The sequence below is a fragment of the Scophthalmus maximus genome, chromosome 19, assembly GCF_022379125.1.
Source record: "Scophthalmus maximus strain ysfricsl-2021 chromosome 19, ASM2237912v1, whole genome shotgun sequence".
In the NCBI taxonomy this organism is placed as follows: domain Eukaryota; kingdom Metazoa; phylum Chordata; class Actinopteri; order Pleuronectiformes; family Scophthalmidae; genus Scophthalmus; species Scophthalmus maximus.
The window spans coordinates 14490810-14634988 of NC_061533.1; the positions used below are offsets into that span (position 1 = coordinate 14490810).

The 144179-nt window shown below is 41.0% G+C and overlaps 1 protein-coding gene across 4 annotated transcripts; it reads right to left on the minus strand.

Moving 5' to 3' along the window:
• Positions 1 to 7024: 7024 nt before the first annotated feature.
• LOC118314315 (EGF-like repeat and discoidin I-like domain-containing protein 3) lies at positions 7025 to 108065 on the minus strand. 4 transcript variants are annotated; one of them, XM_047329253.1, is made up of 12 exons: positions 107746 to 108065; positions 107466 to 107611; positions 106644 to 107089; positions 82383 to 82412; positions 72640 to 72768; positions 53728 to 53841; positions 45266 to 45447; positions 38095 to 38250; positions 36989 to 37133; positions 36646 to 36830; positions 20019 to 20174; positions 7025 to 10171 (listed from the first exon to the last, which is right to left on the minus strand). In XM_047329253.1, the coding sequence occupies exons 3-12, from the start codon at positions 106726 to 106728 to the stop codon at positions 10022 to 10024; spliced, it is 1332 nt and encodes a 443-aa protein (XP_047185209.1). In that variant the 5' UTR covers positions 106729 to 107089; positions 107466 to 107611; positions 107746 to 108065; the 3' UTR covers positions 7025 to 10021. The 4 variants fall into 4 exon arrangements, with proteins under 4 accessions (XP_047185209.1, XP_047185210.1, XP_047185211.1 ...); XM_047329254.1 differs by lacking the exon at positions 107466 to 107611 and having other exon boundaries at positions 107746 to 107827; positions 108029 to 108062; XM_047329255.1 differs by lacking the exon at positions 107466 to 107611 and having other exon boundaries at positions 82383 to 82409.
• Between the last annotated feature and the right edge of the window lie 36114 nt (positions 108066 to 144179).

Consider the following 144179-nt stretch of genomic DNA (forward strand, 5'->3'; position numbering starts at 1 on the left):
GCAGAGATGAGAGGGCGGTTGGTTTGAAAGGCTCTCTGAAGTGTAACGTGGCACCCGAATGGCTCATTGGGCTTTCATGCCAATTTGGTATGATCTCTGCCATCTCGGAAATGTAAATAAAAAAAGCTTATGCAAATAGGAAGGATTTCATAGTTCTGCAAGGATTTAAATGTTTGTTTACTCATATGACTCCCCGGGAGGATGTGTGCACTTTTTTTTTTATTATAGGAAGCCGTTGGGAAAACCTTTGAATATGCAGATGTTGTGTCCATACTTTTGATGACAAGTTTTGATTTTATTTATTTATATTCTGGACATGATATGTATAAAACAAACAGGAGGTCAAATTTCATCGAAAAAAGACAACAATGCAAATCATGTTTTTTTTCTCCCTTCTACGATATGATACAATCGTGACGGTCGGAATCGTATCCACAAAATTAAAAGCACTTGAAAATAGAAATCAAACAGTTTTAATCCAAGGGGAGAACTTCACACGTGTTCATTTAGTCCTAAATTGTGAAGTCTATTTTCAATTTAATCGGTTTAATTAGATCTGCTTTTAAAACCACAACATATCTCTCGGATGATGGACGGCACCTGACTGTGTGTGCTGCAATTCTCACGCACACCTCATCTGCATCTCCAAATCAAGACCCCAAAGACAAAGGCAGTATATAAGGACCGGCTCAACTAGGAAGACTCTGCCACATCATTGCCCCCCTTTGCATAAGAAATGCTGCCAACCTCACTGCTTTTGTTTTAGGAGAATCTTAAAGCCACACATTCATGATGGATCACACGCCTGCCTCTGTGCCAAGATCCTCATTCAAGTGGATTTGGACTCAGATTTGGAGTTTCTGACTGTATGAAACATATTCTCTGTCAGAACCTTGGACTCTTTGAACAATCTCTGTGCAAATTCATTCATTCTGTCAAAGAACTTTTGCATTCGACCTTTTGAACCTACTCGTGTCTCCACTCTTGCGAGTCCAGTCACACTCTCAAATCCTAACAGATATGGCAGTTTGACCGTGTCATCTCTTACGGACCATTCCTCGCTCGGGGATGCTCTACATTATAAAAAAAAACATGATGACACAAAACAGAAGAATATCCCTGACACCAGAATGTCCCATCGACAGAGGCTGCGTCGATGCTGCAGTTGTACAACTCTGTGTTATCAGTAAGGAAGTCACTGCATCCATCACAGTGACCCCGCGATATAATCTCTGTCTAGTTTAAATGTTCTCTAGGTGCTGATCGTGAATGAGATAGCATGTTTACCCTCTAGATAACAATGTCACCCTTCGAATATCGCAGCAAAGGATGCATTCAGCTCCGATGTTAGAGGACAAGCTCAACATCGCACGTTAACGAGAAAAAAAAGTTCTGCAGTTAATTTGACCGTGCTCCACCTTCTGGCTCTGAGCGTTGCACACAAAAAGACACGTTTTAGACACAAAAAACATGTGAGTGTGCAGAGATCTTGTAAAAGGTTGAGCCGTCGCTGCAAAATATTTTCTGAGGGAATCATCCCAGTAAAAACACTTTAATTACATCTAGCTGAACTGAATCCATTTGCAAAATGAAGTAACACATGGGATGAAATGATGATAACAACATTCAGGCCAGAGGACACAGAGTAGATAACTATAAAGAAAATGCAAATTTAACTGGAGGGCAAAGATTTCTCAAATGTTTTGTTTTATAAATGGAGACGGAACGGTATTATCTTGAAAGAATTAGAAAGCACAACTGCCAGAATCTGCACAGTGCTACTATTACTTCTGCCGTAGCAATTTTTCATAAAAAACTGAATCATGTTGTCGGTTATCACAATGAACAAGGTAACACCATGATGAAAAGTTAGCCACAAAAGCTTTAAAGGTTGAACTCATCTTCACTGCATTTGCACTTCATCCCCAAAAAAATGTATGCATGAAGGACAGATTCCTAATCCTTAGTCAGAATAAGGGGAAGCAATTATTATTGGTTACATGGAATAACTGTTCATATAAATGAGGTCAGCTGAATGAAGTTCATCTCAGCTTCAACAGAGCAGTGCACAGTCTTATTTGTCATATACCATATGAATATTGAATGAAGTCATTTTTTTTGACATTATGACTGGATTTTACAACAACCATTGTATTTGGGTAAATGGTAAATGGCACGTTTAATGAGTTATAAAAAACTTAAGAAAATAAAATCACTAACAACTACAGTAAGTGAAATAGGTGTGTACTTAAACTGACAATATTATATTATATTATATTATATATATTTTAAAATATTATATTATATTATATTATATTATACTTTGTCCTATAAAAGCCAGATTATTAGATAAGGGTTGACTACATCTCAAGTTGTTGGTCCAGTTGCATTTCAAGCTACATGATGCAAGGCCAAAGTATTGTTACAGAACATATGCAGTGAAAAGGCTTTAGGCCACAACACTATCTCCATATCACTGCAGAGACAAATAACCAAACCACACCATAACAACCTTGAGGGATATTATTTGTATTATTGGATTTCTAATTGGGTCCGCAGAGAGTGTGCTGACAGCAGAGCGTGTCTGAACTACCAGACAAAGAAGGGAGCTCAACAACTTGTCTGGGCTTCACAGGCCTACAGGATCAACAACAGAGTCACCATAGTTAATCACAAAACTAGTCACATTTAGTCAAAGGTCCAAAGTTCTGTTCAAGTCAATAGATCAATGTGTGTGTGGCCTTGAAAATACTTCCCCCCCAGAGCAACAGAGAGACGGCGAGGTGCGAGAAAATAATGAATCAGATTTTACACAAACACATCACAAAGTGTTTCTCAACACCATGCCCCCAGTCTTCATAAAAGCAGAACTAGTGGCAATGACAAAAAAAACTAACACTTTTTGTTGTTTGAAGAGGGGAGTTTTATCAAACTATTAATACGACCATTACGCGACCGCTCACCACACTGTTTCTGCTCGAGCTTTGTGTAAGTCGTCGCAGAGGTGACTTTTGCAATTTCCCGGACCCTCCCCTTCCTCTCGATGTGGACCGGAGCTCGACTCATGTATCTTTCATCCTCGCTGCTACAGAGTTCTCGACACCTCCATCACTGAGTCATATCATCTCTGAGGGACAGCGACCTCATCTCTAGAGGTCTCGTCTATCTCATTCTGTCTCGAAGCTGGAAGCACTTTTCCTTCTCCTGCCCATCGTCACCGTCTCCCTCACAACTTTTGGTGACTTTGATTTGGAACCTCTAAAATTCATCGGTATCATTTTTTTAATTGTATTTTATTGGCATTATAATGTGGCTCCTTTTAACTGTGCCCTAAGCCAGGTTGAAAGTCGTATTTCATGTGCATTAGCACAGACAATCTGTGTTTTTTTTAGACGTGAAATACTTACGACTGATTTGTTAAACTTGAGAAAAACAACAATAATAAACAATGCTTTACAGCTTGGAGAGCCAGTCCTGACCCTTTCAAAAAACATTTTCAGTGGAATAATGACTTATCTAGCTGACACCGGGGAACAAATCTAAATTGGCTCCCAGACATGCACAGCCATGAAATCGTTGCAAACTTGCCTGACTCGGAGCACAGATTCTTCCCACAGAGCCTCGTACATGACCTTGTGATACATGGTCCAACTATATTTGGTTTTTGCTCATGCGTTCTGTTCGCGCAGAAACTGGAGTTGTTTTATCGTCTCGCTGAGACTCGCTTCGACTGCCGAATAACTATATGAGAACGAACGCATCCAAAGCTGACTTCAAAACTAAATGGCAAGAGTTAGCGTGATGATTCAGGAGCTTTTACCGGTAATTTCTGTCCCACTTAACGTTCAACAGGTAGCACGACTGAACTCGAAAAAATAACATTAGCATCCGTTTCATCACAGAGGTGAACAGTGCACACTCTAGGACTGGCCCGATTCTGCCAAAAAAACTCCCCGAACAATATACAAACAAGATAACAAGAGAGATATCACAGGGCACTTGAAACTCATCTGCCCCGGTACTCATTGTGACGAACAGAGCGCCATGCAGACAAATTTAGTCCATATGATAAGTGACACTATATATAGCTTAAATGTGGGATGGTGCCGGGATGTTCCAGATAGAAAATGCTCTGGCTGAGGCCCGATACTGTATTTGTCCTCAGTTTTTACAAATGATGCAAAAAGTGAAACCCATGAATGTTGAATAGACATTGTGGGGAGATTTGTCCCATTGAGATCATTACTTTACCAGCTGTAACATTGTGACTGGCACTATCCTTGTTTTAGTTACGCAAGGGGAGCCGCAGTTCCCTTTGTGCCATAAATCGAGTCGATATTTTTCCATGAGAACTGAGTCCCGCTGGCCGCGGTGCAATCAGTTAATCAGTTTTAACATCATAGGAAGTTTGAGATGAAAAAATTGTCAATATCCAGTTTTAAACATACTGATTTACAGTACCTCCATACCATAGTCGTTCCTCTCCCCCACTGCCACTTGTCAGAATGATACGCCAACATCAGAGGTCGAAATCTTTGTGTCTGTGGAACATAATGTGCTAATTGTTCAGGAAATCTGGTTAAGATTGATGACTTAAACCAAGTGAGCTCTGTCAGTACTGAGACAATAAATGTAACCCCCCCCCCGCCCACATTTATGATAACATACCCGTACAGAGAATAGTACCCATAATCACAAGCTCAGAAGGATCCAAAGCTGGATTTACAAACCAATGTAACCTATTATAGGATCAGCGTAGCGTTATCCACCATTGATCAGAATTGTCCTATTCATCCCTGACAATGCATTCATCTCCGTGGATTTACAATCTTAGTGGCACTGACACTTGTAGTGCAACACATGCTGACATTGATAAACTTTCCATTATCCTTTGTCAATTCTATTAATTAGCTCCGATTAACATCCAGTCAGAACATCCACAGTTTTATTACACTGAGCAAACTTGCAAAAGTGTTTAATTTTTTTCTATTTCACAAAATAAACAACTGTCTTGATGATGAAAAAAAAGAAATGAATTATTAATTTCAAATTTATGAGTCATTTCTAATCTCTTTTTCTGTACAGTAGGAGGTTGGAAGCTTCTATTACACGTCTCTTTGGCCTCCTTTGCCAGTCCCGTCAGTTAGCTACATATGGGAAGAGTAGAGGATTATTGATCCAAGCCCTGCCATTTATGCTCATTTGATAACGTCTTACAGTGAAGGTGTGGATACGTTGCTGAAGTGAACAAGACCTCTAATCTGCACACGTTTCTTCATATTGCTTTTTATGCATTCTGCAGATGGACAGTCGTGGAGACTCCAGATTATATTGCACTTTCTTGGAACAGTTTATTCCTTGCTCTTTCGGTCTGGCCTTTTAAAAAACAACCTTTCTGAAACATGATGCGCTACTCTTAACATATGTGTAGCTTATGCAGAACCGTTCTCGAGAGTAAAAAAAAAGAAAGTGTCTGAAATGGATCCAGGTGGATCCAGGTAGGCCTAAATTTGAAATTGTTTTCTATGATGCCACTGTGTTTGATATTTAACAACATTTTTCTCAGTGGTTTGGTATTCATGAGGTATGTTTTATGTACCACAACTCCATTACAGTAAAACTGCGTGCAGTAAAAACCACTGAAATTCATCAATCGAATGATTTTTAACATTGTAAGAAATGTAAATGTCTCACTGACAGGGTTAGAAACACGCAGTCAAAATTTCAGAGTTTTCATCTCTGTGAAAGAAAACCATTCCTTCCATACAAACGACCTTTTGTGAATTGAAGTGTCGTAGCATCCTTCAACCTCAGGTTTACACAGAGCAGCGATGCTTCAATCTGGATACTCAGTTCACAGTGTAATCAGCGGGTCACCAGTATAAATATGATTTGTCTTTTGATTGTGATAAGGGAATTACGCTCCTTGCATGAGAAAAGATGCAAGCGGTGAAACTGGAAAGGCAACAGAAAGGTCAAGGAAGAGAAAGAGAAGCAGCTGCACAAATGGTGAAATGAAGATGGCAAACGGTGGCAGTTGTCTTGTAGAGACGGGTTCCTGCCTGCAAACAGCAACTTCAGTCAGATAAAGATGAAGATGCCAGATGAAGATGCCGGGAAATATTGCACGTGCACCGAGAGATTGAGAGGACAAATGTGGGAGATGAAAGAAACAGATCAAAAAGAAATGTAGCATGTGTGCAGCAACACATGCCAACTTCATAATACGACAAATATTAGTATAATATTTTGCAACACACAGTATTTATTACCTCATAGTGTGTATTTAAAGTGAATTTTAAGGTGAAACATCTTAATGAGTTTGTCACTTTCCTTCATTCTGCAGACACATAGTGAATATGATGAAATCCCCAACATTGACGACATTAATAATTTCATCTTTTATCAGTTCTGTTCAGCCAACTGTACAATCAACCGTCAAATCTAACAAACTCAAACAACATTATTGTCTTTTTATAACTGGCATCATCGGTGTTGGAGAAAATGACTGTACCGTACTACAATCAACACCTTGGTAAGAAAATCAGTACTGTGAATTTCATCGGCCAACGCCTGTGTGTTGGCTGAGCGTCACAACTGTAAAAAAAAACTAATTTGCCAATGGCGTGAAAATGAACATCAGTGAAAGAATCTGAAGAAAACGTGTCGTCTCGTGGTCGAGCTTGATGGACAAGAGGGCAACACGATCTCTGAATAAGCCGGTATTTTGTCAATTTTTTTAACTTTATCATTACGTTAACTGATCTTTGGCAACCTCTTATGTACAGCAGGCCGGACAATGACTCTTATGGTTTCTGTCATCACCTTATGCATCAACAATTAGAAAGAAATCGACTGCCATAATCATATTTGAAAACCTCAAACTGAATCAGAACTCAACTGTGATCTGGTTATTGCTGCCTTATTACAAATCCAAGTCAAGGTTACTTGTGGATCATCGAGCTGTTTTTACACCTGTACATTTCACAGCAAAGGAAGCAACGGAAGAGAAACAAAGCAACCATGTCTTTTTTCACAGATGATTTTTTTTATTTTTAGAACTGAAAGAGCTTTTGTTCGAAGCAACATCTTATTTGACTGTACACATTTCCTCACGCTCCTCTGCAGGGCTAACCAGCATTCTAATAGGTACACTTTCTAGATAGTGATTGACACTCAGGCCGAGGAGGTGAGAAATCATATGTGAACAGCTGATGCAGAAATACAGAGACAGGATGAGTTTTCCGCTTTGCGACCCCCGTTTCATCTGTGCGATGAAAGTTTTACAATGCACGAGGACAATCGATGGTGAGTACAAAGTAAAAGCTATTAGATCTTTTTATGGTATACAAGAACATAATGTGCCGGTGGACACCGCTGTTGTACAGTACAGTTTAAACTCATACATCATGCAAACGTCCTCGAAACTTTGTAGACGGTCTGCACCGTGATGAGAGCTCACAGGAAATGAGCAACAAAGATCAGCTCAGAGCAGATGTGGGTTCAAGACAAATAATCTGTGAGAGAAATGATCTGCGTATGCTTATTCTGTGTCCCCGAACCGGAGCAACGACGGTCACTGATTAACACCAATAACACTTTTCACATATTGGTAATATACAGCAAAGTCAACAACACAAGTAAACTTCTTCCAAATCGATCCCGATCTTTAGACACATCAGCGCCATCACAGTTTACTATCTCGTGATTTCATTTGCGCAAACCCAGAAGGCCAGGTCCACTTAACCAGATACCAGTTCAAACTTCATTTTTTTGTTTTTGTTTTCAGACTTCATATGTTTACTTGTCAACTACAACGACGACCATGTTCATGGCATGACACAATACAGAGTGAGCTGACACATTTGATGTTTTGTAGCTGTGCTTTTCATCAGTGTGGATGTGGATGTCAGTCGAAAAACGTTTGATTCCATAATATTGCATCTTTTATTCATCAAATACATAGTGATGACAATAACTGTGGCACACTTGTATTTCCAATCTAGTCTGTAGACCAAGTTTGAAAAGGCTGAAGAATTAAATGAAAGGATTTTTTTTTTTCTTACTTCCTCTTTCAGGCAGTGCTGCTTTCTCAGAACAAAAACGCTGTATTCCTACAATATGAAATGATTGGCCAGTTAACTTACTAAAAGCAGACAAGTAAGTGAGTAAGTGAAACATGAAGCATAAAAGTAGACGTGGCTCCTTTCAGCTCTTATTGTAGCACTTGAGAGCTTTGGGAAAAGTAGTCAAGAGCGGAATAACCACGAGACTAATCCAGGCCGATTTTTAAGCTGTGTTGAAAAGGCTATAAGGTTTGTATCCGCTGCAACACCTCAGGTCCTTGTTTACTTCCATTTATTCAACCAGCCGAGCATCTCTGTTCATTTACTGAAGCATGACGCCAGCAGCAGAAGCCGTATAGCAAACTGCTAAGAGAATGTTTTGACGGATTTGGCAGAGCAGCATCTTCATCCGCAATAACCCAATGCTTCTAAATATGCACCCTGAAACTATCTGAGTGTGCAGCACGCTGCTGTCGTGTCGTGAAAATACTCACAAATTCTTTTAGATTTCATAATTCCATTATTCTAATCCAGTATAATCCAGGTAATAAAGATTAAACTCCCTGAAATAAGGACACTGTTATATATTCTCTGGATCGTTGCCATGGTCCATCATCATTGTGGGTTTGATTTAATACATTATTAATCTCGGACATCTGCTCTCTTTTGAAAATAAAGACGTGTATTAACTTGTCATTCATCATGTTAATAGCATTAGAGATATTAAATGACTCATTTTAATATTTGAATCATCCAAATATGGAAATTGTGTAAATAAGTATTCTCACTTATTTGTCATTTTCTTTAAATAATACACATAAATCTTTAAATAGATGGCCAAGAATGACAGTTGTGAGTTAGTATGAGTGACATCTATCCTGAGCTTTTGAATTGATTCAACTTAGATGTCCAAAACAACAGTAAGACATCAAAAAAGATATTTGTATGCATCTGACAGCCGAGATGACTAAATCTAAATAAATACAAAAAAAAGGAACAAGCACAAAGAGTGATTCCAAATATAGAAAAAATGTAGAGAAAATCAAATAGATGCACAAAAAAAAATGGAGAGCATTGAAACATTTCAACTAGAGACAGTCGATAAGCCTTGGTGTCAGTGCCACAGTACCAAGTTTCACTGCAGCTTGTACATTGCCTCACATATCAGTCAACTCATTAAGCTTTTGCAGTGTGTGTTAATGTTTCAGAGCTATTTAGAAATGCAGATAAAAATAGGTCCCTTAATGAAAGCCATTTGCTCTCAGGGCAAGAGGTTTTAAATGAATTGTCAGAGTATACATTTATAATTCACGCACCATGCAATTTCTTTCTCTTTTACATATAATACAGGAGCATTAATAGTGTGTTGATTGATGTAGTAATGTCAGTGTCCATAAGGGTAAAAGCATGGCTTGAGGGAGTGAACAATCCACGTAAAAATATAATTGATCGTTTGATAATATGTGATCTCCACATTGTATTTTAGACGGTTTAGTTATGTATGAAGTTAATCATGTCCAATGAATCACTGCAGACAGATTTCACATGTTTGTTAAAAAGTGACACTGTACAATAGCTTCCATGGCAACAAGTCAAAACCACAGTGAGACCCCCCTATTCTGACTCCGCCCCCTTCACACCCCCCCCCCCCCCAAATATATATTACAGAAGTTCATTCCGAACAGGATGGAAAATGTAAAAAAATCAAAAGACAAGGATCACGGTTTTAAGTGGAAAAACAAAAAAGACAAAAGTGGATAAGGGGCAGGTTTTAAATCATTGTACAAAAGAACATACAGCAACCCACCATAACCAAAACACTTATTCTTGAAAAATCCATTGGAAATTGAATTCTTTTTACAGGTTGCACAGTTTATTTTTAAAATACTGGGTGAGACACTCCAGTATGCCAAGGGACAGGGGAGGGATGGCGAGAAAGATGAAGGGGAAGGTCGTCACTCCTCCTCTGTGCATCCGAGTATTTCTGCACGCAAAGTGATCCTGCCGTACCATGACCAGGGGAGGATCCGGATGAGCCGAGCGTAGATGGGCGGGTCTATCACGTTCTTTCTGTGTGTGTCGTTGTCAAAGTTCCCTTGGAATACCTGTAAAAAAAAAACAGCAGGAAGGAGGATCTTTAGTTAAACTACAACAAACACACAACGAACTCAGGTTTTCGTCTGGGTTTTCTCCACAAAAACAAACCCACGAAAAACCATCAGTTAGAAATTTGAATTTGAATGCTGCAGCGAACTTCAAGGGCTTTTTTAAGAAATTAATTTGAATGAAATGCTTCAGGAGGGAACAAGAAAAAACATCAAATCTGAGCTCTTTTTACTGGGAGGCAGGTGCAGAACATTCCTGGGTTATTTATTGTCCGATTTCTCTCCAGCCTCCAGTTACCTTGAAGGCCTCGTGCCTAATCAGGAAATGGAGTGCAGCTAATCAGTGCTTCAATTCAAACACTGCCAGTACAATCTGAGCAGTGCGATCTCCTAACTGTGAGCCATATTGTTGGGTTTTTTTTCTTTTTATGCACGCCACATGTGAGCATATTGCCCCTGCAGGACATTTCTGCATTGTTAGGATGGCACAGCTGTAAGTCCCACCTTCAAATCAGGGACAGATATTTACTGCTGTTTTCTCCTTCTCGTCAAGTGCCATTATTAACACACACCCTGTACTTGTTGGTCTTGTTTTCTGTTAGGCGTTGTTGTTCATTTTCTAGAATTTTTTTGTAGTGGCAATAAAAGAAGGGCTTAATTGGAGGTTAAAAATGTTGCTATAAGAGAATTTTTCTCCAGGTATTGGCTCCGTAAACAGCAAAACTGTTTTTTGTTTAGAACCAACTTTTGCCCTGGATTAACAACCCTACATTGTTACCATGTAGCCATTGGCATATCCTTCATTGAAAAGTAGTGAAAATGTAATTGGGTTTTATTTTATGCGAGATGTCAAGAGAGAGATTTTAGTGAACAACTCAAAAATTCAGTGGGATTTAAGAGCCTTAAGGTCCTGAAACAGAAGTTCAAGGATTAACCAGCTCCCACATACAAACACACACATGCTCGGTTGTTGATCATTAGAAGGCTTGTGTTGGTGTGAGCTTAATAGACAGTAGAATGAAGTACATTAGGAAGAAATGTATCTGCAGGGACTGCTTCATTGAAGGATATGATCATTTAATTTAAACAGACATGATTATGCCTGTGTAATTGGGATGTAATGGGATTCACTGTTGTGTGGAATGGAAAATCAGCAGGCTTAATCCAAGCAGGTGCTGGAGGGTGGTCGACCTTTTTTTTTAGAGCAGAGTTTAGACCAATTCCATTTCAAATAATCATACATGTTGCTTCTGGATTTAGACAGTCAAAGCATGATTGCAAAGTGTTTTTTCAAAAAATTATAACACTTTGGTTTTGCACCAAAAATCACATGAAGGGCTTTGAAGAGAAATAGTTTTAGACTTTTAGGGGTTGGACAAAATATTCACACAATATACAGAACTGTATACTGAAAAACAAAAGGTCAGCACCCCAACAGACATATAAAATTAAGAGTATAAGGATGATAGAAACTGAAAATAGGAATTGGTTAAATGTTTAACAAGACAGAGTTTAACACTGGAGATGCTACAGGAATCTTTTCATTGTGAACTGAACCTTGAAAAACACTCATCACAACTTAGGAGTCAAAAAGATGCAATGTAGGGAATTAAGGAAGGTTTAGCTTTATCAAAATCTTGGCCACAAGTGACAAACTGGCTACAACAGATGTGCTTTTTGTCCCCTCATGAAGAAGTATCATAGAGTTTTTACTCTATGTAATCAGATAGAAATAACTGATTGATGAATAAAACATACAATTTTTACATGTTTGACAAATGTCCATGGACAACCAGAATGTCCAAGTGTTGAATTTCAAAAGGCTAATCGTATACATGATTGTACAGAATATTATAGTTTTTACAACAAATATGTACTGTATCCAGTCGTCTGAATTTAAAGGTCATGTGACTATTTACACTGCAGAGAAAATACTAATTCTACAGTAGTTTTTACGTATATGAAGCAAGCACACAATCTCATCCGCCATCACAATGAACTGGAAAAGCAAATTTAATGAAAATGGAAATAAGATTGAGTCAAGCATTTGAAGGTGAAAATAAAACACAAGTTAAATGGATATCAATCTCGTTCCATTAACACTATTCTAAACTTTTTAGTTAACTTTAAGATAAAATATGAAGCTCTAACAATCACTATTGTTCTTTCTTTTATTTTCTTATGGGGCTGCAAACAAACTGTACACATTTTAAGAATGTTTGTAATTAGTCACCAGGACGAATATAAAAAAAACTATATGTAAAATGTTGGTGCTTGAAAAAACCTGAAACGTTATAATTGAAAATGCAATTTTATGTTGATCCTAATGCAGCTTTCTTCATTCAAAACTGTCCATACAATTAATCTCACTAAAGCATATAACTGTATAGGTCTACATAAGAATACAATATTTTTCAGATTCTAAAGAAGCTGTGGCATGAAACCTGATTTAAACATGTGACGATACTGTTGTGAGCCATTTGGCTCTCCAGTGGCAGCTGGACACATACGACATAATTATCGCAGATCAATATGCAGCGATGTGACAAGATATCAAACCTCTGCCCCCTCCTCCCAGCATGAGGGTGTGTTTATAAATATGACTACTTTCATGTCTTCTTTTTTTTATACGACAGATGTTGTTTTCAGTCTTTTTGTTAGTTACTCTTACTAAGGAGTAAAGTTGAAATCATGTGACAGATGACTACTTTCATTTCTTTCCTTTTTTTTCAGATGTCTAATACAAATGACTGCAGGTCACCTTTTCATCCTGCATTCTTTTTATCATTTTCTTCCTGCAACCCACCCTGTCCTGTGTTTGTCATCTATATTGTACTGCGGCGTCAAGCTTAGACTGTATGACAAGGTTTGCATCGACAGACAAGCAAACAGCACATCACACGGCATTCCGTTCTTTTCCGGCATCCCTCCCTCTATATGTCCTTGCTACTTTGTTTTTAGAAATAAATTCATAATCCACATTGAAGCACGAACCAATCTAAAAGCACATATTTCTATCCATTCATATTCTGCCGCAGTTGCAGCAGGTCCATTAAGTAGTCCAGGTGTCCCTCTCCCCGACAACGTCTCCAACTACTCCTGGCCGATCCCAAGGCATTCCAAGGCCAGACGAGATATAAAAATTACTCCAGTGTGCTCGAGGTCTACCCCAGGGCCTCCTACCAGTTGGACGTGCCAGAAAGACCTCCAAAGGAGGGCGCTCAGGAAACATTCCAATCAGATGTGCGAACCTCCTCAACTGGTTCATTTTGACAGGAAGGAGTAGTGGCTCTATCCCTCCGGATATCAGATTTTACCCTTTCTCTAAGCTTATTTCAGCAGCTAGTATCCGTGATCTCATGGTTTTGGTGACTACCCATGGCATTGTGGTGCCCCAGTATTTTTAGTTCCCCCTCCAATCCCCTTTTGCAGAATTTTGGACCCACCACCCATAATGCCAGTCCACAGACATTTTTCCCAACCTCCATGCTACGTTCAAGAGGTGTGTCAACCATGACAGTCCAGCAATATCAAGAGCCGTCACCGTGTCAGGGTAAATTTCATCCACTCCTGGTGCCTTGTTGCCAAGGAGCTTCTTTAATACCTTTGTGACCTCTGCCAGAGATATGGGTAAAGCTTCCCCCGAGTGTTCAGATGCTGCTACCTGCCCATTCGACATGTTCGTCAGGTTCAGGAGTTCCACATTGCGTTGGTTGCATGGAATGATATTCCCAATCCGAGTCCTCTGTTCTCCCCCCGCTGAAAATGGCTTGTGCTAAGCTTTGCTTCCCCTTCCTGAGATGCCGTGGTTTGCCAGAATTTTCTTGAGGCTAATCGAAATTCCTTCCCAATCCACCCTGCCCCCAAACTCCCCCGAAAGGGGCTCTCCCTTCTCGTCCTGGATTTTGAAACTTAGCCCAGTGCTCAAAATTCTCTTTTTTTTTTTTTTTTTAACCCTCTACGGTATTTTAGAAAAACCCAATGCACATTAGACATTGGAAACAGGGACATGTGTCACTTCCAGGTGTATTGCCACAGCTGTAATGTGACAACCAGGCTGCATGACATCACAATATACAGGGCAGGACAGGAAGGCCATAAAAGCTGCAGCTGATAGAAATATGACAATAATCTCTCCCAGACTGTCTGGAGACCTGCACAGTGTCAGAGGCAACATCTCCAAAATAAACTGGAACAGGATATGTGAAGATTCTCCATAAAATAGACAAATAATGTTGGGAAAAAAGTAAAGGGACTAGCAATGCGATGAAAGTATCCGCAATAGCAATTTATGGGCAAGAAAAAAATATTATTTTAGCAATTAAACATGTTATCTAATATAAAGAAAGGATGCCACACATTCCCTGCAAACTCCTTGAAAGATGTATGACATTCTAACTGTTCTGTTATGTTTCCTTAAGCATCTAGTCTAAGTCTTAAAAGTATGTAATGTATAGATATTATCAAGAGTAATCAAAAACAAAAAATATTGCATTAATTAATCATACTTCCACATTTCAACATAACTGATTTATTTTTGCGTGCATTTTTGAATTCATATTCTGTGGATGGTGAGTGGTCAGGACAACGAGGAATGCGGAGGCAGAGCCACCGGGAACTGCCAGTTGACTGGCATTTGTGCTGGTTGCCAACTACTGGCAATTGAAATATTAAAACAATGTGGTAGTTACAGAAAAAAAGCCGAGCACGAGCAGCAGCAGCAGCACCAGCACTGAGATGATTACCTCTTATAGGTTGACATTTTAGTCAAATATGTGACAACTAGGTGAGGGTAGGTCTTGTTCCGTTGCCTACAAGTATAACTAAATTATCCAATAGTCAAGACACAAGCTACAGGGCACATTTTGTCTTTTGTCTTCACTCTGACCCAGAAGCCACAACTCTGCTCCCAACTATTGATTTTCCAGGCTGGTAGAGTCATGGGTAAGCTTTACTATGCCTCTGGAGATACAACATTCCATACTCCCTCATAGTCCATTATTTAAACCTGCTGTACAGGTCAGGGGAACATGTCGCTCAGATCTTTCTGCCCTTTGACCTGTTGTTGCCTCAGTCATCTGTGCTTGAACCAGGAAAACTCAGCCACGTCCCAAATGAAAGGTCAAGAGTGGTGTGTCAGCTTAGAGGAGGCAGTTACACTGGATCAAGCTGAAGTGCACAAATGTTCACATCTCATGATGAGGTTGATGATATATTACCTAGTTATTAATTTGTCCAATCCTGAGGTCCATTAAAACATCACGGACAATATTTTCCAAGAGAAAAAGAAGACATGACTATTAGGGGTTAACATTTAGATGACTTTATCCAAAACTCTATAATTCTGAGTAACCCTCTGACCCGGAGGGAATTGGAGGCTCCAATGGCCAATCAACCCTGTGTCACCCGTGTGAAACACTATTAAACATAAATCAATTTGTTTTGTGCTTGATTGGCCGCATCAACTGTGTATATATTGACACCCAGAAGTCAACTTAGTGACCCAGGTGTGGAAAAATGTGTTCATGTGGGAATGCAGCCAGGCCGATATGTATAATTATGGAATCAATCCGATTTAATTATGTTCAAACAATGGACTGTCGTGTTACGTGTCAGTTATAAGGCCAGTACATAGGTATTTGTATAAAGAAAAGGCAAACAAGGCACACTGGGTTTTGCAGAGGTGTGTGTGTGTGTGTGTGTGTGTATGTGTGTGTTTGTGTGTGTGTGTGTGTGTGTGTGTGTGTGTGTGTGTGTGTCACTGTGCCTTGCTTTGACAACATCTGTATTCTGACAGAGCCTCCTCTCTCAATCTAGATGTAACTGCCTGCAGCCTCTGCCACATAGGAGCTGGAGGGGGAGCTGAGAAGAATACTTACAAGCCCAGAAACACACACACACACACACACACACACACACACACACACACACACACACACACACACACACACACACACACACACACACACACACACACACACACACACACACACACACACACACACACACACACACACACACACACACAGTATACCCATGCCAAGTCAAGCACTGTGGTGTGTCAGCAGGACCCTCAGGATTCCAACAGCCAAATGTGTCCTCTACCATTAATGGCTGACTGAAGGGGGAAAACACCTTGAAGAATCATACATGTGAGCAGCTCCGAGGCTCCGCCAGGGACAAACTGATTGACATTTTAGAAGCCTTGCTAAACATGCCGGCCTTCTGATATAGAGCACACGCGCGCACACACACACACAGATGTGCACACTCACACACAAACCCCGATTGACTGGCTATCCGGCCTATCCCACGGATTATACATACGCAAGGAAGGCTATCAGCAATAATAGAAATGGCTTGTGTCCTCTATCATTTTTAAAACCCCATAAAAAAGGTTGCTGCGGTATCAATGGCACTTTTCTCTTCTCCCCCTTGCTATCTCAGAGGATGGTTGCCATGCCAGTAGGTACTTAAGTGAAAGCCATGCTGAGCCTGCAGTGGCCCATGCCCTAAGATAATCATTGGTGTTGAAATTATAAACTCCTCTAGCAACGGACTGCACAAAGGGTAAAAATATTTCCAACCATTGGCTGCTGCACTGGCTCTCCGCCACATGGATGAGGGCGTGAATTGATATCTGGCTGCTGAGGGACATTCTTTGGTTTTACAAAGTGCTGTCACATTACATTGTCAGATGTATCACATTGAGCCAAACAAAATAAAAAAGCTTATTCTAAAATAGCAGTTGAGGTTAGGTTGATGACATAACCTCCAAACACTGCTCAGAATCAGTTTTTATGAGAAAGCCAGACAACATAGCTGATGCTTTTATGTGCAAAGACCACAGAGTGTGGGCTGCAGTGCAACTAAGAAATCAAATATGATGAAAATCTAGAAACTTAAATGTTAGGAAGACATTGGAAAAATGAGACCACATGAATTAAAGATGGAATCTCCAAAAAATCAATATTCATTTATTAATCAGAATATTATAACAAATAAGGGTCTAGACTTTCTGGTTAGTTGTGAGCTTGTTTACCTCTGTTACTTGGCCTCACAAAGACCGGGGCTTTCAATATTCTCTCTGCATCAGAATTTATTGCTATCACACAGGTAACCCTTTTTAACCTACAAAGAACGGGCCGCACACAAAACTTTGACCGAATAAAAACGTCTTCTTGTCGTGAGAAGTTGGTCCATGCTCGTTTTTGGTGTAAAAATATCTTCAATGGCGGAACAAATGCTCGTAGGTTTACTTCCCCTGCACATCTGTCCGTTGTGTCCTGTCTCCCAGTAAAGAGAGAGCGTAAAGCAGTTTTCTATTTGAAAACCTGCGACGTTTTCAGAAAGGTCCTGATGTTGTCACCGCAGCTCATTTTCAGGCGACCAAGGCCGGCAAGTGTCGACCTGGTATCCGAGAAAACGGCGAGGCTTGTCCCGGCCATGTCGGTCTATCTCGAGCTGTATGATGTGTCTGCCTGTTTGTGGGAGTAGATCGGCTGGACACTGAATGTTGCTGGTGAGTGTTGTGCTTTTGTTTTTGTTGTCATGGATACTTAACCCTTCTCTGCCAGACAAAAAATACTAAATGAACACACGCCCTAAGATAAAACTTTAGTTGCTCATGGTATGTTAAGACAGTGTCAAGGAAACTTTATATCATCTGAAAATTCACGCAATTTACGAGTTAAGCCCTTATATTGAACTCACTATAATTGTTTCAGAGAAATCCATTATTTCCATAAATGGTTTTTTTAAATGATTTACTTATATATTGACTACTTTTCCTACATAACCTGCTATGATATCCCATCTTAGAGAGACACATTACTTGGACACTCATCCTGACTCAGACCTCGACTATCTTAACTTGAAGCCCCAGTGTGTAATTTTTGTACTTTTCTGGCGGCATCTGGTGGTAAAGTTGCAAACCGCAACCAACTGAGCATCCGACAGGGGACACTTTATGGTGCCGCACCCCTAATTCCGTTTACGGTTTCCTGCAAAGCTGGAAATTCAACATGAATGTGACGCATTCTGGACCCATTCCTGCAACAGTATTTAATGCTGTGTTCCGTTATACCTTGGAACCGCTCTGAACTCGGACCCCGGAAGACGGGGTGGTGATTTTTTTCCGACCTCCTGAGTCAAAGTGGAACCTGAACACAGCACAACACGACGTAGCAAACATGGCGACTAACGCAGAGGTCGGGTCCCCCTCATGTAACTAATTTTAACTCATTCAAAGTTGACGAAAAAAAATCGGTTCTTTGTTGCAGGTGATTATACATATATGGACACATAATTATGAACAATATATTCAATTTCTGTGACTACGTTCTTCTAAATATTGCATACTGTAGCTTTAACTGAAGGCGCTAGATGCCCTGTGCATCATGGTTAGCTTTCAGCTACAATAAGTAGGGCATTAGTACATAAATGTACTTCCACAAATATGATTCTTTTTTTTTTTTTTGATAAAAGTAAAATTTTAATTTAAAAAAAATTATCAATTATCATTATCTTTATTAATTTAAAAAAAATCTAATTTGAGGAAAGTAATAGCACCATTACAATAAAATACTTGAGTTATTAATGCTGGCGAGTGAACCCGGTTAAACAGTCATTGCCTGTAAAAGCCACTGGAGAAAAAGCAAATGTTCCCGCAATGAGGCAGTGATGATCTAACTAGTCAACGTCATGCCTGACATTCTAATGGTTGAAAAAAAAATTTACTAGGGCATTTCACAAAAGAGAGAGAGAGGGAGAGAGAGAGAGAGCAGAAATATTTGAAAGCATAGACACAGCCTGAGCGTGAGGAGAAAAAACTCAAACTGAGGCACAGGAAAAACAGTTTTGAGCAGAAAGCGGAGCAAATTTGCACTTCTGTAGGGGCTATTTGAGGGACAGGGCAGGGAAATCTGAACATAAAATGAATTAATCATGCTCTCAGAATGAAAGACCACGTTCTTGAATAAAGAATAGGAAAGACTGAGATTACACTACATAATAAATCAGAACACGTTATATTCCACGATCTCAGTGTATATCGCATAGTGATTTCAAGCACCACTATAGTATTTGCTTTTTGTGCAATATGCAATGTACTAGATCTTGGCAACTCGATTTTTCATGGTAAACACATCACAAATCAGTAAATAAGAAGAAGTTTATCTTTCAATAACACAGCAAGAGAGAAAAGAAAACACTACCTCTCTTGCCAACAGTATCTGAAAGACAAGCTATAACCTGGTGCCTGCAGCTCCTCCTGATATCAGCAGAGGGGCTGCTGCAGCCCTGCACTGTCACTGTTGTCGTGGGCGAATGGAATGGACATGTTTACTCCGTTGAAGGGCCGTAAAACAAGATTCACGGCAAAGCACTGGCCGAGCCAGGTTGACAGCACAGCCTTATCTGATCCAAGACCAGAAAGAGGCAGTGAGACAGAGCAGGCAACCTCAGTTTGAGCCATGAGATAAGAAAATGCTGAAGGGAAGTAGAGAGGAGAAACAGACAGGTCCCAAAATTGACATTTTCAAATGTAATGCCTGTCTTCCCTTTCTACGTTGCTGCTTTGTATTTTGTCTAAATCCGGATTCTGTCCCTCCTATGGATTTTTCTGTTGATGTTGTTTCTCTCTATTTACACTTCCCCTTGCCCTTCGTGGTTTGATATATATTGAAAAGAAAAAGACGTCAGTACTATAATACCCATAGGTATGCATTTATGATTCCACAGTACTTTTCAAAATTCATATCCTGTGTGTACATGACAATAAATGTGTTCTATTTGGACGACTTTGTGTTTGCCATCATAGTCTGCATGTTGTGTAAAAGCCACTTACCTTGTCCTTCCCTTGTTTCTGGTCTTGATAAACCTTCCACCGCTCTCCGTCATTACTGTACGCAACTTTGTAGGAGCCAACAAACTGGACATGGCCAAAGTCCTTAGCTCCCTGTGTGATGACACCTGTGACCTTGGTTGGCACAAGCAAGTCCACCTGTGAGTAAACAGAGTGAAAGAGTTAAATGATAATTCCATTATTCAATAAAATGTAACATATGAAAAAGTTTCTGAGATGCAATTTTTTCCATAATCCAGTCAGCATCCTGTTAAAAAAATGTTATTAGAGGATTTACTGTATAAAAAACACTAGGCGCAAGAAGTCAGTTTGAATTATTCACAGAATATTGAACAAGGCTATGTCCTAAACCTTGCCTCAGCAAAACCAAACGCACACACTGCAGCAGCCTCTGAGCATCAGACTGCACCATTTGTGTTAATTTTTAATATGTTCTCATTTGTTGCAAACCATTTGCAGCGCAAGGACGGCAACACACAAACGTGTCACTTTTGCCATTTAGAGGTTTAATTATGCTTTGCTATTCAGAAAAGTGAGATTAAGCTGAGCCCCAAAAAGCAAGATGACAAGAATAATTATAGCTCCACCACATTTACTCTTGTTCATAGAAAAATGTCTAAACAGGTCAAACTTTATTAAAGTATGATTCTACCACCTTGTTATTATGTCATGTGTTGAATAAAAAAACAGTGCATCCCATGGAAATTGTTGGATTTTTCAACATATTGCAAGAAGTTAACATTTGATCCTCTTTGAAACAGTGTTACAAATCCTACCACAAAAAACAACAACAACTAAAAATATACTTTTCAATCATTTATCCATCAGTTTTGTCAATAGAATGAATATCCATTTAGGTAAAAAGTAAGTACAGCCGTGGCCTCTGTTGCTGGTATTTCTCCCTTTAGCAGAAATAAATTATTGTAGGTGTTTTGCATAACTGTCCACCAGTCGCTGACATTGGCTTGGTGAAATGTTTGGCCATTACTCTATGCAAAATTTGTTCAGCTGCAAGATGTCTGGGGCGGTTCTTGCGTATGCTGCCCAATTCAAATACCATGACAACATTTCAATGGGATTCAGATCTGGGCTTTGACTCGGCCAGTCCATAAAATTCCATTTCTTCTTTTTTTTGCCGGTAGGCTTACAATCAATATGCTTATGAAAGGCCCAGTTCTGGTTCTATTCAACTTTTGGACAGATGGCCTTGCAGTACCTTGAATTCATAACTGAATCAGCGACAGCAAGCTGCCCTGTCCCAGAGGCAGCGAAGGAACCCCAAACCCCTCTTACTGTGGCCAAACAACTTACATTCGTCTGTGCAGAGCAAATTATTCCAAAAGGGCTGGTCTTTGCCTACATGTTCATTGGCAAACTGTTGGCTTTTTCCTTGCATGCTAATACAATCTCTTTCTGACCACAGGCACGTACATTTTGACACCAATAGATGAGAGAGTCACCTGCAGATCCTGTGATGAGACATTGGGGTTTTTGGCAGACTCCCCTTTGCCTCAGAAGATCGGCGCTGAGGCAGCGAGTACTGGACAAATTAGCAGTCGCAGCTGATTTTCCTTGCAGTGAAGTGATCTATTTCAAATGATTTGGAGATCTTTTTAAACCCCCGCCCTTTTTTTCCGAAGGCCTTAGAGAGCTCTTTAGATCTTCAAATTATGATATGTGAAATCTAATAGCTAAAAGAACACTGGACCCCTAAGGCCATTCTATTCATGGGCACCTGAAGGTGAGATGAATGTAGTGGTGGACTTAATTTTTTTTTAATGTGACTGATCAGTTATGTGCTTAACTAATTGAAGATGAAAATTACAACAAAATGTCAATTTTCCGTGTCATTTGTTCGAATACATCACATTCACTAATTGGCACTGATTCAACGAGGATCAAATATTTTCCTGTTCAAATATGTTGAAAAGGTTAATATTTCCATGGGCTACACTTAAATTTTATTTTTACTACATGTCAACAATGTAAAGTAGATGTTGAAAAAGAGGCCGCTGCTTAATAAGAGTGAAATCTTATAATAATTCTACAGCAACATAGTGCAGTAGAGGGATACAACTCATACTGAAATGGAAGAGTAAAGGTAGTAATGGCATAAAGCAGTGGAAGCTATGCAGACAAATATTTTATATCTCTGTAGTATATTAAATAAAATGTTTATTATGTTGGTTTGTATACAGCAATAAATCATTTAATACTTAAACATATGACCTATTAAACTTATTCTCTGATTCACTTTATTTGAAAAGAGCATGATGTTTTATATTGATGGAAAAATATATTTCTAAATGCTCAATTCAAAATATCAGGTATGTAATACTGCCGCAATGCATTTTGCTGTCAGATGAGAAGATAGTACCGTGGATAGAGCGAGAGAAGAAAACACGGGAATGCAGATTTATTCCATCCGCTGAATATACGCAGCAGCGAGACAGCCATACATCAAACTAATTGGTCTGGTCATAGGCCAACGTATACTGTGTCACACTGCTCTGACAAAGCTAAAGTAGATTAAGCAAATCAGCACACAAACTGAAGTAATGATGAGATATGGCTCAGTTTCATTCCACATCCCGGTCTTGACACATTGCAAAACACCACGGTGCATCTTAGTACAATGCACCACATTTTTATAACCTGCAATATGTCACAAACCCTGAAACAATTCCCCCCCGAGCTGTGATGGGAATGGGCTCACTCAGAGTTTTCATTTCTCATGAGGCTTTTGCTTTCCTCCATCTGGATTGAGGACTGTTCCCTGGGTAATAGACGGCCCTTTTTAAATGCAGACCCCTGCTGTGTTCACAAGCAAACATAGACCTAGGTCCAGACAGATATGTAAACAACCATGCCTTAGTAACTACACAGCAAGCTTGTGGCTCTCTATAAGACATCCAAGTGGATAAACTCCCAGTGCTCCGATTGTGCGATGTTAAGCCAATGAAAATAGGACAAAAGTCATTGAAGTTTGCGTGCAGACATAAATCAACTTCTCGCAGTGGCCACAGGTATGCAATTATGCAGATGTGGCGCACAAGGCAGGCATGCATGCTTCATTTGAGTTGTATACACTATTTATGAAGTTTCTCCTTCAAATGAAGGCTTCAACTGCTTCCATTTTTATGGGCAGTGCTAATTTCTGTTTCTGAATGCAGCTTTGGCTGTGATGTATATGTGAAAACCTTCGAACAAAAGCTCTGTTATAATGATAATAATGCCAAAATAAACCCGCAGTTAAAGGGGCCAGACATAAACAATGGCACGGGCTGCTTGGTTGATTCAGAGGGACATGATACTTCACCATTGTGAGGCTTCGATTATGTTCCAGTGGCAGAAGGTTGAGGTAATCTCATTCTAACCGAGCAGTCAAGTCTGCCACCAAAACAAAGGCACAGTTGGGGGGGGGGGGCCTGTAATTCCTGTCACAGGTAGCGGTCAAAAAATACGACCGCCCCTAGCGACGTCAGCTCTCAACACTTTGAAGGCTCAGACTGAATTAGGGAGCGAGACAAGCTTGTTAAAGCAAGGCCCTTTCCTCCAGCCCCACGCCTTCTGTTCTTTTTTCCATCACACTCTCCATCCCGTTCTCCCCTCCATGAGCCGTTAACCCGGACAAGTACGGTAGGAGCTGTGTGGGAGCTGTGAGGTAATCTTTGGATACTTGTGGCATTCTCAGTTGTTTCATAAAACATTCAAATACATTTTAGATTTTTGCCTGTTGCATTTAAGAAGAAGAAAAAAAGATCTGCTAATCTACGAGTCGTTTTCCCAACAATAAAAAACGGAAATAGGGTCAATCACTTATTTGCATTTCTCTTTGATGCCCCCCCTCATTAAGACAAGGTTGTTGTGTATATCCCATATTTGTGACTTTGCCATTGTAGGATAAAGCTATTAATGCAGTGAGGGGCAGCTTCATAAGGAGCCAACTGAGGCCCGGTTGTCTATTTTACAGAGTTTACACATCATCGTGCCGATGTTCTCCCTTCAGCTGTGCTAATTTAACTGTATCTGTCTGAGATTCAGGTCATCGTCACAGCCCGGGTGTGGGTTTGTGTGAAACATACTCTCCTCCTACAGCACAGTGCTGCAGGATTTCGAATTGCGTGCGCACAACTCACAAAGCCATGAGGACAGCACTACAGCCCATCATTAAAGCTTAAAGCTGGTGTGAGAGCTTGAAAACAACCTGTATCACTGCTCTTGTCTCATCAGGAACCGTTGAAAAACCTATATTAGTCCTATACCTATATATTCTTCATCATACACCAACAGGCTAAAAGTCACAAGGTTTATGGCTGCGATGAAGGGACCATGTAGTCATGAAAAGGGTGGGCATTTAGGAGGTGTGTGTCTTCTGCAGGATATTATTGAGGTGCATTGTGGGAAATGTATGACCCGTGATTTCTGGAGTTTTACCTAGACTAGAGACAAGTCAAGATACCGCTGCCTTCACTGTGGACGTGAAATACTAAATCACTTTAGACCCAGTGTATTTTTCTGAGATTCATTCATAGTGTTTAGAGTAAACTGACCAGATAAGCCTTGTGAATTTTCACATTTCACAGTCACGCTATCACTTTTATGGGTCTCATGTGAAGTGACCTGACTCTGATTCTGAGTCACATTTCCATTGCCTTTTAAAGGCCTTGTCCGACCTGCCTGCTATCTGAACATGGCATTTCTATCACATGATATGAGCACAAAAATGCTGTGGTGCACCGAGCCCGCTTTCTCCAGAAGAGGCCCTTAGCCCAACACGCAAACCCAAAATGAAAAAAAAGAACCGAGAGAGGAGGCTGAGGGCATGAAGGCAGACAATTTCGAGACAAATGGCTGACTGAGTGCAGCACTTCTTTTCTAAGTGCGGAGAAAGCCTATGTGTGTGTCATGACACTCCTGAGTATAAAAACTGCCATTTCACACACCGGCAAACTGGCTAAGCCAATTCTATACGATGAACCAGGGGTGTGAGTCTCACTGAGCTCGACAGCTTGTCAATGTGACATGCGTGTTTTGTTTTTTTCTTTCTTCCTCTGTGAAAACACATTGGTTCGGCACCATACAAGTAAAAACAAAGAGATGTGAAATAGTGTTTGAGCATAATTACAACTGTACTCACTTTGGTTTTCATAAATTAAACCGAAACTTCTAAAAATTAATTTTGCTTGTTTTGTTCATTAATGCAGCAAACAAACAGTCTCTAACCTTTTCATAAACTCAGTCGGTTGGACAACGAGCCTTAATTAAAACGGAAAAGGTAAGGCGTGATTATAAATAGCTGCAGGTTATAATGAATAATAGAAAATGGAAAAAACAAGTTAGCCAGTTCAAACATTAAGAGTAAGCACACCTTCAGGTTGTCCGTAACAAGGCACTGAGACTGTTTTAAGGACGGAAATCCACATATCCACTTATCCCACCTCACACAAAATTTTATTTCAAAAAAAATAAAAAAACATCTCAGCATTTTAGAGCAAATAAGACAGAGGTTTACAACTTCACAGTATAACCACAATATGAAGTAGAAACCCACTCACTGTCACTTACTTTGGTTGCCACCACCGATAATATAATTAGTGCCCGAGCTCCACTGACAAAGTCAGAGCGAGGACCTATGGTAATTGACTGAAATATAACTATAATTATTCCTGCAAATGAATCGCTAATTTGAGGGCTTAACGTGCTCTGACCTGCCCGAAAAATTGCACACGCATCAGAACCGGTGAAAATTTGATAAATGTCATATTTCAGGGGTCTCGTTATTTATACAATTACACATACTCTAAAGACACCCTCTCTTGTACACTTCTTAGCCTCCGTTGCTACACATGCACACTGTTTGTGCATACTGTTGAGGCAGAAATCGTTGGGTTGATGGATGCCAGAATTTGCAGAACAGCTCTCCTCATTTACATTTCATAAGAATGATGAGATGATGAAGGAGAGGCTGTTTGATTTCGGTGAAGAGCCACATTGATTAAGAATTAAGGATCGCTGCCAACATCTGCCTTTGCCTCAGTGATCATTTTACACCACGTCATTTCAAAAACGTACTCACTGGAGACAAATTGTATTCAAGAATAATCTCTAAAATCAGCATTGGCAGCCAAGCCATTCATTCACAGTTCTCTCTCGCTCACTTTCCTATAGCACATACAGAATCACCTCATTTCAACCAGGGGGGCATCACACGGGGTCTCAGTGCCAAAATATTACTCTCTCCTTGTCGTGCACGGCACTACATTTTAGTACATTTTTCAATGGACGTCTCCATGGAAATAGAGTAACGAGAGTACGTAATGACTTCAAACCTAACCTGTTTTGTTCGCTTGTAACAGATTCAGGTCAGCTTTCCTGGTCGGTGCAGTTCATTTGGGCCGGTGTGAATGAGCATTTGTGAGGCTGGGCGTGAGGCATCCAGCTGCAGGACAGAGGTGAGGAAGGTGGCTCGGCAGTCCGGCACCGGATCAGTTGACTACCAGATGCTTTCACCAGTTAACTAATCACTCCGTCTCTTCAATGCAGACCCGGCGGTGCGGCCGACAACGGCAAGGCGGACGGACACGCTGCTCCGTGTAGTTAAGAGAATTCATGTTAAGAGTGACAGGCCCTGCGCATAAGAATAGCCGGGATGACTCAGCACAGGCTGAGTTTAATTATTTGTGTGTTGCAAGTCTACAGGACATCACCCGGTGAGCAGCTGTCTCCTGTCTGTTTGTTGAGCCACAGCGGTGGAGAGAGTGGCACTTGATACATTCCTGAATCAATGCGAACATTTCTCGACTTTTGAAACGTTTACCCTGCACGCTGGCATAGCCGGGAACAGGGTGTTGTTTTTTGCCCCAGTCTGTGTGGTTGAAATGACTCAAAAAACGCACGGATGGATTTCCACCAAACTTGGTGGGGATATTACTTGGGACGCTATCTCAAGACGATTAACTTTTGGAGCTGATTGGACGTGGGGGACGACGCATGCTTATAGTACGCTTGTACAGAACAGGGTCTGTAAAAGCTTTAAAATGTTCTAATGGGACACCATCATGGGCGTGATGTATGTTTATGGTGCTGTTAGTGAGTCTCACTGTGACAGAGAGAGACAGAGGGAGAAAGAGAGTGAGCGACAGCAGGGCAAAGTGCGCTGCACACAGCTCTATAATGAAGCAATGGTGCAAAACACTAAACAGAACAGAGATCTTTTATGTAAAAAGATTCAGATGATTATGAAACTGTGGTGGGGGAAATATAGCATATATATTGTACATATAAAATCCTATATACAGTGTGCCTGCAGGGTATGCATCACCCCTCGGGTACTTTTCGTTGAAACTGCTAAATGTGGAGTGTGATTACAACACAAACAAACATCTTCGCATGGAATGAGCTGCACTGACACGAGGATAGGAGCATTTGTTCTTAGAGCAAGATCACTTGTTTTGGCAGTGCATAACAAGAATCAACTGGTTGGCTGGTCAAGGCACATCTAACAGCCAAAAGATATAAATAAGAGACAAGCCCTGTGCAGTGACTGAATTGCAAAAAAGGTGACACACAAATTTGTGAACAGTTTTCCACGGCGTGAAAATTGCTATGCATTAAACATCCTCACCTCTCCTCTGTCTCCATGCCAGTATACTCGCATGGAAATAATGTAGCATGTGGCGGAAAATGAATTTATTTTTTCCTTCCTCACAATGTGCCCATTATGTTTAAGCAGATAACGAATAACACCTGCATGTAATGTAAGTAATTTGAAAAGACCGGAATAAAACTCAATCCTTAAAAAACGGAATTCACGTAAATCAAACATTTTTATCCCTGCTAGTGGCATGGTTACGTGGGCGGATGGTCGGCTTTGACATATGATTTGGAAAGATATTTATGGAGCCCAAAGGATGAATTCTACTGTTCTACAGCAATTTTTGGTGATTTTCTTAACATCTCAATATCTACTGGATGGATTGGCACAGCATTTTAAGACATTCATGACATTAATTATGCATAATTTAATTCCTCTTTTTTTGGTCCTCTGAAACAAAGGCAGTCCATCATAAACCCAGAGGTTTAAAAAGCACAAACACTACTAGCTGAAATTCTTAAAAGCCACTCGCAGCAAGGTGGAGCCTCTATGAAACCATCAAGTGTCATACCGTGTCATTATGAGTGAAGGGAGGAATTGAGATCCATATGCATAAAAAATGGCCCTGATGCTGCACAAGTGAGGGACATGGGGAATTTCCCCCTCTGTGTAACGTCCGCTGTGACTAGACATGTGATGGACATTTACTGATAAAATCTAAATTAGTCTGTCTCTCCCTGTGATCTTGGCTGGAATCAAATCTGTTATTCATGCTAAAGGGGGGAAAAAACGTGCTGTCTGTTGGAATATTAAAGTACAATGGGAAATGTTTTAATGATCCTAAGTCTGGTGTTCTTGGCAGCTATGATACGGGTTTTTAAAGGTCCTACAAAATAGACGAAATTAAAAATAAAATCTTCCACAACACCGGCTGCTGCACTACACATCATACCCCCACTCCCCTCTCCCACGTCTCACATGGTATATGAAATATTCATATCAAATTCTAACACGTGCGCACACACACCCACATGCTCTGCACAAAAATACACAGTGTGCTTCACACGCAATTTAAGGCAACCATGTAATTACATAAAAGATAATTATGGACATAAGTAGTCTCTCTAAGACAAAACTTAACAGGAAATTAATTGATGCCTACTTTTTTTTTTTTTTTTTTACAGAGCCTTAGCTTTACTTTAGACTACTCTGAATTAATCATAATATTGTAGCATGTAGCACTGCTTAAGTGCAGTCCATATACCCTCCTGGGTGCATAACATAAAGATGTCTGACTTAAACATATGGAAGTGAGCGGAGGATATCCTGCTTGTCAAGATCCTGCGGCTTAGAGACACTGAAACACATGCAGAACACATTGGGCGAAATCTCTGCTGCACTGATTTCTGCTCTGGCACCTTTCGATTCTGACAATTCCTGCAGATCCCGATCACAGCTGGCGCTGCTGCAGACTCATGAATCACTCATCCCAAGATAAAACAGATAAATGCATCCTACGCTAGCTGACAGGGAGCGAGAGAGAGATAGAGAGAGAGAGACAGAGGTTGAGAGAGCGAGAGGGAGATGAGGATCAGGATGTGGTGTTGAAGGATAAGATGGCTTCCTTGGATAATGAAAACAATAGAGGTTCCAAGCAGACCTGTGCATTTAAGGATAAAGTTGGAGGGATGAGACACTAAAAACCAGCCGACTGCGTCAGGGAAGCAGATGGATTTACCATCCCTTCCGTAACTTCATTTGGCAGTGGTTAATTGAATCCGCATACTGGCTGCAGGGTAAATTGAATAAAATAGAGCAAAGAAAGAGCCATATTGGACAGGATTAAAAAGAGGCTCTGACGATAATGCCTTAATGGAATTTACATCAGCCATGTTTTCAAATTAGCGTGGATTCTTTCGAAGATAATTCTTGAATTCTTGGGAAGTGTTCTCAAAATGATTGAGTAGCTGCAGGCAACAATTTTTTTAAGCCACATACTGTATATATGTCTGCTCAAATGAGTTTTCTAATATGATGGAATCTATGACTTGGTAATGAGCGTTTAGAGATCGAGTATCAGATGAGAGCCATCTGACAGGCTTCTCTGTAAAAGATGAATAATGGACCACAACAATCCCCCTAAATATGATTCACCATTTTCTAAAGTCTTGCCATCATGCACACTGTGGAGGGCTACACGGTGTTAATTTGATCTTGCCATTGAAACTGGATTGGCACATCTGCAAAGGCAGAGTGGTGGCCGAGGAATCTGCAGTCATGGTTACATCTTTTTTTGTGTCTTCCAAACTTTGTATCAGTGGTCAATGCCACAGCTCAGGTTTTATATCAACAAGGACATAGCTGTATATGTGAAAACAGAAGGAAGCAGGGATACGACTTGGTTTTAAAACAACAACAAAAACTGAAAAAATAATTACACTGTCATGTTTACTCTGTGAACATTGAATCAGGGGAAATTCACATGAACAGAAGTGCAATTACAGCTTGATTTGAAGACACGCTAAAGCCATTGTTCATAGTTGTGTGCTTTCTTGCTGATTGCAAGAGAAACCACACAGGGACGTTGTCCCTCCAAGATTCTGTTTCTTTAATTAGTTCAGCAAGAATACTTGGCTGCAGGTGTCGTTCCTATTGATTCCGCTTTGGGCATGGAGTGGAAGGACAAATAATGATAAAACGCTGAGCAGCCGATAGTAAAGGGTGTATTTATTGTGCTTAGAACCTTGAATAGTTCGATCTGCAGGGACATGAGTCATAATCTATTCTAAACCAGATCAACAAGGTAGGACAGTAATATAAATGCTGTACTTAAGATCATACCCTCTGTACGCTTCCCTTAGAAGTCATGGTTGTAAGGACTGTGTTTTCCATTGGGAGGGGGGTCAAGGTCGAAGGACACAGAAGACGGCTCACCCTTGAAAGTCTTACAGTCCATTTTCCCAAGCAAGTAATTTAACAAAGAAGTCTCTTGTTCGTGAAATAAAAACAAGATAATTACCATTCCAGATGATCAAAATCCCTCTTAAATCCTTACATGCAACAATGCCTTCGTGCTCTCTGAGGCTGCGTCTCTGTTTTTTTAGAAAGGACACGCTTCATCTTTGCTGCACAAACACTCAAGAAGTGATGATAGTTTCAATGGGACAAATTAAAGGCATTCTTCTCTTGTGGACGGATGAAACAAACACCCAGCTAATTCCATTGATTAAAAGAAATAGGGTTCGTTGTCAGCAGCGCTGCATTTGAGGTAGCAATTTGATTAGGAAGCTATGCCTGGCAAAACTGGTGTAAGGATAATACCCGGTTTGATTACAACAAATGCATGCTCACAGGCACTGAGCGGGAATCAATCTTGCATTATGTCTCCTTATTGGTCTTTGCAGCCTGCACTCCACATGGGACAATGCTCTGTGTGTGAAGTGTCAACATGCACTGAGGCTTTAGTAACCATTAGCTGGGTACAGAGGGGGTAATTCACATCTTCGTACATTAATTCATGCAATTTAAATTACACTATTAAATAATTAAACTTTCAGTAATTAGTAAACACACTATTACATAAAAAACTGAAATTGCCAGTAGTGTGATAAACACTACTAAACTCTAAACGCTGCCCAGTCTGAACATGACAAGATGCTCAACTATATTGACGTTCAGCCTTCTTCTCCTCTGGTATAAGTTATATTAAATTATGAATTAAGCATATCCACTTGACTTACAAAAATATGAACAATCTTTAGGGACAGTCACATCTCTCTTCTCTGGGATTCTTAGTAGGTTCAAATACAATATCACCAAATGCTAAATGTCTAATTTCCCAAACACTAAAGTATGAGACAGTATCTTCAATTGTCTCCATGGCCTTGTGGGATCCCACAAATCCTAAAAGAAAACACAGAGTACTTTGCCCATGACAGATCAGATACTATTCCTCTCGGACTGCAATCTTTCACCAGGCGGACTACACTATAACCATGGCAAAATACATCAAGAATGCTCTCTCTGCACAGCTCATCCTCCCCGTGTCTTGGCAAACCGGACAGCACTGGATTCTTCACGGGTAAAGAAGGCTCTCTCATAAACCATCAAGAATCACCAATCTCTGCCGTTACCTTCCCAACATTGAGCCCCTGCAGGTCACCACCATCTTCGCAAAGCTTGACCCGTGTGCAACTATCGTTCCATGCTCATTCAGAAGGGGAATATGTGGACGATTGCTTGAAGTGTATCTGCCGTGTTCAAAACTCTGAAGAACAATGTTCTCCATGAAATGTTCTAATACTCTGAATGTCATTTTCTGATGTTGGACAGATATTGCCGCTCAAGAAATGCATGCAGGTAAACTGGTGCTTGAGTAATAACTCCCGCCGGGGGCCTGTCGAGTGCTCCTGCCAGTGTTATTACAGCGGTGACTATGATAGGTTACATTACTTATGTGTCTCCACTTGTCTCTGTCTCCCCTGTCTTGGTTTATAGTCTCCCGCTGTGCTTTATCCATGGTCCTGTGTTCCAGCGGGGAGTCACTTCTCCCCCGGCGTGCACGCCACGCCTTGCCTGCTAAGCTGCCGCCATTCAGCTCATCCAAACCTCCACTCTCACAGTAGCCATTTCCTTAATTGTTATGTGTGCTCTGCATTCATTAAAGTGCATTTACACTTTAAAGTTCCTGGGATCCTGGGATTTTATTACATGGAAGAAAAAATCCAAAATCTAATCCTGCCTACAGCTTTGTGTTTTCTTTTCGGTTCCAACTCTGCTTCAAATGAACAGTGACAACAGTAGAACTGTTGGGTATGACAGTCTAATACAGGGGAAACATGCATATTTGTTTGCCTTTAGAACGTGAAAATTGTCATTTAATGATATAAACCCCTACATTTATTTCTTATTATCCACAAATCCTGATGAAACAGGTAAAGTTATACGTAAAAAAAAATAGCACTTGCAGGCCTTTGGTCTACTTACCTTATAGAAATGAATTGTCAGCAACAAAAAAAAAGATTACAGCTGCCGCATTAGCCAGATTGTGCACTGATGTGTGACAATGACTGTAAGCAGAATTTAACATTAGCAGCAATGTTAAATCTGCACAGGGGCTAGTGTGGTTCTCTCAAAAGTTTCCACACAAAGGTTTTAGCTCACTCTGCATCATCAGAGGCAGAGGTGATTATCGGGGTGCCGCAGACACACACCGCACTTATTTATCACTATAAGGAGATAATTGGCTGTGGAAACCTTCAAGATAGAGGAAAACAAATGAGTCGCTAGAATGGAATTACTTAAATAGCTTGTTTGTAACCTTTGGGTGCCACAAATACATTTTTGAAAAGTTGCAAATGAAGTGATGAATGATCCGTGTCGGAACAAGGCCATGTCCTGAATGCACAGCAGCATATATGATCACATTACATGCAGGTATATTATAAGCCTCCCCCAAACAAAAAAAACAACAACTTGAAACTACACCTCACACTATTTTCTACGTTTCAAATAATATGTGTTTTAAGCAATGAACTTTATTGAATTATGAAAGGTAATTTACTAATGAATTACATTGCATAAGTGGTCATGTTACTGTGTTTATGCCTACACACAATAAACACAGTTGGCTGCGTTTACAAAGGCCTAGCAAGTGTTTACAAAGGCCTTGCAACTCACATCAGTTAACCCCTATCTGCTGAAATATCAATGTGTATAAGAATGGGTTGAATGTGAATTCACAGTCCGGTTCATCCTTAAATCGACGTGGATGTTTGTGACAATATTAAACAGATTCTCGTGCCGAATGGGAGGAGAATGGGGACAAGCAGACGGACGTGCGACCCAGTAACAAGATGTCGCTGGCCACAGCTTTTGCCGGTGTTGAAAAAAAATCATTGTCAGTATAACAGCCTGGACCATCAGTGGTGGTTATCTGTACTTCAAAGCAAAGCAAAAGTAAAGTACGAGCGTGCCTAGAGGCTCGCTTTTAATGATCTACGGTCTAATGGTCTAAAACACTATCTCCAAATTCCCTTTTGCTGTTATAACAGTGGAGAAAGGGGTTCAGGGGTTGTATATAGTCTCTCAGTTAATCATGGGGGTGTTTTGAGCATAACATGCAATGAACCAATCATCTCCCATTCCATTTAAGACCCAGGTTTGCTTGCACCTAGGCGGATTGCTATTAAAATAGCATATATGCCAGGTAGTAAGGGCAGTTGGCGTACAAACACACAATCTGTGTGTAACAAGCAAAGAGTGAAGCCAGGTCCAGGACTACCGGTCAGGTAGGATGTGGAACCTGCAGTAGAATTAAAAGACGTGCTAGGCGGAGTCATATTCACTGCATTAGAACCTTGTTAAACACTCTGTCTGAGGAACGTTACCCCCAAAAAACCCCAGTACGAGTACTTGTCCGAAAATGCAGGGGACATGTTGCATTAACAGGGGCACTGTGAAATTAGCGACTGCCTCCCTGACAATTTGTCTTTGCTCTGTGGATATGTTAATGCGCACAATTAACTAATCAGCTTATGCCAGCTGGAATACTTGGCAGCTCAGTATGACAGATTCAGCTCCTCTCTTGAAAACATCATGAGAGATTGTGGTTCTGTCCCCCTCTGTACAATTGCATCTCCTGCCAAGAAAGAATAAACTTTGCTTGGCCATTTCAGAAACAGGTCAAATTCTTTGTGTGTCTGTTATTATCTCACAATCTTTTGTTGACACGCAAAAAAAGTATTTAGTCTGGTGGAAAATACACGTTACTCAAAATGATGATATTCAAATGATTCATCAATTATTTCAGCTGTCAACTGCTATGATGGACCTAATCACGAGCTTAGTTATGATTAAAAATAATGAAAATGATGTCTTGTCAAACAAACATGCTTAGTGGCAATGACAAAAGGCCATCTAAAATATGTATTCTGACAAACAAATAATTTAAACACAAATTTTTAAAAAAGAATACAAAATACAGTGAAGGAAAATCTGATTTGACAAAGTTTTCAGTGCAGGCTGAAAAGACATTTGTGTATTGGCTGTTTGCTATTCAAGAACGATCTTGTCCAGTCCTGCGCATCAAGGGATCCAGTTTGATGTTTGGTGACTGTAAAGAATTTCCCACGGATTCCACGGCACAGCAGAGCAGTTGTCTTGATGGATAGGAATACTTAAGTTGTCATTAAGGCTGATTAATTTAATTTAACTTTAACGTTTAAAGGCATTCACTAATGCCACAGAAAACTAATTATTTACCATGGCAACTGACCTAAAGAGGACACTGATCGTGGGAGTTTAACAAATGCATATGAGAAGATCACTAAATAGAAACTGGAATTACCACAGTGTGCCTCTGCCAATCAGTTGAGTTGCAGGGAATATGGTCACAGTCTCCCGTTCTGTTCCAGAGTTATTCTGTTGAATAATGGCCAGAAAACGTTTTCTTCACAGGACATTATGATGTCATATTGAAGTTGACCTTTTGACCTTTCGGAAATAAAATGTCATCATTATATCAAATGAGACATCTGTCTGTAAATGTGTCGCAGTTCGCACATTAATTCTTGAGTTGTGTCCAAAGACATATTTTGTCTTTTCTGAGTAACATCATGACATCATCATCTTTGATCACCAAAATCGAATCAAGTCAATGTGAAGAAATTCCTTCAGGGTGTTCCTCAGATATCGCATTTACGAAAATGGGATGGGCGGACGGACAAACAACCCCAAAACCAGCTGTCGCCAGCACGGAGGCAACAGCTGTTTCAATATAAATGGGAAACATCACTCTACAAAACACAACTCCTAATGTCTGCTTTTCAATAGCCAGACACCGTTATGCGCCTGTGCGCGCAGAAATGGACCTCGGCAGTGGAGGCCATCGATTGTCTCACTGCGTCTGTACAGCATCCTCCCCCTCCTGTTGGCACAGCATGTAATACGAGACCTCAAGTTTTCCTCTACCCACAGCAATCAATTTTGCTCAGTTGAGCTTCCTAGCCGGGATGGGGCCTGGCTAAGTATCTGTCTCCTCTGACACACAGCCCTGCATCCCGCTCACCCTCGGCAAAAAGCTTTCAGCCTAATAAAAGATATATCTGACTCAAGACCCGACCAATCTACTAACAGCCAGACAAGTCGTTCTGACTCCAGAGCGCTAACTGTGTCACCGCTAGGGAGGGGATGGATGTGTGTGGGACGCAAGTGCAGGAAAAAGGCCAAGAAATCAAAGGGATCACCCTGATCTTAATTCCCCTCAGAAAATAGTCCACGTAGCAATTTCTTCAGTGCAATCAGTTTCATAGAAAGATGTGGCATCACACTCTGAAAGCAAAGAGCATTATTGCCTTTTATCGTAAAAAGAGAAAGGAAAAAAATCCAATATATGAGGCCATACATGATTGAGTCTGATTGATATGTATCTCACAGTCCCTCAGCCTCTATTAATCTCACATGTTTTTAAGCAGAAAGACCGGGGTGTAAATGTTCACTTAGAGACATGTCTTGTCCCTTTCAGGAGACATTTTCAGCCATCAGTTGCTGTAATGAAAACAAATGGATTGGCTGGTTTCATAGAGATAGAACGCCTGGGCTGCGGCCAAACATAACAGGGCTACACCGCTGCCAACAGAGGCAGTGTGGGTGTTGGATTCAGAAAGTCTGGCATGGAAAGCCAACAAAAGATGACTACCGATTACAGACTGCTTCTAAGGATGATACTGAGAGCGAGCTAATAGATGGAGGACATTAAGATGTAATTTTATTAAAGGCTCACACTGTCACCCATCAATGAAATCTAAGCTACGAAACATAATGAATCCACTGGCATTCATGTACACGCTCTCAATTACTATGTCAGGGATGTAAGGGCTAATCCTTTGAGTAAAAGTCAGCGGTCTGCAAGAACATGGCTGCCTGTTGTTCTCCTCTCCTCCAACAATACACTGATCTAATCTCTAAAGTCGCCACAATGGATAACTGATTTAACATCAGATAACATCTTACCTGCAGCCACTGTGACTGGTCACTGTGTCCAGCTGTCCAAGCATTGACCTTGCCCTGTTTGTCCAAACGGGCTTTCCCAGGCTCCCAAGTGAACATGTCCATGTTGAGTGTCCTGAAGATGCTGGACGCTGTGACCTGGTAGTCCTGGACATGGCCTGACTTCATTCCCAGTGGTTCAGAACAGCCTGGCAACAATGACAAAACGTTTTTTTTTTTTAAAAAACATATAATCGACACAAAAACAGGTATGAAAACAATGGGGTATACTAGGCAAAGAGGCATATTGCAGTGCATTTTTAATTTCAATCAGTTTGTGTCGCCTTTGTGTACACAGCTCACTTGCCTGTTAGCTCACAGCCGAGCAGCTCCATGCGTAAGGTACAGTGCCTCCTGCAGACTTGGGGGTAAATGCGCACGTACTGTGCCTCGATGGGAGGGGTGAAGGAGTTGGCTGATGGAGCGTTGTTATCAACGTTCCCTCGGAAAATCTGTTGCAGGGGATGAAATAACAGCAGATAGGGGTGGGTGGGACGGCGAGGCGGATCAGTTTTGCCATAATGTAGCAGTCTATCTGGCGCTGTCTGGAGTGTCTACTCCACACTCAACAAATTGCTGTCATTCAAGGTCAATGAGCTAGAATTACAGGGAAAAATAGACAATTTCTTGCACCATTTGAGCCCGTAATTCATAAGAACAGTGGTGTGTTTTACATTAGCGTGCCAGTCGAATTGTCATACCTTCTGGAGAATTTTATCAAAATGGCCTGAGATAGTCTGACAGAGAGTCTCTGATGATTTTAAGGATTGATGTACTGCATGTGTAGGGTGCAGAGAAAGTTGGGGAAACAAAGGAAGAGCAAGAAAAAAAAAAAGCAACTTCCATAGCTGATGTATACAAATTTATACTCAATGATGCACATTCTTGCTTTCTGTATGCAACATTTTGAAAAACATACAATAAAAAAAAACAAAAAAAAAACAGGACAGACAAGGGAGCAAAATTGAGATCACAGAATATTCAAGTCCAGCCTTAATGTTGAGTGCAATAAATTTGAGAGGAAGTTTGAAAGTCAGGGTCATTCGGAGCTCGGCCAAATGGAAGACAGCCGTGGTTTGCTGTCAGGGATGATAGAACACTGTGTGGCCTATTTGGTGGCTGTTCATCCCCAAATAGTATAAAAATTCAATCTAGAAGTCATAAAAGTGGAGGGGGTAAGGGGCAGCAAGATGGGCCCGGTGTGTGCTAGCTAATTAAAAAGCCATCTCATCATGTCCTCAACCCTGCCCTTGACTGACTGCCTAGTCTCCAGTCGCCGTGTGCATGTGTACGAGTGTGTGTCATTGTCTGTGTGCTACAGACTGAGGAGCTTAAGGGGAAGAGTGGCGAGATGACAATGGGTGTGCAGGCCTTGTGCTTGTGTGCCCATGTGCGTGTGTGTGTGTGTCTCACCATATCCTCATCTTTGCCCTTGACTTTGTATGTTCTCCAGGTCTTCCCGTCATCACTGTAGGCAACTTTGTACGACTTGACGTACTCCGGGCTGCCGATACGCTTTGCACCCTGGGTAATTAGGCCCGTGACCCTCATTCTCCTCTGCAGGTTTATCTGTGGAGTCGGAAAAAAAAGAAGACTAAATCAATAACTTATAGTTTCATTTGCAGACACAATAAATGCGCGCATCTGTGTCTGCCTGTGCACGAGAAGTGCGTGTCTGCAGAGTCATGGGAAACAATTCACTCCCTTGTATCTTTTCTGTCAAGGCCATCCATCTTATTCAGAAGGTCTGTGATCAAATGGAACATTTAATCAATCCACACGCTCCAGATCTGTGCTGTCAACCCTGTGCAGACTGCCAATATGGTGCCAATGTAAAGTGGCCTGGAGAGCCAAGAGGAACAGAAAGAGCTTAGAGAGAGGAATGTGATGAATGCTTCAATAGATCCTGCTTAGTGTGCACATAGCTGGATCATTATTACCTCAGCAAGACGGGTGTGTTACACACCAGTGCGAGGTTTGCTCTGACATGCTTATTACCGACAGGTCATTTTGAAAAGTAAATATTAGCAAAACTGAACCTCCTCTAAATATGTCCTCTCAAATTAGCAACATCGTGTTTAACAGGGTCGAGATTTCGCAATTATCTGATGGGTTTAGATATGTCTATGTTTAATTCATGTTTTTGTGTTTTCTGCCTGCAAAGTCTATGAATAGATAGGGAAAGAGTCTATGAATAGACTCCGACTAGATACACTAAAGACTTCTAAAAGATCCTTCCAAGGGCAAGCATCTCTCCCACAAGTCATTAAATTGCAGAAGACATTATGATCTCAGTGACTACGGTTTCACATCTCCAAATCAGTATCTTTATTGCATGAAAAAAGTCAAAGGTTCAAAAATAGAATTGACTCAGAAGAAGAAAAGAGTCAGTTGGGGCTGTACGTGACAAAAGATTTTGTCAGTCCAATTGGATCTGGCTGTTAAATATGAATATTCCTATGATTAGTTCCTTTTTTCCATAGAGACTATCAAGCAATGCTTAATTGAAGTCCCGCATTTTTGAACGGGGTTTGGCGGGAAATTCCGGGTGACGACGTTCACGTAATATAATAAACAAGCCAAGTTATCCCATTATACTGATGCATTCCTATAACTACACTAACAACAGACCCGAAAGGCGACATTTTTTTCCCAGAGACTTTATCATAATAGGTTGTTCTCTCAGACTCGACCTGGGCCTATGTAGGCAGCTGCCTGTTCCAGTCACAGAATCCTTCACCAAGCGGACGAGATGACTTGATGTAGTGGAAGGATTTCACCCCTGGAGAGCAGTGTGAAAGTGAGGGGCACACACACAGAGCTGTTTATACGTCCATAGCTGCAGAACTGAGGGGAAGTATTAAGCACATTAATCTAAAATTGAATGGCCAGATTGGAAAATTAAATGCAGACTGAAACAGAATTGGAATTACTGCCATGATGTTGGACTAAATGTTGCCTTTTTTTCATCAGTAGAATTGTATGATCAATGCATTCCACACGGCAAAAAACCCATAACCTATTGCAAACCGACAACTCTATTCAAGAACATGAACAATTTTAAAGCTGATCCACTCTATCCAGTCTAACTTCACTGACAAAGTGATGCTATTTGGGGTGTTGTTTTTGCGGCTTGAGCTCATTTTCTGGTGCAAAAAAAATGGTGGTATCACTATGAAATAAGGCAATTTACAAGTAAATATTTGAGAGCAAAAGCTCACACGAACAGGCAGAGCCCTATTAGTTACACTCTCCCCTTTCTGTTAATGAACAAAAAAACTGCAGATCTCCTGGGGATATTAGGCTTCTGGCTCTTACGGATCCAGAACAAAAAAAGAACTGTTGTTCACTGACCTAGTCAAAAACTACTGTTATAAGATATAATTAATCTATCGCAGCATGCATTTCACTTCTAATGTCCATTTGTAGCGACAAGAATCCATTACACATTTTTCTACGTATTTAAACAAACCTATCAAGTTATTTATACGTGCGGGTCCCTGTTAGAGCCTCAGAGCTGCGAAGACCCACTCTTTCTCAAAGCAATTATTCACTCTTCTCAGTTTTCTCCATAGAGATAGATGCTTCTCGCACTAATTAGAGGCCCTGCCACCAAAATGCCACTGCCTGGGTAACTGGGGCCATCCTTCACATTTTTAATGACCACTCAGAAATGCACCTCTGTCACTTCAGTGCTAATAGTGATGCATTTAGTTGTTTGAATGAGGCATTGCTGGAAACATCCTGCGTGCGCAGACCTTTGTCTGCATACTTATATGTGTCAGTTTAAAGGGAAAAGGCCTCGGTGGCAGAGAACCTTAACCCAAATTGCTAGAAATGCTCACAAGGGTGTGTAAAGATTACGCCGCCCGAAAACAAACAGTGCCGTGACATATTTAGTAATCTACATGCCGTGATTGCATAAAAGTCATGTATTTGTTCCTTGATATAGGGATGTTTCACAGAATCTGCAATCATTCTTGGATGCTTTGTGCAGTTGAACCCAAATGTAGAATCCAGCAAAATGTGATGGCATCTTGCCATTTGGCTTATACATATTTGGTCTATGTACAGTACAACCCTTACTGGGTTGTAATTCATCTCAGATTATCTTCATACAAGGACAGAAAAACAACAACCTTGATACATACATTTTCCCCAAATCAGCATACTGCTGTCTACTGCTATGTATATACTTTGTGTATTATGATGGATCAAGGTACTGAATAAAAGATAAAAGCAAAACAAGAGTTTTTGAACTGTGCATCCTCAGCAGATAGATGCACTCTCTAAGTTTGGTTGGGAGGCTTTGTGCCAAAGGGAGTTAGAAAGACCAGTATATAGAAAAAGAACAAACTGCAAGAAAAGTTTGGAGGAAAGTCTGACCATTTCCCCCTTGCCTGTGTCTAGACACACACAGGATTGTTTGTCTGAAGTGATCTAAGAAAAATGCATGAGCCTCCAAAAAAATGAACCGCTACATCAAACTTTTTTTCTGTTGTTGGGCTTCATTTGCAACCGAAAAAAAAGACCACTCGATTGCACGGTGCGATTTAACCAGCTTTCTCTCTGAAAAACATTCACGACTGAGGAAATTGTTCAGCATGTACCCGTCGGCAACATCCCGGAACTGACTGACTCTATCCTGCTGTAGTTAATGCACCATACTTTCAGGAAAACCCAACTTTGAAGCTTCCCTGATATTTTTTGGAACCGTCAGGAAGTTATCAGTTAGATTCGGGTGCTATTGACGAACACACATTTTATTTCCCATTAGTCCTTTGATTTCACGTGTGTGGTTGCACTGTTAGAAGCAACAAAAATGATGTGACGAGGCAGCTAATGAGCTGCAGTGAATAGAGCTACAGGCTGCATTCTGGTTTTAACTTTGTTTTTGCATTTATGTTTTTTTATCGAGAGTTACAGCCCTTAACAGGATGAAACCCACATTGGAAGCAATTTGGTTAATGAATGCTCTTCTTGAAACTACCTCAGAGACATGGCACTGACAAACTTCTTGTGAGTACATACTGTACACACAGTCAAACACATTTTAAGACTTTTTGATTGTTCTCCCTTTATCAATTCCACACAAGGTGCATATGGACATAACATCAGTGCTGTGGTTTTCTTTCTTTTTTGCCTGATTTTCGCTGTGTTTGCTAATCAAATCATACGCTCTATTTGTTCTCGCCCAGAGACACATGCGAGAGAAAGTCCCACACATACAGTGAGTTTCTCAACCAATTTTTTTTCTCTGAGAGCAAATCCAGACAGTGTCACAACCGTAAGTGTTGAAGCATTGTCTGCAGTCGCCGGGACAATGCAACAGTTTAAATGATTTTAAATGATTTTAAACAAAAAGTCAAAATCTAAGCACCCCTGACAGGTTGTGGCAGGACAAGAAATAAGAGGGACCTACCACTTTCAGGGAATAGATGGCCAACACGGCAATGCAAGAGACCGATAGAGCGTTTGCTGTCGACATATTTTTATAGCTCTCGGTGCTAAACAGCTTTGCCCTTATAACCTGGACTCATTACTATCTTAGAATAACTTTTGGTGAGAAAACCTGACAACACTGAGTGCAGAAACGTTGCGGAAAATTATTTGTATTGCAATCCAAAATGTTTTATTCAATTACCGTTGGCCGGTGCCGGACTGTGTACACAAATCAAACTGTGAGCGAGGGTAATTTGGCTCAGGCTCACATCTCAACCACAACAACAGTGCAGATCGTTGGAATCACTAAGGTTTCACTGGAGTGAAAAGGGTGAAGCCCCCTAGACGGACACAGAATTAGAGTCTATGCTAGTTTCATATTGACATGCAATACGTGCATGTGGCACATTGCTAGCAAATGTGACTCGCAGATGGGGATCCGCATCTGAACATGATGTCATTAACTGTTCGGCCTACATTTAATCACGTGAATACCTTCTTAGCCTTCACAGGTGATTTAGATCATTTCACACTCAGCTGGCTGAAGCTATATTTTGCTGATATTGGTCGGACCGGCAGCATATTTCCCTCGAGTGTTCGAATGCAATCTTATGTGTGAGCTGGTCGTGGCGAAGCTGTGGGAGGCCAATATCGCCACAGCACATGTGGATGTGTGACTAGTGGCCGCGAGCTCACGCGCACGCTCAATTCACAAACACAGGAACTGAAACACAAACACAAACAAACACTTTCACAGTGTTTGTATGCTTTGTCTGCAACTCAGCGATGTATTATTCAAAGTGTGCTGCTCCACGTTTGGTTCATACGTTGAGGTTCGGGGGGAGAGTGCGCCATGCAAAAACACATCCCAGCGAAATCTCATCCCCATCCTGATGGGGCTGTCAACTGTCGCTGGAACCTGTTTCACTTGACAGACATGCAAACGCAGACACGCCACATCACTCTGCCCCACAAAGGCACATCACCAGCTCCTTAGCATAATCCCAAAACACTGGCGTGACTGTACACCTCCGTACTCGCGTCCCAATTACCCAGGCCCTGTGTAGAAACACACAATGCCTACGGCGCCCTGCGCAGCATCCCGCTTGGCATCATTAAAGTCAAACAATGTTTTATGTTCCCTTCTCTTCGCCCTCTCCATGTGCCCGACGCCATTTCTTTCACTCACATCGGCTGTTTCTTTGACTCTCTCTCTCTCTCTTTTTTACAAATACATTTTTTGCCCTCCCTTACTATTCTATCGTTGTTAGGTACAGCCTCAGTTTCTCCATCACGCTGTCACAGTATAGAATGTTTTTTCTATTAGATTTTGTGTACGGTTCACTGTGCATCATGTATCTGATAACAGCTCGCTGCTGTCAGCATCTCTGTTGTCACGGAAGTGACTGTAGAGTGAGTCAAATGTAACAAAGCTGGAGAAAACAAAAAAAACATTATTTATGTCAAAGTTAATTAACTTGCTAAATAATGAATTACTTTAATTCAAATTCATTGTCACATTGTTTGAATGTGCAATACTATGAAACCCGTGGGACTGGTTCAAGCCTTGGAAGAGAACGGGAGTTGAGGGTAAATTTATACATCATAGCTATACATCACGGGGAAGGAGTTTTATTTGCCACAGCAGTTTCAGCGCTGGGCCTTGATGTATGACTATATGATCAACATAAATCCAGGAAATCAGTCCTACTCAGGTCTGTGTTCAATACACTGGAGCCAGACCATTTCAGATGAGGGAGGTGGAGAAGCTTTAACATTATCATTTAAATCATTGCCTAATGCAATAGGGTTGAAATTCACAAATTTTCCACATGGGAAATGAATACTCAGGATGAAGAGGCCAAGGAATAAGGGCGCCGGGATCTTGGCAGGGGGCAGGATTGGCGAGGACGGAAGCAAGGGATTTGGCTGCAAAAGTAATTCAGGACCAATTTTTTTTCAAGCGCTATTCCAAACTGTACAAAGGTCAGATGCCAGGGTTGTGACCTGAACTAAGAACCGCAATGACAACACTCCTGTTTTGGGCTCCTTTGGGATGCTCGGGCAAAGGTATTTTATCTGCTAAACACTAAAGGTGGCTGAGCATTTGCAGTCATGTTCCTGAGGCTCAGGAATGATCTGCTTACCTGACTCAGTAATTACTTCAAAGTCCCTTTTTAACACACACACACACACACACACATACATACACTCCCAATGGTGATAAAAAAAAACAAAAAACATTTAATCTGTCCATTCTTGGAAATATATGTGTGCTGTGGGGCGCCTTCTGGTGCATGCTCCAGAAGTTCATCTTCAAAATATTCATATTTGGAAATTATTTCTCTATTATCTACCTCCTCTCCATTGTTCTATACCATTACACTCATCCAATATTATCTCCAATGCCCTCTGAGCAGTGAATCCTTGCTCAATATTTTTGGTCATATTGCCGGTGGAGGATTGCAGTGGAGGTGACCTATACACCGTGATGTAGATTTATTTATCCGTTCTGTCCTTCTTCTGTTAAAATTACTGTTGAGTGTTGTGTAAATTTATAAATCACATCTCCTGACAGCACGGTGATTTGTAAAACAGAAATTTGAGAAGCTACAAAATAATTACAATAATGCAAACCATAGTTTTGTTGCTAGGGGAACCTCTATTGCTTAATTAGTTTTATGACAGAAAGTTTATTTTAGATGCTAATGCAGTTTCGACTGAGGGACTGTCCCAACTAATGGTGAAACCAAGGGATGACACACCGCCATACAGCGACGCACAGCAGCCGCTCGGCTAAAACGCGCTCCCCACTACACCTGCATCTGTTCTACCCCCAGCTTACACTTTTATGGCTCTTTATTACCAGTAAATGAGCCATAAATTTTACAGTATGTGTAATTAATTCAAATGTTAAGACTGCTGCTTTCGTTCCACGGTCAACAGTTTATGGGCACATCAACTATAGTCAAGTGACTTCTTATAGGAGGGAACTTAATATAAGTTAAGTATTTAAAGCTACAATAAACAAGAGAATAATCTATAACAGAGATTGTGTTTCGTATCATATATAATTAAGATTGTGTCTGGTTCTGGCCCTGGCCCGGCCTTGTGTGTCGCCTGTCCTGTGACTGTGCTTTACCTGGATCCACGGCCATCTGTCATTCTCGGCAGCAGTCCAGGCATTCACCAGGCCCTTCTTGTTGAGGCGTGCAAAGTACGGGTACCACTTCTGCAAGCCGAAGAGAGCACGGTGGGTAGAGGAGGCTGTTATCTGTTGGTTGGAGATTATCCCGCCCTCCATGCCCAGTGGTCCGGAGCACCCTGAGTGGAGAGAGGGAGAGACAGGCTGCGGATGACCCTTCACATAGTTCCATCGCGCAAAAGATGAGAAGTGAGACAACTCAGTGTATGGATTGCATACAGATTTTCAAAAATATCACAAAGACCAAAGTTGGTAATGTCACTCTGTCCCCCAAATCTTGTTTCATTTTTCCCCGCAGTGCATCAGAGTCGATTTCCTTGTTTACAGTATTTCTCTCTCTCAGGCACTAAAACCTCAGTCTCTTCTACTTGAATTACAACCAGACACAGACATTAGAATCATAACTCTTTCTACTCTCCGTTTTGTATTTGTGACGACCTCCAATGGAAACCATTTCTCTGAGGTCATCATCGATTTGTTCACCCCCGACTCCTTTCTGTCTTGCTAGAATTGTTGCTTTGATTCATCACAAGAAAACTCCAAACATTTCTATTATGGCAAAAAAGCTTTTAAGCCATAGCCATCGACAAGAGGAAGGAGTCCACGCTGCGTTCGTGCTGTCCCACTTTCGAGGGACTTACAGTTTGCACGTCCATCAGTAACAGATCCCTCAGGGTCTCTCCAAAGGAGCTGGAGCAACTTCTGGACAGCATCACCTCTAAAGTCAACAAGCTTTGGAACAGCTTTAAATATTGTACACGCTGCAGCATAAAAATTTTATACAATTTTACTGCATTTAACATCGAAAGTCTAAAATTAAACATTCCATTGCTCTACAAATGAGATTTACTCAGTTGGACACAGGACATATCAGATTTAGTGAGATGTAGCTGGTACCAGGACAGATTCAATTAGGATGGGAAATGCATGTGAGGTGCACGCGCTGCCTCTAGCGAACTCAGCCAGTGGTTGACAAAAAGCATTATCACCGAGGAGTCAGTGGAGCCAGGAAAACATCCTCAGTAGTTCAACTGTGGTTGTTTCGGATGTTGCTCAAAACAACTGTGGGATATTGTTGCCATCAAAAAACGCTCCTCAGAATCCTCCAGCCTGAACAGATTCTGTCACGAAGTAGCGCAAATGCCGTCAAATTGTCCCTCCACTGGATAATCATCCAAACGTTAAGTTGTAATGTGCAACTTGGTTTCTCACGCCGTGACTGAGGCTGGTTTGAATTTCGTCAGGATGCAAAGAGCCCCGCATCATTACATTGACTCTAGCCCACAGTGTTTCTTAAACATCCACCGCATCCCAGTTGCTCCGAAGATGCGCTGAATTAGTTCGGACAGTTTTACTTTGAGCGAAGTGAAACGATGACATGAACGAGAAGGACTGAAGCCGAACATTTCTTTGTTTTCATGAACACCATTGATTGAATACTGTATAATTCTGCATCTACCACCTTCTCAACTACGGAACCATTTTCACTGTACAAGGAAAAGTTTGACAGTATTTCGGGGGGGAAAAAAGATAAACACCCACCATCGAGACTACTATGACAACACTGACTATACAGTTTAACAAGTCTGAAGAGTATGACTCAATGTTTACTGGATGTTTTGATGCTTTATTGTAATGTCAATGTGGGTTACTTGAACACAATTATCTTTCAGAGTTTTAAGTCACAAGGTTGAACATAAACGTCAAATGAATAGCAGCATTTAATATATTTTCCCACTGCTTTTGTTGAAGTGTAACTGCAATAAACAGGTAATGGTCCTCCCCACCTTTGTTATTGGTGTTTATTTCAAATAAAAACAGGGATACAATTGATTAGAGGACTAAAACAGAGTACACACAATTTAAAATACTTTTTTCCAGCCCATTTGATTTCTCCCGTTGGGATATATCTGATTACAGATGATGAAATAGCTGTGTGCAAGAGTTTTAACAACACAATATTGGGAAAGTCCCCAGATGAATGAGGACAAGGATCAAGAGAAGAGTTCAGCCGCAGGCACTGCTTGCTCATGCAGGATGAAACTGAAAGTGTCCACGTAAACCAGCCTTCGGGGGAAGCCTGGAGCACTGGTCATCAGAAGGCTGTGATGCCATCTTAACCACTTAAGCCAACGACTGAAGCATTTCAAACCCAGCACAGGCGCGCTCGCACACGCACACGCGCACGCGCACACGCACACGCACACGCACACACACACACACGCACACGCACACGCACACACACACACACACCAGCAGACAATGAAACTGGCAGCGCTGAGGACTGCGAGATTCCTTTCACCACACAAGCAAGCCAAGAGTTACAGAAGAATCAAACAATGAATACAACCCCAGCAAGACCTATCCAGCTGGTAAAACAGTGGGGTTCAAGTCAACGGGGAGCCAGGGAGACAGTGAGTAATGTCTGAGGACAGTCCGATGGCATCAACTGAGAGGACAGCAAAGAGTACAGTGTGTGTCTGCGTGTCAGTCTGTGTGTGTGTGTACACTGACTGAGATGTGTTTGTATATTCCAGTATGGTGAATCATTCTCGCTTCACTGGTTTTTTCCTTGTGTGTGACTCACCGCTCCCAGACTGATGAGAGGATGGTGTAGGTGGCTGCGGTAGCCTACAGCTGAAGCTGAAAAGACGCTCGGGGATAAACAGCTTTTATCTGGAGACGTGGTAAACCAGTTCAGACCAAATGCTCGGAGTGTGAAATTAGAACTTTTCCAAAATGACGAGTGCTGGATATGCAGTGACCCCAGCCACAGTCGCATTTTTACCACTGTAGCCCCAAATCCTAGTTATGCAAGGACAATAGACGTTTGTGTATTTTCCGTGGCTGCCAGTTGCGGAGTCTGACACAGAGTCAAGGAGAAAAAGAGATGAGCTCACATCGCACAGGTGAGAATCTCTGATCGGTGGCACTCCCCCCCCTCCCCATACCAGTAATGAAGATAAGATAAGATAGGATATACTTTTATTCATCCCACAACGGGGACATTTGGGCATTACAGCAGCAAAGTGGACAGAAGAATATATAAAGAAATTTACAAAAAAGGGTTTGTATGTAGAAAATATAACAGAAAACAACATTAAATAAAAAACAAAGGTATATAAATATTCGAAACAGAGCAGTAGCAATAGTTGCACTTCGAGACTAAATATAAATACTGCACAGTTAGTTATTGCACTTAAGTGTATCTGTAAATTGTTTTAGAGTGGTTGAGTCCTGTGTGTGTTTGTGTGTGTTCTATTTAGAGCAAATGTACATGGTATGATAACCCCTCCGTTTTCATCCCATGGTAGATCGTGACACCAGGAAACGGCTGCAACTCTATTATGGACCAAATGGAGCGTCACCCTACAGCAACTCAACTCCTGAAAGTTCCTGACGTAAGGTCTGAGGTGCAGAGTTGCGTCAACACATCGCTGTTGTACGTCTCGGACGGCTCTCTTTTAAGACATGCTCTGCGGATGTCGCGGCAAGACACTGTTGCCAAGCCGTGGTCCTACTCACCTTGTGGCAATGATGGGCCACTTTTAACGAGCTGCCTGCCAGCCGTCCGTCAGAGCGGCAGGAGCAGCCAGCCCCCGGGCCTTGGCCTGCTGGCCCCTGAGCATACATCAGCCCCAGCGACAGCACACATCACTAACACTAGCGTTGCGATGATGTGACAGCTAAATCCATCTCCCACAAGCCCTACCTAGGGCCTAAACAAATTAGAGTCCGTCTGAAATGTATGCTACCACACCAGTCCTGCTTAGCATGCAGTTGAAGGAGCCAGAAAGGAAAATAGTAAAGACAAAAAACGAAGCCATCCAACAGAGGAATAGAGTAATTTGTAGGTTTTATGGATATGTAGAGTTTTGGGGTACACGTGTCCAAACGTTCATGTGCAGGCGGTTTGAAGATGTGCAAGAAAGCAATCAGTATTAAAAAAAAAAAAGGAAAATGTCGATACTTTAATTAAATAAACATTATAAACATACAAATATTCACATTTAATCACATATGCATGCAGTCTGGTTTCATGCCGTGTGGTGATTTACAGCAGAAATGTATAACTAGTGCAAACATATGCTTAAAATAACGACATCAGTCCCAAACTGGGTGCCATAAGGACAAGACAAGGGTGCCAACATATTTCTGTGCAGTTGTGTTCTCACTAACCGTTTCATATTGAGCTTGGCGACAGCTAAGACTGATATCAAAACCTGATGGTTACCCATTGTCAAATCGATGCCCTTTCTGTCATCTGTGAGCCGAACGACACAGAAGAGCAGGAGGATCTTCTGGACTTATTTGAACGGCCACCTATTGGGCCAATATTGTGCTCTTAATCAGATTCTTTAATGCGTAAAATAATCTGCAAATGCGTACTGACACTGAATACATACAGGAATCTACAAATCAGCTGCAGGAGGAGTCACAAGGAGAGGTCAGACAATGACATGGAGCTGCTGAAGCTTTTTTGTTTGTTTGTTTTTTTGGAGACCAGACGGCTAGAAAATGTATGGCTGCTTCATCTGCAACAGCGGATATGTGTGTGTGTGGGCAAGTCATGCACAAATATCGACTGTGTGGGCTGACGGAACACGTCAAAGGAGATGAGGAGTTCTTGCATAGCACTGCACTCCAGGAATTCTAACTTGTTTTCTGTGTACACTATATTGAATAAGGACTGGACTGCATTTCTTATGGCAAAACTGCAACATGTTGTACAAACGATGAAATTAATTGTGGAAAGTCTAAATTTAGGTTTTAAAGGGGCATTACCCTACTATTGAACATTATCAGCACATGAAGCTCTGGAGAGGATGCAAAAATCAATTTTAAAAAGTTGTGAATTGTAATGGAACCAAGCCGTCAGCCAGCTAATCTCAAAGCTTACAGGGTTCTCGAATAGGCCCCCACCCCTACTGTTGATGTGCTGTTGCCGTTAAATATTTATCACATTTGTCATTTAGGGTAAGCAAGAGTAACTGTGAAGTCGTTTATTGCTGCTGAGGCGGTGGTCTGCCATTGTTAAGCACATTGCATGGTTTGCCAGCAGTAACATTAACAGCTGGCGAGCAGAACTATTCTCAAGTGGGCAAAGCCTGCAGCGCCTTCTGTCAACTGAGGATAAAGACAGGGAGACATTAAATGCTGTTATTTAGTTAGTATTATTATTATTAGTATTATTATTAGAAGAAGTAGTAGTAGTAGTAGTAGTATTTAGTTAGTAGTCTTTTTTATTATTCAAAATGAATAAAGGGCAGATTTACTTAAGCAAACAGCAAAAGCGCAGACCATCACATTAGGCTTAAGAAAATGTTGATTTAGCCTCAGCAATTTTGTTTGTCATTTGTTATTTCCGTTAAAATTACTTTTTAATCACTTCTATTATTAAATAATGTTATCAAATTAATAATTTATTTGTACATTTTCTTTTTGTCTAAGTTTCTGGCTGTTGTTGTGACGTGAAGCAGCCTTGTCAGGAAACAGGATAGTTCAGTCTGAAAGTATTAGGTCCGTGGCATGATTGGCTCTTCCTCAGCGCACTTGATTTCAAATGAAATAAACAACATCAACAACAAAATGAGCTAGGTTGAAGAACTGACTTTTGGTTTCAGGGGTGTTTCATGTTGTCAACATTTACATCAGGTGAGCAGTGTAGGACTTATGACCCATTTTACCCTCGAGGAGCATGTACATGTATGAAAAAGGCCGACATTTCAACCACTGTGGATGAACACACCGTTGAATTAAAGCTGGGAGTCTACACTTTCAACTCATGGTCATTGTTCCAATCCCAATCTAATGTGCTGAACCACAGAGCCAAACAGACTACTGTGATAATTAGACCACACTGCAACTTTGAAGGGCTGCACGGTGGTGTAGTGGTTAGCACCCTCGCCTCACAGCAAGAACTTTCTGGGTTCGAATCCTGGTTCAAACCAACCAGGGCCTTTCTGTGTGGAGTTGGCATTTTCTCCCCGTGTATGTGTGGCTTCTCTCCGGGTTCTCCGGCTTCCTCCCACAGTCCAAAGACATGCAGAATGGGGTTAGGTTAATTGGAGACTCTAAATTGACCGAAGTTGTGAATGTGAGAGTGAATGGTTGTCCGTCTCTGTATGTGGCCCTGTGATAGGCTGGCGACCTGTCCAGGGTGTACCCCGCCTCTCGCCCAATGTTAGCTGGGATCGGCTCCAGCTCCCCCGCGACCCTTAAATGGATAAAGCGGTAGATGATGGATGGATGCAACTTTGAAAGTAACTGGTCGAATGATTAAAATACTGATATAAATACCCAAAACCAAACACACATTAAATAAATAGGAATCAAGAAAATATAAAGGGTAATAACGATTAAAGCGCATCGCATTCAGGGCGTGTCCAAACGCACCAGGTCCCTGGTTGTAAATGCTTGTTTTTACTCTCTTAACTATCTCTGCCAAGAAGATTAAGCTTTTTTTGTTGTTGTTTGTATCTTGCTTTTTTTTTCAGAAGGATTACGGGAAAAAAAACAACTACAGAACGGATTTCCATAAAATGTGGTGGAAGGATGGGACATTGGCCAAGAAAGAACCCATTCAATTTGAGTGTGGATCCAGAGAAAGATGGAGTGATTCCTTATCACTTTGTTTATCATTGAGAGATAGGGCTTCTTTCTTTTTTTTTTGCCCATTTCCCAGTCAACAATACATGGATCTTGTTGAAAAAAAAATAAAATAAAAAACCAGACATGTTTACCGGACTTCTATCTAAGAGTCTGTGCAATTTGGTGTGGCTTGATTGAATTAAAGTGGACCGTTGGGCCTTGGCAATGGTATACGATCTACTGAGCGTCATTCTGATAAATCATGGCTGTGTTTGGATCGTGTCATGCTGAGTGCCATCCTCTCATTCCTTTCAAATGCCAGGGGTACTTGCACCTTGGTGGATTCCCAGGTAGTAAGAGTAAACACTTTCACTTTGCACACACTTTCATGGTTTCACTTTGGGCAAAAGCAAGGCACCAACTGTGTAACATAATACTCTCAGTATAATTTGCCCTGTCCCATTAACTTCGGACCAGGTGGTTGTTGGCTTGCGGTTTAATTTCGTTCCTTTGCCTCAAGGTAGCACAGCACCAACAATGCACCTGACCACACCTCGCTTAACCCATGAGTAATCAGATGGACATTTTCTATTCAAACAACATGGGTGCTGGACAGAAAAAAATAAAAGGGACAACTGCGTCTGACGCAAGCAAAGCCACTTTGTGTCGGGTCCAGGAAAGGGCCCTAAATCTTCCCTCCGCTTTATTCACTAACCAACCCCGTAAGCCACGCTGTGCTTCTTCACTCTGCCCTATTCCCCAAATTCCCTCTCCCTTAAATCATTCACTTTTGTAAAAGCAACTAGCAAAAATTCTGAGTCCCAGTGCAGACTGAGAATTCCTGCCTGTCGAGGTCTAATCTGTCGCAGAGCAACTGTGCTGCACCTAAGATAGAAGAATATGATTTATTAATTTGCGAACAGCAGTGCAGGGGTGGCTCAGAGCTCCGAGTCCACTGATACATTAATCCTAATATGTTCCACAACTGAGCAGAGGAATCCTCACAATAGCATAATAAACACATGAAAGCCATGAGGTCTCCTCAATTCTAATAAGACAGAAGCTCACTCTTTGTTTCCATAAAACTGTTGGGCAACTTGGAAAATAGTGCTTGCCTGCACAAAGAGACGTTTCATGCTTTAGTGTTTGTGTTGTCCTGTGAGAAAAAAAGGACAAGATGATGAAAAATTATAATTTTTATTATGTTGATGCAATTTGAAATAAATATGCCGTGCAAACCACTGCATATCTTATATTGCTCAGATCTCATATTCATGTTGATGAGTTTTAAGAGTTATAGTTAGAAACAATCTGAGTAATGTTGTCTTGTTTTTGCCGACAAATGATCTCAGTGGAATCATTTCAGAATATAATGTCTCTAAATCCCAAAGCATTGTATGAAATGCAAAGACTAAATTGTCTATCTTTTCTCAATCCCAAAAATATACAGGGGTATTTCAGTTCATGACAATATTAATACAAAAAAATTCTTACACTCTTACACTGAGCACATGATTATTAGCACTCTTCACTTAACAGCTCACACTTCTATCAGTCTCCTTTATTAACAATAAGCCTTGAGGATGTAATGTCAAGTTTTCTTATTGGCATATTTAGAAGATCTGGATATTGTTGTGAACAAATTAAAATTAACTGGGTTACAAAAAAAGTATGATAATAATAAAGGGATATAATGAAACACCGCCAACAGTTGAGAAATGTAAATAAAGACTTTATAAACTTGTGTAACCTTTGGAAAATTTCATCAGAGGTCAATGCGCTGTAAGGAAAAAAAAAAGTGCACTTACTGTATTGGCAGTTCCTCCCCATGTACTCCCCCGGGCATTCGCAGGAATAGTTGGCAACCAGATCTGTGCAAATGCCCCCGTTCTTGCATGGGTCCCTTTCACATTCGTTAATATCTAGAAGAGCCAAGAAACAAACAAAGAAAAGGTGCGTTCGTTTACTTGAAACAGACTTTGGCAATTAGAAAAAAGACCTCATCCTCATTAGAATGCATTGGATGGGAGCATATATTTCATTTTCCCTGTGAAGCTCTCACAAAGACACAGCTTTCTTGAAACTAATAAATCAGATAGCTCCTTGGGAAGACCCTTAATGCTACCACACAGGCCCAAGTTCTCAGGTGTTAAGAACAATTAACCCAGTGTACTTTCCTTGTAGTTAAAATAGTTACCATACTTCCCTGCTGCGATTTCCAAAGTGAAAACTATAGCCTACATAAACTGTTCCTGCACAGTTTGCGGATATTTTGGCTTAATGTTAATGATAAGATAATGATGTGAAAAGTGAGAATCCAAATCAGTATCACTTTTTGAGATATATTTTATAGGGTTGCAGCCCTGCTTTGGGTGGGAAACAGTCAAATAGCATTTGTCGATACAACGCAATTTCACTGTGAGGCAAATAATTACCACGGGGCTGAAAAACTGCAAACAGTCATTAATAAACATGCAGCTGTTTACATGAAATGTGGCCAAAGCAGAAGAACTACGAGCAAACTTGACACAACATATGAATATATCAGAGAGTCCATTTACTCTCCAGACAAAGTCGGAAACAGCTTGAATTGTATTCATTTTATTAAACGGTTTTCTCAGTATGTGCAAATCACTTGTAGGTATCTACACTAAACTGAAAAATGGCAATAACACAACATTTTGCACCACCGACAGTATTTTTGAACTGAAACTCAAAACAATCAGTCTATTCTTTCAAGTATTGCAGAGACACAGAACAGCGCAGAACAGACTATTAATATGATAAATTGTCACAGAATGATCACCTACTCTACAGCCACCTTTGCTCGCCAAAAGCTCTCTGAAATAGCTTTTCTCTGATTGATTCATCTAACCAGTTAGAGAGGGTGACAGACCCCCAACCCCACCCATCCCACCAATTTGCACGCTGTGCTTTTATAGACACAGAAAAGGAGATTAGAGGGATAGTTCAGAAAGGGGAGGGAGGAAAAGGAGTGAATTTCTAAACATTTTTTTAAACAAATTTCTAATGATTTCCAAACCTGCCTTTGGCAGCTACAAGACTTTTAATCCTCTAAAACATACCCCAAGCCATCTGTGACTCCTAGGTATATTTTGTCATCATGAATATGCAACTAGGCTTGAGATTTACAAAGCTTAAGAAAGTGAAGCACGATTAAAGTAAGTCTGTTATGGTGCTTAATCTCTTTGAGGTTTCATCTATAAAATCTGTGCTTGTCACATGGGCATATCTACAATATCTCTAAATATATCTGTTATCAGTGGTTTGTTTTACGATCCAGAGAAATACAGTCATGGTCTTCACATAATGGTCACTGAGGTACTGTGACTACAAGCGGCAGCATTTTTAATCTGCAGCAGAGCGGCATACCAAAAGATAAAATGGGGAAAAAAAGGGAAATAAAAGAGGCACAGAGATAAGAGAGAAATGGTTTGTGATTCACTGAAATATGCACGGGGGACCCGTGAGACAACTGTATTTGGGTGAAAAGATGTCTGATGGAATTGAGCTATAAAACTTTTCCCAAAAGACAATAAAAAAAGACTAGTGTGTGGGTCTATCCCATATGGTCAATGTGCGAAATTGAAGTCATGGTTGGAAACATTGTTGTGGAACAGCTGGTCGCATATAGAGTATTCTAACACAGCTGAATTCCCAATGAAGCTATTCTTGAGTACGTGCGTTTCTGCTCTCAGACAATGAAAGAAGTCTGAAATAGTGACTGAAACACGCAGTTCATTGACACTATATGTCACGCAGTAGTCACAAGCTCATTCACGTCACAAATGTAAGGGAAAACCCCAATCTTGAGGTGGTGGCTCTCTACGACAGGGAGCAGCAAAGGTTTGTCCAACACATTGACCATTTGTCACCTGAGCTGCTTTCAGACATGCATCAAAGACCAGACATCTTCCTGAAATTCTTCCGGAGGGGCTGCATGTGAGAGCACAAATGTCGGCGAACGTTGCTCGAAAAAGGCAAAAAATGTCCAGAAAATGTCCAAGTGAGCCCAGGAAGATCCTGCATGCTCAACACATATGCCAGAGTTCATGCTTCGTCCTCAACTGTAACTGTGCTTTGATGGGCTTTAATTACAGCATGTCTAATAGTCCACAAGAAACTATCCTGCTACTGACAACACATTATTAGCACATGATGAAGAAACAAGCACTTGTCACAAGGAAACTTTATAATTGTTGGAGATTACAGCGATCCAGGGGGATTATTTAAAAACAAAAAAAAAAGAATTACAGTTTGAGGGGGCCTGTTAAGAACCATTCCCCATGAAAAATGTCAACTGATTTCCGCCCTCTAAAGAACATCAACAGCCAAACTTCATTGAACAGTGTGGTTTTCAGTTGTTTTAATGGCTGTAATCCTCAACAACCAACAATTGTTGTAAGTTTGACAATAACAGTTAAAATGTGAATCATTCAATCAATGTAATCAAGGGTAGTCCATAAAAAACACAATTCATTCTTCACAGCGAGGTAATTTGCACAGGGAAAATTTGGTCTTCACTAATTCCCTTAATAAAACCCTCAAATGAAAAATGGATACTAAAGCCACTTGTGAACATTGATATATACTGAATTCAACGCATAACTGGGTGCAGATGTGTGATCAAATGCTGTAACATTAATATGAAATCATTACATAAATTACATAGTGGTGCTTTAGATACTAACTTGTGAACCGTATGCCCTGTTTCCTTTAGTGTCATAGGGCCATGAGAATATATAGAGACAGATTTGAGGCAGAAAAAAAAAGAAGAGAAGAAACAATCGTCAGCTCATTCTGAACATAAAGTGCTGTTATTTCACCACCGCGATCATGCCACCTAGATATATAGAGGTGCGCCTGATGGGCAAGCCACTCAAATAGCCCGAAGCGAACTTGAACACACCACAGAGAGAAGAACACACAGCCAGACCATCGAGCGATTTGCCTCCCTTTTTACGAGAGGCCTTGGGAGACCAGCGCAGGGAAAGCGAGACTTAAAAGCGGTGTATTGTCAGTAAATCAGGTGGGAGAGAAGGGGGATTACTTCAGGGAATGCAGTCAATCCACTCGGTTAAAAAAAAATAGAGAAGAAGGGCGACGATGTGAGAGAGAGAAACTGTGAAAGAAAGGGAGAAGAGGATGGAAGGTGTGCAAGCCCTATTGGTCAGGTAAATAAACTGTTAGCACGACCTCTCTAACACAGTCACAGTTGCGGGCACGTGTCCAAAGAGTTCCCCCGCTGATAATAGTCTAACAGCACCGTTCTGCATTTAAACACGTCATTAAAGGCCTTAAATGTGGTAAAACAAGATTTTCCAAATGATGGCTTGAGTTTAATTAGGATGGCGTTCTCTTGGTTATGACAATTTAACAACCCACTCTGAGTAAACATTTCTACAGTGGAGGGAGGCAATAAAACTACCAAGTGTACCGATTTAACGCAATTCAAAACACTGGCTCTCCAATAATACCACTTTAGTGACGTCTATGTGGATCAGTTTTTGTTGAAACAGGGCCAGAAGGACGCTGATTCATCCGCGACTGTTTAAAATGGCATCGCACCGGATTCCATGTTATGCTGTCCGCTCACTCTACATACAGAGATTGGTGAAATGCAATGCTATATAACGTCACTACCTCCAGATCTATAAACAAATAGAAGGATACTTCAATATGACTCATGTAGAGAATAGCATGCCGCTGTAAAAAGGTGCCAGTTTATTCTATCCACCCCCATGTATTTTAGTTCCACATTAATTGATATACTGTTCGTCAATGTGAAATTCTAGAAAATGCATTGGTCGTTCATGTGATTTGCAGTAAAAATGTATAAAAACATCAAACACGAAGCGTAACTGTCTGTTATCGTCACTACGATCATCTAACGATGACCTTTGCACAATACGACCCTTAAAACGAAAGGCTCACAGACACAAAAGTATATTCCTTCCGTCGGACTCTCATCGTGCTCCCATCGGTCCGCCGGAGCGTCCCGCTTCCTGGCTTTGCTCCCCTATCGCTCTCCAAAATGTGTCTCAGGCCAACAATAATGAAAGCAATGAATGGCGCTCTGTGTCAGGAACTGATACTGGCTGTGAGCGCTAAATTGGCTACGGAGTGTCCAGGGAGCTGGAACAAGGCCTGCGAAGGCGGGGTGGGGGGCTGGGGGGGTGATCACCTGTGACCTCACTTTACTGGGCTGCACTGACCTCTGCATATGCCTGCATCTGCCAGAGCCCCACGGACGCACAGACAAATCTGTTTTCAAGTTCATTCACTAGTTGAGGTACAATAAAGTGTCACATCACACACACAGAGGATTATTCAAGAGGTAAATATGCCATATAGTCCTTAAAAATCCTTTTATGCCTGCCTGAACTCACATAGTTGGGCTTTTTTTTTTGCGAACAAGAAGCACTACTATTTCTTTTCTTTTCTTTCTCATCAAAAACATTATTTTAAGAGGAAGACATGTTTGGAACATATTAAAGGAATGTTACCCAAATGTCCAAGCTGAGAGTTTTGTGTTCGACACAAAGTAACTGGCTCACAAATCGAGCGCCATGAGCAGACGGTGTCATGTTAGCAGTCGCGTTGAAGAACAACACAATTCTCTAAAAGCCTCTAGCCTCTAGAAGTGAAGAGTGCTTAAATTTGTGAGTTGTTTTTGTGCTGGCCAATCTGTTAGAGCTCACCAGCATGCAGTTCAATCCCGACTGCAAAATCATGTCCACATGTTGTCTTTTCAATGATATCTTCCTTTCAGTATAACATTTTTCATTTATCATTATTTATAAATCATTTAAAAACAGTCAAAAATGTCCTCACCTTGGTATTATGGGTTATTGAGTGTCGGCTGATAAACAAGTAGGCCAATTTTGTGACCTTATCAATTTAAAATGAATTTAAGTGAGCAGGTCTGAATACAATCTAGGTATTAAGTTTAAACAACCCCCCCTCCAAGAAAAAAAGTCTATGTCCATTCTCTATCCATGTAACTGGTTGTTTTAATTTACAAAGCTGGCTTATATAAAAATAAGAATTTTAATTTCAGAGGGACCTAAATATATATGAAAAAGCATCAGCCTAAGCCTAACCTATATGAGCCCAAACAACAACATAAATCCCACAAATCATTGAAATAAATGCTTGCTAATACCTTGTAATCTGCTCACACTCGTAAAGCCTCCAAAGCCAATTATCAGAATGAAAGGTAACATCCCAGCAGTGTTGCCCCTGCATCTCACCCACTCCCTTCATTAAATCACAGTCAGATGTTTGGTGAAACTGGTTTAAGCCTCATTTTTGCCTCTGTCAAGACACTGTAAGCCACACGATTGGAGGTCTGTCAAGAATTGGCTTTTAAGAGGATATGTCACATTGTGTTACGTCTCTCCATCTGGACTTCGCTTTAACACTCATGCACACTTTTCCCCAGGGGAAGTTTTATCTCATCCTACCGTACCTGTTTTGATGTCAGAAAACCAGCAGAGCCTCAAATGTTTGGTAAGCAAGCTGCTCCTCTTGACCCCTCTGTTCCTGATTGACAGGAATGAAGTGGACAAGCACTTGTTTATGCCTGCCACATAATAAACCCTGACCTTGAACACTTGTACTTCCTTGAAAGTAATCATCCCCTTTCCCCCGTAGCAGTTATGCTTTTCCCTGGGACATGCTGTTGCTGTTGCTGATGCCCTGTGATTCATGGTGGTCCAGCATATATTAGATTTCACACTGAAAAAAAAATTAAATTGAGGAAAAAAAGAAATGAAAGGCCCAAAGATTTACATTACTTGGATGCTACCCTGAGTGGGAAGAGTGTATATCCTCAGCTTAAAGCTTGGTGTCAGAGTACAGTACTTTATTAAGTTAGTTATGAGATCAAGAATTTATGAGATTTTTATGTGAGGATAAAGATCTTTTGGCATATTTATATGGTGGTCCGCCTCATGGAGACAGTATACATCAATAGTTAGAGGCTACAGCATAGATTACTGTACTGACATGCAACAGCACATTGGGTTATTATTCAGTGTCCACCCAGATATATCTAAAGAGCAGAACATATATCATATAATCAAGTGTTTTATACTCAAAAACAGCCCAGCATGTTTTGTTACACATGTGATAATGCTGCATCGACAACATTAACAATATGCACACATCTTCAGCCGTTGATAGAGTTGCAGTTTTGATAAGAACAGCTTCTCCATTCCCTCTGTGATTAGTGTGCTCATAAATCAACAATGCAATTCTTCATTTGCTATTCTTAAGTGAATATTATTTTCCCTCACATTATTTTGATGTAACACAGCACCCTCTTGAAAGGGGCAGAGATAAATGAGCCATCTGTTCATATCTCAGGGGGAAAGACAGGACATCTCGGTAGGTTGTATGTACAGAGTGAGGGTTCTCTTTACCAGTGGCAGTCAAGAATCACCATGTTTGTTTGTTTTTTACACCTGCATTTCATCACATATCGTATCTCTTATCCCATGTACAAACAGTATCTGTCGAATAGATTATTGTTGGCCTATATGAATTCCCGTTTTGTTAAACTCCAGTAATCCTCAGAGCTGCATCACAAGCAGCCTTGTTTGTTGTGTTGACAGGTCCCGGTGCATTGAAATGTCTCCACACTACACAAGACCGAGACAAACCCTGTCTCTCCAGGTTGAGTCAGACATAGAGGAAAGAACAAGGAGGTGCCAGTTTCTGCTGTCAATCTATCAAGTCCATCTATCCTTGCCTTAACCACACCACTGAAATGACTTTCACCACACAAGACAGGATTCCTGTCTTTTGTCTGCTGAAGTCACACAAGCTGAAAGAGAGATTCAACATCACCCGATGTATCCCTGAAATATATTTCACTGTGATAGATTTGAGCCCTGCTCATAAGCATCTAGGCTTTGCATGAGTATTGATTTTATTGATCTCCTGTATGGGATTTCTCATCTCAAATGCAGGTTAGTTTTCACGGTGGTACATACTGCATGTCTTAAGGGATATGATGATGCATGACACTGTGAATGCAGGATTACGAATAGCGTATTCCAAGGACATGCTTTTTGAAGTGGGATTAGTCCACTGAGAAGTTATTCACAGCTGCACTCCAGAAGCCCTTGAAAATGTGTCTTAGGAATACATTGCAGAGAGGTTTGAGAATCCGAGAAGCGAAAACACTCATTTCATAGACATCCAGACCAGGGGGCTCCGCCGAAGCCGGGGTGTAGAAAATTTGTGAAGAGCCCTCAGTCGGAGGCAGAGTGGCGCTCGAAGCAAAGCCTAAAGTGTCATTTTAAGCTTACAGATGGAGCCTCCACAGTAAGTGTGCGAGGGGAATGCTGATCAAACTCTTTAACACCACTGAGGAACACTTACTGGTATGTTTGACTAGAATGAGATTCAGATATAACGTAGAGGTAGGTGACATGGAAAGAGCAAGTAAGAGCCTCATTTAATGGAAATTAAGGGTAAAAGGAGACATCAACATTTGAGTATGATGAGTTAATTAAAATTAACAAGAAATATAAATGAAGTTGCGTGGTTTCAATATCATTGACATACATTAAATGTCATAGAGGTTGTAGAAACATTTAGGAATGAGAACCAAACCTGAGTGCAACTTTGAAAACTGTTAATCATTTTAGTGTGCTGGTATGTTATCATAATTAGCACTGAACACAAAGTGAAGCTGAAGCTTTAATGAGAAATCTCATCCATTTTGTAAGTCAAATGGCACTGGACAAAAATACATACACATACAAGAAAAGTTATTAGAATTAAATATATGGGGTAAAGTGGTGAGCTTAATACATTTCATGGCGATCCGTCCAATACTTGTTGAGGTATTTCAGTTATAAAAAAAAAAAGTCAAACTCATGGTGGCCCAATAGAAACAGTCAGGCACATCATATGGGGACCACGATGCTGTACATGTTTAACCTGCTGCTGGTGCAATAGGAAAAGTCAGGGTATCATCAAAGGACAGTTTATCCCCCAGAGACCTTGGAAATTTGTACCAGTCCTAATGGCAATTCCTCCAGCAGTTCAATCATATTTCAAGACTGAACCACTAGTATTGATCTCATTGTCAAAGGATCACCACATTCACTAGGATCCATCCACTACAGTATATGCAAATAATATAATGGCAGTCCATCCAAAAGTTGTTGAGATGTTTCATTGTGGACCAAGGTGGTGGAGTCATGCCAAGACTAAAAAAAATTTCCAATCAAATGCGAGACTGGAAATTCATAAATACTTACTTATGCCATATGTCATTTCACTCTCTGGGATGACAGAGGTAAAGAATTTAGTATTGACGCTTATGCTTAAACATAACATCTGAAGAAGCGGTTGCATCATGACTCAATATTTTAAGTCCTTTGCACTGAAACAAAAACAGGTCTTGATAAAAGTCAACGTCTGAATGACTCATGCAGAGTTGAATATTGATATGGCAGCCAACTTAGGAAGCATCAGTGATTTCAGCAGAGAGTAATTTCACACTGATTTTATAAATTACCCTGCGCTACCCCTCTGTGTGTCTAACGAACACAAGTGGATATCCAAAGAATGCATTAAGTGCTATCATCCCCTTAACGGCCACTCACCCATCTCTGACCCATGTTGGGGTTATATTCATGATTAAATGAAAGGTGGTATAATGATTTACACCAACTTCTCTGTGCAGGGCACGAGCCAAAATCCTATATTATGGTTTAAAAAAACGCATTCCCAAGACCACCAACCTTAAAGGACCAGTATGTAGGATTTAGTGGCATCTAGAGGTGAGGTTGCAGATTGCAACTAACTGAATATGCCGCCAACGCACCTCTCCTTTTCCAAGTGTGCAGAAAACCTGCAGAGCGGTGGAATGTTTCTCTACCAAAATTCCAAATATGCACACACTATGCATTATTTATTCACATTTGCCGAGCTGAATTAACATTTGTATCTGTCTATGGCAAGTCCTCAAAGTGTTAAGTTAAAGTAAAATTATGTCCCGCTCATCAAGTCTAATCTCCTTGACTCTGAGCTTCTCTTGCAGTGTTCTTCTCTTGAATATTCTGTTTCTGCCAAAAGCTCCCCCCTAAATCCCACACGCTGGTCCCTTAACCTTTTTCTTCCTTTGTCACACTGAATGAACTTAGTTTGTAGTAAAATAACACAGATACTAATTTGGCCACACACTGACCGCCCTGGATTAATGCAGCTCTGTGTAGCCAAGCTGAACATTTAACAGTGTCCAGTTTTGGCTTGCAGTGGCAGGCAAAAGCCCTGGGCAGGACTGAGTCTAACTCCTTTCCACCGCCTGGGATTTGGAAATGCATCTCTATTTATGCCTTGGCCTTCTGCCAACACCTCCATCTAGTCTGCACAGGCCAGGAGGTGACAGTGCAGCTCAAGTGGCCGAGGGAGCCTTACACAATTAGGCCCTTGTAACAGCTCGCTCCTTGCAACTCCTCCACAGGAGGGATAAACCAGGTGACTGGGTGCTCAGGAAGCGGAAACCAGAGGATAGAGAGAGAGGGGGGGGAAAAAGGACCTAAGTAAACAAATACAGGCTTATGTTGGGCGATTCTCATTTCCCGTTATTTTCTAACCGCTTTTCTACATAAGATCCAAACGCGCTTTCAACGCCTTTGTTTCTCGTCACGTTATCTTTGAATCTCGGCAAACATAACTGAAGAAATCCAGGCAATGAGAGAACCTCTTGTGAAGCACCTCTGCACATTCACATTATTTTAAAAGTGTTGGCCTTACCACAGAAGACTATGTTTTATGAGCAAGGCAGCACCATCTGATCATTATATACCGTAGCTTCATCTCCCCGACACCCTTCTGTGTCATTATAATGGTTTTTACTGCTTGGTTGCATGGTGAGAAAAAATAGCTCTCTATAATTTTGCTAGGAAAGCACCACCTTGACAAAGGAAAAAAGGTCATCTTACTTAAAGTAATGATTCTACAGCAGTTTTCATTTGGCAGGATTTGCAGAACTGAGTAATTACTGGAGACTTATGGGGGAAATTACATCACTTTAAATTGTAAGTGACGGAAGCACTGACAGATGAGGGTGTGAGAACATGCGTGAGGCTAACACCAACAAGATCAGCATCTGGTGTCAGTGGTTGCATTGAGATGGCTAAATAAAATATATTAATATGTCAGCCAAACAGGAAGGGTGGTGCTAAACACCTTTCAGCTTGTTATCCAAAATGCCCTTTGATAAAGGTGAGATACGGTCAGCTCCTACTGGGATGGAAAGGGGGCAGCAGGATACCAGAGAAAATAGAGGTTTTAAGTACAACACTGATCTTTGACCAGGTCTTTTTTTGTTTTCCTTTTCTTTCTTTTTTTTGTAGAGGTATAAACACACACACACTGACCAGAGAAATCAGCTGGTGATCTCTTGTCGAAAGAGGCAGACACCTGCTCTTTCTAACAGGAATGTCTCACGGTCGGCACTGTATGTACACAGGGCAGCAAACACTCTCAGATAGATGTGCTGCTTCATCAAGCTAATTCTCCAGATGGTCCCACAACCCTTGACAATTCACAAGATGGTAAGAATGGATTGAGTGTAGAAGGCTGCTCATGCCAGCCCGACGGACGCAGCTGAGTGAGAAAGGTGGTCGACCCCCTCGTCCGGGACCACTGATTTACTGACGTCCATCTGGAGGATCGTTAAGTATGCTCCATCTGCCGGTGGAAACACCAGAGTAGATGACTGTAGCTACACTGATACAATTGAAATAAAGTATGAATGTGGATGGGGCAGACAAAATGGATGCCTATCTCAGTAAAAATGGCACCATGCCCGAATGCCTGTGATGCCACGGATACCACTGGACATCTTGGAACTTGAGGCTTTTGACGGTGAAGCCTCTGCGTTTGCGGCATATCACCTTTTGTTGGGTCAGCATGCCAGATGCAGCTTTTACTAGTATCTCTGAGGCAGAGACAAACTGAATAGGATAAATAACACACAGCAGTCGATCTGGGCAAGAGCTTCCTCTACTCTGGATAAGACTCTACACACTGGCAGATTACAAACCCCTTGTCAGAGTAATATGGAAGGACCTTTTTTAAAAAAATATGGTTTGCTGCTGGTCTCATCCAGAGCATTACGTGTCACAGCTTGTATGCCGGTTCTCCAGTATGCTTCTCACCAACTGGGAAAAGCGCCGACCAAAACCCACTGCCTATGAAGTACTTCAACCCCACTTCAATTAGTCCAAACTACCACTTTATGGTATACCGATGAGTCAGTCTTCTGCTCCGTTTGAATCCTCACAACTATAAACTGCCTTAATAAGTCAACTGGTTTTACTTTAACATTGGAAACCCTTGCCTAAAAAAAACCTCACCAAATTATTTAATTTGAAAAAAAAAGAAGCCTTTTGGGTTTGTTTGAAAAATGTTTTGGTCAAAGCATAATCAGAGAAAAGTGTGAAGGGAAACCATTCATGTATGACACATTTAAGAATAAAATAAAGAAAGTTATTTTTCTTACTTTGTCCAATCAAATTAAATATGAAAGTAAATATGGAAATTACTTACATTTCTTCTTGGAATGACTATGCTATGTCTATGCTTGCACAAACACAAACAAGTCATCTTGAGACTCGACTGACCAGATTATAACCGAACCACCACATAAAGAGGTGCGCTGCTGTTTCCAGTGACAGGAATGTGCGGTGCTTTGAAGGAGGAAAGACCAAATGTGCAGTGAGCTAAAACAACGTGACTGCTGGCCCACAAGATGATCCATCTTTCCATTTTGATCCGCAGAGACTCCTGCGAGACGGAAAGAGTGTGCGCAGACACACTCAGTGTTTCGCCCCGGGTTGTTGATCATTGCCGTCTGTCGGTTTGGCTGTGTGATTGTGGTGGCTTCTCTGTTTGATGGACTGGGGACCCTTCCCCCAGGATTCTCTACACTCACCCATTCCTGTAAATGCAGCTTTCTAGCCGCAGACTTGGAGCAGCGGTTGAGCTGTGGGATCATGAATGTAATGTTGAGAGGGTGTGAGGAAATGGCCTCCACACAGCTCTAGATCACAGTAACAGTGCGGTGGGGAAGAGCGTTGAGGCCGACGGCGGTCACAATAGTTCTGAGGCCACTTCAGGTATTTCTGGATCTGTGATACAAGTGGATCTTTACTCACAATGTGAGCTCTTTGAAGAATGTCACAAAGTACAGTACCACACTGTAAAATGCATTGGAGACTCTTGAGTGAAAAAACACTAAATAAAAACTATGAAATGTCACTGTATTTACATACAGTGGCTAAAGACAGTTAGAGTGAAATAATGCAACACTTCGAGCAGGGGCCTTTTGTGTGTACGTTCTTCCGAGAAAACAAACCAGTCATACATATAAACATAAAGTTGGTGTGCAGATTATCATAAATTCAGTACAACTTCCCAGCTCTCGTAACCCAGCCTCTGGGTTACTAGAGACAAACAGATTTATACCTACAAGAGCAGACCTTAGGCGCTATGACTAAACTGATGCCTCTTGTTTTATTCTAAAAATAGCTTGTCTTTCCCGGGACTAAGTATTCCTTCTGCTTGTGTACCACAGAAAAGTGTTTTTTAACAAACTTTTTTTCACAAACTTTTAGTTGTGCTTAAATATACCCTAATCCATATAAACCAAATCCTGCCCCCAGAACCTAATTTCTTTCAAAAATCCAAACGGAATATCTTCCCGAAAACTAAATTCTGTCACACTTCGTATACGATCTAAGGCAGTCAGTGTATCTCTGTATATGAACAACTTCACCCCGCAGCTAAAAACAAAATAAAAGGAGCAATTTGTGGAACTTCAGTACTGAGATGAATGGGAACCTAATTTTGTGGACACAGTGGCAATGTGCAAAACCATCCATCCATCGTCTACCGCTTTATCCATTTAAGGGATTGCTGGAGCCAATCCCAGCTAACATGCCGAATTTAGAATCTCCAATTAACCTAACCCCCATTCTGCATGTCGCTGCACTGTGGGAGGAAGCCGGAGAACCCGGAGAGAACCCACGCATACACAGGAGAACATGCAAACTCCACCCTGGTTGGTTTGAACCGGGATTCGAAACCCTGAACCTTCTTGCTGTGAGGCGAAAGTGCTAACCACTACGCCACCGTGCAGCATGTGCAAACCATGAAATATGGGTCCGTTCTCTGGTACTGTCACCATCCTATGAAAAAGTGTTTACCATGAACAGAGGGAGCAGACAAACACTCATTTAGTCCATATGCTCGGCATTATGATTGTCTGAGGAGCGGCTCCACGAGTGATAGCACTAACATTGTTAGTATTGTTGATGAGCAATACAGCATTAACATAGAATCACACACATGCATATACATGCTTACAGGAACACACTGTATCTAAAATCTATCCATTGGAGGAGTGGAGTTTATGCTGGCAACAAGCGCTCACTGCCTCTCTCCCCCGAACATGATAACATCCTGAGGATCCGCTGCTCCAAAGTCACCTCGTGCGATGCGGTGGCAGTTCTGTGAAGGGCGAGTCATTTTTCGCTTGAAGAGGTCCAGGTAACCAATCAGAGGTGTGCTCGTAGAGCGGGTGTTCACTAGGGCGGAACGGGAGCCAGGAGAAAATGTCGTACCTCTGCATCTGCCTCGTGTCTGACTAATATTGTTAGGGTTTATTGTTGCCGTCAAACATGTAAGGGGCCAAGATGTGATTTTTACACTCACAGATGCTGCCTCTGACTGTAGTGCTACTGCCAATGCTATGATCCTGCTTTTAAGCAATAAATTGAGAATAACCAGCAGATGGGAGTGAAAAATAAATCAGATCTACATGTGAATTTCCTTTTGCCCATGTGCCATGTGTAGGTGAGGAGTCATCGGGCCTCATGAAACATTTGAGAGGAAAAATAACTAGTCAAAGACATGTAACTGGCACTGAATGGAAACTTACCAACTGCAAAATGCACATAACAGGTCACTCAAGCAGCCCCACATGCGGTACCAAAGAGTTAACACAGAGCAAGTCCTTGTGGTGCCTCTTTCTTTCTCCTGCGCTGATGAAAGGCAGTCGACGACCCCCCAGGTGGACTGACTAACCGAAATGGCTCCTTGTGGCTTTACATCAGGCCACAGCCATAAACACTGGCTGATTACTCTGTGGTAATAACCTGTGGAGGCAGCAGGGCTAATGCAGCATGACAGCAACTGTCAATACATGATCAAATAAAGGGGCCGTGCTTTGAAAAAAAAAAAAAAAATCTCTCACATCAAAGATTTGGACTCAACTGGTCCTTCCATGCCCGTGTGTTTCAGAAATAGGAGCGAAGATATGAACTGATCAAAGAAATCACACGCCATCGAGAGAAGTAACGACTGAATTACGTTCTACTACCAATGTCATGTGAGGTTAGAAAATGAGCACCAGTCATTTAAGTGAAGGTTTTGCAAATTAACTTGATTAAGTTAATTCTTCTTTTTTTAGCCATTTAGCCTTAACACATTGGTTCAAATTATATTTCCTATTTTCTTTATTAGCTTAAACTGTCTCTTTGATTTACAGTTTGCTCCACACACAGTATCACTGTGTGAGAGTGCAGAGAGTAGGGTTGGAATGAGACCAAGTAACGACTGTATCACATTGTACTACCAATGTATTTCAGTCGCTACTTTTGAGTAACGACTGAAATATGTTGAACTAATAAGTACCAATTCATGTTGGATCGAATGCACTGTATGACGCTGTTTGGGTAACAGTGAGACTAAGAGTCCACATTCACATTTTGGAGAAAAGACTAACCTGGCTACACAGTAAGTCAGAGCAATTGCAAGCCAGAAGCAGTTGCTAATTATGGTGACACTTTTAAAAAGTCAACGCTGCCATATTAATGATGCAAAACTCAAAGCTGGCAAGCTGGCCCAACATGTCGACCCTAAGAAAAACAGCAGTCACAGGGTTATGTTAGCATGACTTCAGCCACTACAGTAATGACAACAAACGCAAGTGGTACACCTACAGAGAGAGTGAAGTGGCCAAAAAAGGTAACGTTTGGTACCGATACCAAGTTTTAGGTACAAGTACCTTACTGGCTCAAACGTGAACAGTACTCAACCCTAGTAAAGACATTGTCAAGAGGAAGGATCTGCAGAAAATTCTGAAAAAAAGCTCCACTATTCAAATTGAGTCCTCCATGAGTGTAACGCCAACCTCGTCCATTAAAGATAGGATTTAGTATTATTGCATCAAATTATGTTGTTCATATTAACTGCAGCACAAGGTTGGCCTGTTTTACAAGTCTGTTTGCGGTGAGACATTACAGCAAAGTTCAATGCAGAAAAATGAAACACTATTCCAATGAAAATCACAAGATATTTTTGTCCTTGATAGGCTAATGAACCTGTGACCTAAAAAATGATGACTGAGCGATCAGTCCCAATCTTCTCACTGTGACAGTTCATTACAATGTTTGGCAACTTGCCCAGTAACGTGGCACTTGTTCTCTCGTCAACACAGGGACGTGACGCTCACGCTATTCAGAAGATGAATGACTTTGCGATAATGACGCCTCTAATAATAAAAGCAGTGACACTTACCCAGGTGGTGGTGGTACCTGGTGCAGCCGATTTAAAACCGGTATAAAATTATTTGTAAATCAAATGTAAAATCAATGCTTAGGAATAAATCCTAGTTTTATAAGAGAATAGTATTAATGCAAAGTTCAAAAGAAACCTTTAGAAATTAACATAGTGATCTTTGAGAGGCCTGAAACAATACACCGCGATGCAATTGAATTTAAATACGAAGTTGTGCTTAAAGTGGTCCTGTTGGACTTTCATTTCATTTGAATGAACGCTTGCTGCGACTGCACACTGCCGTCACCTTCAGATTGTTCGTGTGACATCTGACCTGCATGTGGAAATAACAACACCTCAAGTTGGGGTTGAGAGCTGTGTTCCAAAAAAAGGAGAAGAAAAAAAAAAGAAAGAACAGAAAAGTCAAAAACATTAAGTACTTGAAAATAGAAATTGCTTGTACTTATCATGGCTGTCCATGTGCGACATCATTTCTGGGTGTGCTACATAAAACTGCTCAAAGAAGCGGGATATGTAGTGCCTGTATTTAGGATAGTGTTCAAAGGTGTGAAATTAGATTTAAGTCTGACGGAGCAGGGAGATAGTAAGAGTGAGTGTAAGGAGCCAGGGGTGGCCTACACACATTTTATATTACATCTATCCACTAGACACTGGGTGAATACTGATGCTGAAGGGTAATCCTATGATGCAATCATTTACACAATGCAGCATTTGGATTCCAACTTAAAAAATAAAAATAAAAATATGATGTGTAGGACTTATCTTCCCAAGTGTTTGTTGTGACATTTTACAAGGAATATCCCGAGCTGCAGACATCCATTCTGTTGAAACAGCTGTGAACTCTTAAAAAACAAATGCTAATGAATGTATTCATAAATTTATAGTATCGACAGATGAAGTATTTAAAAGTTATGTACTAGTTTGGAACCGTCATTAGCAGTGAAACGGCTTACATCATCATCTGCCCATAAAAGCGGGTGATATTCATTAAAATGACACAGATTATCAGACAGATTGCTCATGAGGGCCGCCTTGTTTTTTGTTGTGTATCCTACAGAATTTTTTCTCACTTACATGCTGTTCATCAAGCTTTCTTTTCAATAAATTGCAACATCGTATCATAGCAAAGCCGACTAAGCTGTCATTCTAAAATGACTTCATTGATGTAGCTTTATCATTTAATTGTATGAATTATCCAGACGCTAGACTTGATTATTGTCTTCAGGTACAGAACTCTCCCCATCTCTCTCCACCTCTCCATCTCTCCTTCACCCAGTCTCTTCCATTCAACTGTAATAACCATGAGGGATATTGGCAGACATTAGTGTGCATTCAAACCATATCGAATCAGTTTCCCACCACCCTAAGGGCTTAATGGGAAACAATAACTGAATGATGACAAGAACCCCAGCCAGTTGACTCATAATGCTGGCTGAAGACACATAATGACATACTGTTGATATAGTGATTTGCTCCTTTTCCCATTGTGTTTCCAGCATTAGAATAAAATGGGTAGAAAATAAAAATGTTATGGAAACAAATAAAGGTCTGACACTGATAATCTCTAAATGAAAACCCATTTCTTACTGTATTTTCTTGTTTAACCTTGGTCTTAATGTACAGTAGATTTGTGTATCTGCTATGATGCAGATACAGATTGTTGGTGTTAAGTATAGGTTAACATCTCTCTCTCTCTCTCTCTCTCTCTCTCTCTCTCTCTCTCTCTCTGTCTATCCATCTCTTTTTTTCAATCCGCTGAGGATCCATATTAGCTCAGTCTGCACCATGATACATTAAATCCATTACTTACAAGCAAACCTGTGATGGAGGACAAGTGTGTTGTGCAGGCTAATGCAATGCTCAGCCCAGCGAACACACACCCACACAGACACACACACACACACACACACACACACACACACACGCAGGGCAGCCACAGGCCTTGGCCTATATATCATACTGCAGGATTAGCAATTTAGCACTTGACTACAGTACACAGCTACGTGTTATTTCTAAATCATGAGATCTATTCAAAATGCAGGGCAGGGATGTATGGATTTGATCCCATGCTTGTGCACTGGATTTCTATCGTTGGCTAATCTCCTTTCAACCTGGCATGTGGCATTGATTCTTTTTATTTTTTTAAAAATTTTAATTAAATCGACATAATTAACCAGGTTTCACCCCTTGACAGTAAATATAACATACATAGCTCTCTGAGTAATCTGGCACAACCGAGCCTTGGAAGCATCTAATATTTGCCGTGGAGCTGAGTTCAAAACTGCTGAGAACAGTAACTACTACAGTTTACAACTTAAACGTGAAACAGCCTGTACCAGGAAAAAAAACTAAAAAGAGAGAGAGAAAGAGAAAGAGAGAGCGTAACTTTTTGAAACGTCAAAACAGCTGCCTCTGGCTGCTGCTTGTTGTTGCTGTGAACAGTTATCAAATCAAACAGCTCAGTCGTTGTGGAATTTAAGGAGGAAGGATGGAGAAATCAATGCAAGGTTAAGCTGTATTAAGAGAAGCGATGTTTCTATTCAGTGTTATCAGAAATGTCAAGATACGCAAGTCCGACAATTAATCGCGGGTTGCAGACAATTGTGAGTATCCTGGTGTCCGGTTAAGAGGCTGCAGAGTTCACGGGGTCAGTTTAAAGATTGGGGGGGGGTTGAGAACAATGCTCCTGTACCAACGTAGTTATTATCTCAGAGGCAGCAAGAAACCTTCTGACACAAACCTTTATTAAGACCAAGCTAAACAAAAGAAAGCAAGTCCAGCACTTCTATTCTCTACCAAACCCACTGCCATTTTTTGCTGAACTTGTCCTTTAAACAGCAATTTACCTCCTGTCAGATGTTCAACATTTATTCACAGCTCAAGGTCGTTATTTGTGTTGGAAAATCTTTCAGGTCTGACAAAAGTAAAGAAAGAAAGAAATAATACGTCATGAAAATATGTAAAAATGAGGGGCACGGCTTTTCCACAACTTTACAAAATCATTGTCTGACATTTTTGTTTTAAGAGAATTCCAATGTTTTCAAGGTTCTTTCAAGGAGGGAAAAAAATAACAGAGTGGGACAGCTTACTGTGTTGGCAGTGAACTCCACTGAATCCTGGTGGGCACTTGCAGACGTAACCTATGAAGGTGTCGCCCCTGTAGGTCTCACTGATCTCACATGTTCCTCTGTTGTGGCAAGGGTTCGGATGGCAAGGGCCTGTGTGGAATAAGAAGGAACAATTGTATTAAAGAGCCTGTTTCATGATATCAATACAGCATGTCGAGAATGTGAGACACTCATTGTGGGTCGCATCTTTTACTGTCTAATTTACTGTGTACAGACGCACACACACAGCATGCAGTAGCACAATGCTTTTCAGTGTGTGCATGACTTAAAAAAGAATATTGACATGCCAACAATGACAAAAATCATTCTCATGAAACCTTACCCAGCCGGTGGTTTGATAAAGTAAACACATCAGATGTGTGTATTTGAACACATTTGCAGTGGAAACATTTGAACAAATAAATTACATTGAGTTTAACCATGTGAGACAGTGATTGGGTGAAACAGTTTCACAGGGGAAACTGAGGATGACAGGCGAGTGGGTAGAGGCTGGCTCTCGGTGACTGCTGCTGGTCTCTGTGGTCTGCAGGGCTGCCCAAGGCACTGTCTAAAAATCACTGAATGTGTCCCCTCCAGGAAGGCAACACTTCATCCCCGCATTCAAAGTGGAGAGCAGAGACTTGCTCCGAGACCACTATCGCCTACATGCACTGAAATGTATCCACACCCTCACACATGCACAAATCTGAGCGTGCAGCGGGAAGGTTAGCAGCAGAATAATGAGTGGAACCACTTCAATTTGAAGAAATAAGTTATCCTCATCCTAAGGCACCAGCAGGTGACCAAAAGCAGCAAGCCCAGACAGGATGTCAGGCCGCACACTGAAGTCATGTGATGAGCGAGGGGTGTTCACTAGCATCTTGAACCTCTCCCTAAAACAGGCTGTAGTCCCCACTTGGATTACATCCACTACCATTCTCTGTACCAAAAACGACAGCAGTTAAAAAGCAAAAACCTTATGGATCCGTTGCCTTAACACCAGTTGTTATGGAGTGGTTTGAGAGGCTTGTACTGTCTCACAATCAGGCCATCACCGACACTGATCTGGACAGCCACCAGTTTAATTATTGAAAGAAACAGATCTGCAGAGGATGCCGTCTTAATCGCAATTCATATGGCCCTGTTCCATCTGGAGGATCCAAACACAAATGTCAGGATGCTTTTTTGTTGACTCTAGCTCTACTTTCAGTCCTATAATCCCCCTATAAACCAGTCGGCAAACTCAACAACCTGGCTGGGATTAACCATTTCACTCCTTTAATAGATTATGGACCAGCTCACAAACATATCACAGAAAGTGAAAAACGGACAAGAACAGATCCTCGATCCTCATCCTGGACAGAGATACACGTGTGTGAGGTTAACGCTACTGGCACTGGAGTGTTATGTCTTCCACAACACAGGCAACTTCTCCAGTTGTAAACTGAGGTTAAAGAGGTGCTGCCACACCCGTTTGACACACAGCAACACCACCTCCACAACCCTAGGGCTGATGTTGTTGAGGCCAGCAAACCGTTTTTTAGGCGGATTCGACTTTGCATCCTCTTCACATGGTCAGCAGAAATGGTCGGAGGGTTGGAGGTACCAATGTTGCTGATTGGTTTATAATCAAAGTGGTCAATGTGAGGGTACAGATCAAATTCATTGATGACACTGCTCAGCTCATTGGCTCTGTCAATGTCCCCATCCATGGTATGACTGCTAGGTTTGTAACTACGGTTCTTTCTTTACCTCCATACCACACTGGTGTCACTTTGTTGCAGCCGCTACCTCCTATAGGCCTCATTTCCCCCTCTGATGACAGCTGTTTCCACAGCCTCCTTACTGCCTTCCTGTCCCCCTCTTCTTCTGGAAAGCTTTGATATCCTTGGTAACCCAGGGTTTGTTTTTTGGGGAAAAAGCAGGCAATTTTAATCAGAACATAGGTGTCCAAAAATAAGTCGATCTTCTTGGTCCAACAGTTTTGAATTGTCAATCTATATTGTCACCATTCGGCACAAGAATAACTTCCCAGTCGGAGCATTGAAACCCCTCTGTGCTATACAAATAAACTTGCCTTAACTCTTTTGGAGAAGCATATGTCTCTTCCGAAAACCAGGAATGCAAATGAGGCATTTCAGACACTTCGGGAGCAGTGTTTTCAGTGGGAGAAAAGGGACTCCTCTTTCTGCTGACTTACTTTTTACATTCGAAAAAAAAAAGTGACACGCTAAAACAAGAGAGAGGAACTCATAACATGGGAACTTAAAAATATCAGCACACATCAGCTCCAGGGTCCCGTCTCCTTCAGCAGTGCAGTTCACTACCTAGGTGTGGAGAGTCGTGCCCAGTGTCATGTCATTGATTTATTCTTAGAATAGAAAAGTTGAAGTATGCAGTAGTGGCCAGTGTTGCAAACAGTCCTGGGTGCTGCAGAGAGCTATCACACAGTATGTGATTCTTTTTGTGGTTGTCGACTTTACATCGCCCACCAAATAGATGCATATTTCACGAAGACAACTCGCCCCTTTAAATATATGGAGTGGAAGGATTGGCATGTATGAATGCATCAGTTCAGCTTAATTACATATATAAATTAATTTGTTTTCACTGGTGTTTTTCGTTGTCCTCCAGGTTGTGCTATAGCTTCAGCATATTCAGAACATTCAGTCACTTCGAATACAGGCCATTTTTGTAAAAGCTTCCACATGTTGGCATTCCACATCAAACAGATGACAACAGATCAGCATTCCGACTGAAAATCAAAGGGTGCTTATGCTGTACCTCTGTCCAAGGGTCAGTACTGCTCAGTGCAGAAAAGACAGAAAAAAAAAACTAATTTGCAAGAGAATTAATATTCATAACCTCGAAGTAAATGTGTTCTTGCTGTGTATGCAGCTCCACATACATCATTACCATTGTTCACTCTTCAATGTTTTGGTGTAGCGAACACTGAGAAGCTTTGCAGCTGCTGGTACATTTGTGTCTGGTGCGTCTTGCAGTAGCAAAAAAAACAAAACAGCCTCCTGCTGGTCAGCGCTCGGGCCCTAATTAAACACATGACTCCATAACTTCATTGGTGGTGCCCATGACACGGCGCCATAATACCACCATCTAAAATCTCCCTCTGGCCAGCAGCGTGAGGCCCAATAAATAGCACGGCTTTGGCCCATGGTCTTTGGTGTCATAACTCAAGGCCCTGCCGATAGCCATCTCCTCTTTTAAACATCAGCTTGTTCAACTGCGCCAAGGCTATCAAAACTTTGTGGATTGAGATTGGATATAGAAAACTTCTGAATGAGTTAGATAAAGTTCCGCACGTGTTGAACATTAAAAAAACTGTTGAGTGGGCCGAGTGCTAACTTGTACTTAACTCCAAAATATATGTACTAGTGCGTTGACAGAAGAACCAGAGGAAGCAAATCAATTTGCTCGCACAAGCCTTTTGAAGGCATCCAGTCTTTTGATCGGGAAATTTTTATTCTACTATTTCATATTTCACAGCTGACAGGTAAACTATGTGTTGACAGGTCTCCTACTTCATTTTAAGAGATAAGCAACAAAAAGAAGTCTCAAGGGTGAGACCATCGTGCCCCCTTAAGTCAATTTGACAAATGAACTGCCATGAGCACAACATTTGACAATGTCAAGTCAAGGAGTGCGGCCTTGAATTTCATTCTACATCATCTGCTCAACCATTTAAGACTAGCCCCAACCCAGAACATGTTCCAGCTTACAGTGGACTCAGGGGAGAAAGTAAATAAATAAACAGCACTAGCAAGCTTGTTTTTGTTCTCTCATTGGCATTAGTGGGCCTCTGGATATGAATTACAAACAAGGTAAGTCATGCCATTTCAAAGCCAGGACCTGTATCTGTAATAATGAGAGAGGTGGCTAATCATTTGAACAGAGGGACGTATAAAAGCTTCAACAAAGGCCCTGTTCTCTGGGTGACGGGGGGGGGGGGGGAGACAGGTTTCAGGGCTGTTTTGACGATCTATAGTCACACGAAAGCTTACTGACAGCTTCCCTAATGGAAAGTGGGAAAAAAAAGCCGGGAGGAAAGGAGGCAGAGTGAGAGAGAGTCAAAGTGTGTGTGTGTGTGTGAGAGAGAGAGAGAGAGAGAGCTGCAGAGAGTGTGTGCTATGACATTTACGTATGAGTTGGAATTTGTCTTTGAGATATAACAGTCTCAAAAACATTACAAAGCATTATTTCGAAAATATTGATTTACTCATATTGATTTACTGATACTGTGATCCATGAAACTGTATGACACTTGAAGGTGAAGGCGAAGCCAACGCGTAAAAAAAAAGTCAACGGCTTTGTGAGTTAGATTCAGAAGCAAGAGTCACACAGAATGAATCAAATTCACTCAGCATGTTATATCAAAATAAATATCCCACAGAGAGGATGCAAAAAAGCTTTTTCCAATAGGAAAACACCATATCCATTCAGGAAAAAAAGTGCTATGTTGTGCTTTAACAAAACACATTAATGCGCTCACTGCTCCCCCTGACCATTTTAGTCAAGCATCAATTCATAAATGAATGACTGGTGTGACAGAAGCAGCAGGGAGGAATGGGCGGAACACATCGACAAAGAAAAAGCAGCAAACATTTCGAGTAAAAGCGAGGAAATGGACATCAGGTGTCGTGCATCTCAACAGTCTGCCGGTGGATGCTCACTCCATCCTGCGCGGAAGTTGCGCGCTCTCTCGTGTGAATGTCAGATGCAGCTCTGCCGTACAAGCCGACGCTCGCTCAGTGACTGATGTGAGCCTGCGCTGTGTCCGGCACAGACACATTTCTGGCAGCAGAGAGAGGCCAAGCAACCAGTCGTGAAAAACCTGACCAATGGTTAAACACAGAAAAGCATCCTTTGTTTCCTCGCAGATCAATCACAAAGGGCCTGCCATTTTTTTAAGGGTTAAGGCTCTGCACAGTATGTGCCCTTACATCTTAGCTTGACGGCTGCCACAAACATTAACTGGATTACTAAGTTCATCGAGGAGGAGGATAACTGGTGTGTTCCATATCTTAAAAACATAGCTCCTTATGAATTGTCTACCACACAAAGGTTTGCAATGCACCACTGAAGTTGAGAAAGCTTGAGGTATTAAGACTTGCTTGAATTTTAAAGAGGGCTATAATTAAATACTGAACCTCTCGTTCACTCTGTTTTTCTATCATAGCGACTCAGATGAAACGTTTCTCTTAGAAGCATAAAAGCATGTGAGAGGTGTATTGCAGGTATTACAATAACATTTCAATGCTGCGAACATCAGGGGAATCTTGCTACAGCTTCCCCAGTGTTCACCTCATCGGAATAGTTTTACTGGATTGCGTGGGGCCCTGAGGTGGTCGGACAAAGCAATATCGACTGTTCCGTGATAAAGATCTCTGCTGATATCCGTCCAAGTGGGTCATGTTGTGGGGCCAGCTGACCAGTTACTGTACAGCAGCAGCAGACGGGGTGCCCTTTCATCTAACAGGGGTTTTGATTGGTTTCCATTGATGACTGCACTGAGCAACACTGCCCCAGTCACAACCACTACCTTGAAAAGAAAGCTTTCAAAGACATTCAGTCGAGAAAAAAAACTAAGGGGTTCATTATTTCTGGTGGTACTGCCTCGTTTCGTCCTATCCGAAAGCTGTCAGAGGACGTGCGCAAAATGAACGCAGAGTGTGGACAAGGGGCCACGTCCGTCTACATATCTCATTTTCTCAACAACCGCTCGTCTCATTGACTTCAAACCCAAAGAGCTGCAGTGTCTGAAGATTTATTCTTTTGGATGAGTGGTTGAGAAAATTCAACAGACAAGAAATTCCTCCATTTGATTTGAACCGCACTCAATGTTACCACGGCAACATTTAATCTTTTCAATTGAGACGTGACCTTTTGATGATGTCATAGCTTGACTGCCACTGCCCTAGTTAAAAGAAAGAGAGAAACAATTACCTGCCTCAAAAGTGTGACATACACATATCGAGCTCCTCAGCTCTGAATATTCACCCGGCCGCAACTCAGAGAAATCCGACATGGCCTACTTGTGTCAAATCTATTTCAACCCACCCATCTTCTTCTATGATGGCTGACTGGATCATGGGCTCATGGTCACTGCACCCATCCTTCACCTCGACTGATGAAAGCTGGCACTGTACCACCAATATTACATCGGTGCTCACAGCGTGTGCCGGCGTACGCTCATGCTTTCGGTGAGTCCTTGGCCTCCCGTGCCCTTCCCGCTCTGCCATTTCAGCACATCAGCACTCGACAATGTCAAACAAACGCATTTGGTGTAGAGAGTAGGGAGAATCATGCAGAAACAAAATTGCTCAGTATATGTCAAATGAATATCCAAAGGGAGAAGCCACGCTGAAAATCGAGCATCATTTCCCGGAAAATCCAGAGAGAGGCCGAAATGCAGGTTGTGCTGTGAGTAAATGCCACGAAAATGTCAGAGCAGTAACCCTGCCTCTCAAAGGTAAAAAAAAAGGCATTTTCCTGATTCTAATGGCTGTGACCAATGGTAAGTTGCATATAAGAAATCAGTTGTAATCTAATAAGGTTTCAGACAATGAGACGCAGTGTGCCTCTAATCTGTTCAATGGAGGACTGTTGTTCTATGTCCTGCTTATAACTTATGCTTTTTGCCCTCTCAGTGGAATCCGCTGTATTTTAAGACCTGATGCAACACCCACAGAGCTTTCACATTTAAAGTGCAGTGTTTGTTGAGGCACCTAGTTGCAATTCATTTCAGACAGCATATATTTCCCAATAACCTCATCCCTGACCTTTTGTAATGAAATTACTGCATTTTTTTTTTTTTTGCACAGCCTCTACCTTTGGGTTTGCAAAGTTTCAATTCGTGGTTGGAGAGTAGAAGCCATGGCCCTCCCCTCAGAGCCCCTTGAAAGAGCTAAACCCTGCATACCACAGAGGCCTTTGTAAAAATAAAAGGAGTTTTGCTCTCGCACGGCCAGGAACCATGTGGATCTGATGGACTGATGTTAGGCCAAGCATTTGATTAAAGAAGACTCTCCTGCCTGTGAAATGCACTTCGTACCAACAAGAAAATGACAAAGTAACACTTAGTATTAGGCTACTTCAGCCTGTTGCGGTGATTATGCACTTGTTCATTCAATGTGCAAACTCAGTCTGCAAGTGATTTAGTACGTGTGATATTTGTATTTAGCACTGGAATATACAACAACATATCAAAGCATACCAAGCTCACACAAATCTGTGAAATGGACAAAGGACAAACGTATATGGCAGCATAAGTATCACAGCACTCTCTTGCTCTCCTCACATACTCGATGTAGATACATTCATATTCATCTTAGGAAACTCTTGTTTACATGATGAGATTGTCTGCTGGTGCTGAAAGCCCCTGAACAGTTGTGAGTATGTGATAATCTGAGAGGAACGACTATAATAAAAGACCAGTGACCATTAACATCTTTCTAAAGTACTTTTACTGTGCAGATTTTCTTTGGGACTGATCAAGCACTGTTAAGATGCTCAAACATCCAAGATAACATTTCAATAATTACATCGGAACTTTTGTAGAATAAATATAAGTAAGTCTGCCACGACTTATTCATTCTGCATTTCTGTTGTAATCGAGAATTTTATATTTCTTATTTCTTATATATATAATTTAGCCAATTTCCTTATTTCAACATGACATTGTGGCAACAGACAAATGTTAATATTCTGTGGAGGTTAGCACACAAAGCATATATTCTGTCTAGACCTCAAACTTTCTATTGTCATAGTAGAGTAGCATCCATGTTGATGGTTGGCAAATGTCCAAAGACCATGTTACAATAATTCAAATTAGCACGAGAATAGAAACCGAGATGCACAGAGGAGCTGAAGAATTACAGGCCAAATGTGCTGAAGAAAAGACCCCCCCCCCCCACCCCTCCATAAATGCCAAGACAAAGGATGTGAATTAGAAGATTAAAGATATGGTGACAGTGAGATAGGAGCTGATATGCTAAATGCGTCAAACCTGTCATGAGTAATTTGGCCCTGCGCGTCACCCTGTCCTATTTTCTCTCTAAGTCCAGTTCCAGGTCAGTGGTCACAAGTCACACCTAATTCAGGTCATTTGCAGATCCGATAATTATTTCTATTGCTGTTTACTGTATTCTTGCTTGTTATCGGAAATGTGTACAGTACAGAGAAAAAGAAGGAAAACATGAAAAGACTTTGTCAACAAGATTAGAAGGTTTATTGCGGTAATTCTTGCAAAATGCAGGTAAATTGATGCTATAATAACCATAAAATAAATGTGTTTTCATAAACAATATTTTAACTGGACTCACTTTGGACATTTCTGGTATACTGTTGTTGTTTTATATCTCTTTTTTAGAGATATAAAGAATCAGATTCATGGACAATATGGATAGTCTGTCTCTTGTAATGACGTTCATTTAATTTGACAAGTAAATCTGGAACTGTGTCTTTTAGCTTGGAACAGTTGAAAGTTAAATTTGCATTTCCAATTGTTAATGATTTTGTTAAAAAAAACGTTTTCAATATTCACTTTCAGTTTAATTGAAAAAAGCTGCTGTTGTAGCAAATGCATTCGGTGTATATACCCTACAGGGAGTTACGTGCACATGCACGATTAGAGACTGAGATTACACTGTGCTTAGCACTCCAAAAAAACAAAATGCTTTGATTTCTGGGGTATAAGGTTTTATCTAAATAAATCATTCTTCTTTTAACAGATTTGATGTCAGATAATCCCACACAGATTAATATTAATCAAGGAAGCATAATTAGAAGATGAGGATGCACCAAGAACTAGGAAGTGTATATTCAGTCGCGTTACTCCCCCAAGATGTTAAGTGACATTTTAATTACAGTAGTGATGAAGATAAATCCGGTTCTTGTTTACCGTTGTCCTCTGTGGTCTTGCTTTGGTAATAAAACTCCTGTTACATTAGTTTGTTTTTTTCAATGATTGGAAGCAGTGCTTCTGAATGCCGAATATTGTCTCAGACATTATGATAAAAAAAATTATAACTATGATGATTTCCAATTATTTTCTGTACTATTAGACCAATAGCAGCAAAAAGCACACCCAGTGTATCCACCCCCCTGTATTATTCAGGGACTGGATTCACTTTCCATTGAGACTGATATTAATGATATAATTTACTGTGCTCTTGAAAAAAAAAGACAGGGAGGTTTTGAGATACAGAAATTGCTGTAGATTCATGCTACTCTTAAGATAACAGATTTCAAAAAGTCAATGTTCACAAACAACGGGAGTCATTTCCAAAGGAAGCCCAAGAAATTATACTAAGAACTGAGATATGCAGGACATTTCATGATGAAAAGCAATCGGGCAACAGCAATCATTTGACTGAATTGACTGTGAATTTCCAAAAAACAATCTCAAAAACGCTGCACCAGAGAAGGAACAGATATTTATTTTGAGTCACAATATTAGAGGAGGTTAAAATAGAGCTGCTTTACGGAATGGACTACCAAGTTATAAGTGCTGCTGACCAGGCATGGTCAGTGAATCAATGCAGGAATTAGAGTCGGTAGCAATGAAGAAAGGAAGGAGGTTGGCAGAGATTTAGAAACCGAAAGTGCTTTCTCCCACCCTCTCTCTACCGTCTCTCACATACACACACCCACGCAGACACACACGAATGCAGGGGAATCACGTTACCAGGCATAAAAAAATGTCCCACCTGCTGAAGTTGGCTCCTCACCATCTGCTGCTGTTGAGACACGAATCAGGACAAAGGAGGAGGTGGGGAAGAGAGAAAAGAAGAAGAAAAAAACATATTAGCTTCATCACGACAATGTAACAGTATTCAGTGCTGCAGCTGCTGATTCGATCATTTTATTCACTGCACTGTACATCACCACATGTGCGGCAACATTTGACATCGGTGGGCGCGTACAGTTTGTTGAGTCAGACACACCTGTGCTACCTGTGGGCTACAATACCCTGCCGTCAGAAATAACTACACTCCCGCCATGAAACGAAAAACCCGCCACTGTGTCAGAGCCCATCTCCTGTTCACACACGGCTTCTACCCAATGCCCTGATCGGTGGCCTCTGAGTAATATGTGTTCATCATTCTGAACCAGAGTAGGATTAGGCCCCTGTGGCATTCGTGCTCGCATTCTGCATCCCTGGCCCCAGTTCAGCTCAGTGGCTGAGATTTGGCCTGTCGACCGTCATTACCACAGCACTCTATCTCCATCATTACCGGTGCAATTGCCTAAAAAAAAAGAATCTGTGCCTGAGAAGCTGGACACAGTTTTAGTGCCTAAATACCAAGGACATCAAATGCATGAAATGACAAATAAAATTGGCATTATTGTTTAGGGCGAAATGAGTTGCAGCATGAACCAGATTTCCTTGGAATGGGTCAGGGATGGATGGATGAATGGATGGATGAACAAATAAACACAGCCTGAATGTATTGGTATTTGGTCCCTCATATTAAATATGCATGTTATTTCCCAGTAGCTAATGATGCTGCATACCATTGAGCGCGCTCGCTTAATTAAAGTATGATTCAATGTCATGTACTTGTTTTCATCCACAACGTTGAATACTAATTAGGTATTAGCATATGGAGATGGTTAAGGCCACATAGATCATGAGACTGACAGGGAGACAGTTATGGATGTCAGGGTTCCATGCAAAAGTCTGTTATAGGGAACCAATCAAGTCTCATATCCAACATTTACACAAGACATGCGCACAGAGAGGATTTTTCTCTTCTTCACAAACCAAACATCAGTGCTCCGTCAGCCTACGTTCCCCGTGGTCTCTTTGGATGTAAAAAATAAAATCACTTCCCAAAGTTGTCTCTGAGGATTTGACATACTTTATTATATATTACCAATCTAATTGAATGCGGTACCTTATTTCTAAGGTACCGGGGTGGAGTGTGAATTTAGTACACCCTTGAAACATACGATTTCAACTCACACAGCAGCCACAAATCTTTTTTCGGCAGCTGCAAACTGAAGGAGAAACGCTTCGCCCGGACACCTTTGTCATAAACAGACACCGTGTTAGAGTAAAACACTGCTTTGAATATGTGAAAGAAAGCTTCAAGCGAAGTCACAAGGAGCCAATGCCATGCACTTCTTCCCCAACCTCTAATCTGTTTGGCAGCAGCAGCTCTGCTGTGCGTTTTCCCATGCACGCGGGCCAATGTAATCCCGAAACCAAGCACATTCCACGCTTCACTTACTTTGGTTTTCTTTCTTGCTGCCGTTTTCTCTCTCGTCTCTCAGCGAACGGGTCGAGACTCACAAACGCACACATGGAATCCCACGGACAAATGCTGTCTATAGTGTATACACACAATTACACACTCACCAAAGGAAAAAAAATATAAGCAACAACATATGCTTCTGAATGCTGACAACTATTCACACCCACACGAATACACATGCTGAGAAGGTAGAGATACAATAAAGGATTTGTTTTGTTTTTGTTTATCCAAGTATTGGAGTCATATGAGTGCATAAAAACCTGAGTGCAAGTTGTCCACTACACTGAGCCGGCAAAACCTTGATTACCTACTGTACAATTGATAGATTTTCTCAATAAAGAAGATGAGAAAAAGAGAAAATGTATTTGTCATTCTCAAATGCAACCAAATATATAGAACATCATTTTACATGAAATGTTAACATAAAGACCCATTTTCTGTATTGTTTATTCTGTGAAATAAAAAAGTTTTCATCTCTGCAAACATAAAAGCCTATATGTCTGTGAAAGGATCATATTGGCTGATATTATTGGTCAGGCGGGAAAAAGAAGAATAATGAACAGATATGAAGATGAACGAGCATGTTTGGTTTTGTCGAAACTATGATGCAGCAAACTCGTAACAACTCGACCAGTCGCAGACAAAACTGGCTTGATCAACACAACAACATTGGACAATTTTTCAGACACTTCTATTACGGGTGTTTATGCTTTCCTGACAAACGACCCATTGCAGTTGTGAGAGTATATTTACTGTCCCCTCTGAGAGGCAAAGGCAGAGATAATGTGACATTGTTACAGCAAAACCTCTTAAAGAGGAAGTCGGAATGGAAGGTCGGGTTAACGAGGTACGTGACTGAGAGCCAGGAGCGGAGTTCATGGCCCATCTGGTGCTGACAGTGTGACGGAGATCGTTTTCTGACCATAACCATAACCTTGTCCAAATCTTGAGAACGGGCATGTATCATTTTTGGAACAGTTCCACGGTTTAGACTCAGCCAAGTTTGGCCTACTTTGTCATTGAGATATTGAGTTTTGTTGCAGCCAAGTTAAATTTGGTGGATATTCTTAATGTGCTTGGTTTTCATTTAGCAATGTCCGGTTTCATTTATTTATCATCTTTTCTTATTAAACTGTTTAGACACAGCGTTTACTGTATTTATCAACAACAATTTTGTGGAAAAGATGCAGCTTAATGATAATTCGGTGGATCAATAAATGGCTTTGCAGACACTGAAGTCACTGCTACAATTACTCTGGTGAAAATACATTGGTTTACGAAGCCAGATAAGAATAACAATAATTAAAAAAAGAATAAAAAAACAAAACACTTCTGTAGTGGTATGTCACTATAGTCCCCAATGAAAGAAAACACAAATTATTTCAGTATAGACACTGGCAACACAATTTACTACATGTGGCCTTATTTCTTCCTTTGAACAGTAAACTGCCGCTGTTCATAAAAGCCTGCAAATCTAAGAGATCTGAAAAAATTTTCCCTCCCCATAAAAGTTGTCATCAAAGCCAAACCAGAGCGCTTTCTTCGGCAGTGGGACAATAAACAGATCTGTAATGAATCTATGAAACAATTGTGATTCACTGCTCGTCTGTGCTCGCAACATACTGTGTCTTTGAGGAAAAACTGTCTGCTTAAACTGTAACATTAAGCAGCCGGGGTTCAGACTAATGTCCATTATCGAAAAACTGGTGAAAATCTAAATCAACGCATTTGAGCCGTGGCGAAGGATCAAAAAACTTAAATTCAATTTTTCCATTATTGATTAACATAAGTATTCTGCAAACCACCGAGCTACAAACAAGTTTGAATAATATGAGGTGTTACATGGGAGCATGGGAACTATGTTCTCTTGGGTTTTTCTTACAGTAATTGACACCAGGTGGTGAGAGTGTGAACCAATGTCGTGGTTAGAGTCCTAATGTTTATTAAGAATTCACATCATGTAATGTAAATTTCTTGCCAGACACACAAGAACACCACATGACACATTGTTCCAATTTGTACGACATCACTGGACACGCGGATACATCTCGAGACCGCGCTAATAAATTTGTAAAGCGTGGACGGTTGTTGAGATGACTAATTCAAATGTCCCCCCTCCTCCTTCAAAAGGAGAAGGTCCCCTCTTTTGCACGATAAGCCTCCGTCCTGGGACATATTGCTTTAATCTGACTGACAGCCAGGAGACAGTAATAACCATCCATAATCAAAATGGGAACCAGCCAGCATGTCCAGCACAGGCCTGCTATGACCTCAAGGTGTTCAGCAGAGATAGAGGAGCCAGTGTGCAGGTAGAACAAGTGGCACAGTACACTCGCTCTCTCTCTCACACGCACACGCACCCCATCACACGGAGGGGAGGATATATACGCATACATTAAAACACATACTGTATATAAAGGCCCGACAGATGTGTTGATTGTATCTTTCCTTTCAGTGACCATGAAATATAACGTACGTCAATATACATAGCAACAAAATATTATTTCATTTATACAGTGGAAGATTGACTCGACATGGCCTTCCACAGTTGCAACCTATTGTAAAATATATTGGCTAACATAATCCAATTATTTGCTCGTCTAGTTTGTTTTTATCAGTCACAATGAGCTTAACATGGTGTGCAACACAGTCCTATTAACCCTAGACGGAAAATTAAATTGCATAAAATGAATAAATCAGTACAACTATAGGTAAAACTGAGCTCATCCAATCATCGTTTTACAATATAGAGTAGGGGTACGTTGCTAGTGTATCGTACTTCTGGTTGGACACGTTAGTGAACATTAGTTAAGTTGCTCGTCACAGATTAGAAATCAAGACGAAATTGTCGGTTATCAGAATAAACGATAAATGGTGAAGTAAACAGTGTTGTTGACTTCACTGCTGCGCAGCAAACAGAGGAATCATCTTGCTGCAGTTCATATCATCGGTGACACTTTACTGCGAGTTACCGATACCTGAGGTTTACCTCACAATCCAGCCAAAATATTATATATAGAGTATAGTTAAATACTGTAGCACTGTTTTTTTTTTTACCAGCAGCCTATATTGTTGTTGAAGATGTTCAACTGAAAAGTGCAGGGTGAGCAGTGAAACCTGGCTGGACAGAAACCTTTCCATCTGGTTAAGGCCGGTGGAGCAGGGCACCGATCATAGCCCGTGATCAAGGACTGATTTCCTCAGCCAGTCTTCGAATATTATTTTCCATTTAGTACAACATTGAACAGTAATTTCAGCAAAATTAGCAAATTAAAAGTCCTGACACATCACACAATGGCCCGATGTTAGTTAGTTCGTCATTCAATGTTTGGAGATTCATAGGGTTGATGTCAGATGTGACATAGTCGCATGAAGCGCCAGGGAGGGAGAGTGTGACTTGAAGTGGAGTGCGAAACACATTTGGATTACATCTGCTAAACCATGTGATCGCAGTTTCACAAGCTGACAAACACTTAGAAATGGAATCAGAGATGGTGCGAGAGTGAGAGAGAGGGCAAACCCACACACCAAAAAAAAGCGAAGTGATGCTGTACTGTAAGCCATCCCATTAGTTTATCACTTACAACTTCATATAAATGACTCTCTGTTCTCTCTCTTCTGCAGAATGTTCACAATAAAGTGCTGTGCCTGGTCTGGTTTTGTTCGGTTTCTCTCTTTGCTGTGGCAAATCGTGAATTTTAACAAGTGAAAACTCAGCCCTACTTAAATTCCTGACAGCTGTGTCACAGCAAATGATGTAAATGTTCGAAGGATTTTTTAGTTTTTTCCGACAGTGAATACAGACGACAAAATGCCAAAAGGAGTTCAAAGACTGCCAAAAATATCACTGTTACTAGAAAGCGGAGTGATGGAATATATAGTGTACACACCAAGGTTTTATACCATGTCTGTGGAAGTGGGATTGACATTAAAATGTATGTATCATTTTAAGAAATAATTATTCTTTGGGTTTAATGTGATGAGGTTAAAACACATGGATCACGCTGAGGTTGCCTGGGATATTTTATGCACTTTTCAGTGTTGTTTCCTTAGCGTTGACATTAACCCCATTACCCTGTGAGGCTTTGATAATAAAGACAAAATTATTGTTTTGATGTAGAAACATTGTCCGGGTGCAGGGTCAACACAACAATTGCAATAACGGTAATTATCATGAAACGGGTGGGAGCCAGGGGTCATTCATATAGCGCATCGTGTTGTGTTTGATGTAATTTACCTGGTGCTTGTTTTGTATAATGGAACGGTGGAAATACTTTGTCATAATGTTGTAATTTGTGTGTACAGGATTTTCGCCGATCATTATGGTAGTGTGAGATTTTTTAAATGTCAAATCAAAGACAGATTTTTGTTGATACGTATTGTATTGATGAAAATTGTTTTTTTTTTGGTTTCTACTAAGCAGTCAAATTTTCTGCACACATAATATCCCAAATAATGTACAATTTTCATTATTTTATGAACTTCGGATTTGATTATTTATTGAAAACAAAAAAAAAGTGGACCGATGTAAACCCCACAACGGAGCCCCCTCTGATATTGTGGCTCTGTGAAGCTTCTCACTCTTACCTTCGCGGCCATTCAGCCTATGACAAAAGTCAAAACCAATCCGGTTAATGGATCCCACTCCCATTTAGCAGTGCAGCATTAAGAGTGACAGTTGGCTGTCACTTGTTAACGCTGGCAGCCTAGACACTGCTCACTGGGGCTGACAAATCCGGTTTATGTCTGTCAAGTGTCTCTCATTGTGAATCTCAAGCAGTGAAACTTTTGCTGCAGTTTTTCCCGGTTCTTTCCAGCACATTTTTTCCCCCGGCCTCTGGGAGAGTCGTGAGCTCTTTTAATCAGGTTACAGTAGTTTAAAGAAGACGGAATCCGATGAAATCGTCGCGAGAAAAACAGCTCAATTTGCCACAGGACTGCATTTCATTCCTGCGATTTAAGTCGCAGTTGAAGACGTTCCGTGTGTTTTCAGCCACAAATGAGAGGCATTAAACTATCATTTCCAATGTAGCAGGAGGCTGTGGAACAAGAATGACATGATAACTGTAGCAGAGTGGTTGAAAGGCCAATTGTATAAGAGCCATCAATAATGTAAAGTGACACAATTCAGCAAATCAACATTTGCATTTAAATGCCACTCAATCATGCAACAAGGTCAGAATATTTGAACACACACACACACACACACTGGACTTTTGAAATTCTGTGAACTATGTTCAGTATATCATGTCCACTTGCCATGCTCACTTTTTCCAACAAGGGAAAAAATGAATAAAGGTTTGAACTGGATTCAATTTGCTGCACAGTGGCACATATGGCAATCTGTGGACATGTGCTACATTAGCACTACAGATATCAAATTTACTTGTACTCCCTACCCACACACGCAGGCTTGACGCACGTGCACACACAAACACAAACACACACACACAGACACACACACACAAACACACAAACACACACACACACACACCCTCTCTCTCTCCAACCTCCAGCAGATGCTCGCTACACATCTATCTCCCACATAACATCCCCCTTAAAAGTGCGTGCTGCATCATGGCAGGGCTTATTAACATTAAATCTTCTCGCTATGGAGTGGGCGGCTAACTGTGAAATAACTCACAAACACAATACCAACAATAATTAGAGAGCCATTGTTGATGCTCGCCCAACTAATGACAAGGAAGTGCAGTAGCACACCACTGTTTTTCTCAAGTGGAGTGGCAAACACATTCTCTCTGTAAGTTAATAAGCCATCAATCCTCATTTTACTGTTTTGTCAGTGGAGCAATAGTACAGGGTACAGGCCTCGCTGCACGATACGGAGAGAAACATCTCGCTCTCTCAATTTTTTTGACAGATACTACGAACTGCATTGTGGTTTACAACATGTCTTTTTGCTTTAGGTCTGTATTTCCTAATATAGACGTGAAAACGCTGGCAAAGCAGTTCATAATGGGAATTAGGTAATACATGTGCTGCTTTTTTTTAAAACAGTGATAGATGCTCTGTCTCAAAATCCTGATATCAGTTTATTAAATTGTAATATTCGCCGTGGAGTGTAGGAGAGTCAGCCTAGCAATGTGCATTACACTGGAGAAAGAATAGAATACCAAATGGTTCTAGTTTCTATAGTGCAGCAATATGAAACTGTTTGTCTTTAGGCATGCGGTGAATAAAAACAAGCGTGAAACACGAGTCCCGTGTTTTCAGCAAAATGTGCTTATTTCTCTCACATTCAGATATAAAATGACACTTGACATGGGGGAAGATTCAATCAGTGTGTTCAAAGAGATTCTCTGCTGCCATTTAAAATCAATTGTAAACATAGCCACAATATTTAAAAAATGTTAACCTTTATAATCACCTTTGTGATGTGTTGTTCCGTCACGGCAACACAACATCCATAGATCGGGGCTAAAGTTATTTGCTTCTCACAGATGTGCATGATTCACAGACTGTATACGGTATCTGACTGTTTGTGAGGGTACAGTGTGTTCACTAGAGCGCTGTACTGCTATTCCAAGCATAACCGAAAGAAAAACCCATCGGTTCAGTCTGTCTACAAGTGTTTTTCTAATGTGGTCAATACAGACTGCAGACATATCCAAGACGTGTGTGTGTGTGTGTGTGTGTGTGCACGTGCACACAATCAATATGTTTTTTAAAAGTCTGTTCTTAAGTGTCAGTGTACAAAACCAAGTGTCAGCAAACAACATATGTTCTCAATAATGCCATGGCCATTATTGATCAGAATACCCTATAGGAGGCTTCCTCAAGAATATAGAAGCAGACAAAAATCGACAGTTTCACCAACTAGTGCCGATAACATCCAACCGCTGATGCTGGTAACTGACGTTGTGCACAAACTTCATAAATTGCTCAGTTGTCGGGTAGAAAGCGCAAACATGTTGAATGTCATCCATCTGATAACAGAACTATTCATTTACAGCAATTAATCATTGCCATTCTCGACATAATTCCGAACTGAACGACGGATGTTGCTCTGTTGAATGACCAGATGCCTCTGTCGAGAGGCTGATCCGCGTGGTAGTGCGTTCACATGTTCCTTTTCAGCGGGGAGATGCTCTTTTCTAAAGCATGTTTTCGCATCCTGTTTTCTTTTTCTTTTGGGCCTCTTCTTCTACCGTGCAGCAGAAATGATTGCTGATGATATTTTTAAAAATAATGGGATATGCTATAAATGTATGTATAAAGGTGCTTTAAATGCACTGTGTTTCATGTATTGGATCAAAACAAGAAAACCCGTAGAGACAGTCAAAAGACCGTTATTGCTGCAAATACAAAAAGCCTTCCAAATATACAAATACCACAGCACTCGCAATATGAACGCAAGGTCAGTTCAAAACTCCAGATTCTCTGATGTCACTTTTTGTGGCTTTTGCAAAAGCAAAAAATTAAAATGAAATAAAAAATAAATAAAGCAAAGTGGGTAAACTGTATATACAGAGATAGTACAAGTGGATTCAGGGAGAATGTCTATTTATCTCATCGTTGTATTCAAATGTAGAATGCAAGTGGGCAACTACAGTAGTGAGGGGAGGAAAAGAGGAGGAGGGAGGTTAAAGAAGAAAGGGGGGAAGGAAGAAGAAACGGCAGACCACAGCAGAACAAGCTACGGACCTTGAGAGGAGAACTGCCAAAGGTTTTAAAGGAACAGTTAGCACCGGAATGAAAATCCTGTCAAATTCTGTAGGAGCAGTAAACAAAAGCATATAAGCTCCCGAGTGCTGGAGCCAACTGGCCCCATTATGTAGCACAAGCACAGAAATGCTAAGGCAATTTTCGAACCACAGTTTACTTCAATTATTTGAGAGGGCACTCTAAAGGTAAACTAACATGAGGATGTGCGAATTTTCATTTTCCAAGAAGAAAAACTGTTAGTCAAACACCACCTCACTACTTGACATATGATGCAGAATACTAGAGGTAGAAATAATTAAAGAAGGAAAAAAAGTGTAAATTTAATTTCTTTCCTCATTACTGCCTGTAGTAACAGTATTGATTTGGGTCACATAGCCTTCAGGCACTTTATATCCAAAGTGCACTTAAGATATTTTAGTAGAAAGAATGTAAGGGTTTTTCATCTGCCGTGTTTTTTGCAAAGAAAAGAGATGTTTAAAGGTCATCATGGATACCAATATGCAGCTCTGCTTTATATTCAACCGTAGGGCCTCTGAAGACAGAGACATTGTTCATGCAGAGATTCGGCCCATGCACATGTTCTGTAGAAAGAAGAAAACCCCAAAGGAATATTGATCACTGTAAATCAGCATAACTGACATGATGTCTTTTAGAACAACTGACAAGAAAAAGCACTTCATGAAGAGGGTTTAGCTGTGAGCAGTAAAAAAAATATAAGGACAAAGCCCCTGTATACACACATGTTATACTGTTATTGTAAAATATACAATTTTTGAAATCCATGTTCAAAGAGAAGAGCTGAAATGAAAGAAGGCACCATCCACAAGGAGCAATAGCTTCCCCCATTGTGTATCTTGTTGTTCACCAAATGACAAAGAATCCCAACTTGAAAGGGCAAACTGGATCTTTGTTTCCTTGCCAAGTGTGCGTATGAAGTGCAATTTGTACACATCAAAGCGGCGAGGAGAAAACCCTGACTCATTCCACTGTATTCCACATTGTTAGTGTGGAGAGGGAGGAGGGGTGAAACTCTCACTCCTCCTAATTGGATGTAATAGCTAGAGGGAATAAGCTTGCTTTGGCCTCGGGGATGGGGGGGGGGTGGCGAGAAGAGAGAAACGGTGTTTAGAGAGGGCTGAAAAACGCTAAACATCCATGGAAGAGCAGACAGACAGTGTCTTAGTGACACACACACACACACACACAGTATACTGTTCAGAAACAACTCTATAAAGATAAAGAAGCACAAAGAAGAAAGAAAATGAGCACGCAGGAATGCGGACTGGAATTAAAAGACGCCAGAGAAGGAGAGACAGGAGAGAGAGAGAGAGAGATTGGAGAAGCACATGAATTAGATGAAATGAGTAGTGATAACAGCGAGCATGTTGGCCTCCAAGCTTGAGGTAGCTTTGTGCAGGACTTGGTCCAGGGAGAAGAGATCCAGGTCCTTTGTAGGGACATTTGAAGATGAAAGGAAGCTCAGGTGCTGCTATGAAGTCAGTCAATTGCTGAGGGCAGTCCTTTAAACCTCCTTCCTCGATGAGTTAAATAGATTTGCACAGCAAGTGGAACTGAGGCAAGACGGGCCTCGGAATATTAGTGTTGAGAGACTAATCCAGCCAGTGAATTTTCTCATTTCAAACGGGTCAAACCGGCATTCATGACTAAAAAATTTCAGGTCAATTAATTGCAGTCGAAATTCGCCGCGTCCACTCATTTTGCTCATAGCTGAAAATCAATTTGTGCGGAGCGCTTTGCAGAGATGATCAATTTTGTTCAACTTTGACATGCAAATCCAAGCCACTGACCAACTGCAAACTGCCTTCACAGCGCTGATCTTTGAGGGGCCGGTGACCAGGGAGACCAGAAATGAAAGAAATGATTAGATCAGCTCGGTGGAATTGTCCAGTTTCATCGGCCTCGCGAGGTTGGGAGAATGAACAGCTTTGGCTCGGTCAGTCGAGAAGTCAAGACAGGAGGGGATGGGACAAACATGTTGCCTGTGTCCGTTAGCTCAGCTGATCCACAAAGACGGGAAATGTGGAGCTTTTGTTTCATCTCCATTTAATATGATTTAAGCTCCCAAGCAAGCTTGGTCAAAAACATGCATGGGTCAGAGTCTGCTCCCATAATCATTATGTTGGGGTTGAGCTTTGGTCACCGTGAGGTTAGAGGCTTCACCCAATGTAATCTTCACCTCAAAGGCTCGCGCAAACACAAAGTCCTCCTTTTTTGAGTCCTTCCCATGAAAAATAAAAACTTCTCTTGCCACAAAAGCCTCCGACCATAGCACTCAAAGGAGTGTGGACCTTTTCTTCCCAGCCAGAGGTATCTTTCCCCTCTTCGGTCTGGGAAAGCTCAAACCACATTCTCCAAGAAAGGATGTTAATCGTTTGAGACCACCTCCGCTGCTCCTCTGACTGCAAACTAAATTTGCTTTTCAGACAGTCTCCGCTGAGATATATTCCCACACGGCTTCTAAATTCCAGATAAGACTATCAAGGCAGGGCATGGTGTGGTTAGGACCTAAACTGTACTCACAGAGAGAGAAAAAAAAGGAAAAGTGGCTTGAAGTGAGGGGGAGAATTAAAAAAAGAAAGAAAAAATGCCCGGCTTACTTTTTTCTTCTCTTTAGTGTAAAGGTCTCCATCCTTGTTAGTAACAAGCTGGTCCTCCATTCTGCCCTCTATTGCTCTCATTACTGTGCATCTTGCCCTGGCCGACTCTAAGCCCTGCAGAGGTGTGCAGAGGGCTTTTTTCTGAGGACAAGATCAATACCTCTCCTCATCATGGGCCAGGGGCAGCAATAATGCACTCAGCCCGGAGCCCGGAGGGTTCGCAGGATTTTGCAGCATCCAGCGACCAAGGACTTTGCCGTGGTGAAACTATTGCCCATGGACAGCATGAACCACAATGTCCCTAAGGAATCGACATGTGCAATGGTTCCACGACCTTGGCGGTATTTAAAATACATCATATTTTTTTTATCAATAAAAAAATACACATATCAAGGATTATGTTAATTCGCAACGGGTGATTAACATGATGCAATTAATAACCACTATAAAATGTGATTAGATGCAGTAGCACCACCTGATATCGAGGGTTAATTATGCGCCGCCTGCATCATGGCCCTTCCATGAATGCCTAATACATATTGTAGTTAAAAATCATAGCGAAAGCCCAGGTGGTGGAACCATGCAGATCCAACACGACAAAATGTAAATCAGCAGTCAATCTTTGATGAATGGCATCCTGCCATGACACTGCCGGCTCAGTCAAATTTACTATCGTCCAAATCGCAGACCACCACAGCAAGTTCAGACACAGTTGTCCAACCTTTTACTGTCCTTGGTTGGTCTCACATTGTCGAGCATTGACACACACATTGTATGTGAAGGACTCTGCAGGTACACACTAACTGCCGGGGCAGTATTTCTTTGAGGTTTACGATCCCTTCAGGCCTGTACGAGAAGGAATTAATGATGGTTAGTACGCTGTTTATATTGCTGCTTGTGTGTGTGGTGCACGCTTTCAAAGTGTATAAAGAATACAGAGCTGACAACCATGATTCCTCCAAAGCCTGATAAAAATTTTAAACATGACACATACACAAAAAAAACACTTTTAAATTCTTATTTGTACACGTCTCATAATAATTAGCCACATTTAACGCTGGAAGTAAAAAAATATGATTAGACACTTGCATTACTCCTATTTTTTACATTAAAAATAAATAACAATAAACATAGTGTATTTATCGCTGATCTGGTAAAGCCAAGTGACAGAGAAATGTGACATCAAGGCCATGTGATGGATGGTGTTAATTAGTGTAATTCATAAACATCTTATTTCAGGTTCTTGCTCATTAAGAGCCAGCGGTGATGTAGTGACATTCAATTTTAAACGGTTGCATCTGCCAGACTATGACTGTAATATTTGGAGAAGATGTTCTTGTATCGTTGTATTAGGTTAATACAGTAAATATTTGGCAGTATAATTCGGGACTAAAATATAATTAAAATATCATAAATAATATGCAAAACACACAACCACACATGAACTAAATGCCAATGCAAAAGTGTGCTAAACAAATCATCAGAATTCCCGATCTAAAGTGACAAATGGTCACAATTTTTGTTGACTGAGTTTGTGCCTTCTTCCACTGAAAAGCACTGTTGGATCTGCCACCGTCCACCACACCATTGTGTGGAAATGTACATCAAGCTAACTCTGTTTTCCGGGAAAACACACAATTTAGGGGTTCTGAGGGGAGAGGCATCTCCCGTATCTGAGGTCGAGTGGGAAACATGATTGACACCCCCCTCCTCCTGTCAACCACTGGGCAGTTGATGTTAGAGCTTGTGGCTCAGTTCACGTTCACAACATCCATCCATCCATCCATCCATCCATCCATCCATCCAGCGCACGCACGCACACGCACACACACACACACACACACACACACACACACACACACACACACACACACACACACACACACACACACACACACACACACACACACACACACACACACACACACACACACACACACACACACACACACACACACACAAAGCATCTGTAATGCACGCTCATTACAGATGCCCTACTTTGCTCGTGAGCCAACAGAGCCTTTCTAGCCTCATTACAAACTTGGGTACCTCCCATCTTTTGTACCTTTTTTTTTTTTTTCCGTACAAGATCTCCCACTTTCACGCTTGTATCCAAGACGTGGCATAAAGAGAGTCATCAAACATGTATAAAGAATTGGAGCTCGCGGCTCATCTGAATCTCCACAGAAACCGCTGAAGAGCAAGGTGTCTGCGACGGAAAGTGCCACTGCGGATTAATAGGCGAGGAAAGCAAAATGGTTGAAGGAAGGGGGGGGAAATGCATTTTTAGTCAAAAACTGTGTCACTAACTCACAGGATTAATGCATATTCAGTAGCACATGGAGGCATCGTTGTGACCCTGTTCGTTAAATGTTTACCTCATTAGCTCTCTTGTTGTCGTGATGTTTTTCCATGTGGCATTTTGGATGAAAGGGAAATTAGGCCGCACAAATGCACTCTGTGACTGAGCGATCCTCTGATTCAAAATTCACAAAGGATCCACTGGTATGGAAAATTCTCATGCTAAGTCCCTTTGCTGTGTTTTTGCAAGTGTGCGGAGGAGACTGAGAGCCACGGAGAGCTTCAAAGAACCAAACGCAAGCTCGATGAATCCAAGTTTTTGTTCCTTGATCATCGCATTACAGGGAACATTTGTGGAAAAAGTGCTGTCTTAACAATCTTGTCAAGAGTCATAAAATCAATGATCAAGTAATACCACTATGTGTTTGTTCTATACGCAAAGTAGCTGGAGCTAGCCGCTGGTTAGCTTAGCATAAAGGCTATGAACAGGGGGAAGCAGCTGGTCTGACTTTGTCCAAGTTTAACGAAAAATCTGCCAGACGAGTCTGCAGATCAGAAATGACCATCCCAAAGGCTGTCTGGTATGTTTGAGCTGCTGTTTTTTAGGGAGGTTATGTGCTCGATTACTTGTAAGAGCAACTAGACTTTTTTGAACTTCGCTTTTCATGGATTAAACAAATGAGACTTAAACTAAGCCGACGACACGCTAGCTCCAGCTACATGGACAGACAAACATGAGAATTGAAATGTTATTAATCTTCTCATCAAAATATAATAGGCATATAGGCATACTTTCCCAAGATGAAAATGTCAGACTATTCCTTTAAAATGTCTTCTCAGGGTCGTCTCGCACAAAACACTTGACTGAAAGCTATTATTTTATGGACATCACATGTATATATTTTTTAATTGTTTTAGTTGAAATATGCTCCAGAAATAATAGTATCGTAACGTGCACAGGTGCTGCCAAAGGGCCTCCGACTCATTTTACAGCCAGCGGCAGGGTTCCTTCTCTTTCCCACAGATCATTTTCCAGGGCATTTTCGCGATGATCTCGCTGGTGTGACAGACAGGGATCGCGCTACACACTATTATGTTTCTCTCTGTGGAGGTCTGGTTTGAAAGATGTGTGGTATGCCGCAAGAACTGTGCCATGAAATCACCTCTTTCATGCTTGTGCCGTCTTCGTGGCATTCTGTCACTCACTCTGGTAATTAGAGGAGATGTGATATAGAAAATGTCAGTATGTGGATGTGACCTTTGGACGTTTAATGTCACCACATTTACTACATTCCCCTCTTACTTGTGTTGTACCTGTGTTATCTTGTTTTAATGCTTTGTGTCAATGTTATATATATATGTAATTATATTCCATTGTATGAAATAGTTCAATTCATAGTTAATTCATTGTTAGAGTTGATTTTTGCCAGGATTATTAACTGCAATTGACTCAGTTTATAACGCAATTCTTAAGCCCCATTACTAGTTACATTAGGTGGCATATTTAAGACCAGTCAAACCCATTGTGAGGTACTGAAAACAAAAAAGTGACTTAAATAGGCTAAGCAGAGTTTTGACAATTTAAAGCTGTCATCAACAAACTACTATTTTTATGTTAATATGACGTCAAACTAGTATTAGCTCTATTTATTATAATATTTTTGGTTAACTTACCATTTAACTTAGTCAAAAATGTTACGCTGAAGATGCATACAATGTTTCTCTACAGCACTACTGCATGTGCATGTTAGGGGGACATAAAGAAGTTGTTACAAAACTGCTTCTGACCCTTAGGTCCACTCGATTTCCACTTTGCTTCACACCCGCTGGCTTAAGCTGTGCATTGTGTATACTGAAAAGGGCAGGCCTTGACAAATTGAATTTCTGCATCCTGCTTACCCCTTGGTCAGTGGATTTCATGTATTAGGCGTTACTGACTCAAAGAGCCTCGGTGCTGAGCAAGACAAGGCTTAGTGCTTGGTGCAGTTGCTTTATCGGTGATAAGGTCCATTCACAGGGGATTATTACTAGACATCGCCACATTATACTGTAGCTTGTTTTCCGTCAGTTAAAAATAAAACAGCAATCTGTTCTTTTCAGCTGTAGAAGCAAAGTTGCACTGGACATTGCTAATAAACTTTCAGACTGGAAATGGAGAACTCATGGCTGACTGAATGACGGACTCTAACACAAACCAATAGGCATGCATGTGCAAACTAAACACACGCTCAACAGTTCAAGCAAAGTGGTACACTACACAGTGAGGGGACAACTTATATGGTAGTTTTATTCATGATATAAAAACCAAATCTTCACCCAGCTGCAGCAGCCCCAGCCATGGTTTGATGTGATATAATTATAACTTTTACAGATTGGGTGTGTGAGAGTGTGTGAAAGACAGAGAGGGAGAAAGAGTGAAAAAACGATTCCTGCACTGAACCTGGTTAAAAATACACTGAACGTCTTCAACTGTTAATTTACCCTGTCACATCCCTCACTGCCAAGTGCTGTGTTCTCGAGTGGAGCACACCAACAGCTGAGGCTGATTAGAAAGATCGTAATGGTAAATATTAAGTATACCTCAAAACAGTGCCAAATAAAGACACCATATCATCAAAGAAGCTGAGAAGTAAGAGTTGTTGAACATGGTGAATGCTATTAATGGGATCAGTTTGGGTGATCAAAATGGAAACAGACAAAAATGTAAGCTAAAATGAAACTAAACAGGTCATGGGTCCTTTTTGAAGTTCATGTTAGAGTAAATGTCAAAAATGGTTTGCCTCCATAAGGCACAACAAGTAACAAATAAAGCTCCAGCCACCCCTGTGCAACACAGGTAGGCAAAGGAGCTCAGGTGGTGTGTGAATCCCCCTATTCAGGCAAGTGTTAGAATAGAAATCAATAGAAAGGAGTGATGACTTTAATGAAACAATAACACGTGTTTCAATGTTTCCAGAGTAGCAGAGTTTTATCACCAGAGACTTAACTGTCCATAGCATATACTCATATCAGAAATACATAATCAACCCAATAATTGCAGATAAACATGTACTCAAACGCATTATCATCTTTCAACATAGTAAAACAACATGATTGTAATAGCTTTTAAGGAGAGCCCGACCAAAATAGACTGTTGTGGGTGGATTACGACGGGGCAGTAAAACCTATTGGCCAATATACTGTATGTATATGAAAATAAAAATTGGCAATGACTCCTTCAAAGTCGTCATGACAGAGAAATATATTTGTGGCTTGATATTTAACAGTTTAAGCATAAACTTTATTATAAATAACTATGTACAAAAATAAACACAAATACAGCCACATAGATAACTTAAATTAAGAAAAACTTAAATGTTTACATAACATGTGAACATAAATTCAGATCTTTTCTGCATTGTTTGTTCTGTAGAAAAAAATTGTTTCCATATAATACCAATATCTCTGTGAGAGGATCATATCGTCCAACCAACAAATCGGTCGGGCTCTTCTTTTAAGTTAATTTTTCACAGTAAGTCGTCCATCTTACTATTTCAACTGATATCCTTGTGAACAGACCACTATATGTGACGTAACCGATATTAGCTGCCACATCAATCAGCCGTCGGTTTTATTCATGAACGAAATAAAAGAAGCTTTATTGCACAATAACAGAACTTAGTTAAATTCAACCAAGTCAGGGAGACCAGCATTTGTGCTGCTCTTTGTCACTCTCTATCTTTCAGTGCACATCAATTCTCAATAGATAGCACATACATCATGCTTTTACCTCAAATAACCCTTCTGAAAAGTTCTTGGAGATATTCCAGGACAGTTTGCTCATTTTAATTGAAGCATAGGCTTTCATTGGTGATATCAAAAAAAACACATCCCCCTTCATCTAACTGATATATTCCTTCTTGCACCCAAACAATCACTCACCGAACACAGCCTTGTTGGCATTCTGCACTATTTAGCATAAAAGGAGGCTGGCTGACAAAAAAAAAGGAGAAAAAAAAAAGGGGAATGCTGTGTTCGATTTTTGGCAAATGAGTGAAGCACGGCTGCATAGCCACACTGTGCAAATGAGCCAGAACTGCTGCCTAGACTTAGTGTGATGACATTTCTGGGTTACCTGTCCGGGCTTTGAGCACAAAAACCCGTGCATCTGTGCATATGCAATCAAAGTTGAGCATACAGCGGTACAGGCGTTGGCTTAATCAAATGTACGTCAAAATGCTGTTAAACTGCAGAACTGGTGAGTCTGGGTAGGCGATCATATGCACACGCAGATCCTCGGAGGCCTGTGTCTGTCAAACGTTAGTGGAGCGAGAGGAAGAAAAAAGCGAGAGGAAGAAAAAAAATGAAAGTGGTAATCAGAGAGACAGATGGGCGGAGAGAGGAAAGTAAAAGATGGATGGCACCTGGCGCAATAAAGTTTTACATCTGACCATTAATCGGCAATCATTTTTTAATTAATTATATGAACGCGCATGTGTTTCTGTCAGCTTCTGTCGCATCATTTACTGCACATGCATGTAAAAGAGGAAAAGGGTTAATGATTCAATTTAACTCTATAACTCGACTGTAAGACGGGGTTCATGATTTAAGTATTTCTCGAGAGCAGGAATGAGAAGCCCACGTCTCCTTAGGGGTTGTTGGAAGTAAGAACTTAAGCCACCTGCACCCACCTGATCTCACATAAGTAGATTTGGCTTATTGAAAATTCAGTTGTGTTCCAGAGCCCAGTGGAGAGACTTTATCAGACCAAAGCAAAGCACACGGCTGTAACCCCTCAATCTTATTTTGACTAGCGCAGGCTTAACTTCAGTCCGCAGCAACTAAAGCACGATTGTCCAGTAAATACAAGCAGAGATGATGCAAGCTTTGGGTTCATTTCAAGAAAAAACACCCACAAAACCTCCTACCCATTACAAACTTAATATGAGCCTGGGTGGTCCACACACACCTGAGAACGCTATAAAACCCGAGAGCACAACACGCAGACTGTGAGGAAAGAGTCTTTGAGAGGTGGAAAAACAATATAAATCACAAGCACACATTAAACAAAAGAGATTTTATATCCTCACAGAGAGCAGATGTTACATAAAAAGAAATGTGTCAGGAGCTGGCTCTTTGAGTAAAGATAAAGGATTTAAACATTCAAAAGGTCTATGTATCATTCATCCACCCATGTTCCGACTTTGATAATTCACAATTCCACTTTTTATCTCTCAGTCTTAAAGCTTTGGTCTCACAATAAAGCTGAGACAAGCTGAAACGGATCACACCTCTGTAGTTCAACACTTATTTTGCGTACTGATCGGGTGTGGAAAGGGGGGACCTTTCACTCACGGTCAACACTCATGGCCAAAGAATGGCTGACGATATTCTGACAAAAAGGGCCGGTCCAGACGATTAAGTAGCCACTCCCAGAACAATAAAAAAATATATGTTGCTTGGGGTTAGGGTTATGCAAAATGTCTTCAGTGGAAATCCGCCCTGATGCATCATCTGAGTGATATTTGCATTCCTGTTTCCAATCTCCCTTCCTACTCACACACACGAGAGCATGTGCAAGCCGTCTAAGTAACAGGCTTACTGACATTTCATGTATGGAGTCAGGTGTTTCCAAAAAAAAATTATTCAAGCAGCAAAAGAGATTCATTATACAGTAAAATGATATGGCCTCGCTTTATTGATTGTTTGCAGTCAGCAAAGGTAGTTTGGCTGTTGTATCACATATCAAATACATATATACGGAGGGTAAGATACACAGAGCTGATACGGTATGCAGTCTTTTTGTATTCGCAACGATGGATGGATGGATGAAGATAGAAAGATGAGGGGGTGGGAGGTTGCTGGGTAAAATGCACAGTTTCTGATGTTCATCACAAGTCACAAAACCACTGTCCTCCTACCACATGCCATCATCATTGGCGGTAAAATTAGCTACTGCTCAGTGAAGTAGAGTTGGATTATATTCATGCGTATGGTATTGAAAGACCTTACACTATACCTTTGGCATAAAAATATGAAAAGAATTACAGCTGTAACATCAAATCCCATGATCTACTAAGAAAGACGGATGGATTGATAGATTGATAGATAGAATAGAATATTACAAGACCTGCGTCTCAGCAATCCCATACAGCTTGCGCTGTGGGCCGCAAAAGTTGAGTCATTAATCGTAACCCAGTGGGATTACTTCAGACCAGCATGTGGTCTTATATTTAAACTTTGAAAGGATGTGGCTGCTGCATGTTATTAGCTGGAAAGAAGCGGAGTACACTGACATGAACTGACACTACAAACAAAACAAGCATATTATCGTATTCTGTTTCAGAAGGCTCTTTCTGCTACTTCTTCTCTCTTTTTCTTTTCCTGGCACAGTCTGATTTTTTTTTTTTACACTGGCATTAATAGCATGCTAAGGAGATCACAGTGTGATCCAGCCTCCCTAACGCTACATGCTGCATTTAGGGGAAACAATTGACTCGTTACATGTCTGGGAAAAATTTGGTTCGTCAGAGTTTTGTCAATGAAAACATCGGGCATTGATTAAAGTATTATGGAAAATCAGACTAAGCCTTGTGTGAAAAGTGGCTATTTTCACTGCTCATTAAAGTCTTTGTGTTCTGGGTGATGTTTTTCAATAGTCCTGTCCAGTCCTCACGTCAGGGCCATTTTAAAGTTCTTCGATAAGCACTTCCTCAGCACGTGGCCTTGCAACCTCGATAACTGCCCCTCTCGTACCCTCCCAAATAAGTCAAGCATGAAACGTATAAAGGCGAACAGAGGCCCGACCAAAGCAAAGACACACAGCACTGTATTCATTAACTTGTCAGCATTGGAGCCGAATGAACTCTCCTTCAAGTATTAATGGGATTAAGGAGCATTTGCACTGACGATGAATAGCACAATCAAGTACACACACACACACACACAAAATGTATTGAAATTGAAATAAAAGAAGATACACGAGCAGGAGAAAGCGTTTGTGGATACAATGATCCCCATGTTGCGATACCCCCTGCTGCATTCACTTATGTGCGGCTAGTCGCCCATTGACTCGCTCTGATTCCACTGGTTGTCACGGCTGCCGATGTGACAGAGGTCTGACCTCTCTCCACTGATTGAAGACTGTGCCATTTAAAACCAGGAAGAAGGGCACAGCGGAGGTAGATTGCAAGCCGTTGCCGTTAAAAGTCACCTGTACATCAACCACAACCTTCCGTGTCCAGTGAACATAATGAGATCTGGGATGGATCACTATCATCTGCATTTAAAGAGAATAGATTCTATTAATATATCCACCTATTTCTTTTTATTAATTTGTATTGGTTTGTTAATTCATTCATTCATTCATCAATTATGTATATTCATGTATATCTCCAAAGGAATAAAAAGGGAAATTATTAGGGATATTTTCAGACTTGAGGCCAGCAAGGCTGCAATGAATTACTATTTTGATTATCTCATCATCTGCCAATTATTTTGTCATTTCATCTTTTTGTCTAAGAAAAAGTGAAAGGCGCCTGCTTCCAGATATATCACATTTGAGAAGCTTTAACAAGTAAATACTAGGAATTGTTTTACTTAAAACTGCTGCTACAGTAATTTGTTTATAAATCTGAGTATATACAGTATATGCAGCATCCATTGTGTATACACTGCAGAAAAAAAAGGATGTGTCCGTGGACAGTTTTGGTCTGTACTGTGTCTTACTTGTTCCACAGCCCATCCTCCAAGTGGTATTCAGTTATATCAAACAACAATTGCATCCCTCTCATTTCCAGCCAAGTCAATTGTTTATCCAAATACCTGATGCAATTCCTGAGAGCAAGGAAGAAGCCCCCTGCAATATGTGAGCACGATGACCAGCTGATGAAGTGCGTCGGAAGCCTATAGGATCAACGTTTCTACATCAGTTTTTGCACATCGCAAATCTGCAACTGTGCCAGGCCAGCAGAATCTTTGATTCAAATGAACAATGACCAACGACATCATCACTAATCACAATTCAAAAAGAATAGCAGACGATTGCATCATATCTCCAGATGGCTGTCCGTTTGCCACGAGGCTCTAACTGCGCAACCATTGTAACAAGACTAGACTAGAATTAAGATGCGTGCAAATTCATTAAAAAACGTTGGCCTGCGCTCAAGCACAAAAGAACCTTACATTTCCATACAGAGCGGCCCTGCGAGTGCAGTCATGTGCTTTGTCCAGGCGGACGGGCAGGCTCTCCAAACAATGTGGGAGAGTCAGTGCCAGTAACCAATCAGAGGAAGTGATGCATTGCACACTGACTTGGAACAATGCAGCCTGTTTTACCTGAAGGCGAACGTTTCTACCCCATCAATTTGTTTCAGGGGACAGTGGCGGCCTGTGACATCCTCAATAGTGTTGGTTAGTGCTTGTCTGAAGACACCTGCTTCCCCTGAGCGATGAGAAAAGCTAAGTAGAGCGCAGCTTTTTGCAGAATCAATAGAATTAAGAGTTGCCGATAGTCTCAATGTATTCTTTTGATCCCTTTCTTTGCAGCAGGGACTCACAATGCTTTGGGGCTATATTCAGTCTGACTCTAGGATGGTTTTTATTAGTTTTTTTTTTGTTTGTTTCTATTCTCTCTAGATCTTGAGAGATCTCACACAAAGCTGTTAATGTCGCTGACGTAGCTGCCACGGTTCGACCATTGTGGCTGTAAGCTTGATCGCATAGCGATCAGATACCGTGATAACCCCCACCTTGAAGCTCCTCGCGGTGGGTGAGGTTGCAGCTGAATCCCATTACAATATCACACATTTAAATGGGATGTGATTAATTGAGGGGACTAGTTCAGTGTGTATTTTTAACTCGCTGAGCCTCCGAAACAAGTCGACACACAGCAGCACCACGGCTCCCCGCGCTCCCACTGTATTCATCACGCCAGCCTATGTGGGGGGAGTGTTATGTCTTGTATCGGTTGACTCTTGAGTTGACACTGCGAGGCTCAGGAAGCCTTTACAAACTCTGCTCAGGACACTCCTGGTGCACAGTATAAGACTGAGCTCTGTCTGACATGTGCGACTCCCGAGGCAAGCATGTTGCCAAATGAATAGAGACAGGGAGGATGGCATGACCCATTTCCACAAGGGCTACAGTGCTTTCTTAACACAGACCCACAGGTATGCTGTTCTGCAACAGCTCCTGGAGAGAAGAAAAAAAATGTATATATATAAAAATAATATATATATACAGCTGTCAAAAGCTTAAATATCTCCATCACCAAACAAAATGAATTTGCAGAGGAAGCTGCCAGGAGAATTTGAATGCTGATTCATTGGGTCAGGTGGATATTCAAGATTCCTCCTCTGTTACAGAAAGCAGTCTGGCGGTCTCAGGAAAGACTACATTAGGCTTGCAATGCGCAATTAACCTTCTTCTGTTTTGTCACCCCGATCGATAATGCCACCGCGATGCAACTAATGCAGCCGTCGCTCAGGCAGATCTCTCCCCTCTCCCCGATAACATCTGGGTCGCTCTGAAGCCCACTTTAGGTCGTAACTCAGTTTGATGAGGAATGGAAGTGGCGTCCTTGCTGTCTCAATCGAACGGGTTGGGGGGACATACACCTGGACGCACAGCTTCCATTTGTTTTGTTTTTGTCTTATTGTTTTTCATCCCGTGGAAGCAGCAGAGAGGAGCGAACCGAACAGCTGAAGATAATTCGGCGTGAGGGCGCACAGGATGCAGGAGCAGAGCGCATCTCTACCTCAGGCGTGCGCGCCATGCGCATGGAGCGAGTCCCTACATCGGGGCGAAAATTACGCACGGATCAAACGTTTAGTCATCCATTTTTTATCGACTCTTAAAAGTGTCTGTTTGAACACGAACAAGCAAACCAATTCACTGAGTCGTGCACAATGTCCATGTAAGCAACGCGTGCTGACAGGCTGCTCCAATTGCGCACAGAATAAATAATAATAATAATAATACTTATAATAATAAGATACGCTCAACATACGCGCATTACATTATTGATGGGCTTTACATCCACTCCGATATGCGCAGATGCTCCGATCGCTGTAGATCAGTTTGTTGGGCTACTCCCAGTGAAGAGCCAAGTCACTTTTCCACTCACCTTGCACATGCGGCGGGACAGCGGCGCCCAGGCACAGGGCGATGGAGAGGATCAGCGGTCCCATCCTCTCGCTCGCGACGGACATGTCCGACTTCCAAGGTTATACGGAGACGCGAGCGAAGCGATGGAACAAAACAAAAACAAAAAGTTCTCCCTGCTTCGCTCTCGCTGCGCCGCAGGATTTGCTCCGGGAGCCGTGGTCGTACGTCCTCTCGGGGATATCGTCCTGCTGTGTGATGGAAGTCGGCGGGACGCACTCGCCTCCCGGGTTGTGCCGTGCAGGAACAAGTGGACGATGCGTGCCAAGTCTCTCCCTCCGCCTCCGCTGCTGCTGCTGCTGCTGCTGCTGCTCCCTCCCAGCTCCCTCCCAGCTCCTACCGCAGTGGTGCGATGTGTTGCGGAGAGCGACGTGTGCGCTCGACGCTCCCGGACAACCGCTGTCAAGTCTGCGGGAGTTAGAGAAGCAATCACTTCCTGCCCGGACTTCCAAAATAAAACCAGACACTTAATTCCCCCCCCCCCTTCAAACTATGCCACATTCGATTCTTCAGAAAAGTAAAGGCGTATCTTAATTCATGGTGTTTTGTTATGAGGTATGATTTTACTTCGCATCACTGTGCACAATTGAAGTTGCAATGTAATCGCTGCGAAGGCAGGGATATGTAGTATGTTTTTTTATTATTATTATTATAACAACCTCAACAAATTCCACAATTGATCTGCTTTTTGTCCAAAGTAAACAATACTGCCGTATTTCTGTTTGAAAGCACAATCACGTCCCCGTAAGGCAGTGTGGACTGACATGGCTTCCAGGACAGTCACCTGGGGATACGCGCTTCACTGTCAGTCACAGTAAACATTCTGGGATGCTGTCCTGCTGATGGAGACAACTCTTCCTCTTCTTCCTCCTCCTCCTCCTCCTCCTGCTCCTCCAGAATAGCACTCTTATAAAAGCTGGCGGGCTGGAACTTTAAATTGTGTATAATCAGGCACTGCAGCCTTTCCTTAACCTCTTTTTTTAATCTCCCCATTGGTTCTCCCTGTGAAAGCCTTAGGAAGTCGGATGCTCCCTGATGAATTTGGCTGTTTCAAGTAGGCCTACCTTTGCTCTGGAAAGCCTCCAGGTTTAGAGAGCAGATCCTGAGCCGGCATCACCATCCCCCAAGAAGCTGAATCTGCCAGTCCTGTAATGTCAGAAGGATGCTGGATAAAATACAAAAGCAAAGTGTAAAAGACCGTAGGATTCTCTGCATTTTCAAAATTAGACTATTCCAAAATTAGATTATTTCACACAAGGGTGGCGCATGTGTGATATTTCAGTTAATTGGATGTTGATGAAAACAGATGCTTCAATGAATCAAACAGTTTGGTGATTTCATATTCACATTGGGAAAAATGGTTGGGACTATGATAATAGGTCGACCCAAGATGGCCACAGTCAGCATACAGTGTGGTCCAAAAGATATTTGATTTCCTCTGATCCCACTGTCCCTTTGTTCTGCATGAACCAATCAGGGGTGTTTCAAGGGGCCCCAGGCAAAAAGGACCTAAGGGAGGGCCCTGTCTCAGCTTGGGGCCCCAGACAACTTGCCTGCTTTGCCTACCATGTTGCAACACCCCTGACAACGTTGAATACACAGTAATATTTCATAGTCAAAGAAGAAGTGTAGAATGAAAGTGTTAAAACGTTAAGATCTTGGTTCAAACAATGTTCTCCACTTGCAAGAACATGCAGCTTTGGCTTTCAATGTTCTTCTCAGACGATATGAGTAGGTCAGTAATGTGTCCTTTATCATTTATTGAACAATAGTAAAATACCATACTTTCAATATCCGTTTCCATTCCTATACATTTTAGTGCAAATTATTCCGTGACTGTTGAAAGAACGGGGCAAAGCTCCGACTTAAGAGCTGATGTCATCATCCAACATCCCATAGTTACTTATCAGTCTGACCTTGAGGTGTTTCCGGGCTCCTCATCATGAATCATGTAAGATATCAGGTGTCTTATGGTTTAATGTAGATAGAGACCTATAAGTGCATGCACTTGGTCAAGACTAATAAATCATCCGCAGTAGCCACAGTAAAGTCTGCTATCATCTTAATGAGACAACGCCCTCTGTTCCTATGATCACGCCAACTCCCATTGTTTCAGGTTGCCAGCTGCCGTATCCATAGCACATGGCTATCAGTGGTCAGTGTGGTTGCTCTTTTAAATGTATCATCGCAAAGGGGGATTATTGATGAGAGGAAACCCAAGATTGCGCACTGAAATGTCTTAAACACCATATTTTACAATTAGTGAGTTCCCTACAGGTGCCTAATGCTAATCTTGTATATGAGAGATTCATAAATTGTTGTTACTTCAATGGTATTACCTTTTATTTGGGGTTAGATTAGGAGATGTACCCCCCCCCCCCCTTTTTTCATTAATTGTCCATTTACAATCATAGAACTAAACAAAATCCCCATTAAGCTTCAGTTCCATCTGTGCCAGAGAGAAAGAGAGAGGGGGAGATCAAACAACAGAGAGACGATCAGAGGATTGGCCACCGGCACTGAGGCTTGCTGGTAAATCTGTACACTAAATACAGGCCCCTTGACCTGCTCCCAGTTCCGCTGCCAGCCTACACACTGAACACAGATTATACAACTGTATTCTGTAAATCCTCCACACTGGTACATCTAAACCTCGCCGTTACCAGCTCTTTCTTCCGACTCCACTCTGCTCGCCTCCTTTGCCCTTCTCTCTTCCTTGGCTTGTCGAGGGGCCGGGCTCAGACCAGTGAGTCCTCTTCAACTCACATCCATCCTCATTTAGACCGTGGGGACCCATTTGGGATGCGCAACGGGCTGGAAAACACAGTGACCTTCTCATATTTGACTCATTTACTGCTGTTTTTATTTCAGCCACTAAAGGCGAGCACCATGTTTTTATTCCTTAAGTTACAGAAAGAGTTGGAGAGGAGTGGCCACTGTTCCACTCTTCCAGCAATAACCCACACCTTCAAGGGCACAGATATTTTATCCCTTTATCCAAACGGATAAGGAGGCTAAAGCACCTTTATGACACAGGAATAATCTCTATTGAAACATAATGCGTGAAGAATCTATGAATTCAGACCGAGCGTGTCATTTTTGGCGTGGGGCTTTATTATCTTTCATGCCCTCAGCATTTTCATAACCACAATTTTAATGAGGTTAACCTCTTTAAAACAGTGGATAAGGGGGATGACAATTTTTTTTCTTCCTTGCCTGTCCGTGTTTCTATCAGTATGCTCCCCCTTTCCTTTGCCACTCCCTCTGACTCTCGCAGGGGGAGATGTTTTTTTTTTTTTCCTTCTCATATCCGCTCGCTCCCTCTCTCATCTACCTCGTCTCCAGGTTCTTGGGCTCTCCTTCCCAATCAGACTGCCTGACTTGTGTTCTAGGCCTCCCTCTCTCTGTCTGCACTCGCCACAAAGACAGTCTAACAAAGGCCTAAGGCGGAGAAGGAGAGAACGAGAGACAGTGAAGGGAAAGAGGTGGTAAAAAGAGTGGTGGTGGTGGTGTGGGGTTGGGAGGAGGGCACTCAGAGCAGGATAGAAACAGCGAGATAGAAAAGGAGATGGATGAAGGAAGTGGGAGAGTCAGAGCGTGAGAGAGGGGCAGCCTGAGACAGTAAAGAAGGCAAGCAACACTAAATTAGATGCTCTTGGAGAAGAGACAGTGAATTAATTCCAAAGAGAATATTGCATTGTATCTTCCTTTCCCTTCCTCTTTCAGCATTGGGACACAGAGCGGAGTTATGTTCCCCCAGAAGGCTCGTCTTTTTCTCCCTTCTCTCTTCTTTCAGTCCCAGGCTGTTGATACCACTGGCATCAACTTTTGTTTTCCCTATCGTTGTCAGTCTACTTATTATTCTACTCTTTTTTCCTGCACCAAATACACTAGCACTACACGAGTGCAAACATTAAGAACCACCGGAAATGATTAAATGGCAAGGAGGTAATGGTTTCACCCCTGTCTGTTTTGTTTGTTTGATTGGTTGACTGGCTGGGTCATTTGTTGGATGGGAATGGGATGGCGGGTTGGTTGGTCGGCTGGTTGATTGGTTGGTCAGCCAGCTGGTTGGTTGGTCAGTTGGTTGTTTGCTTGGTCGGTTAGTCAGCAGGATTATGCAAAAACTACTGAACAGATTGCCATGAAACTTGGTGGAAGGGTGGGACATAGGCCAGGACAGAGCCATTTTCCCAGGCATATCTAGGGGACTGATATCTATGAGTTTGTGCAATTTGGTGTGGATTTGGGTCTTGGCAGACGTATGCCCTCCACTGAGTGTCATTTTAGTGTTCAGTATAAAACAACATTGAGTATTTGGGTATAATTTCATTACAAACCAGAAATGCACAATTCCTATAATAGCACTATATTTCATCCCTAAATAATAATAAAAAAAATAGCATTCGCCACAAAAGTATTCCTTATTGTACTTTTACAATGGCTGATTGTTTTTTTCTTTTCAGAGTGATTTTCTTAAAGTAAATTTCATGAATTTGCCATGGTGAACGAACCATGATACATAGTCTCATAAGAAACACTTCCTATAAGTCGCCCACACTGTGTTACAATAATAACAATTACCTGCCAGTGCGCAACCCAACCCATCTGTTTCCACTATGAATACATTTAAGGCGACAGTCTGGTGGTTGCCTAAAACATTGGCCAGAGCCCCCATATTCAGAAACTTGCATTTCTCATTTGAACTACAGTTGAATATAATAATATTTGAGGTTGCGCAAGTAGTCAGCTATACTCCACTGGCTTCTCATTGTATAGCTCTTTTTATCAGTTTATGCTGAAAAGGGTGACACGTGTATATCAGGTTTCACTGAATAAACGACATGAGCTTTCATTTTATTCTGTATTTTCTCACTTGGAGCATTTGACATCTGTGTATTGACTAAGTCATGTTTTAGTCATCAAATATCTGGCAGAACCGACTTGTATAAATGTATCGTGCAAGTTTCCCTAGGGACATATCCCCTGTTTCTAAGTCTTTAAAGGTTATATGATATTTTAACCAATATAATAGAAGCCAAAAACTAGTTTCTGTAAAGAGTGGTGTAAATGGTGACCTGAGCAGAGAATGAGGTCACACTCTCACGTCTTTGTTGTGATTTAGGCTTCTGTGTTATTTATTTTGGTAGCCAGCCTTGGGGTGCATTCAAGTGAGTGTACATTTATTAAGCAAGATGGCTCCACTCCTATCAACGGCGATGAAGTAAACATAACACCACGACGGAAACGTCAAGTTTCTCCCCTTTTTTTCCCAATCTGTGACATCTTTCAGATCACGGACGCTGTAAAAAAAACACCTGACACCTTAAGATGCTGATGCTAGTGCAAGATTCCAGCAAATACCACATTTAGAATCTGAAAATATGTTTCAAACAAACAATCACTTATTCCTCGTCAGGCTCAGCAAGGCTCCGTTTAACTAAATTCCATAGATTCCCCGTATAAAAAGCACTTAGCAGGGCATTTGAACAGACCCGCATTCCTTGTTGTCTTGTTGTTTATCGTAACTGCAGAGAGCTTTCATGACGTTCCAGATTTTGTTCACATCACATCACTGCTGATGACAAGGGAAGATTTTTATCAGCCTGCAAGTCGAAGACTTACAGTTTGTATTTTTGGCATGAGCAAATATTTTCTTCACCTGCCAAGGCTCAGGACTTTCTATCTTCTGTAGAAACGGCAATCGGTGCTTCACTGAGGACTTATCTTCAAAGCCTGAGTAAGCAAACTGCAATCATGACCCATGAAACTCCAACAACTGATACACTTTAACACACACATACAGAATGGCTAATAGTGAGAGTGGTTCTGTAAAGTCTGTGGGTTTGATCTTTCTGATCTTATTTTCCACACCACAATCCCACATACCTATGAAAAAAAAAAAAAAAAAGGCAAAACGGCTTGGAAGGACTATATTTCATGTGCAAATATCTCAATGGCTTTGACCTTGCATGGGATTGCAGACCTTATGATGTAATATGGGTTTTGAGAAGGTCTTCCCACCCTCCTCCCTGGTCATCGAAGATTTGAATGACCCATCCCAAAATCCCCACTTGTTTCTCCCTCCTGTTACCCTAACTTTTCGATCAAAAGTGTAACCTTGTTCTGAAAGGATATTGAGTTATTACTACTTGTCTGATTTGATTGGATTATTATTTCGATCATTCAACAGCTCCCTTGCTGACAGGTTGATCAAATCAACAGCCACCGGGTCCTGAGATATTTGGCACTGCTCTGTGCTGCAACTCATCAGCCGTTAAACAGCAGACAATATGAGCAGAAAGCCTTTCCACAAGGCAAATTTAGCTATTCCTTGAAAGTATCTGATTTGACGAGAGTGATCGAAGGCAGAATATAATTCTTTTCTTTTTTCAGTGATGATGAATCCTGTTTAAAGTTTGCTTCTCTGCAGCATGCATTCACAGCTGGCCCGTGTTTGGCCTCTGCGCTAACCTCAGTCTAGACAAACCTCTTGAAATCCATTCAGCTAGGACTGAAAATATCGAGTGAAAACTTGAGACGCAAGAAAAGTGGGCTCTGATTCAGATTTTTCCTAATGTAAGAGTTACTTAAGTTTTGCCGTCAAGCCAGTGTCTAGACATAGGAGCGACTCACTCCCTTTCGAAAAAGTAAGGACATATTTTTGGACGAGGCAATGGAATCAATCAAGAGAATCACTGGCCTGTGCCACAGTTGCCTGAAAATGAATCGTATCAGAGGTAATATGTGAGGGATAATGGTAAAGGGTTTCAGGTAAGGAGACATCATGCTCCAGTGAACTGCTTATAAAACCATTTACTGAGGCTACTTAAGGCCTCTGTTCCAGTGGAGCCATAGAAAGTATTTACTGACACCCGAGGGGTCTCATACATTATCAAGCTGCACACATAAAAGCATCTGGGAATCACAAGAAGGAGTATTTGTATATTGTTTATGTATGGATTATTTGCTTGTGCTTGCATGTGTTTGTGTAGTCAGGTTTCATAATGAGGCCACTACAAAACAATTTGTTTCATGGCAATCTGGTTCGAGCAGTAGAACAATTGTTAAATACTGCAAAGGACACATTGCGTCAACATGTTTAAATACCTAAACTGTCTATGCGAAGTGCGTTTTAAATAGATCATTTCTTCTCATGATCTCCAGCACACACATCGTCCTTGCTATTTGAATAGAATTTCAGTTGAAACAAGGCTAATAATGAAGTGACAGACTACTGCTGTGTAAAATTATTCAAGGAAAAAGTTTGACATTTTGGCAAATATGCTTATTCTCTCCCTTGCTGACTGCAAGATGATGAGGGTGATAGCACTCGCATTGTGCACGCTCAACATTGATCTGGCGACGTAGCAGCAAGATAACTAAGCTTAGCATGACTCAGGGTGGGGGAAAAGTTAGGTAGCCTGTCCAGGCAAGAAGTAGTGCAGCGAACGAATCCCCCATAATAAGCAGGGGGTTTTGTTTGTTTATTTGTTTGTTGATTGAAAAAGGCAAAATCTGTAAGATTATAGATCCTGGTTGGTGAATTCTGCCCCCCGAGTAGCATATTTCCCAAAATATCAAACTATTAATGCAAATGTTGGGAAACACATTTGTGTTAAATTGTCATAATGAGCTTGGCAATTTTTGCCCCAAAAAGATGTGTTTCGTGAGGTTAAACTAAACTTGACCTTTGACCACCAAGTTTGAATTGGTTCATCCTTGAGTTCAAGTAAACGTTTTTTCGCTTCGAACTTGAAGAGATGACCTCCCGGCGCTTTCTAGGTGATTGTGTTCACGAGGGTGTGGCAGACAGACAAGCCGAAAAAAATGGCTGCGAAGACACACACTGTAGTTGGAGCTAATGAGCTGGTTGCACTGTGGCTCTCTCCTGCTGAAAAATAAAGACAATACCTGGGTCTTGATCGCGTGCAACTTAAATCATTCAAGGTTATTTGAAAACCTTTGAGTTGAAGTATCAGTAAGCGTTTCTGTGCCTCTGAGCACTCATGAAGCTTTTCCCCCCTCCTAAGGCGTAAGAGGCAGTATGATGATACATCATAAGCAAAAGTGCATGCAGTTACTCTGTGGGTGGAAAGGGAAGAGATGAAAAGAGGGAAACAAGAGGTGACACTTTGTATGAAGGCTCCCATTCATACAGTAAACAACGGCACTGCAGTGTTGACTTAGTCATTTGCGAAGACTTTCTTTCTCTTAACTGAATCATTGATTAACTTGAGGGAGGTTTTAACAAACTATTATGACGGCAAACGTCACAGATTATCAAACGAAAGCTGTGCAACTTATACTTACAAACAGCTGACCAACTCAACGACTAATGTGGACCGCAGACTATTGATCGACGATGCAGTGTGAGTATGTCCACTGGTCAATAATTGACAAACAAAGCTGTGACGATGTGTCTCGAAAAATTCTACAGACAGGATTCAGAAAATGAAATAAGCAGAGAACAATCCAAGGTTATATTCTCTTTTGACGTGCATCCCACACTAAAGACCTCATTTGTAATGGAAAAAAGTGTCTGGGTACATGTTCAACGATCCAATGCCCTTGTATAAGCAAAATACAGAGATTTTCCCTTAACTGGTATTGATAGAGAGCAGTGCTCTGAAGCGGCATCTTTGAAAACCAGAACAGGACTGATTTGTTTTGGATTTAAATTTCAGGATTGGCAAAAAACTAAAAAAACTAAAACTAAACTAAAACACTTCTGGTTGAAACAAATCAATGATACAATGTCCAGACGTTAGACACCTTGAAGGTCTATTCCTAGAGAGAGTGGGAAGATAGACATTAGGGATGAATGCCTGCAACACCATTGACTTTCTTGTCAAAAAAACCTAAAAACTATTAAATGATCAATAAGTTCAGTGGAGCTAGGGGTGGCCACTGACATAACAGCATTATTAGTCCCTGGGTTAGAATCAATGTGTCGATCAATGTACCGACCCTGTTTGTGGATACTGTCCTCCTTTGCAGGATTGTTTTCTTTTATTATTATTGTTTTGGCATTAACCTCTTAGTTATAGCTAAAAAAACAAAAAAAACAGCAAAAACACTTTTGGTTGAAACAAGTCAATAGTGTAATGCCCTGACGTGATACAGTGCAGGATTATTCATAGAAAAAGCGGGAGGGTATGAGGATGGATCATAGCACCACCATTGCCTGCCTTTGCAAAAACTATTAAATGATCTATTCAGCTGAGCGCAGCTTGGGTGGCCACTGACGTGATAGTTCTATTGGTTACTGGGTTACAATCAATATATTGACCCCCCCCCCCCCAAGGTCCAAGGGGCTGCACACTGGGATATGATAGCTGTTAAGAATTGTTTGCGGTCCCTTCTCGCCCAGCCAGGCGTACAACAGCAATGATTATGCACACTCCCCAGAATGTGTAAATAATTCTGAGTCTACGCAAGGGATTGTCTTGGCTGCGCTTGTGTCAGGCAGTGAGAATCTCTATCCATGATACGAAATCCACTTTTTCCTAATCGATGTGTTGCGCCAAATTACAGCATGAAGGCTATTTTTTTTTTATTTTTTTTTCTTCAAATGAATTCTTTCAAATGGTTTTTGAAACAGTTCCGTTAGACTCAGGCGAGCATTGTAGTCTAATGTAAAATAGATGGAGACAAACTGTCCATGCAGTATCTGTTGCCAAAAGCATTATCATTGCTGTTTTCAAAATGTAATCATACATTCTCCTCCTTTGCACAAATTGCCAAACTCATCATATTGCATTTGAATAGACTGGGCACAGAATCAACAAAATGAAGACCTGTAAATGAACCTCAGTCTGCATTGATACTCCCTTTCAAAGTCTTTCAGCAAAATTTAAATTAAGACCCTGGAAAACCTACACGCTGGCCTGTGCAATAAAGGTAACAATACAGTGCATGATAGGACAGTGACTTCGAGTTAACACAATGACTTTGGGTTGACAAAGGGCTTTGTATTAAAATCATTTAGCAAGGCAACACACATTATCTACTGTGAATCAAAGTTTGCCTATCCATGTAACAGAACATGAGTATGGAAAAAGGTCTCTCCTGAGGCCCCACCACCACCACCACCCACGCAGGTTTCCATAGAAACTATGAATCTCAGGGGGGCGTGAATGAGATAAACAGACAAACAAATACACATCTGTAGCCGAGTTCTGCATATTTACCACAGTTAATTACACACATGCGAATTACAGTGCACTGTTGACATTTGCTCATTTGAATAATTCATCTGGAAAAACTGTCACCAGATACAAAAGGTGTGAACACAGAGACACAAGTATCATCAGTGAATCTTCTTGAATGTCACTTCTAGCTCAACAAATGAGACTGAGCTTTAACAAGGTGCTTTGAACTAAATTTGAAATCCATAGTCTGACAAGAGAAAGTCTTTGAAACCACAGGTTAGATAACGCACTCCGTTACATATAATTTCTGATTGGTTCAGATAAAGGACACTGTGTAAAATTAAATTGAAAGCCGATCAAAACGGTTATAAGTTAACGCCAAACTTACAGTGAAGTGCCTCCACTTCTTGTTCTTTTTCTAATGACAATAAAAAGACAGAACTGGTGAAAGATCTGAATGTAACAAATGGAAATGAATCAAACATTTGACTGGGGCAATGAATACCCTGCGCAATGAATACAGACCATCCCAATCAGGCAAGGCTAACTTTTACAAATCATAATGATGTCATGTATACCATATGATGACACATGATTCGTTAATCTAAATAGGTTATGAAAAAAAGATGACCTCATTTACATGTTCAGTTGAACTAGAACAACAGCTAAGTGAATGGACAGTGACGACACGTACACAGCGCTGCGATGCGCTCACGTATGTGGAGGCACTGACGAGTGACCTGCACAATGACAACAACTGACCTGAGACAAACCGTGGTTGGAAGGAACCAAAACTCTGCGGGCCGTCTCGTGTTCGGTGCGCCCTCTTGTTTTGTTTTTTCCTCATCATGTGCTGGTAGCACTCACGAACGCGAGACTGCGGGGAGTTGCACTTCCCGAACGGTCTGCGTGTTTGTGCACTATCTGAGGAATGGCAGCTGTTTTCCATTCAAGTGTGAGTCTATGTGGGAACTCGCGTGGTTTGTGTTGTTTGCCGTCAGACTAGGTTGATGACATGTGAGTGCACGAGCGTGTGTGTGTGTGTGCGTGTGTGTGTGTGTGTGTGTGTGTGTGTGTGTGTGTGTGTGTGTTTGAGTGCATAATCACACACTTTTAAGATAAGTAGAGGAGAAGATGTAGCCTTGGCACATCAACTCACTGTCAAACTCGTAGCAGCTTTAGTTTATAGGACAGCATGTAATTATTTCTGTTTCTCCCCCCCCCGTTGAATACAGTGTCACACATTCTTGTGTATTTAAAAGCTTATTATTCACTGCTAATTGCTGTGTGCGATCAACTGATTATGTCTTAAAAGTACATGTGAGCTTTTGCAATTGGAATAAACATTTGAGAAAAAAACTGTGGATGGGATGAAAGGAAGTTTTGATGATTACAATTTGGACAGCAGAGCATCAGACGACTATATCCCCAGAGGTTGTTTTTTTTTTTTTTTCATGAAAATGAATTTTAACAAATAACATCTCACTGTCATCACGACTGTTTACCAGTCGCCCCTGAACTTCCTTTGAATGCTCAACATTTTGTCAAAAGTAAAGCATAATTTTCAAGACTAGCCAACGACTGTGACTCCTATTTATGGTTTGATTCTGCCTTCTCATTTGTCTGACTAATCTTCGGTCTCTCCTGTCTCGCTCACAAACACTTTTGAGACAATTGACACCGTTCTCTCATTTGCTGTCAGAGCATCTGTTAAGTGTTTCCGTCACGCAGGCGAGACCCTGCGCTCGTCGTAAGTCGGACCTGAGCCACATTATCATTCAACTACCTGATCACAGGGTCGCACGGGAGCCCTGTATGATCTATTTAAAAATACATTAGGCAAAAGACACAGTTCATTTCAGCTGAAATGCATTGATGCTCATTCGTTCATCCACCCCAGCCTCCTCCTCCTAACACAGACTCACTCTATCCCCCTCCATTGCTCCCATGATACAGTGTTTAGTGTGGCAAGTAGTCACCTAAAAATAAAATTAACAATGGGGCATAACCATCTGCTTGCAGATGGGCCATGTTGTTGTTTTTTCTTTTTCCAAGAGGTCAGTCTCCAAATTCTAACATCTAGGAAAAAAGGAGAAATATATATATATATATATACATATGTGTGTATATATATATATACATATATACATATATATGTCTTCAACTTTCAATGATCTGTGTAGTTAAAACATTCTGTTAAAGGAAGACAGATTTCTCACACACACACACACACACACACACACACACACACACACACACACACACACACACACACACACACACACACACACACACACACACACACACACACACACACACACACACACACATCTGGATCCCTCCTGAAAATCAAACACCTTTTACCATGGCCGTGACCTATCTTTGATAAAATATAGATGCTAATCTATTCATAACTTTTTGAGTAATAAACAAACAAACAAACCAAACCAATCACATTAGGTAAAAAATCAAGTCAAACATTAGATCAACATATCTAAAATCCACCAAAAGCAGTTTGAGGCTGAGCAGGAAAATCAGTCATTAATTCACATTCTGTCTGTAAGGAAACAAAACGTTTCCTTACATGCAGCACATTTTTGGGCAGATGTGCTGCATGATCAGCACTGGAATGAATGAACAGCAGTGTTTGCGTATCTCATTCATTGTAGAGTATATTCGTGTATCTACTCTAATCCAAACCCACCATCCGATCTGGCAGCAGTTTCTGTACATCGCTTCAAGAAGGCTCGTCGGGGGAATGAAGTGGCACTCGTGACTGAGTGCCACTTCGAACACTCGGAACTGGTATTTTCCTGCCCACTTCATCTTCAGCATGGATGGCTCATTTCCAGGGGTCTGCATGCATAATGTCCCATCACCACTGAGCATGCCTGAGTCTCCGGGCCCCATTTTCTGTCTCTGGCACGGACTGATAAGTTATTCGTGTAGATGCCTCGTGGCGTGGTTGTCTCTTTGCCCGGGAACAAGAACACCGGATCGTCAAATCGCCACACCGAAATTGAAAAGTGGCCAGGCGGTGAAGGTGCTGGAACCAGACAAGTTTAGGGCTTATCTAATATTTAGTTCTGTCAAAGTAATGCACTGTGCAAAAAAAGTTTTTCTTTTTTAATTGCATTTTTCTCTCGCCAGGTACCATTCATGCCTTTTGGGGTCATGACTGGTACAATAGAACTTTCATTAGAGCGACTTTCTTGGGCCAAACTAAGACTCGCAGACTGATCTCAAACTAGACTCAACTCAGGGCACAACACATATGCTTTCCAAAGACATTTTCTATTAACCTAGTGAAAAGATAAATAATGCCAAGGCATAAAAAGAAAATGGAAATGAAAGGTGACGGCATTTCTGCAGCACATGAAGAGAAAAGCGATGTGATGTGGTAGATATATACATATATATAGATGTATATTTTATTTTTTTTATTCTGCTCTGAAGAATGTGATGTATTTATTTTTTTAAATTTCAGAATCTTGGGAAATTCTGGGTACAAACACAGCATCAGTAGGATTTTTAAAAAACGTAGTTTACATATGCATCCATCTAGGATGCTCCACATTCTGCTGTGCAGTAATCTCAGAAGCGACCGATGATCCTTGATCACCTCGAGGAGGTGGAGGATGCTCTGGTCACGCGCGTGTATGTCTCTTTATCTGCATGCTCCCAGATATACTGTTCCAGCATCCTGCCCTTGGGGTTTTGTCGATGAACACAGAGAACGGTGTTTGTCTACGAAGGGTACCCAGATTCCTGCTCTGCGGAAATACTTAATGTTCACATGCAGTATAATTCCCTTGGGAAGCATGGGTATTCCAGAGTCAGGCACGCTGAACACATACAAACTTCACATGTGGTTTAGCTACGTGCTGCAATTTGGGTGATTATGATATGGGCCGTCTGTACATGATTACAGCCGAATGGCTTTGCAATCTGCAGTATGGTGGAGAGAGAGAACGACAGATGTCAGGAATTCTTTACCTGTCACAGAGCACGAGATATTGGCGTTCAATTATTGAAACTTTGACCTTTTTTTTTGTTGCCACTGACCTGTCAATGCATGTCCCATCCGACTGACTTAATTATTTGTCTTAATTTACTTTTTTTATTTTGCATGGATTTAAGGGAATAATTTGATGATTAAAACCACCACCGTCATGTCTCTGTGGTAAACATGAATCAATCAACAGCAGAAGTAAAAACGAGATTAAGCTACATCACTCACATTTTATAACATATGCCAAGAATAGTAGTATGTTATCGTAGATCTCTAAACTGTATTCCTGTCTTCTTTATTGTAACATTAAGTTTGTGTTGCAAAAAGGTTTAGTTATGTAATATGATAGAGCGACCCCAGTGTGCTTGTGCAGCGGCAGCCCCTGTGTTATACTCGCAGGTAATTACAGTATGAAGGTGGAGCAAAACTGAACCCTCTCACAGCACGCAGCCAGAGGCTGGGATCCAGAGTCACACACTAACAACACATACTATAATTAACCTGATGTATCAAATACAGGTTCAAGCAGACACAAAACTGAACTGAACATTACAAAGAGTTACGGCCACTCGTCGGCCGATACAACGCACCTGATTGTATTGATTTAAAAAGCAATCATATTAGTTTTTCCCTTTTTCATGTCTTTGACCCGAAGGTACAAATATAGCACTGTTGCCGGACACCATTTCACGTCTCCCACCTCTAAACACTGTGCTTTTTCTTCTTCTTTTCGTCGTTCTCTCACTCACCACTTCATGTGAAAGGCGCCACAAGCTGATGGTGGGTGTTGGGAGAGATGTTGCTTTTAAGTTACCCCCCTGCGTGTGAATGCGTACAGGTATGGCTATGGGTATGGCTATGTGTGTGTGTTTCCGAGGCAAAGCATGAAGAAGAAAACGGGCGACTGTGTCAGCGTGTTGGTCTTTCTGTCTGTTAATTACAGTTCGTACGGTTACACACGCAGGGTTACCATAGATGCTATTTGCGTTTTTCTGACACGAGCCACACAGTTAACTGTGTGGCTGTTTATTTTTCACTTAGGCTTTATTCCAATTTCCCCATGAGTAAATGTTCTTTAATGTCCCCATGTTTTTTTCGGGACACCTTGGAATTAAGATGAAACTATACATGCAGAAAAATTATTTCCATCGTCATTTTTCAAAATAAAGTGTTGATAATTTGTCATTATTCCCTCTGTTTTATATCAAACCAATATCGATAGATGTGGATGTTGGACGCCTTCATCTACTATTTACCTATGCACTAACTTCATTTAAACAATGTATTGGCTAAAAATAATCAATTCAACAAAAAACATTAATCACATCAATAGTGAGACTATTTATGTTGTGAGGTTCACCAGCGAGAGCGAAGGGGTATTGTGGCACGAAGTGGAAGTATATTGTTAATAAAAACCAAACTGCTATGCGAGGCAGGGCCGAGCTGAACTTTTTTATAAAACCATGCAGGTCTGTGGAGCAATGCGTTTCCTCCGCAGCAGATTTAGTGTGGCACTGCTCTTTAAGAGCCTTGCGAACTTGCCACTGTGAACCTTAAGACCTTTAGAAGGATGGATCTCTGCAGCGAGTGGCCCCTGCCGCTGGGTATTTTATCACAGTCAATTTAATGTTTCCGTTGAGACTGGCCTATGTGAGTATTTTAGCTCATATCACCGCTACTGCACCTACTGTAAACCAGTGGAACAATTCTTCCCCCCCCCCCCCTCCGTGATATACAGCATCGAGCTTCAAGCTTTGCAGGTCAAAAAGCTGTCCTCATGGAAAATGCATGTCTATATACTGCTACTCGTCTTTAATCCTTTTTTTTGTGTGTGTGGATCTTATCAGTGCCCTGTACCATATAATGAAAACCAACATTATTATTTGCAAAAAAATATCACTGTCCCTGGAAAAACACAAGCGCACTGTATAATCCGGCACATCAGCCCGAGCCAAAATGCTGAGTCCAAGAAACCTGCTCTCTGCATCCCGTTGCCTTTTCTGCTTACTCCTTCACTTTTATCTGCATGCAATATTTACCCGAGATGCGGGCCTACACCACACAGACAAGAAGATGCTGGCCCCTGACTTCTGATTTCTCTGTTTCCTGTTGGATCTGAGCTTGATTAATATCGCTCGCCCATTGAATAACCTATCCATAAAGTTGTCTGTGATGATAAATGGGAGCTGTGTAAACAGGAGACTTGGGATATGTAAATGACTTTGTCTTTGGTGCGCTGCCTGGTCCCCAGTCAGATATCACATGGGAGGATTCTCCATCTCTTGGATACAGAAGAGAGGGAGCTTGATATGAAAGGGGTTCTTGGGGGTTTGTGCTCATGCAAGCATGTTACAGTGGGAATTAGCTCCGACTGATGCAGGCAGTTGTTTTATCAAAGGAGACTGAAGAATGAACCCAGCATAAGATACTGAGATAGGACTGAATCACTGATGTCTTACATTGAGTGTGGCTAGTTATTTTGTTAGTGTGGAAACAGAGACTTAAGTTTCTTCGTGTGGCTTTGGCATTCATGCAGACTGGGCAACTGTTGATGCGGAGCTGAAAGAATGATCAAATTTAAGATTCCTTCAGATAAATTGCAAATGGCGCCTGGCGATATCAAAGGCTGAGCAGCTGCCGGAGGAGATCAAAATAACACGTCACAATGAAATAAATAACTTTTTTTCAACTCGGGATGATGCATATGAAGTGCATTATCTCCAGCATAGCGAAAATCCATCTGGTTAATAATAATTTCTCAAACTATGATAGAAAACCTTCATCTCCACATAGTATTAATTCAAATGAACTAGTACACGTATGCCGTTGTGAATAATGTGTTACGTAATGACAACATTATTAAAATGTATCCATGAGACCTGATGTGAATTTGAGCTGGTATTGGTAATATACGTAACACCAAAACAAATGTTGCAGTAAACAGACTAAATTAAAATCTATCTGAATGCAACCACTCAGAGCAGTTTACTTTTAATGGCCACGCTCAGTGTTGTGTGGGTTTGTCTCAGCTGTTCAGTCACCTCCAATATCACTGCCAAGCACATCCAGTTTGTTAAATAGCACAACTCGGCTGAGTAAAACCTGAAGTGAGACAATGGCGCGTAGTGTTCGGAGCATCGAACGCGACCCCACGGGAGCCGGTGCCACAGAGCTCTCTCCCCAACGGGATGGTTTACAGTCACCACAGGGACGGTGGGGAAAAGATACGGAGCTATCGATTCTTTTACAGGGAGATTTACAGGAAATTCACAGCCCCCCCCCCCCCCCACGGACCGCAGACAAATTCCTCAGGATATGAGGGTAAATTTATCTGTCCTGGACAGTGTTGAAACCGAGTAAAGACTTTGATTAACTGTGAGGTGTCCTTACGGTCCGGATGAAGAAGGAAAAAAAAAAAAAGAGTCCAGATTGGGATAAGAGCCAAGTACATAAAACCGGCAGATCCCCTGGATGGAAAAGGAAATCCAGCTTATAAATGTTTCATGCTCTGCAGTTTATGTGATACATAGGTATTTTGCAATGTAAATGAAAGTGATTTGAGTATGCTGTGAGCAAGTGGAAACTTCACAGGGGAATGCTGGTGTTTTTATTTAGAAAACCCTGTCATACTTCATTTAAATTCAAACTTGTGTGGGGTCACAAAGTATTCATACTGCATGTATCCCTTCAACATGTAGGATCCAGCACTGGCCAAAAGAAGAGACAAATAAAGAGGACAAAAGAAATGGGACTATTAAATCATATAGGTTCAGAGCAGTGAGCTGTTGTTTTACGCGCCGACATAATTTGACTCGGACAGTAGCCGAGTGATTTTTGGCGTATTTTGGAATAGGCGCTCAATCTCCCATCTGGCAGAGGGAGGGTTACTCGTTTCCAGCAGTCCATCTGGCCAAATGTCCTGTATTTATTCATTTCTTCTCTGTGTAAGAGCTGTGTCATACTTGGAGGACTCCTGACATGCTTGTCTAACCCTCTCCTATTTCAGATCTGAACAGATTCATCACGACCATCTCAGAGGGGCCACTTCCAGGCTGAGAGACGAGGTCATGTCCATCATGAGTAGATGTTAGCTCGTTTATAATTTCTTCTTTTCTTCTTTTCTTTTTTCTGCGGCTCCGGATGCTAAAGGAATCCTGCTTCGGCCATCTCCGGGCACGAGAGGATGTCTGTCAGTCGGCAATGCGAAACTGGAGAACCGAACAGACTACACGCCCACTGTCTGCCACTGTGGGAAAGATAACACCACACACACATAACACACACACACACACAACTCACACACACAGCCTGCATCGAATACAAAACCCAAAGATTTTGTCGACTGCATAACACTCCATGCTAAATATAGGATACAGTATTGCAGTGATGTGCGTGATGCAGGAGCTTTTTTATTTTTCCCGGTTTATGCTGCATTAAGTCCTTTGTACCAAACGCAGTCCTTAAAAACAGATGTAAGAAAGGAATCAATTATCTTCTCTGACCCCCTTTGCTGTGTGTTTTCATATGAACGTGTTACACAAAACTGGCACAGTGTCGACCTCAAGGAGGATATTGGAATAAGAAGAAGAAAAAAAAAAGATTCATGATTAAAAGCAATCTGTCCGGGAAGTAGCGTAATGAAAAGAACAGGCTTCAATTAGTGCATGAGAGATGCTATTATGTAATGATGTAATTATAGTTCGTGGTCATGCTGTATAAAATATCAATTAGATTGCAATTAATTAAAATATTAACAAAAAAATGAATTGCATTGAAATGGACTAACAACTGTTGATAGAGATTATAGCAAGATAAAAAAAATTGTTAAAAGACACAACAGGTTCTGCACATGCAACTAATCTTAGTTTTGGTGTTTTGCAAAAAAAAAAAGAAATCTATGCAGATTTGTGCTGCTGTGTTTGTGGCTCGAAGCTCGACCATCTGTGAGTCTGGAAAGTGTTTCCATGCAAAACTTTATAATGTGTGGAGATAAAGTCACCAATGGTTTGGTTGTGTGCCAGGGGACGGGGGCACATGGCATACAAGTAGCCAAACACTCCATGATTCAATGGCGATTGGCTCAAGCAGCAGCACTGTGAGGAAAAACCTCTTATCGTGTCTGAGCAGATTTCCAATACTTCACCGCCTAATACAGCATTAGTGTGCCAGGCCAACATTTCATTGTTTTGGCAGTGTGAATTACATTATATTACAGAGAATGAATTCAACACAATCAACTACAGTCCCTCCGCCAGACCGACTTCCAAAAAAATCAAAAAAAAATCATGTGATGTACTGTTGCTCGCAGAGTGATCATAAAACAGAATAACAGAACGTGTTTAATAACTCCAAAACCTGGCGAAAACCATTAACTGTGGATGTTCATCGCATTTTGGAATAACCAGTGAATCACGTTGTATGAACTCTGAGATTTATAAAAGGGATTTGCCTGTTGACAAAACAAAGAAAAGCTTATTGTCTTAATTTTATTATATTGTTTATTTGTAACTCACTCAATAAATCAAACACCCTGTGATAACATGAAGATATTTAACTCAGCCAATGAGGTTATGTTTTCTGTTTGTTTGTTTGTCTGCTTATATGATGCAAAATACTTTGCACCAAACTTGGTGAAGGAATGGGGCCTGGTTATTTAATTGTGTTTTATGACAAATAAATCATTTAGTCATTTGTCAAACCTTTTTTTCATTTTACATATGAAAACCATCAATGTTTTAAATATGTTTTAAGAGCACATGAAGCAAACAAAGCAAAAAGCAAAACAAATGTAATAACAAAAACAAAATGAGTATGAGACTGATCATACAACCCTGAATCGTCATCCCAAGCGGAAGGCTTCTTTCCTTTCTTTTATAGCATGTGTCATGTGTCCTGAAACTAAAGACACCCACATTTATAGTACTTATGATAGTACCAGATTAAACAAGAGATAGTCCACAATGCTGCGAAATTAAACTTAGTCTTGTGTTAACTGGGGAAAGGCTGCATATGATTATGCAGTTGTGTATTTTTTTTAATAACTGCACCATAGAGAAACAGTAATTGATATATATTCTTTCCAACACGAGCGCACAGTAATGCAGCAGTGGGATCTTTAAGCTTTATGAATATTTCTCACAACTAATGTTTACATACATAAATATTACAACGCACCCACGCAGGTGATGACATCTCAGCAAAACATGCCAGAGGAATTAATTCGGAAAACTTGGTTGATGGAATTTTGAATCAATCGCATTTACCAGCACTTCTGCAACCTGCGGTAAATGTCCACATGCTCCAAGCACGCACCTGTCAACGTCAGCACAGTCACACACTGCACTCGCTGCCTTCACTGAACACTTGTCAAGACAATTGTTCTCCTTTGCACGTGGGAGAGCGGAAGTCGAGTTTAAACACGTGCGTCTAAATGCCTACGTGGAAAAAAGGCTGTAGAGTGGCAAAGGTTGTGGTTGAGTTACACATCTAGTGGACAAAAACATGGCTGTAATTGATTTTTTTAATTCTGATAGTATACCTGCTTTCAGACATGAAAATCCGACGGATATTTGGAGTTTGCCTTTCTGGAACATTTCCGGAACATTCTGTGGCATCTGGGTGTGGCCTGCAGGAGGCAGGACATGACGATACTTCCACTGAGGAAAGCAGCGTTTTTTGTTTACGCGTTGTCAAAGGCGCTCGCTTTGAGTTCCGCAGAGACCGTCCTGCTGTATTCTCACATGGGCCCACTCATTTTCCGGTAAGTTTAACAGGGGGCCTGACTGAAAATCTTGGGAGCAACATAAATTCATGATGGACCTAAGGATATATCCGCTAAGTTATACCAAATCTAAAAAAAAAAAATGTTTATTACGCCAGTACAGTACGTTGAGATTTGACTAGAAGGAGTTTGTTACAAACTGCAGATTTTAAAGTACCGTATTAGTCGTGAGAACAAGCCACTGCTTACTCACTACAGTAACTTCTAGTTATTTTTTCACAACAGCTGCATGAAACTGTCCCTTTCACCTGAAGGAGTAGTTTTGTCCCAAGTCACACCTCCCCTTCGACCCTCCCAGTTTGAAAACCTCTGGTCTACAGTGTTTGAAGCTTCATGAAACATAGAAACTGCTACTTTTCTCCAGCAGACACATACTGTAATGGTGACATGTCACTAAAACTGCTATCAAACTTTTATTTCCATTTTAAATGATTAAATAAAAGGCCTGATAAACATTTTAAAAAAAGATATGCAATATTACACCGTTGGCCATTAAGACAACTTTTTTTTTCCTTTTCTTTTTTTTTTTTTAGCTCAAGACATTATTAACAAACTTAATTTTAAAGTAAATGCTTTCCTCATGCACTCTTTCCAATCTTTGCCACAGGGGTTCAACTGTATCATTTTCTTTTATGGCATGATCATAAACCAAACAGATAATCATCATAAATGTGACACATTCTGCGATGCGCCATAACATCACGTCGGCACCTGGGCCTGAAAACACCTGAAACACTTTAAAATGGAAATTGAATTCTCTCCCCCTGGAGATTTTTGATGAAAGGATCTTAGCTGGAAATCAAAGTGCTTATCAAATAGACAGTGTGGCTGGCAGCTGCTACAGAAGTTAGATTTGGGATGACCTCATAGATTCCCACAGCTCAACAGTTGGCAGGAAATAAGAGGTGATGATAGATGGGCAGATGGACATGGAGACGGAGCGCTGCAATGATACAGAGGTCAGAAACACAGGTAATATCGAGAAACTGTCAAGGAATGGATGATTTTTTTTTGGGGGGGGGGGTCGATGGAACCCACCGTTGTTACAAACACAAAAAGAAACACCAAATATAGTATATTTAACATTAAGGCTTCAGTTGTCAATAAGACAGGACTATGGGAAATAAGCAAAGCAACAATTTCCAGAGATGGAGATGCAAACAAGTGGTTTGTTGTCTGTTAACCGACAGGTGAATAGAATGATGACAAATCATAAAAACATAAAAAAAAGACAGAACAAAAAATCCCTACTGCACGTTCAAGAAATAAAAAGAAAACACTATCTGTATATTCTAATCTTCCAAAGTTAAACACAATAGGGCCGGCCACACAGAGAATCTGGTGTAAAAATATAGACAACAAAGACAACTATGTGTGATGCAAAGAAGAAACGTAAAAAAATAACAAATGAACAAATCTTTTGCCCAAATCCTGTAAAACACAAATCAAGTGCGCATGCAGTCAAGTTGACAATATTGTTTTCAAATGGCGCGGGTAACAATTAGTCTAGTGACTCAACTCACGTTAACGGAGAGACCGAGAGGGCCGACTGCTCAGTCTAAATCGCTGTCGCCCTGGCAACTTCACCAGGTGGCTTATGGGTGATTGGAGACGGGATGGACAACACCTGACGGAGAGGGACCAGAAGAAGATGGGGGGAGGACAGGAATTAAAGATGAGAGTAAAGAAAAATGTGCGGAAAAAATATGAGCTACGAGCAGGGGAGTTCTGCTATCATCGGAGTAGATTACCATATATGGTGGGATAATTAATGGCTAATACTGTGAACTCTTTAAATGTATACACATATACAGGGAGATGTAACCACATGGCTCTAAGAAACCCCATGGTCTGCATAGTATATGTAGGTCTAAATAAAACTGAAATGAATCTGCCCATGGGAGATTGCAACACAACGAACTACAGGAAAATTATAATTTTTTCAAGTAATTTAAGAAAAGCAAGGTCACTGTTTCTTTGCTGGGAGAAACATCTGTGCTAAAAAAAAAAGGATATAAAAAAAGAGAGAAGTGGATTGATTTTCTCAGAATTGGAAATTCAGCACATGGTTGATTCCATTAATCAGGAAGTTAGGGTGCTCTGGCAATGCTGCGTAAGATGCATCAAAGAGGGGTATATTGACACGGCTGTCAAAAAGGAAATCTATAGCATAATTTTCTGTGTAATATGCACTGAGCCCATCTACTACTTCAAGGGCAAAACAAAAGGTAGCAACAACACACAAACTGATTGTGAACGATCGTCTTGGCATTCCATCACCGCTAATGTCTTTCTTTTTCTTTTTTCCAAAATCGCCCACAATTCTTCTGACATTGTTTCAGCTTGTTGATGAGATTTTGAAACATTCTCTGTCATGCTTTTCAATCCACTGACTGAAAACACATCCTGGAAAACACCGTTTCCATCGAGACAGAAATTCATCATGGAGTGAAGGCATTGCATCGTACGGCGGTGCAGAACGACCACAGGCTTATGTTTTCTGGGGGAGAGTTGTGTGTTTCTATTGTCTTGGTTGTCCTTGCATGTTTTTGTTCACAAGTGAATTAAATGAGGACTGATCACCTTGCAAGGCAATTAAATAGAGAACATTTCAGTTGTTAGTATTTGGGGAAACAAAGTTTTAATCTCATGTTACAGGACACCGAATTAATTTAACCTCATACATTATATTATATTCTCCACATTTCCTTGTTTTTTTTGTGAGAATGTCTTTATTCTAAGAGTCACACAAATGCACTCTACACACGCATGCACGCACGCACGCACGCACGCACGCACGCACGCACGCACACTACAAAATAAATGCAAAGCTCTGGACTTTTTTCCATAAACAAAATTATGCTGTCCTTGAGAAAAGGGAATTTTTATATTGAAAGCCTACACTTTATATGTAAATGCCAGAAGTGATGATTATATTATTCTAATCAAATATCCCTTTAATATTTTATAAGTTGTGGGTGAAAAGCGGAAAACAAACTGTGGCTGTAGCACTCAGCCCCACGCCATAGAGCCTGCTGTGACTGCTAACTACTGCCTTTGTTTGTTGCAAAGGTGTAGAGAACCCTATGAGCCATTTTTGAAGTGACTTTTTTTTCTTCCTGGGCTCCAGATAAGTGACTTTTACACTCCTAAATTAGCATGTTTATTGCTTGCTGTCGCCCTGCCATGCCCGTTTGCATATCAAGCTCTTAGTCCATATTCCCTCCGTCTGTTTGGTTTTGAAGTTGTGGGATTGCTGGGCGCACGTTAAGTGGAACTATCCCCGCTCTCAGAGCGACGATTGTTCAGCTGAGTTTCACATTGTGCACTTTTGACAGTCTCACATACCGCATGTGCTCTCTTGGCCTCATTACAACATTTTAAAACATTTAAAAAGGGTGTGACTTTAGTGTATTTTTTGTTTAAATGTGCATTTACAGACTAGGAGTTGGAAAAACAAGTTCTTAACACATTTACATAATAGCATCTTATAAAGTTGGAATGTGAGCAATGTTAATTGCCAGTTTTCTAATTATTTGAAGCAACATTAGCATCTATCACCTCCGCCAAGGAGGTCATGCGTTCACCCCTGTCCTTTTGTTTGTTTGTGTGATTGACAGAAGGATTTCGCTTAATAAATACTGACCTAATTTGAACAAAACTTGGTGAAATGCTGGGACATGGGCATAGAAAGAACCAATTAAATGTTGGCAGGGATCCAGGAATTTCTTTTTGACTTTCTTTAACATTGTGGGACAGGTTTGTTTTTTGTTTATTTTGTATTTTTCACCTATTTCCCAGGGAATAATGCATGGTTCTCGATGAAAAAAAGTCAGGCATGTCTAAGGGACCGCACTCACGGGAACTGTCTGGCCTTGGCAGATGTATACGCTCTACTGAGTGCTTTTCTAGTTAGACCTCAGTTTCTCCATAGAAAAATATATACAGAAACTCTTTTGCTTCTGAATCGACACTGTTTACCAGCTAGCCACTTACCTGCTGCCAGCTGAAAGGGGGTTGATGGAAGAGGTGAGAGTGAACTACAAAAGTAAAGTGAGGGGCTGATAAAAACCAACACATTGAGCTGAAAGATGTTAAAATGCTCTCTAGATTGAGAAGAGAAATATATAATCAGGGTTTCGGAACTACGAGCTACACATTACAAAATTACCCATACACAAGTGCAGCATCAAAGTTGTACTTCTGTACTAATAGATCCCCCAAAGAATATTAACAAATATTGCAGATTGGGAATGATGTGTCGTACAACATTGTATATAAAAGCACTATATTAGTATGTGTGTGAGTGGGTGAATGGGACTTGTACTGTAAAGCGCCTTGAGTGGTCAATAAGACTGGTAAATATAAATACAGTCCATTTACTATAAACATAAAAAAAGAAATGCCGTAGTGTTTTAATCATAATGATATAAAAACTCCAGTCGATCTGTTGCTAGAAGATCTTCCACTCTAAAAAGTTTAAAGAAATCCGTTGAATGTTTAACATCTTTTTATTGATGACTTGATATGTTACTGAACGCAAACATATAATCCACATCATACACACAGGTGATCACTTGAGATTGAGACATTTTTGACACCGGCATTTTGAAAAGCTCACTCGTGACATTGCCGCCTCACCACACTGAAACCAGATTTTGACCCATGCTGAGCTGCGTTTTACCTCAGGTCCTCAAAGTCCCTGTTCTCTGTGTGCTGTGCTCTTGCTGCAGCGTTTTCCCCACTACGTGAGTGTTGGAGTATGAGACAGAGGAGGAGTTAAACATGCTGCCAGGTCCCCCAGGTATAAGGAAATTAGGTCACGTAATACAGAGAGATGAGAGATTTCTGTGTACAATATACTGTAGTAATTTATGCAGGTTTTCAGGGTATCTCTCCCTGCAGACTTGGGTGTTCTATCCAAAGATCTATCTATCTGTCTTTTTTTTTTTTACCCTTTTCTATCTCCACATGCCTAAAACAAATCAGTCCTTGGGTTTATTTTTGGCATAATTGTGATACCGTTAATTAGAACAGAAGAACAATGCTTTCTCACAAATAATGTGTGAAACATGTTTTTGCAGAGCAGAAGATCAGTCTTACCAAATATTGCACTAAAGGCACAGAAAGGCTACATAGCTTTACATCCAATAGCATCACCAAAATATCAATGTAGTTATCTGATTCAGCCATTGTAATGATTCCCTTTTGCACTGATGGCCTTGTTTTACTTAACTAATACAAAGCAATCCCCCAATGAGCAAACATAGAACAGAGAAATATACTGTATGTGACGCTGAGAGACAAGCTAATATGACCTGAAACAACTTTCAGATAAAAGAATACATTCCATAGCCATCCCAGTCATACAAATGTTCCACTGCAAATTAAATGATAGCATCCTGCGCACTGACAGAGGAAATTACAGAATTCCCTTCCTGCAGGGGGCTTCATAGCAAAATAAATACATAAATAAAATGCCTTGTGTTTATGTATTCCATAAACCACATATTGATTAAAAATGTTTTTGACCTCAACAGAAATGGGTAAAGGCTGTAATGTAGGTGGACTGTTTATGGTCGGATCACCACGCTACAAGCCCCTTAATCTGGACATCCTATATTACCCTTTTTATTTTTCCATTAATAGTAAAAACGGCGTGATGCAAAACTTCCACTATGGAGGATACAATTATTCTTTTTCTCACAACCTGAAGAAAGGGAGAAGACACAAATTTCCTTTGGAAAAACAAAAAGAATGAACAATTTATTTCCTTTCTTAATCCACTGCTATAGATATTCTTCTTGAATGTAGCGAGCACTGCAGTAACTACAGTCTTTTGCAGGATGTTGCATTATGGGTCGTTAGTAGCCTGATGTTGCTAAGCTAACAAGTTTTTTTGAGTCCATCTGCAGTCAGTCTTTCAGAGTTTATGCTCCTTAAATGTCTAACGTTGGTCCAGTTTAAGCTTCTCAACGCTGGAATGACATTTTCTGTGAATACAAGTTATTAGAAAGTTATTAGCATCTCCCAGCGTCTTCAGCGGAGGAATTAAACTGAGAAAATCTGTAAAGCAGCCAAGAATTATGTCTGATGCAGATGATGAGCTAAAAGTGACTGAAGTCTGAAAAAAGTGAAATGTCAGAAAAATAATTATGCGAGAGGAATGAGGGTGAGGGAAGAATCGACTTGCTACAGTCACTCAGTCAGCCGACTATTGGCCACTGGGACAGTGAACGGTCAACAGCGGTCGATCCGAACAAAGATTGTGGTAAGCACCCAAAAAAATGCATTGCATTATCAGGTGGTTTTGACAGGTTCAGTTTTTTCCTGCTAATGTCTGGATGTACTTCCTCCAGAAACCCAGAAAAAAAACAGAACCAAGGCCAGAGTAGCCACATAAGGAAACTAAAGGCCAACAAAGTCAAATGGTCAAGCATCATAGACGGTAGAAAAATAAGCTCCAATGCGTTAACATATTAATAGCTTATAAATTAGTTCGTGTTTGGTGAGCCTGTTAATTAACAGTTTCAGTCACTCATTAGCAGCTAAATACTCCACTTTGTTCTCAAGCAAGTCAATTACTTGGCTATTTTGTACTGCAGGTAACATCTTGGTTGGTTTATTGGCTTAAAAGAGCTGCTTGCCACGGCAAGAAGTAGGGTTGATGTGAGTGTGAACTAAGGGCGTTTTCACACCTGATTGGTTCATGACTTTCTTACATGGCAAACATTTGATCTAGTTAATTTAGGTTTCATATTGCACTTTAGGGAACGCACTAAAACATTCTATGACATACATACCATGCGTCCTGTCATAATCACCTAATCTTGACATGTAATGGTTTGAAGCGTTCCTCAGAAAGAAGGCTACGAGCAGGTAGCTGGGTTCGCTGGCAATTTAAGTTCACAGGCTACTGTGGGCCGTAGTCCACGCCAGAACTACAACCATTCAACCTCACCGTGTGCTTTGAGCTCTCGTGAGTTTCTTCATTCACTCCGCCGCTACTCACGTCTACTTGCGTCATTACTTCCTCAGTCGCGGAGTGATACGGACCTGTGCAAACTGATTCAACGTCATAGCCGTGGTATACCGTCACTATACCACGGCTATGAACCAATCACATCGCTTGATTTGAGCTACCCGTTTTATGATCTATTATAACTAAGTACTATTATAATGTAAAGTAATGTTGTTAATTTTTTTATTTTATTTTTTAGAGCCTCAGTTGAGATGTACCAACAAACAGAATAACCAGACCAAAAACACAATAACCATGGCAGTGGGATACAGGGTTGTTTTCCTAATGGCAAGGCTCTCACAGAAACCAAGGCATACAGAGTAACCTCATTAGAGAACTAAAGCCCAGCCTCCCTATCTACACTCTCTAGGACAATCTGAAAATGGAAAGCAAAGTCAAAGGGTCAAGCAGCCAGACAGAACCAATTTCAAGTTTCATAATGGACCTCCTTAATATTTTGGTCCCTTTGGTGGCTCACTATCACACAACAAAGAACTGCCATTTTGATGCCATTGTTTTAAGTCCCCTGTGGTCAGAGCAACTTTGTACTCATATACTGTCAGGAGTTTTACTGACCCACAATGACAGCTGCAAAGACTCATAATTCACATCAGAGCACTTAAGAGATGAATGCCGCCTTAAGTGAACCCTGAAGGAGATTCCGGTAGTGGCTTTGAACAAGAAACGTGGAGCAGCCAGCCAGTAGGAAAAGGTTGCCAGCTAACGGGGTCCAGGGGAAATGTCCCCTTGAGTTAAATTGATGTCCTTTAAAGCCCAAATTTAGTAACTTTCGTACATTGTGATGCCACTATTCAATCATATTCACTGATCTTAATTATTGCATTATTCAATGGGTAAGCTGGTTCTTAACATTTAGTGAATTTTTGTTGATGAGGATGAGTTATTAGAAAAAAGAAGAATAAACATTCACACCCCAGTAGGAGAAAATAACTCAACCAAAATTGTAAACTATAAATAAAATGTATGATGTGGACATACATATATACCTGATCATGTGCATGTATATTACTGCAGGAAGTTCTTTCATCATATCTTATTTTGAAAACAGGATTTGGAGCATCTGACATGACTACTAACTAGCAACATTAATGTCCAAAACAGGAAAGTCACTACTAACTCTATGATGTGTAAATGGAAACAAATCTTACATGTCAATAAAATAAACAATATTATTAAATAAAATGTAATTATCAAGAATACTAAGAAACTAACATAATCACTTTAAACGACACATGACTTGTATTTCTGTCACCTCAGGTTATCTTGAGTCACCAGGGTCACTCTTCCAATGCAGCAGGGTGTGTGGGTGGGTGGATGGGTGTGGCTGGGTGTGTGTTTGAGTTAGATTGTGTGTGTAGCTTGCATTACTGCAGAGAGAAGAAGGCTTTGTACCAAAAAATGGCCAATTATACTTATCAAACAAGGGGAGCAAAAGTATTTTCCCTGATACAAGTCAGCCTCAATTAAAGGCCTGTTATCTCCTGTAGTTGTGGTAAATTTGAGGACTTATTTGAGGAAAAATCCAGTTATAAAGGAGCAGGCTTGGCTTCAACGTTTGGTCAGCTATTTGGGCCGCAGCCGGTGCTTATAGAAAACTGTGAAATGTGGTGGCATTGTTCATGAAGACCCACACATTTCAAGCACCCCCAAGTTGTCGATAGAATACAAACTGTGTGCGTGACTAGATGAGTAGTTGAAGGAACAGAGTACGAGGGGCGGAAAAGAGTAGGAAATATATCGCTGAGTGGGCTAAATAGAATCCCATCAGAAGCTGTCTCGGAGTGACACACACACACACACACACACACACACACACACACACACACACACACACACACACACACACACACACACACACACACACACACACACACACACACACACACACACACACACACACACACACACACACACACACACACACACACACACACACACACACACACACACACAGCTCATTAAGGTATTAAGCCATTACTCAAAAAATAGTTGTGTCACAGCATGGAGTCTGAAAGTATAACATCAGAAGGGCAAGACATTCTGTGTCACATAAAAGTCATAGAACCTGTGCAATCATGTGCATGACCAGATAGATGCTTGAAATATATCCAAGTATGTGAAAATACTCAATATGTAAATTCTGAATATATTTTAGTTTTTGGTTCAGTTCTCACAATGCCGCTTGAGTTTCTGAAGAAGTCGTTCCCTATAGTCTTCTCTAGTCTGGATGAATGCGGCCTAATCTCTTTTTGGTTGAAATTCATAATAGCGGTTATCATCCTTCTTCGTTCACTCACTCTCTCTCTCTCTCACACCTTCTCTCTATCTCCCTCCCTGCTGAGGTGAGCAAAGAGGTTTTAGATGTGGTGACAGAAAATTATTCCTCATTGCAGCTCTGTACAGATGTGAGAACAGCTAAAAGAAGCTTATGCACATTTATGGGCAGCAAAAAAAAAAGAAAAAAGAAAATATCACACTGTGACAGAACACTTGTGATATCCTCATAATTACCTCAGTGGTAATCAACCACCAACACATTCCTTCTGCATAAGAACAACAAAAAAACATTATATATATAAAAATGCATTGAGTCATTCCCATAGATTACTCCTTTGCTCATGATATACAATGTCGGATTACAAAAACATGCAGTAAAACAAGGCATGGAATGTGTGAACACCCAACACTGCAATGACTATTAAACATGAAACATAAATCCAGCTGTAGATTGTGTGATAAAAATGTATTAGTTATGTGTAAGATGTATGTATATCAGAGGTGTCTCCGATTCTCCAAACCTACTGCACTGCGACTCAACGTTTGTCTCTTGTACACACCCTTTCGGAGGGCTTACTAAGTGTAGATGTACTACGACCACACCATTACTCAATCTCCTCAGAAATTACGTGTTCCAGGCTACCCGGCGGCGGCACCCCCCCAAAAAGAATCTACAACTAGATGACTTATTTCTGGAGCTTCGGTGCGTGATGAATTGTTGTATTCCTGCACTTTTGCATTGGCAGCAGTTGCATTTGTATCTTAATGGAGGATGCCTGTAGTATGTTTTCCTTACATCCTACGGTAAGATGTAAGCTTTTTAGTTTATAAGGCAGCAATTGACACATTGTTTTTTTCTTTTTTAAATAATTGCAGCATTATCAAATTTGGTGATTCATCAAGCCTCTTCAAATAATGGCTATTTGATGGAATTGCGGGTGACACTTGTCAGCTGCATTCATTTTGAGGTGACATATTATGCATAAATCACTTTTTCAGACACAAAAGGACCACCCTTTTTTAGGTGAACTGGCCAAGCCCTACAGCCTGGCTCTGAACATCTGGTTCAGAGTTATCTCCCACTCTGATGTGACAAGTCGGATCCTTTTGGGATAACCCCGCGTGCAATCTGAGAATCTCTACTTCTCTGGTGAAGGGGCGTTATACACATCATACAAATTTTTTAATCGGTTGACCAATCAATCAGCTAGCCAATCAGAGGGTTTTATCGTGAGGGGGAGGGGGTTAAAAGATATCCAGGCATTTTAGACAGAGGGTGAAAAGAGGAGCTGCAGGAATGGGCAGCATAAGAACACTGATGCCTTTTTGGAACATTAGATCATATAAACCTTTTCAAATGGTTACCCAAATTAAAAGTATGAAACTAAATATGAGCATAATGTGTCACCTTTAACACAAAGTCTTGGATTTAAAATAACACAAGACCTTGTGGAATCAGGGCATTTAGTGTGGGATCCTTAGGGAATGAGAAAAGGATCTTTTCCCAGTTAATTTATCACCTGTAGAATTCCTGGAGGTCTTATGGAGGCCTTGTAAATCATCTTTCTGATTCTGGTGATGGATAGGCACTGGGGTTCTGAAAATTAAAGTATGGTGCTTTGGGAGCTGCCGTGTGTTAGAAAATGGGATTTTAACCAATTCTACGGAGCATTGGCCCGCTGCTCATAATTCTTCCTTTCTCCCCAGTGAATAACGAGATCACATTTTTTTCTGCAAATGCATGTAAACAAGAGACAGAAAAAGGTCTCTGAGACACTGACTATGTGTGGAATACAGCCCGACGACTTGTTCTGCTGGTTATTTGGTGAGTTGTGTTATTCATTTCTATTATCTGTGCTCACTGCGACAGAGCCGTGTTGGAAAATGTTTAAGCTCCAATGTGAATGATATTTAATCATAAAAACGTAATTAACTCTGCAAAAAAAAGTGTAATTTGCAAACTCCTCTCAGTGCAATTAAAAGTGTGAGGTTTGCAGTGGTGTCAGAAGCCTGCCTCAAGTCTCTCCGTCTGAACCAAACTTCATTACAGAACTTCGGTAATTGCAAGAAAAAATAAACTATGGTTTGTTTGGATTTTTCATTGAACTGATCTAAAATTAACAACACAAACACATCCACACAAATGTGATTTTACTTTACAACCACCTTATTTTCCACATGTATACTGTTTCTTCCCCAGTGTATTAAAACACTGGTTGCATGTTTTACTCTCCGTATGTGACATTAGCAAGCCTTATTTTTCAATATGAAATTGTTGAAGTGAAATTCTCATTTGCTCCAAGATATACTTTGCAGATATGGCTCCAGACACAGCATGAAATCAGATGTAGACGAAATAAAGTCCATCGAGATTTTATGGAGCTAAGGCTGACAGATTTCAAATTTTGTCCAGAAGCGGTAAAATTTTACAAAACGTGATCGTTTTGTTAATTTATGGGTGAATGGATGGGGTTGTTGTTGATTATAACTGGGTTACGTCTGGCAGAAAAGATTGTAGTTTTAAGACGCTTGCATGACCTACGTAAAACTATCGTTCAATTATATTGTAATGACTATATGCCTTCATACTGTGGCAAGGTCAAGATATCTTGTGGATATCAGACATATTCCACATGCTTTGATGTTACTGGATGAATTTACAGGAGACATGTCATTCCATTAATTGCACCACTACTTTGCTTCTGACTAATTCTTCAGTTAGTCTGAATAGTCCCAGCGCACCTTCAAAGAAATAATATTACTTCATCAAAATGGTGCATTAAATTTCATCCCGTGTTGCTCTATCAATGACACTGCGTGTCACCATTTTACATGTTAGGTTTAATGTCCTTCAATGAATGACAAACAAACAATTCTAATGAGTCCAAATGCTTGTCAACTAGGGATAAGGAATGGATAAAGAAAGTGTGTTGGTTTCAGCACGGCCTAATTTGAAATTCACACAGGAGTGTTTAATGACACCTGGAAACAGCCCGATATATCTGCAGGTCTTTTGCAGTTGTCCACTGAGCAGCTCTTACCTTCTGTAGCTGGAGGTTAAGTGCGCTGCTCAAGGGCATATCTGGGGTACCTGGTGAGCCAAGGAAGAGCAAGCGTATTCACTATCCAACATCTGATTTTCAAAGCTGATCACAGATTCAAAACACAACCATAAAGTTGCAAGAATGTTTTTCTATAACAGTCTGGCAAACAGAAATTGTCCCTTTAGTCATAAGAATGAGTTTCTTTGACAGAAAATGTGTAATCAAATGTAGGGACTGCACTCAGTGAAGTGCATACCAAGGCCAAACAATCCTAAAAGTGACTGGGTTTTTTTTTTATGAAAAGAATTTTTGGAGAAATTGACAAAAATCTCACAAGATGCCCTACCTTGCAAAAGTTTTATGATCGTTGCGCGCATGCATTTGCGTTGTGCTCATCCATCAGAAGTTCCGTCAAAATTGGCATTTCATCAAGCTACTGTCTCTGCACACCTGGCTCTCATCAGCCCGCGCCACCCACAGTAACTCATCTTTTGACAATTTCAATCTCTTCTGTCCCAACCAGTCAGTTATATAGAGGCGATGGCGTTCATCCAAACCGGGTGGAGGCAAAACTGCGCTCAGCAAACATTTGGTTTTTCTGTCACACAACCTGGCACATTTTCTTTATTACTGATCCAGCTGCTGAATGGACTGTATTGTTTCTAGTCGTAACAATCACTCAAAGACCTTTAAAGTAAAAGTCACATTCACCACCTTACACGCACACACACATTCATACAGCGCTTCTATACACCAAACTACTGGGGCAGTTTGGGGTTCATTGTCTTGTCCAAGGACACGTCAGCATGTAGACCGGAGGGCCTGTGGATCGACGCACCGACCTTCTGGTTGGGAATGACTCGCTCTCCCTCCTCTGCCACAGCCACTCAGATTGACTCGTTTGTTCAGCCCACAACTCCAAACCCTGGTCATCCAATGCTAGATCCAGTGGGACTCTTAACTGGCAAACCTTTAGGCAACTAGGGAGCATCTGCACCAGGATGATCAGTAAGGCTAAATCCAATTAATATCAGTCAGCAATTTCTGCCTTTAGAACTTTAAATGGCACCGATGTTGCTCTTGTTGAATTGTACAGTTACCAAGGCCTGACAGTATACTATCATTCAAGGCTCATGTTCAACACTCAATTCAAACATTTGAAAAATCTTATAATTTTATAAAGTATAAAGTATATTCAATGATGTGTCTGCTTCCAATGGTAAAACTGATGTGCAGTCCACCTCCATGTCTGCCCTTGAATATGGTGATGTTCTGTATTATCATGCTGCCCCAGCAACACTACAGCACTTAAATCCCTACGTATCATTGGGCCTAATGCAAGAACATGTTCGTATTCTCATCCTACATTTCTCCTACATCTGTTCGTACCGTGAGTTCATATGAACACACCACGTCAGATTCATCAAACGCTTCTATCTTCAGAAAAAAAATTGCAAATTGCGTGCGTAAACAAGATGCATGCCCGCGGATCGCAAATTAGCATAATCAATGCCCCAAAAATGCCAAATACGGTTTCGCTTCCTGCCTCGTGTCAAAAAGAGTTCATTCATTAAAACAGCAGAAGAAGTTTATGAGATCGGAAATTGAAGTTCTGTTTTCAGGAGATCCATAAATGAAAGTCTTTACTTCAGCAGCGTCAGCAGGAGTTAAGTGACGGACTAAAGCAGACCTGTTAATACTGTCACCTGTGAGTTGCACTGTCACAGAAATAATGAGGAAATGCATCGATATGAAAATGGTTCATTAAAAAAATAACACTCGCCACAGCGAGGTGATCGATTATTGCAGGGAGGTCTAGCTGAGGTCACCGTCACTGATATGAATGAAAAATGACGTAACCTATTCGGCAATGTTGCACATGTTTTAGCCGGTGCTGGCTCAGTTCATCTTCGTTCATTGCAATATTATACAATATGCAGAATGATATAATTATTTAACATTTCTTCTCTGGTATGTATAGAGCAGTTTAGCACCAACTGTGTGGCACACCCACCTGTCCTCACATCACCAACTGTGCGCTTTACCAGAGCACCAGTGCGCATATAACTCTTGTTGTATGATGCTCTTGTCTCGTCTGCAGGTTGACCAGAGATGTTCTAAGCTAATTTCAGAGAATTTTAGGTAAATGATGTGAAAAAAGTTTGCATGGTGACAACAAACAACTGACGTGTCAAGCCAACAACTCCGCGCTTCCATTCGCAACATGCAATCCAACTGCCAAAGATGTGTGCTCCCCTCGCCATTGCGCAACAATGTAAACAGGTACATGAATACATGTAGAATTATATTATAAATTGAATTGTTGAATTAAACAGAATAATGTTAATATAAAAAAGGTGAAATATATGTATATATATATATCTTTTTTTACATTTAATTTAATTTAAATATGCATATATTTGCTTCAAAGTGATGAAAAAACGTCTCAGAAGTGGAAAAACTTGGTTTGATTAACAGCAGACGAACTTACGTGACTCCTACGACAGGTCTGGACCGTAAATTTTTTTGATACTTGAAAGAAATCATCAAATACGCGAAAGATGTTGAATGCGGGAAGTTCTCCTAAATCGCTTGTACGCACGATATAGCAACAATCTGTTTGTACGAAGGGTTTTTGCATGAGGCCTAGTGTGCGCCACAAATGATTGCACTCATTGTTCTCTGTATCACAGGGTGGGCTGGATCCTCCCTAAAGCCAAGAAGAAATAGCCACATCACATCATTCATGTATAATGCACATACTGTTGATGATTCCAAACAACCTCACATCTCATCTGTTGAGTCTAGTGTCTAGGATCCAGTAAGTACTTAACCTTAGATGTCCCTAATGCATGCATTTACTGTACATTGGCAGACCTGGTTCCAGTTTTAGTTTTTTTCAGTTCATTGTATTGCATTTTATTTTATAATGGTCAAGCCTTTCTTTTGTTAATTGTGTTAGTGTGATTATTTCTTGTTCTCAGGTCTCTCTTGGAAAATAGATCTTAATCTCAATGAGTCTGCCTAATTCAATTAAGATTGAAAAAGAAAATCAGTCTGATTCTTTTTAGGTAATCGTGCTGACAAATAAACAAATTATCAGACGTGGGTGAAAACATATGACTTTTGGTAATGGTAAAAAGTCCACAAACTATTTAGGTGTTGATGAGCTGTATTATAATATATTATTTGTTGGGGATTTAGACCATTCTTTTTAGTCTAACAATTACGCATGTTTTACCAGCAGCTTACTTTAATGTGAGGTGACTTTTTAATCTACTTTTTTCACCTGTGCACAGATCACACGTAGAAAGGGATACGGCCATTCTTTAGTACCATGAAGAAGTGATGATAGTTTAAAAAATGGCTTTATTAAGGAACTGGTGTGCTTACTTTTTCATCTGAATACATTCATTTGCACAGAGCTTTTGTATTTTGCTTGTTTCTATTGGTAGTCATCTACTAGGCAGAAGGCATACCTTTGAATAAAAGAATACATTCAAAATATATGCTTAATCTGTTCCTTTATCCTGTTAAATATGTTTGTACACCCTGCAGTAATCATAGTGTTACATATTTACTTTGAGCTATTACAGTAATGTTTCCATTTAAGAACCTCATTCTGTCATAAACCCAATGCTATATTCTATGCAATCCGTCAATCCTTTCTTTCCCCCTCTCTTTTTTTCCCATTACCGGCAGATAGTGAATAATAACTCCAAAAAATAGAGAGGAAAATGAAATTCCTATTAGCTCTAATTACTTCTCCCATTTATCCTTGGGAATGACATGAAGATTAATGAAGCTCTCCACTATTTTGAGCAGGCTTATTTAAATGAGCGATTTTACCCTCTTTATATCATTGCATCAATCGTAGCAATAGACAAGCTCAATCTATTATTAATATTATCATTAAAATTATTATCATCATTATTATTATTATTATTATTATTATTCAAGATCCTCCTTAGTATTCTTTATCATGCCTTTTTCAATAGTATCCAGAGACAGTGACTTGTCCTGAAATGGCACTAAATTGTCTGTTGATGTTGGGTCAAATCCAAAAGTCTATTCCAAAATTTAAATTAGCATAATAGCTTTGGCCCATACTCTTGAAATGAGAAGTATATTGAATCAGCCCTGTGGGTTGTCCAAGCTTATGCCATGGAAGCCAGACAAAAACAGCCA

Bases quoted from the DNA above. Each gene is read 5' to 3' on its own strand.
- LOC118314315 (XM_047329252.1), bottom strand. From the start codon at position 106,728: ATGTCCGTCGCGAGCGAGAGGATGGGACCGCTGATCCTCTCCATCGCC. The intron at 45,448-53,727 runs GTAAGTGCACTT...CTCTCCACTCAG, and splicing joins GGGGAGGAACTGCCAATACA to GGTGCTCCGGACCACTGGGC. The intron at 10,172-20,018 runs GTAAGTGGCTTT...TTTTTTTTACAG, and splicing joins AGAAACAAGGGAAGGACAAG to GTATTCCAAGGGAACTTTGA.